At 37.8% G+C, this 113,289-nt stretch overlaps 3 protein-coding genes across 3 annotated transcripts in view; all 3 read right to left on the bottom strand.

Annotated features, from left to right (window-relative positions):
- Nucleotides 1-43, bottom strand: part of LOC306857164 (matrix metalloproteinase-19-like) — a gene marked incomplete at both ends in the record, with an annotated part of 10,267 nt that extends 10,224 nt beyond the window's left edge. Inside the window, one exon of the mRNA XM_079396911.1 lies at nt 1-43. This exon is cut by the window's left edge and continues 56 nt beyond it. Coding sequence (XP_079253037.1) covers nt 1-43 — 43 coding nt within the window.
- Nucleotides 44-10,958: 10,915 nt separating this feature from the next.
- On the bottom strand, nt 10,959-22,487 carry LOC306856659 (melanocyte protein PMEL-like). The gene is made up of 12 exons (XM_079396026.1): nt 22,171-22,487; nt 20,243-20,341; nt 19,816-19,962; nt 18,872-19,012; nt 18,427-18,588; nt 17,870-18,190; nt 17,192-17,731; nt 16,913-17,089; nt 15,004-15,106; nt 14,631-14,839; nt 14,110-14,197; nt 10,959-13,976 (listed from the first exon to the last, which is right to left on the bottom strand). The coding sequence occupies exons 1-12, from the start codon at nt 22,238-22,240 to the stop codon at nt 13,829-13,831; spliced, it is 2,205 nt and encodes a 734-aa protein (XP_079252152.1). The 5' UTR covers nt 22,241-22,487; the 3' UTR covers nt 10,959-13,828.
- A 9,314-nt stretch (nt 22,488-31,801) lies between these two features.
- timeless (timeless circadian clock) lies at nt 31,802-104,829 on the bottom strand. Its single transcript, XM_079396480.1, has 30 exons — nt 104,621-104,829; nt 103,479-103,611; nt 103,178-103,331; nt 102,912-103,026; nt 96,297-96,359; nt 96,107-96,208; nt 80,755-80,910; nt 79,960-80,093; nt 70,296-70,383; nt 70,019-70,195; nt 69,721-69,938; nt 69,328-69,431; nt 68,937-69,106; nt 61,406-61,525; nt 55,192-55,343; nt 54,636-54,733; nt 49,344-49,464; nt 45,454-45,655; nt 44,986-45,125; nt 44,763-44,845; nt 44,541-44,661; nt 41,054-41,136; nt 40,406-40,554; nt 39,337-39,553; nt 39,189-39,257; nt 34,842-34,960; nt 34,516-34,741; nt 34,023-34,065; nt 33,836-33,909; nt 31,802-32,519 (listed from the first exon to the last, which is right to left on the bottom strand). The coding sequence occupies exons 2-30, from the start codon at nt 103,573-103,575 to the stop codon at nt 32,389-32,391; spliced, it is 3,726 nt and encodes a 1,241-aa protein (XP_079252606.1). The 5' UTR covers nt 103,576-103,611; nt 104,621-104,829; the 3' UTR covers nt 31,802-32,388.
- Nucleotides 104,830-113,289: the final 8,460 nt, after the last annotated feature.

The following is a 113,289-nucleotide window of genomic DNA, read 5'->3' as shown; positions in this document are numbered from 1 at the left end:
GAACAGCAGTCAGAAATATTGTATATTGCATCCACTTAGCCATAATCCCAGTCTGCACAGAGCTCCAGTGGTTTGATGTCTAAAGAAGAATTAATTTGTAGATGAGTGGACCTTAGTAAAGCGCGCAGTGGTGTCTTGTGGTTTTAAATCGAGCGCAGAGCAAGTCAGAAGAGATTATGCATTTCCTCCTGCATGTCACAAGAAAGAGGCTCTGATCCAAGAAACACACCACGCACAACTTTCAGACACCGCTTTTTTCCCTTCTTTATACTTAATTTTAGGCAAGTTTCTGTTGTGTCATTTTAATGACAAATTTCGAGAGCGCATGATTTTAAAGCGATGTTGCATCCATAATGCACGAGCAAGAATATCTCCACTCGCAGACGGATTTCTTGCTCTCAAACATACAGTGTTCGGGTGAGAATGGGCTCTGCTCTCTCACAGTATTGTGTGTGCGCGCTCAAACTTTGCCCTCGCATCAGTTAAGCAATCAGACAATATTTCTTTCTTTCATTATTTAATAGTTATTTAAGTGCTTATTGTAGGCTAAATATGCATTTATTAGAATATTTTATGTCTGATTTTGTCTAAGACAACAAGCCATTCTGCTGTTCGTAAGGGGCGGATTGTGTTTAATTCATTATATTGAGTTCTAATTAATTGTATACAAATTATTGAAATAAATTGGTTGAGTGTCCTATAACTTCAGTATGCTTCTTGGATTTTTAACACAAGGTCCGGACCTCAGTATTTTTTTGTCTCCCGAAGTGTATGGCAAGCCGTTTTAGCATTTAATCTATAAACCGTAGTAGTATCTATTTTCATGCTACTAGTACTTATTTTTTAGATACTAGTATATTTTCCATTAAGTTCTAGTACTTATTCATTAGGTACTAGTGCTTATTCTTTAGCTACTAGTGTATTTTGCAAAGTTACTAGTACTTATTCATTAAATACTAGTACTTAATACTAGTACTTATTCCAATAAACCGTAGTATTTAATTATACTTTTCTTGTTAAAAAAAAAATATTTAATACTAGTACTTATTCCAATAGTGACTAGTATTTAATTATACTTTTCTTGTTAAAAAAAAAAAATAGAACTAGTTCTTATTTTTTAGTTACTAGTAACTTTTTAGACCAGAGATATCCTGAACTTAATAGATACTAGTACTTTTCAAATTTGCATTTCTGCCCAGTATGCTAATCGTATGTTGAATATTAATGAACCAGCAACATATAGGAGAGAGATTAGACAAGAAACGGAAACTAATAATAATATAACTAATAATGATTATGGTTATTATTTCTAAATAAAAACATTAAACAAAATAAGGAAAATTACTTTTGTAATAACACTATTTCACTATAATATACAAAACTGAGTATTTAAGAATAAATATAATGATAAATATAGCTGCAAGAAAAAGAAAAAATGTACACTTCTCTACACTGAAGAAAAATGTAAGAGTTTGCAAATGTTTACCTCAAAGTTCTTAATTAGTTTTTGCTATTTTTCAATAACGAGTAATTTCTTTTCATTCATACTCTTCGCCAGAGGGCGCCCTCGCGCAGAAACTCCACTAGTGAGACTCACTTCCAGGAAATCCCTTATATGGACAAAGACATCCAGTTTTTGCTGTTTATGTAGCCTAGTAGCTGTATAACATGCAGATAGACGTTTTACTGATGAAACATGAAGAAAATAAACAATGATTGTGACAATATATGGTTTTATATCGGGTATTTTTATAAGAATAAAGTATGTTTAAAATGCTATGCTAATCGACAGCTGCAAGGGGCCGAGCAGTCCAAGGCATGGAACACTGGATTTCCCCAAAAATTTTTTATTAAATACAAACAAAGTCACAAATTAAATCACTTAGAAACTAAATGGAAATCAAGAAAATAAAGACAGGTCTGGGCCCATAAAAGTAGTCAACTGAACAAAACCAAACTTAATAATCAAAAGGTAACCAAACAAACAGACAAAGAAAAACGTGACCTCTCAAGCGACACACGGAGGGAACTTTTATGCACAAAGGACTAGTCCATTACACACACACACACAAAGGATATTACCTAAATAACTAAACACTTAAACTAGATCATAAACAGCAAATTAAAATGCACAAATTATTATAGTAAACGAAAAATGGGTAAATAAACAAATAGTTTACAGGATGGATTGATCCAGCGGAACAAAATGACGGCAACTACCGCCAGCCGGTCCTTTATGAGCACGGACCACCACCAGAAGACAGCGCAGCGCCCAGACAGCGCCCAACCTCCGCTCTCCGCACGTAGGTAACTTAAACTCAAAGAAAATAAATGTTAACACAATATACCATCGATAACTAGAAAGTGTGCACCCAAACTAGTCACCTCTGGTCGGAAATGAATCCAAATTGAAAATAAAACCGTAAAGATGAACCAAATCTGTGTCTGTCGTTATAATGAAATGTAAATTAGGTGATCTGCAACCAAAGTTAAATCACATACTAATAAGCAAATTAACAAGTACACAACCAAAAAGAGAACAAGTGTTATACATATATACATGTGCATGGATGCGTGTCAAATACCGGTTTACTGTGTGGCCACTTCATCGGCCATCACAACAGCCTTTATCACTGTATAGAATAATATAAAGTGGCATGATTTCTGCCTCATTCTGTTTAATGAAACCATGTCAGACCACAAAAGGAACTTATTTCAAACGCTCGACTGATGTTATGGTGTGAATTTGGAGTAAAAACATGTCAACATACTTTTGTTGCACAACAGGTTTGTAATCTTTTTTGTGTTTTTTATGGTAACCAATTAGCAAGGTAGGCTAACATACAAGCCGGTTAGCCCTACTTACCAATCAAATTAATTCAGCATATTAATGTATTGTATTGCCATGTTGACTCTGATTGGACAGTTGAGAGGTACTCATGTTTATGTAATGATTTGTTTGAATTAAGATATCTCCAAATACATTCTTACTAGTTCTTTATGAAGTTGAAGATATCTCCAAATGAACAGGTAGTGGTAGTTGTTCTGTTTTAGATATCATCTTTTGATTTCTTACTAGTAATTATTGCAATAGTGATTAGTATCTATTTCAATATTACTAGTAAGCATTCATTATTCAATGGGAAAATATTTGGTAACTGTGGAACTTTCTGAATTGTGTTGGTAGCATAGGCCGGAAGAGCATCTCTCTTCCGGCTTTGCTACTGTTCGGACGCTCTTGCTCTTGCTCTGCGCTTTGCTCCCTATTTTTGCACTTTTCTCAGATCTCTCTAAGATTTTAACTTCAGCAGATCAGCACAGTGCTCAGACAACACATTTTTTGGGGGGGAAAATTAAGACTCTTTCCCAGCAGTTTACATTCCAGAGACGGAAAAACACAGCTGTCTACATTCAAACAGACGAGAGAAAATGCCTCTCGTGGAATCTACTTGCTGCAGAAACTGTCACAGACTTCTACAAAGGATTGTGGTTCTTGAAACAAAGTTACTTGCTGGACTTCCAAATCAGGTGGAACACACAGCAGATGGTCATCACGGACCCCCTCAGCATACAGCCGGTGAGTCCTGTGATTCTAGTGAATCTCAACAGTTTATACATTAGAGGAAAAAGCCGAAACAGATCGACAGACAAATCGATGGCACAAACAGGGAGCGAGACCCAAAGGCAATCGAGACATCAGATTATCACGAGTATCTCGTATTGCTGCCGTAACATCCTCTACCCCAGATACGGCTATGACAAGACTTGTAAACACTGGTATCCTACCACCCCCGATACATCTTGAGAACAGATTTGAAGCATTAATGAATGTGGGTGAGAAATCCGCAAATGTGACTAAACACGGATCGAATCAGCCAACAGCTAACATCGCTACTAACAGGTGCTCAAGGTCGAGCAGACAACGGCTTTCAGCTCAGAGCGCAGCCGAGCCCAGGACTCTGATAGTGGGTGACGCTATTATCAGAAACATCAGTAGCAGGACTACAACTACATACTGCTTTCCTCAAGCAACCGTCTCTGATGTGAACAAAGAACTTCGGAACATTCTGATGAAGCACAAGACTGCAAATCGGGTCATCATCCATGTGGGGAAGAATGACATTCGGAAGGAGCAGTCAGAACTCCTTAAGAAGGATTTCAGTGAACTCTTTGAAACTCTTCAAAGTCTTGAAGTTCAGTCGTTCATCAGTGGACCACTCCCAGCAAGGGGAACTAACATGTTTTCACAGTTGCTTGGCCTAAATACATGGCTACAAAGAACCTGCAGTATAAAAGGAGTCAACTTCATCGACAACTTCAATCTTTTCTGGGGCCACAGACAACTGTTTAAACCGGATGGCCTCCACCTAAACAGACTCGGTGCAAGAGTGCTAAAAGACAATATCTATTTCTCCCTCCGTCATCCTTCAGCGGTGTGTGCCAATCTACTCGGCCTGAATGGCACACACACACCTGGACAGAATATGAGTGACCACAGGACTTCATGTCAGCTTTTGAGTCAGCATGTGGCTGACACATTCCACAAGGACACTGATAACACCACGCAGCCACAACAAGCACTGCTCATGGACATCCCAGCTGAGCCCTGGCCACAGAGCTCATCACATGCAGACTGTGACGTATTACAACAGCTCCAAGACTCAGCACCCAAGGACGACTTTCTGGAAAACAGCCAGGCAAGACAGGACAACATCTCTCAGCCACTGGAAACACCAGAGCCAGACACACTTTCCCTCTCTCCAGCATCTCCACTTCTAAGCTTCTCACAGAAAATGGAGGAACTGGTGTATGCTGGGACCAAACTCTCCCACTCTTTCGCTGCAAGCCCCCAGATACCAACTAACAAACGGCGGGCCCCACAACCACCAAAGACTGCAGGCCCAGCTCACCCTCCTCCTCCTGCTAGAGCTCTCCGGCCGCTGCCACAACGCCAGGGCCCAAACCCCTCTCCATCTGGTGTAGGTGAACCAAAAACAACTGATAACAGCTCTCAGTGATATGTGTCGGGTCCACGCTATATTAGCCACAACATTCACAAATGTTTACAGACAAAGCGGGAACCCACTGTGCCTGTAGCCTCTATTTCTGTTTTATCACGCGATAGAAAGTCTAAGGCCTTCTCAAGCCGTACGGCTGACCCATCTAACCTGCGGCCTATAATGCATCAATCTAAGATTGCTGTAGAGACAAAATGTAATTCCATCAAGTTAGCATTTTTAAACATTCGCTCACTTAAAAATAAATAATTTCTGATCAACGATTTAATAATCACAAACAACCTGGATTTTATGTTTCTAAATGAAACATGGTTAGAAGACAGCTGCAGTGCAACAGTCCTTAATGAAACAGCCCCTCCTAACTTTAATTTTATAAGTGTCTGCAGGACTGTTAGGAGAGGTGGAGGTGTAGCTGCTCTGTTTAAAGATGTTTATCAGCGCAAGCAAATGTCATTTGCTCATTATTTGTCTTTTGAACACCTAGGCATTGTGCTGAAAGGTGCTCCACACACCCTGTTTATCATTATTTACAGGCCTCCAAAATATTCTCCAGCCTTTGTTGATGAGTTCACTGAACTGTTATCAATGATTTCCTTAGAGTTTGACTGTTTTGCTATTGCAGGGGATTTTAATATTCACATAGATAATGCAGAAATCAAAACTACAAAAGGAATTATAACTATTTTAAACACTTTTGACCTGAGTCAGCATGTGCACGGACCCACACACAATCGTGGACACACTCTAGATTTACTCATCAGTAGAGGTCTAAACATCTCATCCATTGTAATTAAGGATGTAGCACTATCTGATCACTTCTGTATTTTCTTTGATATATTGATCTCAGTCACCACTGAATCTAGATCTGTCTCTATCAGTAAGAGATGCATTAACGAGAACACTAGTGCGCTATTTATGAAGGCAATATCATTAACACCAAGCATTTCTGCAGACTCTGTTGATCTTCTCCTGGAGTCATTTAACTCAAAAGTTAAGAATGTTATTGACGATATTGCCCCGATAAAGGTCAGCAAGAAGACGGGCAAACAAAAATCAATTTGGAGAAAATCAACAGCAGTTCAGAGCATGAAAAGACAATGCAGAAAAGCTGAGCGGATGTGGCAGAAGACGAAACTCGAAATTCACTATAGCATCTATAAAGACAGCCTTTATGCTTTCAATGTGGAACTAGCCACAGCTAGACAGACTTTCTTTTCAAACCTTATAAACAGTAACTTAAACAACACTCGCACTCTTTTTGCGACTGTTGAGAGACTGACAAACCCCCCAAGTCAGATTCCCAGTGAAATGCTCTCCGATAGCAAATGCAATGAGTTTGCTTCCTTCTTTTCTGAGATCATCAATAATATCAGAAAGGAGATTGGCACATCCTCACGTTATGCAGAGGTCACACAGATTCGACCGCAATTTCAAAAAGAAGTGACTATGTGTGTTTTAAAAAAATTGATAACAAAATTTTGGAAGAAATAGTACAGCACCTTAAATCTTCAACCTGCTATCTTGACACACTTCCCACATCCTTTTTCAAAAATGTGCTTAACTGTTTAGAAGCTGATCTCTTAGAAGTGGTGAACGCCTCACTTCTTTCTGGGACTTTTCCAAACTCCCTTAAAACTGCAGTTGTTAAGCCCTTTCTGAAAAAGTGCAATCTTGATAACACCATGTTGAGCAACTATAGACCCATATCAAATCTTCCTTTCATAGGTAAGATTATTGAAAAGGTAGTTTTTAATCAGCTGAACAACTACTTAAACTCAAATGGATACCTGGACAATTTTCAATCTGGTTTCCGAGCACATCACAGCACAGAGACAGCACTCATTAAGATAATAAATGATATTCGCCTCAATTCTGATTCTGGCAAAATATCAGTGCTGGTACTACTAGATCTTAGTGCTGCGTTTGACACTGTCGATCATAACATACTTCTAGAGAGACTGGAAAACTGGGTCGGGCTTTCTGGGATGGCACTCAAATGGTTCAGATCATACTTAGAAGGGAGAGGTTATTATGTGAGTATAGGAGAGCATAAGTCTAAGTGGACGGCCATGACAAGGCTCAATTCTTGCACCGCTCTTGTTTAGCCTGTATATGCTCCCACTAAGTCAGATAATGAGGAAGTACCAAATTGCCTATCACAGCTATGCTGATGATACCCAGATTTACCTAGCCTTATCTCCAAATGACTACAGCCCCATTGACTCCCTCTGCCAATGCATTGATGAAATTAACAGTTGGATGTGCCAGAACTTCCTTCAGTTAAACAAGGAGAAAACTGAAGTCATTGCATTTGGAAACAAAGATGAAGTTCTCAAGGTGAATGCATCCTCGACTCTAGGGGTCAAACAACTAAAAATCAAGTCAGAAATCTTGGGGTGATTCTGGAGACAGATCTTAGTTTCAGTAGTCATGTCAAAGCAGTGACTAAATCAGCATACTATCACTTCAAAAACATTGCAAGAATTAGATGTTTTGTTTCCAGTCAAGACTTGGAGAAACTTGTTCATGCCTTTATCACCAGCAGGGTGGATTACTGTAATGGTCTCCTCACCGGCCTTCCCAAGAAGACCATTAGACAACTGCAGTTCCACTGTTTATAATAAATTTTAAGCCACCTTTCCACTAACTCTGACAAAACGACAAGCAGCAGACAGGAAGTCATTAATTTCCAATGGAGAGTAGTGAGGGAGCTGCGTGACTTGGATTTTGGATCCTATTTGAGCTTTGGATGCTTTAATATGTTTACACTTCTGAGGCTAGACCGTATGCTACTGCCAGACTGGATGTATTCTAATCAAAACTATGAGCGCGAGGTTAGAATTGCCAGTATAGGGTTAGAATTATTGTAGATAAAGCAGGCAAGACAATGTAGGTCAAGACAATGCTACTGAAGTTCAAAACCATGCATCAATATGGGGAAGATAGGTGATTCAAGTTACTTTGAAAATGGCATGGTTGTTGGTGCCAGACGGGCTGGTCTAAGCATTTCAGGAACTGATGAGCTACTGGGATTTTCACACATAACTCTTTCTAGTGGTAACAGAAAATGGTCAGAAAAAGAAGGTATACCTAATAAAGTAGCTGGCAGGTGTCTAATTTTAGTAAATTTCTCATTAATTTCTTCTCAATTCTTCTCATTCATTTTCCTCTTTTGTAATTCCAGACTGTAGCGTGGATTATCCATTGTAACATTTAACCTGATTCTTTTGTTTAGGAATCTGCTTGACATAATTTATGTAACTGCCCATTGACATGGATTTAAAGCGTTATTCAACCCTCTTGGGCTTCAAACATCTTAAAATGCATATATGTATCATCAGGGAAATCTACTTGTTTCTAGGGAGACATGCCTCTAAGCTTCCTAAAGCTCAGTTTTGGGACCTTGATATATATGAAACCCACCTACAGCCTGTATATGTGTGTGTGTGTGTGTGTGTGTGTGTGTGTGTGTTGTGTGTGTGTGTGTCTCTCTCTCTCTCATGCTCTCGCAGGTGGCTCTGCCATAATTGAAATTGAGGTTTTGTTGTTTGTTATAAAATAATTAAGTGGCTTGTCATAAGATATCAAATTCTTTGTAGGCAATTTATTTGTTACACAAATAACAAGCTAGAGTTTCATCTGCACACGTTGAGAAGGAAATCATCTGCTAATACTTATTGTGGGTTAAGTCAGTCTACTTTATTCCTTGTCTGGCTGTTTTATTTTTGGTGTGGGAGAGATTAGTTAGTGGGAAAATGGAATTTAATCTGATTGCATTTACGCTAACTCCAGGCACAGAACAGTTTGATTGCTGTAGGAAGAATAATTTGTTCAAAATTGCTGATTTCTTTAAAATCCTCATTATGCATCTAAGAAAGATGTTTAAGCGTTATTGCATAAAGAATTGGTGCAGCAACAAATTTTGCCTGAGTAGTTGGGATTACTAAATATGCAGGAGGGAGCTGCTGTGCCAGCAGAGGCTGAAGAGAAGCCCTCTTCTGTTTTGAGAACTGATTTTCTGCCTCAAATTACCCCATTTACATAATCAATCTCAAGAATTGGAAATAGAACTAAAGAGTGAACAGAGAGAGAGAGAGAGACTGACAAGCTCTGGTTGAAAGAACTAGCTGGAACTAGAAAAGGAAACATGACTTTGTGAGTCTGTGAGCTCACCAGAGGGTTCCCCTGCTTTTACTTTGTCCGGTCAGCTGCCTTCAGGCCCTCTGCCGGTTTCTTTCAGTTCCACTTCAGTTCCTGAAGCGAGTAGTTTTCCCTTATTTGTGAGCAAATATTAATTTGGTGCTCCCTTTTCAAGAAGCGGTGGTAGATTGGTACTTTACGGCTTTTAAATGTGTCACCGCTACATTGCAACGGCCTAAAGAGATGTGGGCTCTGCTAATGCAGTGCAAGCTGTTCAGGTAAGACCAAAAAATATGTTTTGCATTACCGACAGAGAAAAGTTCAGACTAAGTCTGACTGGTGATCAAAGAAACTGTTCTGTATGCTTGTGAGGTAGTGCCTGAAACGTGTAGACAAAGATTTGGGACCCATAAGAAAACAGACAGACAAACATTTGTGGAGTTTGCAAGGGATAAATTATGTCAATTAAAGCACTTTTGAAAACTTAAAAGAGATAATTTTATTGTAAGATTTCAAAAGTTAAATCAACAGAAAGTGATGTCAGCTGCTGTACTCACAGCCAATGTAACTATATTTTGAATTAAATCTCCAACAGATATATTCTGGGGACACATAGGACTTTTGTTGTATCTAGTAAAACGGGCAAAATAGGATGCCCTTTAAAGGGATATTTCACAGAAAAATTAAAGATTGCTGTTAATTTACTCATCCTTATACCATCCAAGATGCATGGGTGACTTTTTATCTTTAGTAGAACTTAAGAAGATTTTTAGCTAAAACCATGGTCCTTGGTGATTTATAAAATGCAACTACTGTCACTTTGGTGAAAAAGGCAGGTAATTTCAGCAAATGTAGATGCATGCCAATGTAAGGAGTATTTTGTTAAAGTCTGTCCTCATGTTATGACTATGTGGACCATGGAAAGCTTTGTGCTCTGCCAATGTAAAAGGTCCACACATTTATTTTGTTTTAGTCAGGCAAAGAGAAACTGACCATTAACCCTCAAGTCATTTGTTTGACTTAAAGCTTTAAGGCAGTTATTTCAATGAAAACCATCAGAGACTTTCGGTCCTGGGTAGGGAGTTGTAATATTAGGAACCATGTATTCACAAAACCGGTTTAAATCAAACCAGTAATTAAACAAACTAAATCTTCTCAATATATCATTGGTAAATGACTTCCATATGCTGGATTTGTGGTTTTTTGAGCCACAGTTTATGTTATCATGGCAAAAGCGTGGTATGGCATAATCTAGTTTTACAGAATTGGATCAACCTGACAGCGTCGAGGTTTTATGCTGTGATAGCATAATAAAAACTTCAGGTTTGCGTGTAAAGTTGAAGAAAGAGTGTCCCTCTGAGAGCAACGTCATTGCTTGTTTAACTTCACTTTGAGACTTGCATCATTGCAGGATTTGCATATGACTGAAGTTTCCCTTCTGGAGATTTTTGAGGGAAAATTTAAAGGCTACATACCTCAGCTGCCACGTCATCAAACACTATTGAAGGCTGTTTTATAGGATGTAGCCTTCAGATTGAGAAGCACCCCAACTGTAATCTGAAAAAATAACAAAATGTATGCCTAAACAGATAACAGAATCATTTTGGGGTGAAATATCCCTTTAATACCTTTGGATAGACAATATATTTATATGTAAACCTTAGTTATACTTAATGTTAGTTATATTATTGTTAATGTTAACATGTTCCAGGTTAAATAAATAAACATTACTTACATTAAAAAAAAATCTAATTTGTATTTTTATATTATCAATGTAATGAATTAATTATTTACTAAAATCAGAATCAGAATGAGCTTTATTCGTCAAGAGTGCACAAATACACACAGAATTTGGGTCACACTTTATTTTAAGGTCCAATTCCCGCTATTAACAAACCATTAACTACAACATTTGCCTCAATAAACTCCTAAATAAATTGGTGTGTAAATTATTAAATGTAGACATGGCCTGGGGAAAAACACTGTTTTTGTGCCTATATGAATAGTGCACAGAGATCTGTAGCATCTGCTTGATGGGAGAAGTGCAAACAGGTTGTGGCCTGGTTGAGAGGGGTCTGTGATGATGTTTCCTGACCTTTAGCAGGTGCACACCAATTATCCCCTCAGCTTCCTAACAGTCCGTTGCAGTCTTTTTAAGTTTGATTTGCTGGCTGACCCAAGAGCACAAACTGACTCAATAACAGTTGAGTAAAACTATGTGAGCAGCCTCAGCTGGCGAAGGAAATACAACCTCTGCTGGGCTGAATAACTCTACTGCAGCCACAGTGCTGTCCATGATGGTGAGTGGAGGGAGTCCTGGGGTGTTTCTCCTGAAGCCCACTATCATCTCCACTGTTTTGAGTGTGTTCAGCTCCAGGTTGTTATGACTGCACCAGACCTCAGTAGAAATTGCGTTCCACACCCTTTGGTAGAAATCACACATTTGTACTAGACGTGTGATATTTATGTGAAGAAATGACACTCTGAACCCCATGTGGATTTTCACAAACTGAGCAAGTCAAAAAGTGTTAAGTTGTGCACTTCTATCCCCTACTGTTAATGTGCCTCTATAGGAACCGGATTTTGAAACAGAATAATAGTATAGTAATTAATTGTAATAGCACATTGCTAACACATTGTTAGCATTTTGACGTTAAATTTATAAACCTCACTGAGATGACCTGGATTCACAAATATACATAAACGAGTAACAACATATAATAAAACAAACATAAAACATACAACCTTAAACATATTTACACATCATTAATTCATTCTCTAGACCTTGCATAACAATTTTAAGATGATTGAAAGACTTATGCCATTCTTTTGTTTGAAAAGATTTCCAAACTGAGAGGGTGACATATTTAAAGGCTGGTTCTAGTCAGAAGTACTTAGAGATTAAAATAAATTTGTGAGCATAATAAATAGTTACCAGCTGCTTTTTTTTTTTTTTTTAATGAAACCACAGACAGGTAAAAGACTTAATATATTGTGTAATATGCTTTGCATATTGCGTACCAATGCATTGTCCTTTGAGTGGTTATTGACTGTGTTCCACACAAGCTTGAGAGATAGACTAAGTTAAAGAGGAAAAACTAAAATAAATACAGAGCAGAGTCTTATCATAAGTTCACAAGTCACTGTAAAAAACTAAAGATATAACTTATTTGAGTTTTTAGCTTCTTCTCATGAGTTTTTGTCACTGTGATTACTTCAAGAAGGATTGTTTTTAATAGAACCAGACAAAAAGTCGAAAAGAGTCAGGAGATGTTTTTATTTAGGGGTAATACGTCATTAGTATGGTTATTATTATTTATAAATAAAACATCAGACCTTTTAGGTCGATATCAAATTAACACATCGTTTGTTAAAAAAGTAAATGATGTTGAGGCTTTAAATCAGTGCTTCTCAAGTTTGTCATGGAGATCCCCCACCACTGCACATTTTGCATGTTTCTTATATCAGACAAACCCATTTGTGGTTTTGCAATCTCTACTGAGATGATGAGTTTAATGAGGTGTGTTAGATGAGGAAGACTTCCCAAATGTGCAGTGGTGGGGGGTTTAGACAGGTTTGAGAAGCACTGCTTTAAATAATACAATTATTAGATTATAATAAAGGAAAGGTAGTTCTACAAAGGTAAATGGGGAAAATACATAATATTTTTGGTAACACTTTAGAACAGGGAACACATTCACTATTAACTACGACTTTTCCCTCAATAAATTCCTAATTTGCTGCTTATTATTAGTAAGTAAGGTAATTATTAAGTTTAGGTATTGGGTAGGATTAGGGATAGAATAAGGCATTAATATGTGCTTAATTATAAATGGCTAATATTCTAATAATATGCATGCTAATAAGCAACTAGTTAAGAGACCCTAAAATAAAGTGTTACCATATTTTTTAATTATTGATGGTTAAACACTAATATAAATTTACATCGTAGTTAAATGTAAATATAAATTTACTTCATTAACTTCTTTTTTAACTTCTTTGTTGCATAAATGTTGAACAGGTGCAAGGCTTTTCTTGAAACATTTGCTATTATCTGATTATTTTAAATAAGACAATATTCCTATCAAGCCGTTTACTTGGGTTGCTTATAGAATGATTACATTTACATAACTGAAGATGCTCCACATAACTGTTAGGTGAGGGGTGGGTGCTACCCACTGTACTTTGATTTTTGTTAAAGAGCATAGATTAGTTAGAGTGCCATGTGAATTAGAGTGCCATTTTTAAATATTTTCTTTTACATTTTGTACCCCTTTTATACTTTTTATTCCCACCTTCTGTAAATTATGTAAGTAAACTACTTGGTTGTTCACCACTTTGCATTGTCCTGTGCACTACACTATATTTTTCATAGTTAAAGTTACAACCCTATATCTCTTGATTGACACCTAGGGACATAACAAATAACCAAAGGGGAAAAAGTCAGATTATTGCAACCCAAGAAAAGCTAACCACTGACAGGATATATCTGCAACTTTTTATGACGACACACAATATGCTATGTAATTATTCAGCAACTGCCACATACAATAAAACCATTTAGACAATGTGAGGCATATTACATTTTGTTGTTACAGTACAATGAGGCCCTCATTGTTCATATTTAATTCTCTTACTGAGAGATTGTACAGACTATGCAATATGCCTTTTCACACCACTCGCCCAAGCAGGAGGGGGCGGGTCTCTGCAGTGGATCTCCGGCTCAGAAGGTTCCACAGCATTAAAGGCACTGAGCTTCTTCCGGAGCTGAAACTGCTGCTTGTATTATCATCTCTTAGTGGATGGTACTTATATCGCCTGGATAAAAAAATATATACATTGAGGGTTGCTTTAATATACATAAACTTTATTTACATTTAACCAGGCAGCACACAATAACATATTGTTAATAATAATTTTGATGAAACCCTTATGTGTATTGGTGTCTTACTTGTATGTAAATGCAATGGCCCCCACAGCACAAATAAAAACCAGGACTCCCAGTGTTGCTCCAGCTGTGTTCCTTGATGAGTTTGTGTCTGTAATTTTAACAAGATAAGTTATGAATTAGTGAAGTGACATTCAGCCAAGTATGGTGACCCATACTCGGAATTCGTGCTCTGCATTTAACCCATCCAACGTGCACACACACAGCAGTGAACACACACACCGTGAACAAACACACACGGAGCAGTGGGCAGCCATTTTATGCTGCAGCGCCCAGGGAGCAGTTGGGGGTTCGGTGCTTTGCTCAAGGGCACCTCAGTCGTGGTATTGAGGGTGGAGAGAGCGCTGGACATTCACTCCCCCCACCTACAATTCCTGCCGGCCGGAGACTCGAACCCGCAACCTTCGGATTACAAGTCCGACTCTCTAACCATTAGGCCACGACTTCCCCTATTAGTGAGGTTATATGCTCAAGAAAATACATTTTATTATTTTACATATGCTTTGAATGTATATGAGACTTGCCTATAGCCACACTGAGCTTTGCACTGGTTACGGCCAAGCTGACATCATTGGTTAGAGAGACGTTGATACAGAAGGTGCCAGAGTTGTTGAAAAATTGTCGCAGCACCATCTGACACTCAGAGGTTGGAGTCACAGCGTTACACTGTAGGGCCTGAACAGGGCTTATGCAGTCTGCATCAGATACCACAGTGCAGACTTGATTTGGCAGGCTGGCAAGCAAATATAAAAGATTAATAACTTTGCATAACACATTTTATGTTCTACAACAGCCATCATTATTACCAATTTAAGACTATTATAAAACAGCCACAGCTGAAAACACTAAAGCCTATATACAGTCTATAAAATAAATCCATATTGAAGGAATATTTACCTTCCCTGGCATGTGACTGTAAGATCTACAGCATTCTGCTCCAGCTCTGTGGCCAGAATGACCACATTATTCACCTCCACAATCTCGACACTCTCTATTCCCTCTGAGTTGGAAAAACATATATGTAGAGAATATTAAACATGTATGTAGACAGGCTGTTTTTGTGCTCATCGATACACTATTAAGTGTTTATATTTAAAAAGAAATCGAGGTAGAAGTGATCTGTTTACATGTTTCATTAAGACAACATCATAAATGTTGAAGCAGTAGTGGCTTCTGACCATAAATCTAGGTGGGGCAGATTCTTGGACGTATCTAACACTATTTTACTAAGCTATGATTAACTACTAGTTGCCTGAGTTTTACATTTAAAATACAAATGCAGAATACTTTTAGCAGAGGTCTAGTGTCTTTGTGTAATTCAGCCTGAGGGTGGCACTCTAACCTTAATAGGCAGACTCTACATACAGAGAATTGTATATTAGAATACACTGTAATGTAGTACTTTATGTGTTTGAATATTCAATTAGAATGTTACGAATTGTGGAAAACAAAAGCCATGTTGTTTCCCAGAACAATTAACCAAGTTACATGGGGAAATCTGTTACTTACCAAAACAAACACAAATTCACTATTTGCAGGCTATTTTTATACACACCCACATGAAAAAAATAATAGTAATTTATAGTAAATGCTATAGTGTTTTTGAACCATACTATAGTAAAGTGTATTATACTGTAATAGTTATAATAATATAATATAATAATTATAATGTTATAGTATTTACAACACTTTGTTAATGAACGCTACAGCATACTTTAGTATTAACTATAGTGAATTGATAAACTGTAATAAATACTCTAGTATACTTTAGTTTTTACAAGTAGAAAACTTGGTACAGTATTGGGTAAAGTAATTTGTTTAAATTACTTTAGTTGTTATATTACCACAGCATCTATAGAATTACCACAATAAATTAATTAAAGTACTTTACTATAGTATGGTTCAAAAACACTGTAGTATTTACTATAAATTACTATAGTATTTTTTCATGTGTTATATTTTCATGTTCAGAAGTATTTACTATGAAGCTAACACTGGTGATGTATCTGAGAAAACGAATTTCACTGTTCAAAATGAAGTTAACTGTGAAATTCACGAATTTCACAATTAACTTCATTTTGAATTTTGGTCCCACTTTATATTAAGTGGCCTTAACAACTAAAAGTAAGTACAGTATACTTGTGTTCATAATGTATTGCAAAACACTTTTGCTTCTATTGAGGTGGGATATGGGTCAAGTTAGGGACAGGCTTGGTGGTATGGTTAGGTTTAAAGGTGGGTTAAGGTGTAAGGAGTGGGTCAAAAGTGTAATTATAAATGTAATTACAGAAATTAATTTGAGATGTAATTACATGCAGATATTTTTAAAATAGAAGTACAATGTAAAAACGTATGTACACTAAGTGCTTTGAATCAAATGATTAATTTAAATGTAAGTACATAATATAAAGGCCACTTAATATAAAGTGGGACCCAATTTTTTTTATTTTGCATCTTGACTCATCAAGGAATCAGAGGGAAAAAATAATTTTGTTTCTAGCGCTTACAGCTGAAAAGTTATTAGCACAAACATGAGTGCAATTTTGGACTAGTGGTGGCGCTAGCGGGTTTGAGTTAAAGACTTCAAATTTGGTGTGGCTAATGTTCAGACTGTTCTCTATCTGTGTGCCAAATTTAACTTTTACCATATGACCTGTAAAACACAATGTAAAACATTTTTAATGTGTACTTTTGTATAAATCTCTTCTTTCTTTTTTGCCAAGATGATTAATATTTTGTCTATTATTGTTTAAATACACTAACCTAACCTAAACTAAACTAAAATAAAATAAATAAAAATACTCACGGACTACTGTAAGAGTTGTAGAGAAGGAGCCATAACGATAAATCATACAGTTTGTTTCTGCTGGCACTTCTGGTGCTTGCCGCTTTGCAATGACTAGAGCGGCCTGGGTTGCTTCAGTTCCTGCCACCAGTTCAGCTTCTAATTCACTCACTGTTGCCTCAGGTATGCTAGTTAAGCCTGCAATTAAAGCACCGATGGAAATACATTAAATACATGACTAAATTAATTGTTTTGGATTTTACAAAGTTATGAATGTCTAAATAAAGTTTTTTTTTTCACCAGTGATGGCTTCGGTTGCCTCGTTGACCGCAGCAACAGTCTCATTAACTGCTTCTATGTCTTCTACTGCAGGTATAACAGATGCTACAATATCTGTGACCGCTGCCTCAGGGGTGATAATGATTATTGCACCACCAGTTGGTGCCACTGTTTCTATAACTGTCTGAACAGAGGCTGTGTCAGCTACAGCAGCAGGGGGTTCTGGGAGTACTGTGGCTGCCAGATTGATAATAATCTCGTCTCCTTCTGGGGCTGTGTCAGCCACAGGAACTTCTGTCGCAGGTTCAGCCTCAACAGCCGCAGGTGTGGCTAACATAACTGCAGCAGTATTGTCAGCTTCAGCCACAGCTGTGTCTCCAGCAACAGTGGGCACCTCCTGGGCAGTATTATCTAATTCTGCTTCTGTGTCAATTGCTGACACTGCTAAGTCATTGGCAACGACAGTGACATCAGCTGCAACTCCTTCCTCTGCCGTGGGCACAACATCAACCGACTGAGGAGAAACAGTCAGCATAATGTTTTCCACTGCTGTAGCTTCATCTGGCAAAAAGGAGAAGGAACTTAGGAACTTAAAGAACTTATAAACCTTTTGGAAATCTCTCCAAAACACTTTCTAGACTGAGAATTGTCTTTCAAATGCTATGAAATATGAGATTTGGTTATAGTATGAAATTCTACCTGTGACAGGAACAGGAGGTACAACAGTAGCTGCTGGAGTTGGACTGAGCGGACAACCAGTTGAGATGGCTGCCATCAAAACAACCTGTGGCCTGAATGAACCAGTTGTAAGGTATGTGTGGGTAACAGGAGTTTCCCGGGAAATGAGAGTTCCACTATTGTCACCAAAATCCCAGTTGAAGGTGATGTCTGACCCACTGAGATATTGGCTAGGGTCATGCAAATTAATGCCAAAAGACACAGCTCTGTTCTGGATAAAGCTTTGGTCACCCTGATTGATGTCATCAACCTGAGATAATGTCACTGTAAAAGGAATCTGGTCTAGAGAAGAAGAGGAAATTTCGTTAGGGTCTTGTGGGAATATGTTCAGTAAATGACAGCATTAGTTTATTCTCCAGTTACACTGATTACTTTCCAGTTCAGTTCAAAGCAGTGGTTTAATGGCATGAATTCTTACTACAGTGTAAGATAAACAAACTAGGCTTAATATTTTTTTTTCTAAAGGATAGAGATGATAGTGGATTTCTAGATAAATGTGCAATTATCAAACTACTCACCAGTGATGGAGAACTGGGTAGATGCATAACCAAGGGGAACAAACTTGTCTTTACCACGGCAGTGATAAATGACTATATCCATTGTGTAAGAACCAAGAGGCATATTGTCTGTTTCAATGGTCAGTAGAGAGGAGGGACCATCAGCCACCTGCCAATATTTTCCTGAACGAGAGATACAATGAAAAGAGTAGCTAAAAATCAGTCACTAATAGCCCCAACACTATCCCTAACACCAAGCTACCCTCTAAACTCAGAGAGAAATGATTTTAAAATAAATGGTTCATAAGAATCCTGTACAAGACTCTGCAACTCTAACCTTAAAGTCTTCATAGATTGTCGATCCAAGTGTGTGTCCTACTTGCATATGTAAATCCATCTTTCACTAAATGTGTAGGTTAATATATATTACTCTAGAATAAAAATATAGGTTTAAACTTGCTCTTACCCCATGTTTTCCATACATAGATGAAGCGGGGCTTTTTGTTAGAGACCTTAGTTAAGGGTGTCCTGTCAGGAAAGACACCTGTCCATTCTTGAGGGATGTTGGAGTCAGGGTATACAGTCTGGCCCATAGTATAGGATGTTCCTAAAAGACAAATTATATATATATGCCTCAATTACAGTGGGGGAAAAAAAATATTTGATCCCCTGCTGATTTTTTACGTTTGCCCACTGACAAAGAAATGATCAGTCTATAATTTTAATGGTAGGTTTATTTGAACAGCGAGAGACAGAATAACAAAAAAATCCAGAAAAACGCATTTCAAAAAAGTTATAAATTGATTTGCATTTTAATGAGTGAAATAAGTATTTGATCCCCTATCAAACAGCAAGATTTTCCAGGTGTTTTTTATACAGCTGAGATTAGGAGCATTCTCTTAAAGGGAGTACTCCTAATCTCAGTTTGTTACCTGTATAAAAGACACCTGTTCACAGAAGCAATCAATCAATCAGACTCCACGATGAACGGGGCCATGTACCATCAGGGCAATGAAGCAAACCAGGGCATTGAAAATGGGTCGTGGATGGGTATTCCAGCATGACAATGACCCAAAACACACGGCCAAGGCAACAAAGGAGTGGCTCAAGAAGAAGCACATTAAGGTCCTGGAGTGATCTAGCCAGTCTCCAGACCTTAATCCCATAGAAAATCTGTGGAGGGAGCTGAAGGTTCGAGTTACCAAACGCCAGCCTCAAAACCTTAATGTCTTGCAAAGAGGTGGCCAACTACAAGAAACGTCTGACCTCTGTGATTGCCAACAATGGTTTTGCCACCAAATACTAAGTCATGTTTTGCGAAGGGGTCAAATACTTATTAAAAATTTCCCCACTGTAATTTTTATATGCATAATGTAAATGTATTGTATCATGGAAGCTTGCATAACTAACCATTAATTGTACAGTTTCTTGCCCACACCACCTGTCCATCAGGAAGTACTGTCTGGTTCTGAGGGAAGCGAACATCAACGTTGAAAGTAGCTTTGGCTCCTGTCAGTGTAGGAGAATCACTTCTGACTTCAAATGTCACCTCTCCACCTATGGCAAAAAAGCATTTCCAGACATAGTTTAAAAGAAAGGTAGCAGGTGTAGCATATCTTCTTCCAAAAAAATTAAAATGAACTCAATAAATAATTTTGACTTGTAGCATATCCTAATTTATTTATATGCAAACCAAAAAAAATCTATTTGGAAGGAGGAATTCTTTCTCTAATGAAGTTTTCCATTGAAGTTTGAAAATACTTTGAGCTCAATGTCTTGGGTTTTAACATTTTTAGAATGTGTCAATTAATTGTTTATGCTTGATGTGCTCAAATACCTTTCCAACAGTCTCTGTATCTGGGATCTCCATCCCTCCAAACTGGATACATCTGTGAATTCCATGAACGATAATGTGCAAAGCGTGTTCTTGATTGATCTAGAATGATGAAAAGAAATAATAAAGTTTTAATTTGTGAAAGAGCATTAAAATTAATTTTCAAATGAGTAATTAATAAAGTTAATTTCTTTATTCAAATAACACAGGTCTTTTTTAAAACTCATCTATGGGGAAACTCTTTTTTTTTTTTTAATCTCCCAACAGACCCATTTATTAGAAATCATTAGATATGCGAAGTGCACATTTATCAATTTAATTCCCTTACTTCAACTTTATAAGCAAACCTACAAACAATAAAATGATGCATATTAGATAAATACATGACTACGCCTACATGAGATAGCATATTAGAATAATGGTATAATAGATATTTTGCACTCTAAGTTAAATATAGTACAACATAATGGATAGTATAATTTAAAAACGAGTAGTTAAAGTAAATAAAAATAGGGTAGTTCAGTTGTTAAAAGGTTGGCTTAAGTTCATAAGTGAGTGAAGAGACAAGGTCTAAAAAAAATCAAGAGAATGTGAGGATTGGCAAATAGAGTCACACGACCTCCACAATCCCATTCAATCCTTTTCATGTGACTTTCAGCTGAGGTTACCACTCTAATCCCCACTGCTGTAATGAGGTAAGATCCCACAGAGCTCTGACACATAGTCAACCTTTCATTTTTCACATACACTATATTGCCAAAAGTATTGGGTTATAATGAACACGTTTGACTACTTTAGTCATTTCTATGAGTACAAATCTTAATGTTAAAGCATATAATGATATTCTAGGGAATTGTGTGCTTCTAATTTTATAGCAACAGTTTGGACAGAACCCTTTTCTATTCTAACATGACAGTGCCTCTGTGTATAAGACACGGTTCAAAAAGACATGATTGATTCAGTCAGTGTGGAAGAGCTTGACTGTCTGCAGAAAGACAAGTCCTAATCCCAGCTGAATTTAGGAATTTAGGACTGAATTTAACTGCATTTAAAGTCACACCAGAGGTGTTCAGCTGGGATCAGGACTTGTCTTTCTGCAGACCAGTCAAGTTCTTCCACACTGACTCAATCAATCATGTCTTTTTGAACCGTGCCTTATACACAGAGGCACTGTCATGTTAGAATAGAAAAGGGTTCTGTCCAAACTGTTGCTATAAAATTAGAAGCACACAATTCCCTAGAATATCATTATATGCTTAAACATTAAGATTTGTACTCATAGAAATGACTAAAGTAGTCAAACCTGTTCATTAGAAGGGGGTGACCCAATACTTTTGGCAATATAGTGTATGTGCATCTGAATGTTTGTGTATCTGATTGTGTAAGCAATATGTGAATTATTATATGTTTTAAGACGCATTACTTACATTAACATTTTGTTCCCAATTGTAAGTCGCTTTGGATAAAAGCATCTGCCAAATGACTAAATGTAAATGTAATGTTTATTTGGCATATGTGTTTTTATCCAAAGCAATACATTTCCTAACCTGGTGTTGGCAGCACAATTCTTTAACGTCTGGCATCATGCCGCGGCACTATACTTAATAAAATCAAAGAATGGCCTTAAAAGTTAGCTTTGCAACAAGCCTCTTCAAAGCATTTATCATGCAATTAATTTAGATAAAATTGTAAGAAACTGAATTGTTTGAAGTGCTGGTATTTAAAATAATGCAACTATTTATCAGCTGTGGATTTATCCCAAAATTATAAAAGAAGAAATATATACGACAAAAAGTTTTACAAATTTTGAGTCATTTAATTTACTATGAGGCATTTAATGTATCTGCTTTACGCTTTCAAAGTCTGTACAATCAGTGATTCTTATTAATGGTTTCCAATATATAAAGTATATACAGACCAGAAATACTCACGTGAAAGTGCTCCTGATGAGAATGTAAGAATTAGAAAGATGAGAGCCCTCCACATCATCAGGGTATGCATTGATAGCTACAACACCAGTCACTGATCCAGCTTTACTCTAGAGACCCAAGAAGTGTTTTGCACATTCTTCAATATCAGCACCCAAAACCAAACCCCAATGTATGACCTCATAGACTTGTGCATATTAGGTTCCTCCCACACCCTCAAGTAATCCTAGAGGGTCGTAGTTTAGGTACGTTTAGGAAAATTCTTACAATATATCACTGTTATGCAGCCTCTCTTCCTTGGGATCTCGCTGGGATTTTCTGATTACATAATGATTAATGGAGAACCTAGAATGTTACCAAAAAAAAAAAAAAACCTTTAATTGAAACTGCAGACAAAAAGAATAAACGAGGATTAATGATATGATTATCCTTTTATAATATTATTGATTTCATTTATGTTACTATGACTGTAACATGATATTCTTTTAGCCATTTTACCAGTTTCAAAAAGTTTACACAATTAATTATCATTATCTGTAGGCTACTTGTGTGTTTTACAACAGGTTATACACAAATGTACATGTATAATCCTTTACTGAATACAGGAAATCTAAAATTACGTAGTAGTATGTGTGCACACTTTTATTTTGGGAATCACATTCAAACTCTTACTGAAAATATGAGTTTAGGTAACGCTACTTAACCCTGAAAAAAAAAAAAAACTCCCAAAAAATGACAGGTGCCACTGAATACCATGCAGGCCATCATCAACAAGGGGAGACAATGTGACACCACAATGACATCTAAAAAGATAAAGTAAAAATAAACAGGTCATCTGTCCAAAAGTGATGGAAACTACAATAATGAAAACTTGTCATTCCTCACAATAGAAGAAATAATGGATAGTGCCAAATACCAAACCTTTTTTGGCACAAGACCTGCAGGCTTCCATGCAAATTTTAAGACGAAGCGGGATTTCATCTTTCAGCACAATAATAGCCTCAAACACAAATCAAAATCGAAAAAGGAATGACTTCATAAGAAGAAGAACATTTTGGAAAGGCCCAGTCAGAGCCCACACCCAAATCCAATCAAATAAACTTTTGAGTTGACTTGAAGAGGGCTGTGCTCAAAAGATCCCTGCCAATTTGAACAGTCTGAAGCTCTTTGAAAAGGAAGAGTAATAAAACTGACAAAACAAGAGGTGACAAAAAATACTGTCTGCTTCATTAAAAGCAAAAGGGGTTTTCAACTAAGTATTAGTTGAGGGGTCATTTAAAGTCTTTTATTTTTCTTTTGTTTTTTTCCTTAGATTCTTTTGTATTTAGATTCTCTTCAGTCAACATCACTGCCAAGTTTTACATTGAATTCCCAACTGTACAGAAATATTATTTCAAATTGTTGGATTTGTAAATGTGAATCCCGCTTCTGCAGCTCCTGATCTTGTGATCATATGTGGATCCTGTGAGAATAAATGTCCATTCATTATCTACAAACGAAGACAAGAAAGAAGGCAATATTCTTGGATCATGGCTGTCTGAGAATCGTGCCTGTTGGGTCATATCTGTTAATATGACCCAGAGCTGCAGTGATGGAGAGTCACAAGATGAGAGTATACGCACAGCCCAGTCAATGATGTTCTTTCATTATTGTTCTCTTTCTCCTCATGTCTTTACCTTCATGTATTTTTTTGTTCATTCTTAGCATTCTTGGGTTGGTATCAGTTACAGTAACAATCTATTTATTGTTATTCTTGGAGGTATCTTTTCAAAGGAATTAGAATTTAGGAGTTAGACTTTTTGATTGCAGTTAAATGTAAAAACTTTTCAGAACAAATGTAAAAGATACAAAGAAGTGATCATGTCTGGTTTGATATCAGATGGTGGGATGTCATATTCTCTTTACCAAGAAAACTGTATAGTCATGTTATAAGTCAAGTTTTAGACATAAATAGTTCTACACTCACCTAAAGGATTATTAGGAACACCTGTTCAATTTCTCATTAATGCAATTATCTAATCAACCAATCACATGGCAGTTGCTTCAATGCATTTAGGGGTGTGGTCCTGGTCAAGACAATCTCCTGAACTCCAAACTGAATGTCAGAATGGGAAAGAAAGGTGATTTAAGCAATTTTGAGCGTGGCATGGTTGTTGGTGCCAGACGGGCCGGTCTGAGTATTTCACAATCTGCTCAGTTACTGGGATTTTCACGCACAACCATTTCTAGGGTTTACAAAGAATGGTGTGAAAAGGGAAAAACATCCAGTATGCGGCAGTCCTGTGGGCGAAAATGCCTTGTTGATGCTAGAGGTCAGAGGAGAATGGGCCGACTGATTCAAGCTGATAGAAGAGCAACTTTGACTGAAATAACCACTCGTTACAACCGAGGTATGCAGCAAAGCATTGGTGAAGCCACAACATGCACAACTTTGAGGCGGATGGGCTACAACAGCAGAAGACCCCACCGGGTACCACTCATCTCCACTACAAATAGGAAAAAGAGGCTACAATTTGCACAAGCTCACCAAAATTGGACGGTTGAAGACTGGAAAAATGTTGCCTGGTCTGATGAGTCTCGATTTCTGTTGAGACATTCAGATGGTAGAGTCAGAATTTGGCGTAAACAGAATGAGAACATGGATCCATCATGCCTTGTTACCACTGTGCAGGCTGGTGGTGGTGGTGTAATGGTGTGGGGGATGTTTTCTTGGCACACTTTAGGCCCCTTAGTGCCAATTGGGCATCGTTTAAATGCCACGGCCTACCTGAGCATTGTTTCTGACCATGTCCATCCCTTTATGACCACCATGTACCCATCCTCTGATGGCTACTTCCAGCAGGATAATGCACCATGTCACAAAGCTCGAATCATTTCAAATTGGTTTCTTGAACATGACAATGAGTTCACTGTACTAAAATGGCCCCCACAGTCACCAGATCTCAACCCAATAGAGCATCTTTGGGATGTGGTGGAACGGGAGCTTCGTGCCCTGGATGTGCATCCCATAAATCTCCATCAACTGCAAGATGCTATCCTATCAATATGGGCCAACATTTCTAAAGAATGCTTTCAGCACCTTGTTGAATCAATGCCACGTAGAATAAAGGCAGTTCTGAAGGCGAAAGGGGGTCAAACACAGTATTAGTATGGTGTTCCTAATAATCCTTTAGGTGAGTGTATAACTAATTGCTGAGAACTGCATATCAAGACATCACTATTTCTCTGTTTTATTTGGTGACCATTATAAAATAATAACTATATACAGTGCCGTGAAAAGAAACGTTTTTGCCCCCTTCCTATTTTATTTTGCTTATTTGTCACACTTAAAAAATTCAGATCATAAAAAATAATTGTAATATTACACAAAGATAATGCAAGTAAATACAGTTTTTAAATGATGATTTCATTTATGAAGGGAAAAAGCTGTCCAACCTACCTGGCCCTACTTAATGGCCCTAATTAATTTCCCCCTCCTGTAAAATCATGAAAGAACAGGGATTAACCACATTATTTTAGAAAGCGAAGTTAAATTTCTCTAGCCAAACCCAAACCTGATTACTGCCAGACCTGTTGAATCAAGAAATTACTTAAATAGAACCTTTCTGACAAAGTAAAGCATGCTTAAAGCACAACACATGAGATCTAAAGAAATTCAAGAACAGATCAGAAACAAGGACAATGATCCGAAACTCACCAGCAAGTCCACCTCTGAATGGCTCAAGAAAAACTAAATTTGTCCGGACTTAAATCCGACTGAGATGCTGTGGCATGACTTTAAACAGTCCATTCATGCTTGAAAACCCTCAAATGTGGCTGAATTAAAACAATTCTGTAAAAGAAGAGTGGGCCAAAATTCTTCCACAGCGTTGTGAACGACTCATTGCCAGTTATCGCAAACGCTTGATTGCAGTTGTTGCTGCAAAGGGTGGCACAACCAGATTTAGGGGGCAATTACTTTTTCACGTAGTGCCAAGCAGGTCTGAACAGCTTTTTTCCCTTAATAAATGAAATCATCATTTCAAAACTGCTTTTTGTGTTTGTATTCAGGTTATCTTTGTGTAATATTAAAATTAGTTTGATGATCTGAATCTTTTAAGTGTGACAAATATGCAAAAAACAATTGCCAGAATTGCCCTCAACCCTGACATAGATTGATGTGGATTATTGTGGATTAACCTTTTTTACCTTTAAACCAGGGGATTCCAGCCCTGTTCCTGGAGATCTCTGTTGAAAAAAAAACTGCATATGCTATGTATGTTGAAGTATGACTGCTGGTTTAAGCTGGTCATGTGCTGGTCCTAAGCAACTAGCTACTGCTCATGACCAGCTAAGAACCAGTTTAAACCACTTCAAACCACCAGTCATGCTTCAAAACACACCTAACCAGCATATGCAATTTTTTTCAACAGGGATAACTATTCCCCTAATTTTTGGATTATTGCCCTGGATTGTTTGCACAGTATACAGACCTCTGCCTGATCGCCTTGTGTTTATATCTGCTGCATATCAAGTGGCAGATCTTCACATACTGCAAATGGAAGTGCGACAGATTTCCCATGCAGTATCATTCATGTCTCAGCAACCACAGCTTTGCTCCACGAAGAATCCAAAATTGATTTATGTCCACTCTGTTGACATAAAACAGGTTGAGCATTAGACTGGACTACTAGCTGTCTACTTTTATCTTTCACACATTTCAAAGTGCAATTTCAAGATGATTTTGAGCATCCTGAGGGTGGAAAAAAAATGTCAGAGAAGGGCTGTTAACATTAAAGCAGGGAAGAGACCCTGTTGTCAATTATGCACTTTTATTCCATATGCTTGAAGCACAAATAATTGGGTGGACAACATGCTGAAATGCTTGTTCATCCATGGACTCAAAACTGAATTGTAGTCACATTTACAGCTTCCCCAGACGAGGGCTTAAATTTGTCTGGACAATCTTATTCAATCCAATCACCCTGTTAAAATGTTCTGGTGCTCAGTGCTCTGTAGCGTCAAACAGACGGCAAAGAGGGAGTGTGCTGGATGTGAGGCGTCCAGAGTGATTTTACCAGCCCTTTTGCTCACTCTGTATAAGTACAGTTTTTGGAGAGTTGGGAGGGTTGTACCAATGATTCGCTCAGCAGTCCAGACTATCCTACGTAGTCTTCTGAGGTCAGATTTGGTAGCTGAGCTGATCCAGACAGTTATTGAAGTGCAGAGGATGGATTCAATGATGGTAGAGTAGAACTATTTCAGCAGCTCCTGTGGCAGGTTAAACTTCCTCAGATACGCTGTTGCACGCTCAGATATACAGAATGTTGCCACAAAGTATCCAACCTTCTAACAATGTTTTAACGTGGCCAAAAGGTTGCCATTCTTTCATTGTATGTGGTAGGTTGCAAATCTCGTATCGCATTGGAAAGGCATTTATTTTCAATAAAAATTAAGGAAATAATCAAAAAATTTAAAATAAAGTATCGGGTAGGGTTAGGGTAGGAGTAGGGAGGGCTTTGTGGAACCAATAAGGTGGCATCAATTTGAATTAAAAGTATAATTTACACTCAATACGTTATTATTGCATACTGTTTTTCTTTTACTACAATACTGAGGTGCAGATAATTGCCACTATTTGCAACAAGTAGTATACATAGCACAAAATCCTGCTATTTTCACTTAGTGTAAATACGTTAGCTGCTATCGCTATGTCAAATTTACCGTCACTCCTATAGACATTGTATTAGAAGTTTTTTTTTGTATTCTGATTCAAAGGTAATATAATACAGAGTACAGTGTTGTAAATGTACATGCATGTATATTTTTAGGCATCAGCTATTTGCATTGTGTAAATAGATAGTAAATAGAGGCTATTTAACTAAGTGCACAATAGCAATAGATGCGATTCACACTAAGTGCAAATACCTATTTACACTATGTTAAAATAGCTGGATTTTGTGCTATGTATACTACTTGTTGCAAATAGTGGCAATTATCTGCACCTCAGTATTGTAGGAAAAAAACAGTATGCAATAATAACGTACTGAGTGTAAATTATAATTTTAATTCAAATTATTAAATGGATGCCACCTTATTGGTACAATAAAGCCCTCCCTACTCCTACCCTAACCCTACCCGATACTTTATTTTCAACTTTTTGATTATTTCCTTAATTTTTATTGAAAAATGCCTTTCCAATGCGATACGAGATTTGAAAAGGGAGAAAAAAAAGTTTGTGTCAAAACACGAAAATACGCGATTGACCCTCTGCGCCCCTGGAGCTGATGCTTCAGCTGACTCTGCTGTTCTTCTTCTCGTTCTTCCTGTACACCTTGATTGACAGATGTCTCGTCCAGTCAGCGGTGAGTAATCTATTCCCAAACCAATGGCGCTGTCTCAAACTATACCTACCTCTTCCGGTTTGTCTGATTTGCCGTTGTGTTTTCTGACTTATTTTGTTTTCGGATTTGTCATTGTGTTTTCTGACTTGTTATAATGTTTTCGGAATTGTTGTGTTTTCTGAATTATTTTGTTTTTTAGATTTGCATTTGCGTTTGTAATTTGTTTTCAGAATCGTGATTTGTTTTGCACTTCTCGGCCACCGTACTAATCAGCCGATTACATGGCAGCAACTCAATGCATTTAGGCATCTAGATGTGGTGAAAACGTGCTGAAGTTCAAACCGAGCATCAGAATGGGGGGAAAAGGGGGATTTAAGTGACTTTGAAAGTGGAATGGTTGTTGGTGCCAGACGGGCTGGTCTGAGTATTTCAAAAACTGCTGATCTACTGGGATTTTCACGCACAACCATATCTAGGGTTTACAGAGAATGGTCCGAAAAAGAGAAGAATTAAGGCAGTTATGAAGGCAAAAGGGGGTCCAACCTGGTACTAGCAAGGTGTACCTAATAAAGTGGCCAGTGAGTGAGTGTGTGTGTGTGTATATGTACAGTATATGTATATGCATGTATATATATATATATATATATATATATATATATATATACACACACACATATACACAACCCATCTGTTCCATCTTTACTTGACCCTCTAACTCTAGCACTCTCTATTCTAATTTTATTTTATCTATATGTCTTTATATATAAATAATAATAATTCTCTACTGCATTAGGCTAACCAAAACTTGTCATAGCACTTGCACGTTGTTGCTCTTTTGTTGGTTTTGATTGCTTCTTATGTCCTCATTTATAAGTCGCTTTGGATAAAAGCGTCTGCTAAATGACTAAATAAATAAATATATATTTGTTTTTTCCCCCTCTCAAAATAACTGAGACCATTCACAGTTATTCAGACATTAAGAACAAGGCCAGAACTCTCAACTGTAGTGCTCACCTATTACCCTTCATGTTTTGATTTCAGTAAATCAGTTTGACTGACAAAAAATGCAAATAACATGATAAAGTTTTATTAACCCAGCTGGTCATCAGACATTAGCTTGTTTATATTGCTATTGGGAGTATAATTAGCAGTAGTAGTATTATAAGTATTATTGTTAGTTTGTTTTTACAGAAACACTGAATGACCAATGTCTTGTGAACCACCACCAGCCCGTAATTCTATGTAATATGACCAGACTTAATTTGCCCACACTATGCACGTGATTAATTAGTCTATTAAAAAAAAAATTCAAGGCATTCTAAATTGGAGACTACAAAAGTGTTTCTATATGATTTAATATAGTTAGCAATCACACAAAGAGTGTCTTTTCCCCCAGATATCAACATAACAAATGTAATAATTTTATACAATATTGCGGTTTTGCTCAATTTTGCCAATGAAAATAGTTCCAAACAAAGATCTCAGCACTGTTTTGCGTCTCTGAGCAATGGGTGTTTACTCATTGAAAGAATCAGCTTTTTGAATGAATCTGTTAAATCTCAATGACTCACTCATTAACAGTCACTAGCTGCCACCTACTGACAGTTTTAATTTCACATTTCGACTATTTTATTTTCATGTTTTAAATTATTTCAAATCAATGTTTTATGTAAAAAACAAAACATTAGGCCTATTTATGCATCTGTAACTGCAGGTTAAATGCATCCATGTCCCCTCTGAGCTACACTGAACTGTGTAAATACATTTAAATATCACTTCAGATGCAGATTCCAGAAATGTTTTCTTGTGTTGGAATGAAAGACACTACCGGATAAAGAGCTTCTTATTCTTACCCAAAGATACAAAATGGACAAAAGAGTTCAAACTAAACACAATCTTGCTACTCCGTATGAACATTTTTTATATATTTATTTGCTCCTTTTCCATTTTGCATTTACTTGTACTTTTACTTTCAATACTTAAGTACATTTAATATAAAAAACACACTTTTCATACTTAAGTACAATAAATATCACATACTTTAAGACGTTTACTCAAGTAATATTCTAAATGGTGACTTCAACTTCTACCAGAAACATTTTCTGGTACGATATCTGTACTTTTACTTGAGTATGGCTTTCAGGTACTTTATACACCACTAGTAACAGGTCACATTACGCAGTCAACATTATAATCATGTAAAAACAAAATCTGCTAATCTAAATTGGCATTTTAATTGGTCACAGGAGGTTTGGGTGTAAAATCTTTACTAGCGTTGGAATAAAGCAATTATTTTAATATGTTTTTTCTTTACTCGACATGATACATTATTTACAAAAAAAAAGATGTAAAATAATCATATGGCTTTATTAAAATTACATTGTTTTAAATTTAAAAATGGAAAACAAAAGATGAGTTGGCGCGAGAGAATATATGAAATGCTTTAGAGAGCAGCCAACAATATTCTAACTGTCATCAAAATTCAGCCCTAGTCCTATACTACAAGACCCCTTATGTTCATCCTCTGCAAGATCAATCAAGTGTAGCATAGCTTGTTCTTTAAGGGAGAGTGGAAACATAGCCTTAAACCCAAGGGACACACTGCACAGATGAAAGCACAGAGTTCTTATCAGATCATGACACATTTTTGTTGCTCTCTGAAGACAAGTCACCTTTACTTATATAGCGCTTTATACAGTACAGATTGTGTCAAAGCAGTTTTACAGTATAAATAGTACTATATAAAAAATGTGTATAGATAATGCAAGTAAACACTCAGCTTTTAAGTTAAAGTCAGTTCATCACTGATTCAGTGCTGTCATTGTCCTGGTCTTTTCAGTTAAATAGTATCTGTGCAATCAAGTCGACAATATTGTCAGAAATTAAGTGTCCCCAACTAAGCAAGCTAAAGGCGACAGTTGGGGGGCCAGTTCTCCTCTGGCCAGACAAAACTGGCATGGCGTGGTTTAATTCTAGGCTGCAACACAACACACAAGATTATGTATAAATGTATACGTTTAATAGGGAGCCAGTGCAACGTTGACAGAACCAAGCTAATATGGTCATATGTAACTCTAGCTGCTGCATTTGGACCAGCTGGAGTTTGTTTATTAAGGGAGTCATCAAAGTGGGGGAATGTTGCATATGTATTGTAAAACCAAGAGTGTCCAATAGATGTCAGTGGCGCATAGTGTTAAGCAGTTCTGGAGCACTGCTGAAGGCAGAGAAAAGTCTAGAGCGCTGTGTATGGCACTTGTGTATGATGAATGCTGCTGAGATGTGTTATTATTAAAGACACCATCAAGACATAAGACTGTTTTCTGAGCCTTTATTAGTATAGAAGATATTAAAAAAATTTCTGAAATCAACGGTTGAACTTTTTAATTTTTAGAAGTTTGCTTAAGTAAATATATCTTCACATTTGTATCTTAAAGGATGTGTATGTTGGAGGATGTTTAGAAGAAACTGGGGAGGGGGGTTTTAGAAAATCTGCTTAGAAACCTGATAGTTTCATACAGTAAATTTTATTAACATACAAAAAGCACAGCCAGTTACCCCATAAGAGCAAAATTCTTCAACAATTCGTTTGGAATGTAAGAATTAAACAGTAAACACTGAGCCAAAGCCTATAGAAATGGGAGATAACAGAGCAATTATTTTTTTACTGACACTGAAGTGAGAATGCTGGTTTATCAACACTAAACCAAAAAGCGTGTAGAACAAGACGTTTGAAATTACATTTGCAAAGATTTCCCAAAATAGTAAAATACCACAAATATGGCCAAAAGTTCTTTTCCTAGGTAACTACAAAAGTTAAAAAGGTAGATTGATGACTTAGTAATAATTCACTTAAAACAAAAAAAGGCGGGGGGCATTTTATTATTGTATTATGCCTATTCTAGTTATCTTCCTCTTCATCACTTAACACTCTCTTATATCTGCGCTTAGCTGGGGCAGCAGGACTCTCGTGGTCGGAATCAATGCTTCTTTCATTGTTATTCCTGGATAAAGGTTCCACATCGGAAATATCTATAGGAGAGAAAAGAAAAAAAAGTCACCTAGATAAATATAGGAAATCACTGCACTTTCCTTCAGCATCATACACTGGTTATAAAAGATATCTACTGTTACCAATCAACCACTGCAATGAAAATGGTTCTAGATGTCTCTATTTGATATACACTTCAAAATTTCACAAATACCTTAAATGAATCATTAAATTTTGTTTAAATATAATCAAATTAAAAAATGTGAAGTCCAATCCAGTCACTGCATTATTTTTTCCACTGTAGGATACTAAGTGTATATGTTTACTATCATAAGAGCCCTGCACCCAAACACAGATAATAATCTTTAGTCCATCCCCTATCCTGAAAATTCTTGCAGAGATGGACTAAAAATGAACACCAAAAACTTACTGCCAGATTCTGGAAGACACATTCTTGAAAGAGTAGTACAAAAGGATGTGCTGCTGGTCCTTCAAGAGTCACTCAACTTATCGATCTACAAAGCCTATAAAAATCAATAATATTTTCACTACACTTCAGCTTGTGATTCTTATTAAATAAGGGCCATTTTTTGAAAGATTTTTTTTTTTATCCAAAGTCTCTGAAAACCTGATACCAAATAAGCCAGAACCGCCACTGAGTAAAAGGCTGATGTTACGATAGTAGACATTGTTCTACTGGTTTGGTTTTTGTATGTATTTCAAAGTAAAGTAATTATAGATTTTAAATGTCACTTCATTCTATTCAACACTTCTGTGCAATTCAAAGTAATATGTTACAAAGGTAATGCTCAGGTGGAGCATGTGGGTCTTGACTTTGCTTTGGGCCCCCCCAAAACGGTAAACCAACTCCTGTTAGAGAGTGCTCTACAGCCAAGAAGTCTACTTGGTCATCCCTACTCAGGATTTTCTCCAAATCTCTTCTCTTTTTGTGCTGCGATTCAATTAAATATATGCTCTGCGGGTTTAATATGCCCTTTTTTATGTGTGTGTAGGTTACGTGCATCTCAGAGTGGCTCCATACATGGTAAATGCTGCTCCACACAAACAGTTATCATTTATATACGCGGACCGTCTCAAACTCCAGTTGCTTATAATGTTCAACTGGGAACAATGCACACTATTCTATCAGATTTATAATGTGACTCATTTATAAACCTGTGCCAACACAGGAGAATACATTATCTTTCGAAATATGCTAATTGTTCATCACAACTTCAAAATAAAAGTATAATACCAGATTAATACACGCCTATGATGGAAGTAGCATGTACCTCATTTTCCTCTCATTTTGAGTTTATGGAAATGCTAGATAAGCTTTTAAGATGCTGTTCATTACCTCTTTGATCATCATCATCGTCATCATCCAACACTCTTCTTCTCTTCTTTGATATTTTCTCCTCTATATGATCACTGAAACACAAATAATCAAAATCACATTTAGTAGAAATGTAAAAAAGTCATGTTTTGCGTGAACCTTCAGAATTTTTGGTCACTTAAAGAAATGCATCGATACTGGCACTCACCTTTGTTCCACAGTATCAGAACTGCCCTCACATGATAGAGAGTCTTAAAAAGACAAAGAAAATCATTTAATTGGTAATTACCAAATAAGTAAGAACTTATACACTTAGTACTTGTACAAGCAGCAATCATGAGGCCAAGCACACCAATGCTATAACATTTGAATAAAAATAGCATTCCGGTGATGTTTGTAGAAAATTTAAAAATAGCAGTGAAATGTCTATATGGTAGAAATTGAAACCATATCAGTGCATTCGACTTAGCATGACCTCAGAAATGGGAAGGAAAAAAAAATCCTTTACGCCACTAGAGGATTTACAAGGATTTGCTACTGTGAATGCTCCAATTGTCTGTGTCCCATTCATCTTCTATGGGGTTGCCACAGACTTGAGTAAAAGAAGACAAAGAACAAACTAACAGATAATTTACACTTTCACTGCTTGGCCTCTAATAAAATGATCAACATTGGCATCACCAAAAATGTTGCATGCTTACCCTTTGATTTGGAAGAGGCATATTTCCTCTGGCGTGACAACAGCAAAGCTCTCAGTGCCTGAGCTCTCATGTCTTGATTATCATCCTCCATCTCGACAGTCAGACTGCTCTCCTTGTTTCCCTCAGAGGCCTCTTCAGCTGCAGTCTCCTCAACCAGGTCAAGAGATGCTGCTAATGACCTCAGCTGATTCACGCTCAGGCTGGAAGAAATTCTCCAGAAAGACTCCTGATAAAATGACACATTGGATGAGATGATAGCATAGTGTAGAGCATCTTCAAATAATCACTTTTATTGCAATATGGAAGCTTCTGAAGCTCAAACCAACCTGTCCATCTGCGGGTGCACGGATGCCAACTGTGCGTAGAAGTTTTTGGAAGGTCTTGTTGTCCATGGCATCCTCATTCTCCTCTGTCAGAGGAACCAGTGCCACAGGATGAGAAACACCTGGAGAAAAAGGGGTCATATTTTAAATTGAAATTTTTGCATATGTGGAAAAACTTGTAACCACGTTGCTCGCCAAGGGATTTGTGAACATTTCTCAAAACTGTAATTCGGGGGCACAGAATATTAAACATGACAAAGACAAGTATAATCATATTTATTCACACTTACAAGAGTGCTGAAGTACTACTTAATCTCAATAGCCAAATTCAAGTTGGCCAGAGAGTGGTTTATCTTTTCTGAATTTATATTTCATTTGTGTCATGGTTAAACTCCGTTTTAACAAAGCATATGGATGATCTGTGCTGGGGAAGAAAACAAACCATCAAATAGAAAATGTGTGTTTCCACAGCTTCCACTAATGCACAGCGCAGGCTTTGCCGTCTGTTTCGCAAGCAGTGATAACAAATAGACTATAATTTATAAGCATTGGTGGAATTCCTTTTCAAATTTAGCTGTTGTGTCATGTTATATGATTGTATACATTGTATAATATGGATCTCTAGAATCATTTATGGTTTGAGCTTCTTCCTGTATGATAAGCCTCACCACTTTAGGCAAACAGGCTCTATTACATTCATTTCCAATGGATTCGACATTATGTAAATATAACAAACTGAAATCATTGCACTCGTTTCTGTTTCTAGTTCTATTTTAAAAATATCTATATTAAAAATCGCATGGCATTACTCGTCAAGGGTAGGGGTATAATCCTGGCCAAATTCCTTCCTTCGCTAGATTTTTCAATTTGAGCTTTCGGGAATCTTAAAAATATATTATCGTTATTGGTCAACCTTTACTTCACAGCAGTTACTGAAATGGGAAATCAATTACTTAAAAGGGAGTCTAAAAACTTTTGGCTATATAGTTAATACTATCATTACAATTTTTTTGGGGGGAAATTTCCACTTTTTTTAAATCAGAAGAGATTACATTGCTGTATTGTTTATTGTAAGTTTAATCAGTCACACTCCAATTCTCGCCATTAACAAACCATTAACTATGACTTTTGCCTCTAACTCCTAATTCACTGCTTATTAATTGTTAGTAAGGTAGTTGTTAAGTTTAGGTATTGGGTAGGATTAGGGATATAGAATGTTCATGCAGAATGAGCTTTATAAGTAGTAATAAACAATGAATATGTTGATAATAGGCATGCTAATAAACAGCTAGTTAATAGAGAGAATTGGTCCTTATACTAAAGTGTTACCATTTTAATCTGTTTTGCTTTAGGAGTGGATGACATGTACTTATGAAAACATTTTTATATTTGAAAATGACAAAAATTGTTTTAGGATTGAAATCTAATGTCCCAGGCCCAAGCACAGGAAGTGTGTAGTTCTGAAAGTGCATGTAGTAAACCTTTAAGCACTCTTCCTAGGAGATTCATGTGATCAAAATCAAACTCGATGCTGAACAGATTTTTGAATCTGAAATTGTTGCACAACAGAAAGGAGAGATTTATGGTGAAAAAAGGAAACAGGAAGTGTCTCATCTTCTGTGTGCACTGAGTGATTTAGATCAAACTTGAGTGATATGCATAATCAAGGAGGTTAAACATATAGATGTGATTATTGTGAGTCACAGTAATAGCACCACCAACTGAAAGCAGGAAATGTTCCATTTACAAAAGGCTTTGAAATCATATTCTTATATATTTCGGATTCACTTCATGACATGACTGATGTAAAACTGTAAAATGATTTTTTTATATCATAAATAGACTTGCCATAGTAACACCAAAAACTTAAGATATACAAAGACTGTGCACTCATTTTACTTATGAATGGGAGAAAACAATGTACAATATGGTGGAATAGTCCCGCCTTCTAAATAAAAGAGCCAATGGCTAAGTCGTCACATTACTGCAGCTGCCATTGATAGCTCTGGCTGATACAGAAGCACAGTGTTCTGAGATGCATGCTTCATTAACTGGTCCTGCATAAAAAAAAAACAGGCTTTTTAAAATGCTATTTGAGCATTAGAAACAACTTCTATGAGACAGTTGTTGCCAGATTTCATTGGTGAATTATAAAATGAAATTGAATCGTAAGCTTGGTGAACAGCTTCGGATAATTTAATGTTTCACCATTCAACAAAATAGGAGCTGTACTTGAAGCTGACTGAAATAGCAGCCAAAAAGGCCTTTCAAAGATGGCCTCCGAGTGTAATTATTTGGTTACGCATTAAACTAACTCTTTTTGGGTGTTTTTGTGGCTCACAATTAGGCTGACAATTAGGCATAAGCTTAAAAAAATGGGCATGGAGGAGGGTCTGTAGCACCACCTTTTGACTAAAGTGCATTAATTTTTCCTACAGTCACCAATACATATATTGTATGTTTTTTTTTTTTTTTTAAATCAAGCTGCACAACTTTCAAAATTATAGTCATTAGCTCCACCCAACCAGGAGACAGACAAATGCAACAATCCAATTTTGAAGCGTGAATCATGATAAAAGTGTAATATGCGCATAAAGGTAGAAATGCACCATTAATCGTTAAAGATTTCAATTCATATACCCACGTGATCTTATTCCTAAATGACAATTTGTCACCTTTATTTTATATAGCGCTTTTAACAATACAGATTGTGTCAAAGCACTTAACAGTATCAAATTGGAGGATAGAGTGTCAGTAATGTATAATAAGATTAAACACTCAATTTTCAGTTAAAGGCATTTCATTATTGAATTCAGTGATGTCATTGTCTAGCTCAGTTTAGTTTAAATAGTATCTGTGAAATCAAAGTGACGATAAATCGCTAGAAATCAAGTGTCCCCAACTGAGCAAGCCAGAGGCAACAGCGGCAAGGAACCAAAACTCCCTCTGTGACAGAATGGAGTAAAAAACCTTGAGAGAAACCAGGCTCAGTCGGGGGGCCAGTTCTCCTCTGGCCAGGATATTATTGTTTATTTATTGTTTAATAAAAATTTTAAAATGTATAAATGTATTATATTTCTATTTTTATATTGTTGCAATTTCTAACAATAATGGTATTATGTAGTTAGGTATTTTATTATATTTTTTGTTATTTTGTTTTTAAAGTATCTGGCTAAATGACAAAGAATTGTAAACCTTTCCTCCGAAAGTTCAATTCCTTACTGGCTTGTGTGGATGTTGTGGGTTTTGTAGATATATTAGGTCAATCTCATGTCACATGACACTGCCTCTGAAGCAAGACAATGATGCCTGCTTTTATGTTATCACACCACTGGCCCTACCCTACTGGTCTAGACCTCAACAGTGTGAGCATTTTACTCACGTTTGTGAATAAAAATAGATGTGTGTGAACTGTAAAATATATTTAGGAGCATGTGTTTGAATAAAAATTTATGAAATTTGAGGTCATAAATTATAAATTGTATAAGAAACATCTTAATTATAATTTTAAGAGGTCTTAAAAAAAAACAAGGAATACGATACAGACAAATGCGATTTTTTAAATATTAAAGGCTATGATTTAATTAAATAATGTGAGCGCAGCACCTTTCAAAGTAAAAATGTGGCTCTGTTCTACAGGCTCATGGTTTTAGAGTACAATCAGTAAATATGCATTTATGCCCATGCTTGTGAGCTACTGATAATGAATTATGACAATGTTTGCTTTGTGATGTTTAAATTGTAATATGATGTAGTAGAGGGTTGAAAGAGTGCATAGAAAATAAAATGTTGGTTATTTGACAGCTGCACAAAAGGCAGAGTTTGAAAAAAACAAAACAAAAAAACTAACAAAATAAAGAACATTGGAATACTAAAAAATAAAAAAGGTTCTTTCTCTCTAACTACCGATTCAGAGAATTACATAAATACTTCTGAAAACGAACACTTCATTATTCATACACTTGTTTTTGCTCATGCAGACCGTAAAAAATGCTTTGCGGACACATGTTGAGTACTGCACATACATTATATTTGTGGAGATCTGTGAATCCTATCACAGATTCATAGTATTCACAGATCCGCACAATTATATCTATGGTTTGAGAGTGTACAGAAGGATTACTCACATGTCCCTCAAAGCATTATTTCACGTAATTCTCTGAATCACTAGAGTTAGAGAGAGAAAGAACACTTTATTTCTAGTATTTCAGTACGTTCTTTGAGGTTCTCTTAAATGTAAGAAAAAAAAAATATTTTTATAATAATTTAAAATTTGTTTGTGACACAGGGTATATGTGAATTGCAAGAAGTAATGGAAAGGCTTTAATCACTAATGTTTTATGTACTCACCATCCTCCTCGCGGTCATCAGCAGTTCTGTTAAGGGAATTCTGCAGCCACAGGACAGGACCAGACAGACCTGTTAACGCACAAAATATTAGGAATTATCTCAGCCTTCACTTAGAAAGAATCTCAAAACTATGCCTGATGGTACCTACCTTGTTGCTGTAAAGTCTGGACCATGTTTCTCAGACTATGAATTTTCTCCAAAGCATTGTCTCTACTCATGCTCTTTTGTCCTTCTTTGGCTGAGTTGCCAACATGCTCCTCATAGTCTTGTTCATCTTCATCTTGATCAGATTTATCCTCTTCTTCCTCTACGTCCAGTTCCTTCTCCTGTGACTCTTCAGTCAAATCAAAGAACTCATCCTCTGTCTGACATGTATAAACACACACAAATATAAATGTACAGTGCCCTCCAAACGTATTGGAACAGTAAAGACAAAATTGCTCTGTTGGCTGTGGAGTTAAGACATTTACAAATATGATTATCAACAGGCTTTCTTGTAGCTCAAATAGTAGAGCATGACGCTAGCAACGCCAATGTCATGGGTTCGATTCCCATGGAAAGCAAGAGCTGATAAAATGTAAAAACTGTAACTTGAATGCAATGTAAGTTGCTTTGGATAAAAGCGTCTGCTAAATGCGTAAATGTAAATGTGATTAAAAGATGAATATGAGACAAAACTACAGAATGTCACATTTTATTATTGAGTGATTCAACACACAGATGTTTTACCAGCTAAGAAGTTCAGCACTTTTAGAGTTTCATCCCCCTATCTAATGTGAGCATAAGTATTAACGGGGATAGACATTTTATTGCTAAGATAAGACTAGGGCCTCCAACCACCTGCAAGGGCTCTCAGGACACTGCAAGTATCTATGGTCTATGAACTAAATGCTAATTAAATGACCACCTTGCAAAATTGTAAAATTCACAGGCAAACAATTACTCCCATTGGGTGCTTGGTGGGTGTTAATTTTCAAATGGCAATAATTTTCCTGGTTCAGGCACATTTCTTTTAGTTCAGAATAAATCTAATTATTACCATTGTACTTCCTGTACAACATAGTGCATCAATTTTGCATTACACCAATAAGGTGTAATGCAATAAAATATGCAAGTCATGAAAAGAAAAAAAAAAAAATCTTAATTTTAGGATGAAATGTGGCTGCCCTATCCCAGCTTTATGTTGCACCATAGAACTTATATGTTGATGGACGCACCATTCCAGTAGTCCTCCCAGGAGCACTGCGTTTTCTCTTCTTGTAAAGATCTCTGCGATTGGACACTAGACCCATGCTGAGGATCTTGTCAACTATTCGTGCCCTTGAACGCTTGGCTGTGATCCGCTTTAGAATATTTCCAAGCACATCTATGGAAATAACAGAAAACAGAAATAAAGGACTTTGCAGGCATAGCAACAGGTGTTAAGAGAGAGTTAGAAGTCTTATTTCTTTTTCTTCTTATTATTATTATTATTATTTGTACTTATGTTGAAGGGACAGTTTTATAAAGCCAGAGAGCAATTACACTGATTTCATGAATTTCTTTTAAAAGATTTTATGAACCTTAACTGTTCAAAACATGCTTCATTTCAAAATGGACATCACTGAAATTAGTGATAAATTCAGATTTTTCTCTAATAATCAAAGGTTAGTTCAGGAACAACTGTATGATTTAGTGAGTTAGTTTGTGAAAGACTTACTAGTTTTTAAAAGACTGCTCACAGTCATTTATTTTTATCTCATTTAATTTTGGTTATTATAGTAAGAGCAATGAAATCAACAACAAAAAAATCATAATAGCATTTTTACTTGATTATGAAATAACTGTCATATAATATAATTAAAATATATTTAATTTAGACTAACCATCACCGTCTCTAAACTCCTCAAAGAGCACCTGGAGTTCTTGTTCCTGTTCTTCAGTCCAGAGCACGATAAGAGTTCCTTTCCTGATCAATTGAGAGGGGGAAAAAAAAGACAGTTTCTCCTAAACCAGAAAGTGATTATATAATGCAAGAAATTACTCATATAAAGTAACGCCAATCACATAAAGCAAAGCATAATTAAATACAATTCTGAATTGCCATTTTTTGTAGTTACAATGCCACCTAGCATCTGCAATTGATGACACTGTTCAGAATGTGTACCAAGTTTAATGAAGTTTGTATGCTGCACTCAAGATATAGGCCAACTGGTCATTATGACAAAAAAAAAAAAAAAAAATCCCAATAAAAATAGGCAGCGGCTATTTGCACTAAGTGTAAATAGCGATAGACACTATTTACACTAAGTGCAAATAGCAATGGATTCTATTTACACCAAGTGAAAATAGCAGTATTTTTTAACGATATGCTATTTACACTAAGTGCAAATAGCAATAGATTCTATTTACACTATGTTAAAATAGCAAGATTTTCTGCTATTTATACTAATTGCAAATAGTGGCAATTATCTGCACCTCAGTATTGTAGTACATTATAAAACAGTACGCAATAACGTACTGAGTGTAAATTATAATTTTAATTCAAATTTATTAAATGGATGCCACCTTATTGGGACAATAAAGCCCACCCTACAACTACCCTAACCCTACCCGATACTTTATTTTCAACTTTTTGATTATTTCCTTCATTTTAATTGAAAATAAATGCCTTTCTGATGCGATATGAGATTTGAAAAGGGAGAAAAAAACCTTTGGCAAAAGGTGGGCTCGAACTCGGGTCGATCACGTCAAAAAGCATGCGCCTTACCATCTACGCCACTGAAACTGATGTTGAAGTAACTTCTTTTTTTATTGTTGACTAACGCAGTCACACGTTAGTGGGCGGAGTTAGTGTAAATAGCCTTTGCCAACAAGATGGGCTATTTGCACTTAATGTAAATAGACACTCCGATAAAAATAACCCAATATATGCTAACTTATTAAAAGCCACATACAACCTAGCTATCAGATGCTAAAATTCTATTAACTGGTGGGCATTCTAGCTGATTTATTTGTTTGATATTTCACATGAGTGTTAGAACTTGTTTTCATCACAGAAAACATGTAAAACTTAATTTCACCCCTTTTTAAGCACCCATTCTATCAAGCTTCATTGAAGTAATAGTTCACCCAAAAATGGAAATTTGCTGTTAATTTACTCACCTTCAGGTCATCCACGATTTAGGTGGCTTTCTCTCTTTAATAGAACATTGAAAATGCTTTTTAGATGAATCCATGGTCCTTGGTGATTCATAAAATGCAAGTTAATAAGTTCTGTCACTTTGAGAGTCAGAAAAGCAGGCACAGGAAATACAATATTAATCCCTGTAGTTCTTGACAATATAAATTGAGGTCTTATGAAACAATCAGTCAGTGCAAGAGAATGAACAATTTACAACATTAATACCTGTGATCCATAGTCTGAGGCTAATGGTCCTGGAGCTCAAGTTTTCCGTCAAATAATGACAAATGTGCGAACAGATGCTAGTTTATACGTTTCAGTTTCTTGCAGAGACTGATCATTTTGCTTCATAAGATCTCAGAGATTAACTTTGTATTTCCTGTATCTGCATTTTTGATTCAAAGTGAGAGAACCCAGTGACTTGTATGTTATGAATCACCAAGGACCATGGATTCAGCTAAAAACCATCGTTAACCTTCTTTCCTCCATCTTGAAAGAAAATCACCTCCATCTTGTCTGGCTTGAAGGGGAGTAAATTAATAGAAAATTTTAATTTTTGGGTGAACTATTGTTTTAAGCTTTAATTTTGTGACTGGCAGATATAGTAATAGAGTTTCTTCATTACTTTATGAAAATGCAATTCATGGTTTAATTACATTATAAATAATTTTTATTGAAATCCTACTATGTGTGCTAGGTGTAATACATAATTTGAATTCACCTTTTTGGGGCAAAAAGAAAGCTTTTACCATAACCACTAGCCAAGTTAAAGCTGAAGTTTGCAGCAAAACTGGACTAGAATTAGGGATGTAACGGTATGAAAATTTCTCATCACGATTATAGTGACCAAAATTATCACGGTTATCAGTATTATCACGGTATTGTTAAAATGTGCTGGAGATGTTCAAAAAGTACCGATACATAAATCACTTCAAGTTTCATACTTAAAAATCAACAAACAGCTAATAAAATGACTTTTTGTTTGCATAATCACTAAAGCAATAACATTACCAATGAGGTCTGGATTTTAAATGACAATTTGACTGACACCAGTTTAATAGCATGTTCAAATAAAGCTTTGAAAAAGTTTCATATAAAGCTAAACCTCACATTTCAGCCTTTAATGAAAAGAGTTAAGTCAAAATGATAATTGATTAATAAGGGGAAGGGGAGAGGGGAAGTGGTGTGTGGCCATGTATGGTGACCCATACTCAGAATTTGTGCTCTGCATTTAACCCATCCAAGTGTACACACAGTAGTGAACATACACCCGGAGCAGTGGGGTGCTGCGGTGCCCGGGGAGCAGTTGGGGGTTCGGTGCCTTGCTCAAGGGTCTCACCTCAGTCGTGGTATTGAGGGTGGAGAGAGTGTTGGTTATTCACTCCTCCACCTACAATCCCTGTCGGACCTGAGACTCAAACCCACAATCTTCAGGTTACAAGTCCAACTCTCTATCCACTTATCTGCTCCATAAATAATTCTATATAGCTTATCTGAATTGTTTAAATGTGTAGAATCCACATAAGCTTGTTTTTCTTCAACCGGTTAAAATTTACAGTAGGCCATGCAAATTTGGTCCGTTTTTTGGCCAGACAGAAACTGCACACAGAATGTAAATAAGTGTCTGTGTAAATCCACTCTCTGACAGCAGGTGGCGCTTTATACGGAAAAGCTGAATTACAGCTGATTCCCGTGAACTCCGCGGTGAATAATTAATTCACTGATCTATTAATTTGTATAATTCCCTCAGCACTCTTTTAAAACCTCCCAGCTTTTCCGCCCTGTTTTCACTCAGAATGAAACTAACTACTCTGCTGCCGTGCGCTCGTGACACTGTTACACTCTGCTTTATGCTGGACAGTATTTATTTATCGTGAGTTGTTCAAATCGTGGTAATCGAATACGGTTTTAATGATAATTAAAATATGAAACGGTAATACTAACCGTGGGGAATTTTATCATGATTTATCGTCAAACCGGTAATCGTTACATCCCTAACTAGAATAGTAAAAATAATGAAACAAACTAACAAATTCTTACGTAAAAATAAGGGCTTTGTTAAGTTTCAGTTGAATTTAAATATATTACAGAGAAGAAAAAGAGGGAGAGAGAAAGGGGATGCAGCAAAATGTCTCTACTTTGCTACCAGACTTTACTTTCCAACTACAGGTTTTACAAAAGAATCATACCTTTCTTTCTTTAAATCCTTCACACTGTCCACTAAACCCATGGACACCATGCGAGACACCACATCACGTCTAGTGTGGCTGCTGCTCAGCAAAGGTAATATCGTCTCAACAATATCTGGCACTTAAGAACAAAAAGAACCAAAACAACAACAAAGATCATTTAGGAGACTGGTCAACACTCAAAAACCAAACAACAGACACTGTGAATGACTGGAACTCCACCTCCAGAGTCCTTGTATTCTTCATACAATCGCTGAAGCTGTTCCTCTTCCTCAGGAGTCCACTTGCCTTTTTTCTTGCCTTCCCTAATAAATAAATAAATAAATAAATAAATAAATATGAACATGTGAATAAAACATATCATTAACTTTTGAGCACTGTAGTGAACTTCAAAGATATGAGCTCTCAACAACCTCAAAATAAAGGTCAAAGCACGTGCAATTACCCGTCTTTATTATATCCCTCCGTCATTTCTCTTACAGCACCTACATTCTTCCAGAACAGCAGCTCCACAAACGCTTTGTCGTTTTTAGTAGCAAATACAAAGAACCGGTTCAGAACATATTTTGCAAATGTAACAAGCTCCTGTAAAGACAAAAAAACAAAACAAAAAAACAAAACAAACCCCCCCCCAAAAAAGAACGAGTTGTTAATCAAAAACAAAATTTAATATTAACTGATTACAAATTGTAACATTTTGATATGCAGAGGTGTGAGATTAAAAGCTTTCTTCAAAAAGCTCTTCTTTAAAAGCTTTGAAAGACTTTTTCAAGCATCTAAAAAAACCAATGACCTTGGCATCATTAGAGCTATGTTTTACCAGTCAAGCTACAGGCACTACATGGTTACAAAAGATGCAGAACGAACTACACTATAATAATGGAATATTAAATGGAAAGCATCAATGTGTTACCTGATAGGTGGTCGCCGCTGGGTCTCCCAAGATCTTATTAAACAGGGAAAAGATGGACAACTGATAGAGTAATTCCTCCATCTTTAGATCCACAGCTAGTCTATGCAGCATGCGTGTGATGCAGTGATTGGTGTGAACAGAGTTTTGGGAGTACGAGCGCAGCAGGATAATGTATGGACGCACAACATTTGGACTGGCAAACCTGTGAATCAAAAATTTTACTTGTAGTGTGTTACTGAACATATTTGAACATAAAACAAAAGAAACATTTATGTAGCCTTACTTCAAATCAATATAAAATGCAATTAGGAACAGTATGCCTACATTCTGATAACAGTTGTTTCTGATTATTACAAAATAAACAGTAAATTATCAGTAGTGGCCATTGCATTCCAGAAATCAACATTTGCTCAGTAGTAGAAACTCTGCCTACGCTTGTGCCTGTTAGTTTTTATTCTATATTAGCCCTTGTTGCTTTTGTGCAATAGATGAATAACAATTTACTTGTTTTAGATATTTTATGTTTAGATATTTCTATTTTTCGGGAGTCCCATGAATAATTTTATCCTCCCCCATCCCACGCACACACAGCAGTAACGTATAGAGACCTCGACTTGTATACTCTAATTACTATTTTGAAAATTATAACGCGTTAAATTACTCCTTCACTAAAACAAGTTATCAAAATACAGTAACACATTACTAATGCGCTACTGCTCAACACTGTTAACAAGACAGCTAAATTGGCCGATTTTTTTTAATTATCACCATTGCCAATAAATTTTCCCTGAATGACCAATTTGAGAAAAGACAAATTTCATACCAAAACTCTGACCATGTGACTACCTAACAGAGACAAAACATGTATAGACTAAAAAGGCTGCATTGGGACTTTACTGCGGGCGGGAATGGGCAGTCAACAAAATGTGGTGTGAGTCCCGCCATCCCATGATTTGTATCATACCAAGAATGGAGTTACATAAACAGGTGTTTACACAGTGTTTGGTCGTACATGATTACAGTTACTTGCCCACCATGGCACAGCCCCCCACTGTTGTTTTTCTTTTTAGACAGAAATAATTTAATTCAGCTGGAAAACGTTACACAAACTGAACGCGTCTGCTCTGCTCCATACAGCCAGGGCTGCCAAGTCTGCATGACTAGGGCTAGGTATCGAGTTCGATACTTTTTAGGCACCGACCGAATTGCCTCGATACCACAGAGTATCGAAAAACGTCTTGTCGTTCGGTACCAAATTTCGATACCTAAGGGGTTAATCTCATCACCGTCAGTGAGCCAATAATCCTGCAGCACTAGGTGTGTTTGACTAGAAGCGGTGCTGCGCTGATAGATCAGTGTTTTACCTCCGCGAGAGCGATTATAAAGCGTACGGAGCAGTCCGCTCTCTATATCGCGCGGTTTGTTTATTATACACAGACTGAAGCTCGCGTAACGCTCGCGGTCATTTCAGCGTCTGCCGCCTCACTACATGAGGACATAAACACATGAACAACATCTCCAGACCTGCTCTGAGACTCACTTCATGAGCATTTTACCGTTTGATTCGAGTAAAACTAACTCATATCACAATACGTCACGACTTTATAGCTACACACAGAACTGTAAAGGTATTCCAGGCAACCCGTCAAAATAAAAGTTCGGTTTAAGCTGGAAGACACTGCGGCAGAAATATATTAATATTGTTCAGCAGACAGTACATACTGCTACTACTAGGCTACTATTAAAATTATTAAAACTTTTTTTTTTTTTAGATAAAAAAAAAATATTAAATTAATGTTTTATGTCTTCATTTGAAAACCAGATACAGAACACAGAATTTCTGAGGAAAAATAAAACATTTCATAAGGCTATTTTAAGTTGTTTTTATGCATTCAAATAATTAGACATACTACACCAGAATTTAATAACAATAAAACATATGGTGAAAGAAAATAAAACACCCACTTATGAAAGTGGATAAAGATTTAAAATTTCTTGAAGTCTTTACCAACCTAGAAATGATGATTCTGTCTGAGCTATGTGTTTTAAAATGAACACGCACTAATGTAAACGTAGCCTAACAGATGTAAACTGAAAACTATTTGAACTTTATTAAAATTATTTATTTATTTATTGTGTTGGATATATTTTGTTCCTTTGTGCATTGGCTCAGGAGATGAGGCTTTGAGTCTGTATAAATATCAACAAGCTAAAAAAAATATTTTTTTGAGTTAATGTAATCTTATTAAAACTGATTTCATAAAACTGGTATCGAAAAAAGTATCGTTCAGGAACCGGTATCGAACTCAAGGTATCGGTATCGAAAATTTTTGAACGATACCCAGCCCTATGCATGACAAAACCGGCCAGTCAAAAACAGCCCAAAGTAGCGCAATTACCAAATGCGGATCTTGAGCTCTGCAGATCCTGAGCTCATCGACAAATATCTTGTAAGATGTGCTCACTTTACACGATCACTTTGCACGATCGTAAAATTTAAAATTAAAGTGGACAGTGCACACAAAAACACACAGGAGTGTTTAAAAGTGGTTGACTACAAGCGGGTACAGATATGAATTGGTACTAATGGTACTATAAAAAGATCCACCCCCCCCCCACAAACACATTCTCATTGGATCTACACAAATCTCGTAGGTGACCTATTTTGATCTCAAGAAAATGAGTTTTGACCGAAAGGTGAGGAGTTTGCATCCACGAGAGGAGGAGCAAGACTCAAGCAGGGAATCTACAGGGGACACACCTAGGAAACCAATCCGGAAAACCAAAATCAAATTGCCAAAAGCCAACAAAAAAGCAGGAATAAGCTTTGACCAGAGCCTACACACAACTCGCCAAGAGGTAGTACAACTGCCAAACTGATCTTTGGATACATTGTGGCAGTTCTCCAAATCTCCATTTGCCTTCTTTGTAGACAGAGGAAGACCCTCTCAAACAGAGTGGGAGACGGGAAAGGGAAATTCTGCAGCTGCTAAAGGATTGTCACCTCCTCTGGAAAGCATGGAGGAAGGACAGGGACCACAAAAAGGAGGGCTTGAAGAACCTGTGAGGTCAAATTAAAGCTACACCCACAAAGCTGAGGCAAGCTGAAAGGATCAGGAAATAGAAACTGGAAAGAAAAAGCAAGGAAAAAGAAAAAGCTTCTGTGACACTTTTAAGTACTGGAGGAGAACAACGGGATGCTGCACACCACTAAAGGGCTCCTTACGTCTCTCATGTCGGAGGAACCAAGTTGTCAAAGACACTAAAAGGAAAGGAATGAAAGAAAAGGTCGTGACGTGTGGCCAGTTGGGGGTTTGGTGCCTTGCTCAAGGGCACCTCAGTCATGGTATTGAGGGTGGAGAGAGCGCTGGTTATTCACTCCCCCTACCTACAATCCCTGCCTGACCTGAGACTCAAACCCGCGACCTTTGAGTTACGAGTCCGACTCTCTAACCATTAGGCCACGACTTCCCAAGATCTGGCAGAGAAGGCAGAGCAAGAGAACTTCTGGCTCTGGCTTCAGAGAAAGGATAAGACGTGGGGGAGAGAAGGTTCCTAGAGCTGGCTGCAGGGGCGGTTGGGAGATGTCCCTGCTGCTGCTCCACCACCCGGAGATGTTCTGGGATTAAAGGAGCGAAACATCAAGGATGGGTGGGCTCCTAGGTGACGACTCAGCAGCCAGCCTAAACTGCACCGTCGGAGGTTTGTCAGGCAGAAATGCCTTGCAGGTATTCCTACATGTGCTTACAACCAGCTTGGAGGAGATAGACCAATTGTGTGTTGTTGTTAAACCGTCCAGAAAATTTTATACTGTACTATAAATTTTTCATTCTAGAATTAAAATTAACTCCATTTACATCTACTTTAAGTAGAAATAATTCTCCACGCACCTCTTAATGAAATCCAAGAAGTTGAACTCCGTCTCAGACACAGCAACAGACTCCAACTCTTCCTCTTCCTCCAACTCAACTCCATCCTCTTCCTCAAGAGCAGAATCTAAAGGAATCGACTCTATACATCAAGAAAACAAATTCAATACATCACCATACCTCTCCAGTATTGGGTAAAACCGTAAAGTGTAGTATTGTTTGTAATGATATCAAGTGTTATTGTTAGAGTACCGACATTTCAGGAGTCGGCACCAATACAAGTAAAACACCAGTAACCAGGATTATCAATATAAATTGTGACACTTCAGTAAAAACTACTGATACTGGAAAATAGGACTGCAAAATAACGTTATACCGTTTTATGATAATTTTTGTCAAAACAAAACATGATTATTAAAAATCACAATTGACTTGGTTGTGTGCTGTTTTTTCAGAGACAAAGAAAACAGACTCGCTGTACTATTTCAATTTGAGCAAAATATCTCAGAACATATATGTGACCCTGGACCACAAAACCATTCATACGGGGTACATTTTTGGAAACTATGATTTATACATCATCGGAAAGCTGAATAAGCTTTCAATTGATGTATGGTTTGTTAGGATAATACAATATTTGACCGAGATACAACTATTTGAAAATCTGGAATCTGAGGGTGCAAAAAAAAAAAAAAAAAAAATCTAAACATTAAGAAAATCGCATTTGCGCAAAGTTTTGATATACAGTGCCCTCCAAAAGTATTGGAACAGTAAAGACAAAATAGCTCTGTTGGCTGTGGAGTCAAGGCATTTGCAAATATGATTAAAAGATGAATATGAGAAAAAAGCCATTTCAACACATACATGTTTTACCAAATAAAAAAAACAGCACTTTTAGAGTTCATCCCACTCATTGAGGGGAGCATAAATATTGGGACAGTTGAACATAAGGCAGATATAAAAGATTAAACGCTATTATTTAGTTGCAGATCCCTTGCGCACAATCACTGCAGTGAGTCTGTGACCCATAAACATCACCAGACTCTTGGTCTCATCCTTTGAAATACTTTTCCCAGCCTTTAATGCAGCAATCCCAATTGTTGCTTGTTTTGGGGAGTTTCTGCCTTTACTCTCCTCTCGAGCTGGTGAAATTCATGTTCAATCAGATTTAAATCTGGAGATTGACTTGGGTAATCTAAGACCTTCCATTTCTTTGCCCTTATAAATTCCTTGACTGAACTGGCAGGGTGTTTTGGGTCATTGTCCTGATGCAATAAGAAGCACTTCCCAATGAATCTGGTGGCATTTTCTTGAATATTGGTAGTCAAGTTGGTTTTGTACCCTTCCAAATTCATTCTGCTACTGTCATCATACATTAAGTCATCAGTAAAGTTGAGAGGGCGTGTTCCAGAGACAGCCATGCATGCCCATGCCATGACACCACCTCCACCATGCTTTAAAGATGAGGCTGTATGCTTGGGATCATTGCAGTTCCCATTTTTTCTCCACATTTTTGCTTTCTCATCACTTAGATAAATGTTCATCTTTGTCTCATCGGTCCATAAACCGTTCCAAAACTCTTCTGGCTCACCTTTGTGCTTTTTTGCAAACTCTAATCTTGCCTTTCTATTGTTGGTGCTGGTCAGAGGTTTGCATCTTGCTGTGTAGCATCTGTAATTCTGTGTCAGTCTCCTGAGGACAGTAGATTGTCAGAGCATCACCCAGCTTTCTGGGAGTTGTTGGTGATTTTACAGACACGTCTTTTAGGATTCACTCAAGCTTTTATGATTTGTCTGTCATCAACTACTGTTGTTTTCTCAGCCGATCAGGTAGTTGTTGGTTGCTGGTGTCGATGGTGGTTTCCAAACTCTTGATTTCTCCATGCCCTTTGTTTTTGCTATAGTTCTAATTGTCTTCCTCTTCTCTTTTAGCATCCAAATTGCTTGCTTTTCTCTCAAAATCAGCTCCCTCGTCTTCATCCTGGTTTGTGTGTGTCATCATTGAATGCAAGATTCAGAATACAGAAGTAATGGATATAACTGATACGACACATTTCCTGCTTTTAATATCTGAAGAATTAATGCAACAGGACACAGCTGATCACTTAGAAAGACCTGTGAGGCAACTGTTCCAATACTTATGCTCGCATCAGATAGAGGGATAAAACTCTAAATGTGTTGAATCACTCAATAATAAAATGTGACATTTTGTAGTTTTGTCTCATTCATATTTTAATCATATTTGTAAATGTCTTGACTCCACAGCCAACAGAGCAATTTTGTCTTTGTTCCAATACTTTTTGAGGGCACTGTATTTATGGTAGGAAATTTACAAAATATCTTCATGGAACATGATCTTTACTTAATATCCTAATGATTTTTGGCACAAAAGAAAAATAGATAATTTTGACCCATACAATATATTGTTGGCTATTGCTACAAATATACCCATGCTACTTATGACTGGTTTTGAGGTCCAGGGTCACATATAGAGATCGCTAAACACCAAATTACATGTTTGGATGTTTTAACCTTTCAGGCAGCAGTTCAAGAAGCAGACAGATCACAAAGTCCTACAAATTAACTTCTGACAATAAATGTCAGCCACTATGGTAAAAAATAAATAAATAAATAAAACACTACTTGATTATATAAGAATCACAGTGCAAAAAGGTGGTCTCTGGGAACCCAGTGAAAATACTGCAAATACTGTGGCAACTTTAACATTTGAAAGGATATTAATGGCAAAGTTATTTCTTTCCTTATTCAAACAGATTTTTTTCTTCATGAATATATGGTTGACCTGAAAAATGAAAGCTATATCATACACTTGGAAAGTTATGAGCTATATCATGCTCGTAGACACTAGGGTGTGACAATACACTTAGCTCACGAGATGAGACAAAATACAGATACTTGGTTCACTAGAAGACATTATTTTTATACTATTTTTAAGAAATTTATTGACAAAATATTTACTTTTAATTACAAAAAGTAAAACAATGCAGTTGTATTTTGAAATATTTAAACTAATCTAGGGCTGTAACTAACGATTATTTTGGTAATCAAGTAATCTACTGATTATTTTGACAATTGAGTAATTGATATTTTAAGTAACAGAGACCCAAGTAAAAACCAGGCATTAGTATGACTATTTATAAATAAACTAACGATGAGGCAATAATAATTGGCTTAAATAAAATATAAAAACCAAGTACATGGTTTTATTGAACAACACTGTTAAAATACATAATGTGCCTATACATAATAAGAACATAACCAACTTAAGTGCATTATGTATTATAACAAATGCAGAGGGTGCCAACGGTCTGGTAACGTTTCAGGTGATTAAACAATGTTTAAATGCATTTAATTCTAATATTTGGCCACATGCAAACTCAGAAACCTTTATTTTGAAATTGCGATGTAAATGGCACATGGCATAAATAGATTGATGTCTTCTCCTGTGATGGCAAAGGTTTATAAATGATTTACATTACAAATCTAGTGAGATAATGAACACTGTTTTCCCAGATGAACATTAAGCAACTCAAATTCACAGCATATGCAGAGGAAGAGTTTAGCCCCTTTCACACATACAGTCTTTACTGGTAAATTACTGGTAAGTTACCATTAAGAGATCATGTGTGAACAGGACCTTTTAAAAAATCCTGGTAAATTTGTTCTGGCAAACATATTCTAATGGAGATTATGTGATTACTCTGAGCTGTTTACAAAGCTCCGCTGCTTTTTAATTAGTTTTTCTATGTAAATATGTGCTAAATGGACATCTTTGACTATTGCGCCTAGCAGCTTTTTGTCACGCTGCTCCATTCATCAGGGCTGCGACTCTGCAATGAGATACTGTTATGCGCATCTCAGGTTTATAAGAGCAAAAAATTCTGAATGGCTAGTAATGTTAGTTTGGTTGAGAGTGAAAGCTGTGCTCCTTTCATTCCATTGGTATGCGTACTCATGGACTCGTGATATCAACAAGTATTTTAAATGTAGGATTATTTTTCTCCACGGCTAAACGCTGCACACCGGAGATCCAGCACGGATATGTATGAAACTAATAAAACTAAATTAAACAATAAAAAAAAAAAATTCTTTAATCATTTCATTTCATAAACATTTTCATTAATCAGGGAGCTTTACTTTCACAAAAAAAAAAGCCATCTTCGGAAGCGGAGCTGCGTGGAGTGTTACAAAAAATGCACGCACACCACCACGCGAAATGAGGTCGCGCACACTCAAAGCGAACTTGCGGATGCGTCAAGTATAAATCAGCCTTTAAAATGGCATTTGTTTTGTAATACTGGGTTGACTAAAATAGGAAGAAAAATTAATTTTAAGGTTTACATTTTTTCTTCAAGACTTATTAAACTGTCTGCTAGGAAAAATAAACAAAACTAGAATCAAATCTAGGCATAAATTAAATCAAAATTTGATTCAAAATTGAGAAAAAATTGGATCAAATAGTGACCTCAACAATCGATATTAATCAAATCGGGAGGTACCAAAAGATTCCCAGCCCTAATTTGTGGCTAAAATATATTTTTGTCTGCATGTCATGAGTGGGGCTCCGTACTAAAAGTAACAAAATAAAGAATGAACATTATTCAGCATTTAAAGGGATCATGAACTGCAATAAATATTCAGTACATATCAAACGATCTGTAATAACAAAGCAATAGCGATTATGTAATAAAAACAGTTATTCACACTTGTTCACATAAGCCGTTTTTAGACTAGTTTTGAGTTCTGAAACTTGCAAGATGTTTTTATAGTACAATGACCTATGTCAAAAGATCAAGGGAATTTTGGTTTCGCAATTCATGATCCCTTTAAAAATAGCCTTGGCTATTTGGCTATTTGAGTACGCTTGTCAGGTAAGATGCATTCAGTATTCTGAACTGTAGCACTCAGCAAGTAGCAATAGTAGGCAACAACAACTGAAATGTTGGTAGGTGCGTTTATGCAAAAGGAATGACACACTGCATTGAGGGTATATATTTGATCTATTTACATATCCCCTGGGAGTCAAACCCATGATCTTGGCACTGCCAGTGCCATGCTCTAGTTTAAGAACTACAACAATACTATAAGGTTTAATAAAATACACTACTCCACCAAACCTGATAGTATCGTTGTTGAACAACACTAGAAAAGTAGAGCATCGAGTATTTTTAATGATGTTGCCAGAAACAGCAGTATACTGCAGTCTTCTCTGTAATGGTCTTGGGTAAAGAAATATAATGTAACGTGGTATGTGAAGGCATCAGGTACAGTAATATGTGTAGTGTGAGCTTACTTGGGAGTTTAGTGAAAAGTATCTGCTTCAGAAGTTCTAGTTCCTCCTCAGGTTCCACCTCAACAGATCCAAATGCATCTCCTTCAGGCCACACTGCCCTGTTTCAAAGCAACAGTTTTGGAAGAGAATAAGTAACATTGTTTCTTTCTACAATTCAAAAAACATATTATATTATTATATATAGGGGTGGGACTCTTTTGGCACCTCTTAACCGTTCTGATTAAGATTCTCAGAATCGCAATCAGATACAAAAACAATGAATCTGATGAATATAAATACCCGTGTACTTATGTTGAGGTTAACTATATGAAAATGTTAATTATATTAATAATTTAATGGCAGATCTATTCTGAACATTTTAAGGTATAATAAGGATAAAGGACATCTTTCGGAGTCCAGGTGAATCCATCAATTCATTAAAAATCTGACAGCTTCATTCACTTTTTCCTGTGTGGAGAACAGGCATGCTGTAATGAAGCTCTGCCAAAGTTAGGCATTTAAAATATGAGGAGAAACATAAAAATACACTGTGTGTGTTTTGGTGTGGTTGCCTTACCGTGCAGCACGTAGTAAACTCAAAGCTTCAGGTCCTGCGTGAGACATTATACAGTCCTGAATCCTGACCAGTGCTTCTGTTCTCTGCTCATCCACTGGAGTCTCAGATGTGGCATCAAAGGGCACAGCACCCTCAGTCAAACTCTCTGACAACTGCAAGCCAACATGAAAAACATCACAACTAACAATCCTCTACAAGTGCTCCAAATTGAAGCATGGACTTTCATTTGAAATGGTGAGTCTGTTTTTAACAGCAAAGCCAACATCAAGTGCACATTTTGTTGGCCTCTCAACATTCCACTCCTCATTTCCTGTAGACTGGGGTGTTCAACATTATTTATTTTGAAATAAATAAACTCCCACACAGACCAGCTAACTGTTCTTGGGTAGCGATAGTGTCTCACTTTCATCTGTCATCTCCAACGACATGATTTTGCTATTTTACTTATTCCTTAATTCATTTTTCGGTCACAAATTAAGGTCCAATTCTCACTCTTAACTATTAACTACAACTTTTGCCTCAAACTGCCAATTTGCTGTTTATTAATAGTTAGTAACGTAGTTAAGTTTAGGTGTGGGGGTAAGATTGAGGGATCTAAAATATGGCCATGCAGAATAAGGCATTAATATGCTTCATAAGTATTAATAAACAGTCAAATGTATTATTACAGTAGTTAATTAACTAGTATTATTACTAGTTAATGTAAGAATTGGTCCCTAAACTAAAGTGTTACCCACTTTTCAGTTAAATCATGGAAACAAACTAATAAAAATGCTCATATTTTAACCAAAAAGGAGGAATGACCAATGATTTCTTAATTCATAGACACATAATTGGCGTGGTGATAGCGCAGTGGATAAGACGCATGCCTTTGGTGTGAGAGACCCGGGTTCGAATCCACTGTGAGACACCAATGTGTCCCTGAGCAAGACACTAGTTGCTCCAGAGGCGTGCGACCTCTGACATAAATAGCAATTGTAAGTCGCTTTGGATAAAAGCGTCAGCTAAATGAATAAATGTAAATAATTGCATATATTATCTGTAACGGAGCAACTACTCAAAAAAAACTCCCACCTTATTCACAAGTGTGTATACACACACATTCGTTTTTTTAACCTTGCTGCAATTTTAATGCATTTGGAGAGATGCAAATGAGCACATGTTAGGTAATTTTCATAAAACACAGACAAACCAATTCCTTATAAGGGGGTTTTCAACATGAAGTGCGGTAATAAATTTGCTACGTAAGAGTGTATAAGTGCTAAAGGTGTCAGTGTTGTGCTGTATCAATGGTGTCATGAATTCACAATGTAAAAAATTCCTAATAATTCACTCCCATGTCATCCAAAATCTTGTCTTTCTTCTGTCGAAATCAAATTAAGGTTTTTGAGGAAAACATTCCAGGATTTTTCTTCATATAGTGGACTTCAGTGGTGGCCAATGGGTTGAAGGTCCACATTGCAGTTTCAATGCAGCTTCCAAGTGCTCTACTTGATCTCAGCCGAGCAATTAAGGGTCTTATCTAGTGAAATGTTCGGTCATTTTACAGTCAAAAATACAAATTTCTATACTTTTTAACCACAAATGCTCATCTTTTTTTTTTAATTGACTAGAACAAAATACACATGATACAAAAATGTACATAAAACATACCAGTGTACAAACAATTGATTCATTAAATCAAAAACTGTAATTTGTAAAAAATAAAAAAAAAGGTCTTTGCTTTTTTATTAATGTTCTCCAAACTGGTGAATTAGTCCTCAGTCTCCTGAAGAAAAAGAATGAAATTTGGCTTGGATCCTGACCATTTCTTATGTATGTGAAGTTTTCCCAAAATAATAAAAAGTAAACAAGTAAAATTACTATTAATATTACTTTCATTGGAATAATACATATCAAAATTATTTAACTTGAATATAACTTTTCCTTCTATAATGAAATTTTCCATATTCACACAGAAAATCCTCGTCTATACACAGTAACAAAACAGATGGACAATAGACTCCTTTTCCACTGAACAAAAAATACAGGATTAATCAATATCTAAATTAAATCTCTCTATCATAATTTTAGCTGGATAAATATACCATGTAAAATTAAAAAAAAAAAAGCCCTTTTACTTTGTTAAACAGTCTATTTCACAAATACTCCAAGCTTTATTCCAATTTATATTTCTAAATAGATTAAGCTTTTATGAGTAGCTGTATCACACGTTATATTATTCCAAATATATTTATCAGTTCAACATTAAGAGCATCAATGCCTCCTAGAAACATGCTGTCTTTAACATATATTGCCTCAGAAGAATCACCACAAGCTCTTACAAAATGTATAACTTGTTGAGGTATGGTGTCAAATACAACAGCATACTCTTTTGGCGTAACTGAAAAAGCAAATGTATCCAAATATTCACTATAAGATAATAAATTATCATTTGAAATTAAAAATTATCATTTGAAATTAAAAATTGTCTAACACAATTTTCATACCAACTTTTATAAAAGTTCAATATTTTTATATTGAATATATCTGTTATTCCACATTTGAGGAAAATTGTGCTTCAACACCAGCCTCAAGGACAAAAAAGCTTGTTTGTGAAATTTAGAAATTTCGCAGGTAGCTTATCAATTTTAAAATCGCATCTCAACAGTAGATGTACGCCACCCATCATGTTGAACACGTGCTTTGGAAATGGATACCCACATGCTGTCCTTGTCTTTTATTAATTTAATTATCCAATTAACCTTGAATGTATTGTTTAAAGTTTCAAAACTAAGCACAGATAATCCACCTTTGCTCTTTTGGTAACAATTTCTTTTCTTAAATAGTGATGTCTATTCCTCAATATTTTTTTTTTTTAAATTAACATTTTGACATTGTACACATTAGATGGCATACCTAAAGCTAAAGAAACAGACAGATCTTGATATCCCTTCTGCTTTGGACAGTAAAACCCTACCATTCAGGGATTTATCTCTTTAAAGCCAGATAACAAATCTTGTTTTAGTTTTGCTCATTATAGGCTTGAGATTGAGCACACTGCATTCATCCTCTTCCTTACGTATGACGACACCCAAATATGTAACTGTATGTTTAATAGGAATACCATGTAATTCTGTTAAATTACATGTTTTAAGTGGAAACAGCACCAATTTATTTATATTAATTTTAAGACCTGGTACTGAGGAAAACTCGCTTTAATATTTCTGGATAATTTAAGAAAAATACTATCTAGTATCTAGTAAATCTGCCACTTGTACCCACTGATAATTTGATTGAACTATTGCATCCATTGTAAATAGTTCTAAAAGCTTTTTGAAACTATTCTCCAAAACCAAAATGTTTAACATCTAAAAATAAACTCAAACTTCAAGCTGACAATACATTTTTTCCTCTCTTCTAGACTAATGTCACAAAGAAAATAAATGAAGAATTTAAATTATTTTGTTGTATCAGAAATTTTACTCAAAAACAAATCTGTTTGTCATTGTAAGGGTATGAAGTATATATATTCTTATAAAACTGGGTGACATATTCAGCAATATCTTTGTTTTCACATACTCTCTCGTTATCATGAGTTTACAAATAATTCATTATTACGTTTTTCTAAATTAAAACATAAATGGTATTTTTCTCACCTTGTTCAATCAAATTCTGTCTACTTCTTTTAAAGGAACCACTAGCTTTGTCTACATAAATAGTTTAATTGTAACTGCAAGGAGGCCAAATGTTTTAAAAAATAAAAATGCTTGTGGCATAAACATTTACTATAATAAATTGGGAGATCAATACTAACATGTAAAATTATGCAGTTTGCTTACTGTGAATGTGTCCTTTGAAACTACCTTTTAATATAACTATCCCTGCACATTGGTTCGTACCAAATGAGAACCAAACATTCCCCCACTAACATCATTCCCCTCACACCTGCTTCTCAAGCATGAGACTCTTGAATAAAATAAAAATCTGCACCTTTGCTTTGGCAATACAAAAATAAAGATTTCCTTTTCAGTTGGTTTCTTATACATCTGGTATTAATAAAAAAAGAAATTGACCTGAGTGCACTTAGTAATATGTAAAATTTAGCTCAAAAGGATGACTATATACATCCGGTAACAAAATATTATGCAACTGTATTATACAAACATTGCTGACTGTGATAATTTCTAACCTTCCTCAACAAAAAAGCACCACTCGTTCCACCATCTTGGCTGGACTCCACAAATGCTCAATGCTCACAAATGCAATAATCACACATGCAGGTAGAAGCACCCTCCCAGTATTTACAAAGCAAATGTGCAAAAAGAGTCAAATATCCTTTATAAAAAAAGGAAAAACAACAAAGGTCGGATGATTTTGAAGTTGGAGGAGAAAATGAGATGAGTTTTTCGCCCTACCCTACCTTTTTGAAGGAAGTACACAGACGAACAACTAACCGCATGTGACTTTTTCAATGTGATTACGCATGCGCATTGCAGAGCTTGTGCAAGACCGATTGTTTCGCTAGATGAGACCCTTATTCCTCAGCTGGGATTGTGTAGAGCCCTTTGAAGCCGCATTAAACCTGCAATTTGGACCTTCAACCCGTTGGCCATCATTGAAGTCCATTATATGGAGAAAATTCCTGGAATGTTTTCATAAAACTTAATTTCATTGCAAATGAAGACAGACGGACATTAACATGGGGTTGAGCAAGTTATCTATCTATCTATCTATCTATCTATCTATATACACACACATCTATATCTATACATCTACATATATATACACATATATATTAGTGCTGTCAAACGATTAATCGCATCCAAAATAAAAGTTTGTTTACATAATATGTATGTGGTGTATTTTTATTATGTATATAAATACACACACATGCATGTATATATTTCAGAAAAATATGCTGTTTATGTATTAAATATATTTCTTTATAATATAAATTATATGAATATAATCAACCCGATCACTTTATTTTATAAAGCGGGGAAGTCACGGCCTAATGGTTAGAGAGTCGGACTCGTAATCCAAAAGGTTGATAGTTCGAGTCTCGGGCCGGCAGGAATTGTAGGTGGGGAGAGTGAATGTACAGTGCTCTCTCCACCCTCAATACCACGAGTGAGGTACCCTTGAGCAAGGCACTGAACCCCCAACTGCTCCCCGGGCGCCGCAGCATAAATGGCTGCCCACTGCTCCGGGTGTGTGTTCACTGGATGGGTTCAAATGCAGAGCACGAATTCCGAGTATGGGAAAATTGAATTCAGACTGAGCTCAATCAAATCGTTTACATGAAGGCTTTTCAGTCTGATTGAGTTGTCAATCCGATTACCAACAGATTATTTGGTTGCATGTAAACGTAGCCATTGAGCGCTCACTCATTTCAGTTTATTGCGATCTCATAAAATTCCATTACAATCAATGAATCTTTCTACAAAGCATAATAGTCTTTTATTTACATTGTGTCTACACTTTGTTGTAATTAGGATTAGCTTGCAGAAGGCCAATGAGAGCGAGCAAGCTTCACCAACTGGATGTTGCGTGCTTCTATTGCTGAAAACCGGCAGCCACAAACATGCCATGGAAGGAGATCACCCATACCATTTCTTCTTTGTTTTTCTTCCCGTAAAAAACAAAACTCATGCCAGTAGACAACATTATCCTCCATTCCTTTTTCTTCACAAGTCATTTTTGATCTCATGAGGCTCCGTGAGATCTCGTCTCAAGGTGAAAATTATACTCAATCAGTAGGTGTGTGGTCTCACAGTCTGGCCGAATTGTGTAGTGTGTTAAACATTGGTTTAAACTGTGCTTAAGTCTGTGGTCTCCACCAGTTTTAAAAATAGTTAAGATTTGAAAATCGTCAAGTGTGTCCCAGGCCTAAGATGTTCTTTATGCGACTGGTCTTCATTTCTACTGATATGATTTGTTATTATGTAACTAATTGATTATGTACCATTTTGATTTGGTGGCCCTGATATTGTATGTTTTCACTGTTTGTTAACTTGATGCATTTTGTGTGTTAATGTGATGTCAATTTTTTAAATGTATAATTAATTTATAGGGTGTTTTGGGGATCATTAGCACTGGTACTGGAGAGGATAATCTGCTTCCCCATTGTCAGACAGGTCTGAAAGATTCTAAAGGCTTTTTTTTTGTAAAAATGTTTTCAATTAACTATGTTAATTAAAAAAAACAAACAAAAAAAAATTCTATAACTCACCTGAAAGCCAGATGTTCTGAGTTCTTGAGACACTATTTGCCATGTTTGCTCCAGGTCTTCAGCTGTGGGCTCTGTTTGAAGGGTCTTCTGGCTACGTTTCCTTCGTTTCACTCTTTTTTTCTAAAGATCACAAAAATAAATTTAAAAGTAAATCATTGCAAGTAAAATTTCAATTTTCATCAACACTACCACCAAAAAAATAAAAAATGAAGAATGGTGGGCAGTTTAACTGCTCAGGACAAAGAAATGACTCAAGAACAACAGTTGTGGATCATTTGTGGACAAATTTTGAAACATCTATTTTTTGTTTTTTTTTAAACATGTAAACCTTTTTTTTTTTTAAAGCATGTACTTTGTGATAAAAATAACATTTTGCAAATTCTGCAACCTGTTTGTAAATTCATTATCATAAACATAGTTAGTTCTGTTCCTTGTATCTAGACAGGAGGCCTTCCAAATATTTGGATACATAAATTATCAGCATTGGGACTTGTCACTGTTTATACCACTCAGCTTGTCTCTGTACATTGTAGACAGACTATCAGTTTTGTGTATTTGTGGTAGCAGTTTTCAGCAAATTCAGACATTATGCCAGTAGATGGCAACAAATTACTGCCTTTATGAGTGAGTCACTAGACCATTCATTCATTTATTAACTGAACTAATATGCAGAGCCGAGAGATATGGCTGATGTGACGTGCAGCCAAACTTAACCAAGAAAAAAGCAAAAACAAAATCCACATTTACCTGCTTCTCAACAAAGTGTCAGTTACACATTTTTCCTGTGTTAATGTCAACGTTTATGCCATTGACTGACCTCGACACTTGTAGTCAACATAACCTGATATAAAATGCCCAAAATAACCTGATACTCATACACCTGATACACAGCTTGTGCTTCTGATTTTTGCACACAGTAACACCATCGTAAGGGCAAATGAAAACAAAGGATTCACCAGCTTTTTGCCTAATTTAGAGATGTCAGTGTTGGCAGGTTAGCGTATACAAGTTCTCTTTCATAGGTTTACTCAACGCTGCTTGGCTTATGCAATGGGGAACATCCCCTGGTGTGATGATTGTCCGAAGCCCTTATAGAATCACGCCAATTCATTGGCTGATGGCGCGATATACCACCCCTATGTCATACGTGATTGACAGACCCACGCGCGCACCATCTTACCCCTCATATTTTCCTCTCTTCAGAATCATTCGCTTCTCGCAGTTTTTCTGGCCCATTTCTCAGCGACGTTTTAGTTTGGGAATCTTTCCACTTCAGCGACCGCATCTGTTGAATTATTATTCTCCTAGCGGTGAGTGGAATGGACTTTAGTCAGTGCCAGCCACCATGCTCTCGCCTCATCGCAAGTGACGACCAGGGGTGCATTTCCCTGCATACCTGACTGCATACCTGACCTTCTCTCAGACAAACTGAGACAGCTCTCTGTGCCCTGCTCCATCTGTCAGTGGATCACCAGCTTCCTGACAGACAGGCAGCAGCTAGTGAGGCTGGGCAAACTCACATCCAGGACTCTCACCATCAGCACTGGCGCCCCTCAGGGTTGCGTTCTCTCCCCACTGCTCTTCTCCCTCTACACGACTGCACATCAAAGGACCCCTCTGTCAAGCTCCTGAAGTTTACGGACGACACTACAGTCATAGGCCTCATCAAGGACGGTGACGAGTCTGCTTACAGACAGGAAGTTGAGCAGCTGGCTGTCTGGTGCAGTCTTAACAACCTGGAGCTGAACACGCTCAAAACTGTGGAGATGATAGTGGACTTCAGGAGAAACCCCCCTGCTCTCCCCCCACTCACCATCATGAACAGTACTGTGACTTCAGTATTCAGAATTCAGATTCCTGGGAACCACCATCTCCCAGGACAATCACATTGACTCTATTGCGAAAAAGGCCCAGCAGAGGCTGTATTTCCTCCGCCAGCTAAGGAAGTTCAACCTGCCTCAGGAGCTGCTGAAACAGTTCTACTCTGCAATCATCGAGTCCTATGTCCTATGTTCTTCTATAACTGTTTGGTTCAGCTACCAAAACAGACATCAGAAGACTACAACGGACAGTCAGGACTGCTGAGAGAATTATCGGTGCCCCTCTGCCCAGCCTCCAAGAACTTTACACCTCCAGAGTGAGGAAAAGGGCTAAGAAAGTCACTCTGGACCCCTCACACCCAGCTCACTCTCTCTTTGTACTGTTGCCCTCTGGCCGGCGCTACAGATCACTGAGCACCAGAACAGCCAGACACAAGAACAGTTTTTTCCCCCAGGCCGTATCCCACCTGAACAACACATAACACACCCCGGTACTGTACATCTGTAAATAACTCATCAAACCTTCATCTGTACATAGGACACATGCACATTCACAGTTCTGTCTATGGTCATGTCTCTTTTCTGTATATTTGTATTTTTATTACCATTGTTATTCTTAATTATTGTATATTCTCTTCATTAGTGTTCTTTATCACCTTAATTATATGTTGACTGCACTATGTTTGTACTTTCTGTACTGGAAGCTCATAACACCAAGACAAATTCCTTGTGTGCGCAAACACTTGGCAGTAAAGCTCTTTCTGATTCTGATTCTGATTTCCCAAAAGCAACTATGGTCGCAAGTTCCGTCCTTACCAATAGAATTCAATGGAACTTACGACCATAATTAGCTAACGATGCTTTTGAGAAACGCACCCCAGCACAAAATACAGTGCAGCAGATGTGTGGGCCTGGCCCATGCATGAGACGCTATCTTTGGCATTTCTAACTGCAAGTACTGCAAGAATTTTACTCTAAAAACCTTGCGCGCTAGACTCACCGTTTTTGATCGAGAATCTGCCTTTCTCCCCCACCGCGCCACTCCAAAGGCCTCATCCCTCTGTGAAGCCATGGCCTGGAGTTCGGATGCGGAGCTCAAGGCTATCGAGTTTTCTAGCGGCTGTGTTGCACCAAGCCCGGAGGCACAGGAAGCTATTTCCTTCGGGTTGAAGGATATTTTATTTACTGTGGACACCGACTCTGAGGATTTCAGAGCCACGTCACTCGACACTCTCCTGCTTAGCGGCCTATACTGAGCTTGTTGTCATTGTGGCGCGCACCACTGAGTAGTTGAGCTTAGATTGGCCGGACGAGCCTCGCAAGTCCCAGTCATCTAAGCTCGACGAGCATTTCCTCAGTGGCTCTGGTTCACGCCCTGCAAGAAAAAAAAGCTGCCTTTCTTCCCTGACCTGCATCACGAGATTTCCAGGTCTTGGAAGCAGCCTTTCTCCTCCCATCTCACCAATGCGGCGGCCACTGACAACCTCATTGGTTCTGTGGAGCAGGGGTACGCTGCAGTCCCGGTGATCGAGGACACGCTCACTGCACACCTTTCACCGACTTCCGCCCCCTCTTGGAAGTCCTGCCCTCTCCTCCCATCCAAGCAGTGTAGGACCACCTCCACTTTGATCGGTAAGTCCTACATGGCAGCGGGACAGGCAGGTGCGGCTCTCCACACTATGGCCATCCTTCATGCCTACCAAGCAGAGGTACTGAAGGAGATGGATAAGGGGAACGGTTTGTCCCCCAAAGCTGTTAATGACCTTTGCAGGGCTACCGACTTGGCCCTTCGTGCTACTAAACATACATTACACACGCCAATTTGCTCACAACCTTGGCCTCTGGCTGAATGGCCAGAAGACCTTGCTCACTCCAGTCCAGCAAACCACATTTTTGGGGGTCTGTCTGGACCTTGGCCTCTGGCTGAATGGCCAGAAGAGCTTGCTCACTTCAGTCCAGCAAACCACATTTTTGGGGGTCTGTCTGGACTCAACCTCGATGCAGGCCCGTCTAGCCCCTGCTCGGGTCGAATGCATCCAATCATGCTTGGCCTGCTTCAGGCTGGGTCGTCGCGTGTCAGTGGGCCTGTGTCGCAGGCTCCTAGGCCTCATGGCAGCGGCTTCCCCGGTTATTCCCTTGGGGCTGTTCCATATGAGACCATTCCTCTGGTGGATTAAGTCCCTGGGTATTCGCCCCTCTTGGCCATCCCTCCGCCTACGAAGAGTGTCAAACCCCTGTCTCCGCGCCCTCTTAGTGTGGCGGGACCCCAAATTTCTCTGGAGAGAAGTGAAAATGGGGGTAGTCTGCCATCGCCAAATGATAACGACAGATGCTTCCCTCTCAGGGTGGGGGGCGATGTTCGAGGAAAGGCCGGCTTGCGGTGTCTGGTCAGGCAAGTACCTCGCCTGGCACATAAACAACCTGGAGTTGAGAACGGTTCATCTGGCTCTCATTCACTTTCTTCCGTTCCTGGTGCACTCTCATGTTATCGTCAGGATGGACAACATGGCGGTGGTGTCTCACATCAATCGCCAGGGGGGCTCCCAGTCGCGCACTCTAAACAGGCATGATCTAAACGTCAGCTTCTTCTTTGGGCACAGGACACTTGTCACTGAGAACGTTCCATGTCCCAGAGGTCCTGAACCTAGCGGCGGACTTTCTGTCGAGACAAACTCAGGTCAGGGGAATGGAACCGCCGGATGGTGGATCAGATTTGGGAACGATTCAGCACGGCAGAAGTGGACCTCTTTGTGTCTCAGGAGTTGACCCAATGCCCCCTTTGGTTCTCCCTCTCACCCTACCTCTCTGGGGATAGATGCACTAGTGCACCCCTGGTCAGACGTTAAGGGCATGTTAAGGGCCCTGGTCTTTACCAGGTGTCCCCCTCTTGCCCAAAATGCTGTGCACACAAGCTCCCATCTTTACTATATACTTACTAGATCACTGGAACTGAGCAAGGTTCCGTCATGTTTTAAGCAATTCACTACAATCCCTGTTCCCAAAAAGCTGCATCTCCGGGATAAACATCTACAGACCAGTTGCCCCATTAGTTACGAAAATTCTTTAGGAGGATGGTTTACCATGGTTTACTCTCTGTGGTCATAAAAAATCCCAGGATGTCCTTCGAAAAAGAGTAGGGGTGTAACCCCGGCATCCTGGCCAAATTTGCCCATTGGCCTCTGACCATCATGGTCTCCTAACCATCCCCATATCTACTGATTGGCTTCATCACTGTCTCCTCTCCACCAATAAGCTGGTGTGTGGTGGGCGTTCTGGCGCACTATGGCTGCCGTCGCATCATCCAGGTGGATGCTGCACATTGGTGGTGGATGAGGAGATACCCCCCTTACTATGTAAAGCGCTTTGAGTGCCTAGAAAAGCGCTATATAAATGTAACGAATTATTTTTTATTATTATTATTATTATTATTATTACCATACCTGAAAGTCATTACAGGCTGGCTGTAGACCAGAGGTGGGTAGTAACGAAGTACATTTACTCAAGTTCATTTTTGGAAAATTTTTACTTTAATACAATTTAAATATGGGCACTTTTATTTGAGTTCATTTCTAACGAAAAAAAAAACTGTACTTTTACTTCACTACACTGGGCGATGTTCCTCTCGTTACTTAATTTTTATACAATTCATGTTACGAAATGCGCAATTTAAGAACACAGACCATAAAGACCTACAGGCAATTGAAGCTAAATCTGCAAATTCTACTGTTGGTCTGATGAGGATCTTTATTAGTTCAACACTGTGTGTGCTGTCTGTGAACTATTCCACAGGTAGGCTATACACTCGATTTAATTTAAGTAATACTTTGTAGTGGCATGCTAGATCAACAGTCACGTGAAATGTGTAAAGTGAAAAGTGTCGATCACAGCATTTCATTTATAGTAGATTTGCTTTACTGCATTGCATCAGATTTGTTTTTGAGCACGGTCTACAGTGTTGAGCATTATAACCAATCACACACACAAAGAGGCATTTTGATTTGGAACCACTGAGAACTCCAGAGTTGTTCAATGTGCGTACATTGACTGAATTCTGATGGATTCGCTAATTCTCTCATCAGCATAAACAACAAACTGCAGAAAAGATGTAAAAAAAAAAATCATGTTTATTTCTCTGCACTTATAGTGGACTGTGGGACATGAGTAGCCTAACTCTTTGCAAAACAGAAAACAAAGCTGACATACGGCTTAAATTTATGGGCTTATGGCTCTCATTTGGCACGACTCCAAAATGTTTCCATTTTTGTGATGTAATGTTCAATTGCTAACCTATTATTTATTTTGTAAACAAAGTTGTATAATAAACTAGTGTCATAATATTCACCTAAAACAGTTATACTACTGTATGTAGTACTTTGCCGGGGCAGTGGTCAAGTTAACCAAAAAAATGAATGAATAAATATATGGCAGCCATGTTAACAATCTGTTCATCAGGGACTGTATGACTTCTCTATTAAGCCTTGAGTTTTTTTTTTTTTTTTTTGCAACCAACCAACTAATTAAAATTTGGTTGACTAAGCCTCTTTTTATCATCTATCATTAAGTTAACTATTAGGGGGAACCCTACCAATTATACAGGGCCAGTACAGAATCTGTCAAGTGTTAGTCAGTGACTGTTTTGTAAAAGCAAATCTCACACTACAACAAAAGATGCAGACCCAGGTTGACCACCATCAGATTATAGTATGCCACTTCTCGGACATTCCAAGAACTAACAAATGTAACTTCACAATGTTCAACCTGCGGAAACAAGCCCTGACCAATTCCAACAGAAATGGGTAACCTTTTTGGTTAGTTGCTATCATAGCAACAAGTCCGTAAGCTTAAACCTGCTCGGAGCTGTTTATAACCAACACATCATCTTATCTGCAAGGCATATCAGCTTAATTTTTCATATCAAGATGATGCCAGGGATTGGATTATTCTAATGTACTGCTGATAATATCAGGCACCCCCAGTGTAATATATCTTGAAGTATGAAATATTTCCTTGGGTAGGCAGCAAATTTATGTTTGTTGTTTATATTCTGGCCTGCATCCCTCCTGAAGTCTTTGCGGTTTCATTTAATAATTTAAACAAAAAGCTTTTTTGATTAAAAACCTGTGTGTTGTTGTAAATGGAAAAAAATTGGCCAGTCTAATTTCCTGCAGTGTCATTGTCCTGTTCACAACAGATGCCAACATTCAGTAATAAATAATTCAGCAAATACATTTTCCTGCTAAAACATGTATTATTTGAGCTGTAAAAGTTTTTCCCATTAATGTTTTCATAAAGGTTCATAAATGTTTTCGGGCAGGGGTGTCCTGAAGGGCTTGCAGAGTTTAGCTCTAACCCTAATTAAACACACCTGATGCAGCTAATCAAGGTCTTACTAGGCATACTAGAAGCTTCCATGCAGGTGTGTTGAGGGCAAGTTGGAGTTTGGAGAGCCCTGTTTTAGGGGTTACGCGGATGCTCAAAACATGTGATGTCAAAAAATAAATAAAAGTAGAGTATGACGCTAGGTCATGGTTCAAGCGTATGCATGAACTACTTCAAATTTCACCTATACCTTGAATGTAATGTAAGTTGCTTTGAGCAAGTCTACCAAAAGCACTGATGTCAATAAATGTAAATTTCTTCTCACATATAATTTTAATTTAAAAGTAGTTCAGCTTATCCAAAGCTAGTATCAAAGCAGTCTCAGTTCTCACCTGTACTACCAGATTGTTTCGACCCTTGCAGAATCTCTCCAGCATCTTCAGAAACAGATGTGTGGACTCCACCAGATCTCTGAGAAATGAGCGCGGCTGCATTCGTTCATCATATTTACGTAAGAGAGTCAGAAAAATCTCCCTGAACTCCATCAGATAAAAGATATTGCCTGCACAAACCAAATTAGTGACAGATGAGGAACAGAAAGATGGCTATACTACCCTAATATGAAATGAAACTCAGAGGGAAAAGAAACATTTCAAACAGTCGGCAATGATCTAATCCATTACTTTAAAATAACAGGAGAGAGATGTAAAAAATTATATAAATAAATAAACCAAGAAGTGGGAAAAAATAAATAAATAAATAAAAAAATAAAAAAAAACTTACTCTTTATTACATTGGAACTGTGTTGGATGTTTTCATCCTTTGAGCGATCCATTTCATTTACTGTCAGAAGCAGTTCCTGATACGCCTTCAGAGCCAAGTGCATCCTGGAGACAAAAAAATAACAGATTCATATTAAGTAGGCTTTACTTAACTTAGCTGTATTCATTTTTTTTTTTTTATGGTCAAATATGCATATGTTGGTTCTTATGGTTCAACAAGACTTTTTCTTTACATGGACGTTATGTTAACAAAACAAAGGAAGACTTTTTTTTAATAGCAATATTTAATAAAAAAATGACCTTAAGTTTGCTATTGTTCACTTCACTTTTTAAATTTAAGCAACAACACCGTTCATGTTTCTTAAAAAGCTTTAACCAACAATAAAATTACAACCTGCGAGACCAGGATGTGGCATCTTTCCGGTCAGTGAGCATCATCTCATAGTAGTTGGTGATGTTCTTCTCAATGAAATGAAAGGTGCGGATAGATATGGTCTCAGACACCACATCCGGTCTGAAATTCTGACCACGGTTAAAAGCCATGAAGAATGTTACAGCCCACAGATAGTACGTCTCATCATGCTGCTGGGCCCGTTCACGGATCAACCCCTCCTGCTCAAAGAAGGTATATGAAGGAGAAACCTCATCTAGACAGAGACATTTGAGTTTCAGTGATATGGATGTTGTCTCACCTTCACAAGGTACATAAGTCGATTATAGCAGTTCTCCAAAAAGTCGATGCAGAACTCACGCAGGAAGAGGCGTACATTCAATGCTGAGCGCCGCTGGCTCTCTGAGTTTTGAGCCATTTGTTTGCGTTTAGGTACACGCCTCACGGGCTTACCCACATCATGAGAATAGTTCTTAAACTTTAGATTATAGACAAAAAAAAAAAAAATGTATTGTAATTGAAAGCGTTTTCAATTACATTGTAATTTGAAAGTTTTCAAGTTTTAAAGTGATACTTACATTGTGAAGACCTTGGTGAAAAATCACATCTTTCTCCCCAATGGACTTCAGTCCTTCAACGACATAAGAGCCACGAAAACGAGAGTGTCTGGCAATAAGAGAAAAAATTGTTTAGCAGGTTTATGTGAGGGGAATATATGAAATTATATATTATAAGATGTACATTTTCAAAATTGTTTCTTAATGATATTAGTTGCTAAGTGCAGCTTATAATCAGCGCAAAAGAGATTCAACAAATAAATAGAGATGAACCGATCAACCAGCCAGGAGTGTTTCCAAGTCTGTGGTTTTCCCACAGAATTGAGCTACATTAACAATGTTTCCACAGGTTGTTTTTCATGTTCGGGGGTTGATGCGACCCCAATAATGTCATATTTAACCTCTGGATATTTTACCCACCGGGCCGCGATTTTTAAATGCGATGCAAAGTCCAAAAAGTTACACAACAAACGTGTAGCCAATCAGCATAGGGGCGAATGACGGTAGTAGCGAGAGAACAAGCACTCCATATGTGAGTAACACTTATATGGGAGTAATTTCCACTCCATATGTGAGTAACACTGGTTTTAGGTGTCATTGATTGTTTGGAGCTTTAGCTGTGGTTTCAATTATTGATGAGATTGTACAATGCATTATAAGGTGCAAAATTATTACAAAGCATAATTAAATGTGCAGTAGGACATCTTGGAAAATGCTAACTTTACCACTGAAAGCATACGCCCCACCCTCCTAGTAAATTACAGTCCAAAGCCACGCCTCCCGAACGCATACACGCACACAGACTAGACGACCAGACACAACATTACTACAGTACATCATGTCATTCACCGGTGAGAAAACTTTATAGTACAGTTAGTAACAGTACTACAAAAATCACTTTTATAAGGTGTTTGAACGCAGTTGTGTAGCTGCAGTGTGTGAATACATCCAGCCTATAATGGTAAAAATCCACCTACTCATTTATTTATAATCTAAAAATGTCATAAACAGTCTCTGTCTCTCACGTCACAGAGGGGAAAAAGTCCCACCCATTTGTGATGCTGTCCTATAAGCATAGACACAGCCCTGAGTGAGAAACTGCAGTCCGCCTCCGCCATTACTGATCACTTGCTGTAGCTGCTGGAGATATACAATGTCAGCGCAAAAGAGGCTTTTCAAGTGTTGTGTTTTGGGATGCACTAACGAACATAGGAGTCCCCATAGACTCCCTACTTCTGAGCCTGAGGAAGCTGTGGTTAAGTTTCATTGTCTAAGGCAGTGGTTCTCAAAGTGTGGTACGCGTATCACTAGTGGTACATGAGCTTTCTCTAGTGGTACGCAGACAAATCTCTGAATTAAATATAAATTAGGCTGCGTGTCCACCAAAGTGTTTTTTTTTTTTTTTTTTTTTTCCAAGGTTAGCAAATTTTCTCAATTAAATGGGAGCGTCTTTTTCATGCTGAGCACTGGGGGGTTTTTTTTTTCTTGGCGCCGAGAGTTGAAGAATATTAAACTTTGGATAAAACTTAGCGCTCCTCACTGTCACTTTCTAGTCAGCCAACCAATCATAGTGGAGGAGGGGCGGGAGTCGGGACTAATACATCACACCCTGCTTGTACTACGACGGAACAACAATGGAGTAGTTAATATTGCTTGTCTCAAGAGTATTTATTTTTTACCAGATGGAATTGCCGGAGTACCATAATATTGTTATGAAAAATAATGCTTGGAGAAACATTTCATTCGCGATGCGTCTGCCATATTACTTCAGCGGATATTCCATATCATAGCAACCACAGCATCTAAACTGAAAAAAAAAAAAAAATAATAATAATAATAATAATTACACTGCCCTTTTAAGCGCTCACAGCTGACTTTGGTGGACACGTGGCCTGATTGTAGTTACTTGCAGCTACACATACAGCCTGTGTTATTATTTTTAACTTTTTTTATTTAAAAGTTAAATAAAAACTGTACTGTACAAAGATTAAATGAAAATGTATTGTAGCTACTTAAGTGAAATAAAAACTGTATGTTACTGTACTTAAATGTTAAGTAGAATATATTTTCATTTAAACTTAAAGTACAGTTTTTTTAACATTGAAGTACAGTACAGTTTTTATTTCACTTTTAGGTACAATATATTTTAATTTAATAATTAAGTATTTTATTTACCTGGAAGTAAGCATGGTGCAGTCTTAATGTTCAAACTGTGCATTTACAATGTTTTAATTGGCTGATAATAATAAATATTCTTATTAGGAATAAAACTGGCTCGTTTAATATATTTTTTTTAACTGTGCATAGTGCTATACTGTATTTTAATGTCAGTCATAATGGTGGTACTTGGAAAGCCAAATATTTTCTGAGATGGTACTTGGTGTAAAAAGTTTGAGAACCACTGGTCTAAGCAAATATCCCGGGAAAAAAAATTCTCCAATGTGTAGGGATCAATACCAACGCTTCGTGCGCGAATGTCTGCTCCAGACAAAGTAAGTGTAACGCATTTGTTTTCAAATTGCCCTTCTGAAAGAGCTTCTTGGCACTCTGTAAGGCTAATGATGCTACAGCTACCATTGTCTCTGTCTGTTTACTCTGGTGCTGTCTTCATGAATGATCGTGAATAGGAATGTGGTTGTTAAAAGTTGCATATGAAAGCAATGTGAGTCGATCGCTTGAGTTTATTGAGCTCATAATCACGAGTGGGACTTATAAAGTTTGTGATAGCATGCCATGCACCATGAGACCAGCTATGTTGTTATTTTTATCCCGCCGTGCTCTCGTCTGTGTAATTCATAAACGTGAATTTATTATGCACAGTATAATCAGATGGCTGACTTTGAAACAGAGTATGTTTTCTGTAAAGATAACAGGCTTGTACTAATCATGGAACGTTTACTTGCAAAGGCTAGCACTGCTAATGCCAGAGCGTGAGCTCTTGAAGCTCTGCCCTCTTCTCCGGGAGCAACAGCTCATTTGCATTAAAGCAACAATACTCAATATCAGAGCATTTGGGCTCATACCCTAAAAGTGGCAATTTTAACCAAAAAAAAAATTATCCGTCGGATATTTTGAGCTAAAACTTCACATACACACTCTGGGGATATCAGACACTTATTTTACATCTAGTAAAAAGGAGCATAAAAGGTCCCCTTTAAGATATTAATACAGATATACACTCACCTAAAGGATTATTAGGAACACCTGTTCAATTTCTCATTAATGCAATTATCTAATCAACCAATCACATGGCAGTTGCTTCAATGCATTTAGGGGTGTGGTCCTGGTCAAGACAATCTCCTGAACTCCAAACTGAATGTCAGAATGGGAAAGAAAGGTGATTTAAGCAATTTTGAGCGTGGCATGGTTGTTGGTGCCAGACGGGCCGGTCTGAGTATTTCACAATCTGCTCAGTTACTGGGATTTTCACGCACAACCATTTCTAGGGTTTACAAAGAATGGTGTGAAAAGGGAAAAACATCCAGTATGCGGCAGTCCTGTGGGCGAAAATGCCTTGTTGATGCTAGATGTCAGAGGATAATGATTGATTCAAGCTGATAGAAGAGCAACTTTGACTGCAAGAACCACTCGTTACAACCGAGATATGCAGCAAAGCATTTGTGAAGCCACAACACGCACAACCTTGAGGCGGATGGGCTACAACAGCAGAAGACCCCACCGGGTACCACTCATCTCCACTACAAATAGGAAAAAGAGGCTACAATTTGCACGAGCTCACCAAAATTGGACGGTTGAAGACTGGAAAAATGTTGCCTGGTCTGATGAGTCTCGATTTCTGTTGAGACATTCAGATGGTAGAGTCAGAATTTGGCGTAAACAGAATGAGAACCTGGATCCATCATGCCTTGTTACCACTGTGCAGGCTGATGGTGGTGGTGTAATGGTGTGGAGGATGTTTTCTTGGCACACTTTAGGCCCCTTAGTGCCAATTGGGCATCGTTTAAATGCCACGGCCTACCTGAGCATCCTCTGATGGCTACTTCCAGCAGGATAATGCACCATGTCACAAAGCTCGAATAATTTCAAATTGGTTTCTTGAACATGACAATGAGTTCACTGTACTAAAATGGCCCCCACAGTCACCAGATCTCAACCCAATAGAGCATCTTTGGGATGTGGTGGAACGGGAGCTTCGTGCCCTGGATGTGCATCCCACAAATCTCCATCAACTGCAAGATGCTATCCTATCAATATGGGCCAACATTTCTAAAGAATGCTTTCAGCACCTTGTTGAATCAATGCCACGTAGAATTAAGGCAGTTCTGAAGGCGAAAGGGGGTCAAACACAGTATTAGTATGGTGTTCCTAATAATCTTTTAGGTGAGTGTAAATAGATCAGCGGTTCTTAACCTTGGGGGTTGCAAAAAGGTAGCGGGGGGGGGGGGGGGGGGGGTCGAGGGAAGACTTATTTTGAAACGTTTAATACTACAAAGCTGCTTTGACAATCTGTATTGTAAAAAACGCTATATAAATAGCAGTGACTTGACAACTAAAATTACTGCAGCCAAAACCGCTGACGTTTTTCCAGCAAAAACTACAGGAGCTAACTTGCGGTACGTGATCAAAAATCACTGCAACAGAAAGCCGCTACGGTGAATGAGAGAGCTCTTCGTGCTTCGTTCATCATCTCTCACTGCATTGCCAAAACTGGGAAACCACACAATTCAGGTGAGACTTTTTTTCTACACTGTCTGGTACCACTGTCTGGTACAGGAACTGTAGTGCAGCAGACCGCAAGACACTACAGTGGGCAGTGAACACGGCTGCAAAGATCATCGGTGCCCCTCTCCCCTCCATCCTGGACATTTTCCTCACACGATGCTCCAGCAAAGCCAACAGAATCGTGAAGGACTCCACACATCCCTCCCACAGTCTCTTCCAGCTCCTACCATCAGGAAGACGTTCTGGAGCATCAGAGCCCGCTCCGCCAGACTGCTCAACAGCTTTTTTCCCCCAGGCTGTGAGAGCCCTGAACTCAAATCAGCCCACCCCCCTCTGAAACCCCATACAAACCCCCTACTTCCTGAAACATGGACCATCTCAGCCCCCCCCCCACCCCCCAACCTTACCACGCCCAAAAAAACGGTGTTCCGGTTTTTTTTCTGGCATAAAAACATTCATTTATTTTACCTTTTAATTAATGAAAATTAAACAAATTTTTATTTTTGGGGGAAGTAAAGGGGATTTAATATTACAATTAAAACATTGAAGACCTATTTCATGATTATTCCTTAAAAATAAGGTTTTAATAATTTTAGTAGGCTATTACGTACCTTCTACTGAACAATAGGAATATATTTCTGCCGCAATGTCCAAAATTGAAACCCGGACGTTTATTTTGACAGGTTGCCGTGAATACCTTTAGATTTCTGTGTATATGATATGAGGAAAGTTTTACTCAAATGAAACGGTCAAATGCTCATGAAGTAATTCTCAGAGCAGCTCTTATGTCCTTAATATCACCGCAAGCCTCGCGCGCTTCTGTATGAGTAGCAAACAAAAGTTCAAGTTCAATTGAGCTTTATTGTCATTCCGCTACATGTGGGGACATGCAGTGGAACGAAATGTCGTGTCTCGCAGGACCACGGTGCTACATAAATACAGACATACAACAATGAAGTTAAAAAAAACACTATAAACCTATACACTACTAACAGATTTAACTATAAGTATACTAATATATATATATATATATATATAAGTATTTACCCTATACAAACTAAAGAATAAAGGATAAAAAAATACAACTATACGAATGCTTCACATAAATATTACCCTATACAAACTAAAAAATAGAAGATAAAAAATACAAACTATACGAATGCTTCACAAATACTGTACATGTGCAAAGAGAGACATTTGAGTCAGCAGCTGGTTGGGGAACAGTGCAGGATGATTTGTAGTGCATGAGCATGTAAACATACATATATTGCTGAGTCTTTTGTGAGATTGTGCACACGCAGCAGTGTGTGTAAGTGTCCATAGTGCACATAGTGTAAAGTGTAGGTGTCCATAGTGCACATAGTGTAAAGTGTAAGTGTCCATAGTGTAAAGTGTCCATAGTGCACATAGAGGAGAGTGTCCATAGTGTAAAGAAAAATAAGAATAAAAAAAATAAAGTTCCATACAGTTTTTCTTTGGTGTGGTAAGGTTTGGGGTGGGGGGTGGTCCATGTTCAGGAGGTAGGGGTTTGCATGGGGTTTCAGAGGGGGGCGGGGTGGTTTGAGTTCAGGGCTCTCACAGCCTGGGGGAAAAAGCTGTTGAGCAGTCTGGCGGAGCGGGCTCTGATGCTCCGGTACCGTCTTCCTGATGGTAGGAGCTGGAAGAGACTGTGGGAGGGATGGGTGGAGTCCTTCACGATGCTGTTGGTTTTGCTGGAGCATCGTGTAAGGAAGATGTCCAGGATGGAGGGGAGAGGGGCACCGATGATCTTTGCAGCTGTGTTCACTGTCCGCTGGAGGGTCTTGCGGTCAGCAGCACTGCAGTTCCCGTACCAGACAGTGATGCAGCTGGTCAGCACACTCTCAATGGTGCCTCTGTAGAATGTGGTGAGGATGGGTGGAGGGAGACTTGCTCTTTTCAGCCGGCGGAGAAAGTGTAGGCGCTGTTGTGCCTTTTTGGAGAGTGACATGGTGTTGGTGGTCCAGGTGAGATCCTCTGTGATGTGCACCCCCAGGAATTTAGTGCTGCTGACTCTCTCCACAGTCGAGCTGTCGATGGTCAGTGGGGGGTGGTCAATGGAGTTTCTCCTGAAGTCCATCACAACCTCCTTTGTCTTCTCCACATTGAGGGACAGATTGTTTGTGCCACACCATTCAGCCAGCTGTGCCACTTCCTCTCTGTAGTGCGTTTCATCGTTGTTGCTGATGAGACCTACCACTGTTGTGTCATCAGCAAACTTGATGATGTGGTTGGAGCTGAACTTGGCAGTGCAGTCGTGGGTCAGCAGTGTGAAGAGCAGCGGGCTGAGCACACAGCCTTGTGGGGCACCTGTGCTCAGTGTTGTAGTGCTCGAGGTGTTGTTGCCGACACGGACTGACTGAGGTCTTCCAGTTAGAAAGTCCAGGATCCAGTTACAAAGGGAATTGTTAAGGCCCAGCAGGTTTAGCTTATTTATGAGCTGTTGTGGGATTATTGTGTTGAATGCCGAGCTGAAGTCAATGAACAGCATTCTAACATAGGGGTCTTTATTTTCTAGGTGGGTAAGAGCCAGGTGGAGGGTGGAGGAAATTGCATCGTCCGTAGAGCGGTTTGGACAGTATGCAAACTGGAGCGGGTCGAGTGTGTTGGGGAGGCTGGTTTTGATGTTATGCATGACTAGCCTCTCAAAGCACTTCATCATGATTGGAGTCAGTGCTATGGGACGGTAGTCATTGAGACAGGACACCGGTGATTTCTTTGGTACCGGTATGATTGTTGTGGATTTGAAACACGTGGGGACGACTGCCTGACTCAGCGAAGTGTTGAAGATATCTGTTAGGACATCTGTCAGCTGTGCAGCACAGTCTCTCAGAACACGGCCAGGTATGTTGTCAGGACCCGCAGCCTTGCGTGGGTTAATCCTAGATAGGGTCTTCCTTACGTCGGCTGGAAACAGACAGAGCGCCCGGTCGTTGGGAGGTGTGGGCAGTTTTTGTGCAGGTGTGTCATTCTGCATTTCAAACCGTGAACAAAAGTGGTTGAGTGCATCGGGGAGGGATGTGTCCTCATCACAGGCCTATGGAGGGGGCTTGTAGTCAGTGATGGTCTGAATGGCTTGCCACAGGCTCCATGTGTCTCTGCTGTCTGTGAAGTGGTTGTTGATTTTTTGGGCATATGACCGTTTTGCTTTTTTGATGCCACAGGACAGATTGGCTCTTGCTGTTTTGAGGGCTGCTTTATCTCCTGATCTGAATGCTTCATCTCTGGTCTTTAGCAGCCCACGAACCTCTGCTGTCATCCATGGCTTCTGGTTTGCACGTGTGGTGATGGTCTTGGTGACTGTCACATCATCAGTGCACTTTTTGATTTAAGCAGTCACAGTTTCAGTGTACTCATTCAGGTCTGTGTGGTTGTTGTAGGTGGCTGCCTCTTTAAACATATTCCAGTCTGTGTCCTGGAAGCAGTCCTGCAGTGCTGAGGTGGCATTGTCTGGCCATACTGTGATCTGCTTTTCAACCGGTTTGGTGAGTTTGAGAAGTGGTCTATATGCTGGGATTAGCATAACAGTGATGTGGTCTGAGTACCCGAGGTGGGGGCGGGGTTCAGCCTTGTAAGCGTTCTTAACTGTTGTGTAAACAAAGTCCAGTGTGTTGTTTCCCCTTGTTGCAAAGTTCACATGTTGGTAGAACTTTGGCAAAACTGTCTTTAAGTTTGCGTGGTTGAAGTCACCGGCTATGATGAAAAAGCCGTCAGGGTTTTTTGTTTGTTGTTCACTGATGGCGCTATACCGTTCACGAAGCGCGTCCTTAGCGTTTGCACACGGGGGGGATGTAAACCGCAACGATAACAATGGCCGTGAACTCCCGCGGCAGATAGAACGGTCGACACTTCACAACCATAAACTCCACCAGCGATGAACAGTGTTTTGATAATATCGCAGCATTGTTACACCAGACTTTGTTGATATAAACACACAAGCCACCTCCGCGTGTCTTACCAGACAGTGATGAATCTCTGTCCGCTCGGAAGCTGGTTAGCCCGTGCTGCTGAATGGCGGAGTCCGGGATGTTGTCGTTTAGCCATGTTTCGGTGAAAACAAACACGCAACAGTCCCTTGCCTCATGCTGTGTAGATCAACTGAGTTGACTTAAGTCCAGTTTGTTTTCCAGAGAGCGGACGTTTGAGAGCATGAGTGTTGGAAGAGCCGGTCTTGAGGGGTTAGCTCTTAGCCTAGCTCGTATACCTCCGCGCTTACCGCGCTTCCGTCCTCTCTCACACCGCTTGCGACGCTGCCTTGTGCGGGTAGCGTCAGTAGGCGAGGCCGCGGTCTCGAGGTCCGGCTCCAGCAGTAGACAAAGGCCTCGTAGCTTCTCAGTAGCCGCCGGCGAGAGTTGGTGTACGTAAGCGTTGCTGATATCCAAAAGACTTTGGCGATCATAGATGAATTCTGGGGTGATTTCCTTAAGAGTTAGCGGTAAACTGACACTATTTGGAGACGAACAGACGACATTAAACGACATAAAAGCACCGTCTTTGGGACCCGGAGCAGCCGCAGCGATCGATCGCGCCGCCATCTTCCCAGCAAAACCGCGCGTCTGCACCATACATTAACACAGAGACAGGCAGAAGTCATATTTAAATAGTCGTTTTTGCGGCTTAATATTTACAAATACTTGTGGGAGTGGGCTCACTTGTGTATGTGCGTACGTTTGGGTGTGTGTGTATCGGGGCGGAACTCCGCTGTGTGCATACAGAGTGCGCGAATGTAATGTAACGTTAGAGACACAAATAACATGCCGTCATGTAAATAAGACAAATAACGTAAGGCTATTTAGTTTGTTTAATAAAAGAACAAGGTGTAGACCTGTTCTATTGGAAAAGTAACTTTAAATGACTGTTGTGATCTGGCGCTATAGAGAAAATAAAATTAAATAAAATGAACTTGACCTTCAAGGTGGGCGGGGGGTGGATAATGGCAGGGGAAACACTGTGACCCACACCCAATATGATTACATTCTCTCACCTGGCACCTCTCAATAACGTGCGGCTGCGTTTTTCTGCCAGTTCTTTCTGCCTTAGTAACTCCAGGTCCTGCATGTCTTTCTGTTTCTCCTGGGCTGAACGCATCCGTCCTGCATTCACCAAAAGCTCAGGAGTCTGAAAAAAAGTTGTTCAAAAACAACATACAGCTGATTATAATATGAAAAGATCCATGTTTCCTGAATTTTTGTAGTTCTCTAAAATGTGTTCAGTTGAACTTGCAATCATAAAGGAAGAGTTAACCTAAAAATGCAAATTTATTCGCTTTCATGCCAACTTTATGATCGACTTTCTTCGCTAAAAATAACTTTTTGGAATAATATTTCAGCTCTGTAGGGCCATAAAATGTTAAGTGAATGGTTACCAACATTTCCTAATACAAAATCTAAGCAATCTAGTGTTCACAGACCAAAATTAAACTTTTTTTTTTTTTTTTTTACCAAAATGCTAGGCATTAGCAGTATCTTTGGTAAACATTTCTTAAGCTTGATTACACTTCCTAGCACCTGAGTCAAGCTGCACGAGTCAAATGTTAGAAAGTGTAATTTGAAATTGTGCCTAAAGAACAAAATGGCAAAACAAACAGTGAAAAAGGTCACAAAGTGACCAACAAAGCAGAGATATTTTTTGTAAGAATCTTTGTTCGTGTTTGTAGAAGAATAGAATATAATCTGGAACAGAATTGGGGAAAGCAGCTGATGACAATTTTAATTGTTGTCTGAACTATTCTTTTAAAGAGCAAAGACTCTATACACCAAATATTATTTAAATATGTCACCTGATCTCGAAACATGAGGGAGATGATTTCCAGGATGTGGAAGCTCCATTGCTGTTCACTCTGAGCACACGCCAGAAACTTAAGCAGATCATCCAGCCCGCTCATGTGAATGGCCCACAGCAGTTTATCATGAATACTGGCATCATCATCCACATTCTGCACATAAAACATCCCAAAAAATGTAACATTTTGTTAGGCAAACTGCATGAAGCCATTTCTAACAGTTTTTTCTGTGGATTTAAAGTCTTTTGTTTTTTTTACATTTACACTGCTGTTTTAATGAAATCCATTCGATATGACTATATAAAATAATACGCATCACAGGGACACCACTTCCTGCCATTGAGGACGTCCAGAGAAAACGCTGTTTACGTCGAGCTCGCGGCATTCTTAAGGACTCCTCTCACCCTGACCATAGACTGTTTAACTTACTGACCTCTGGGAGGCGCTTCAGGAGCCTCCGAACAAGGACAAGCAGACTCAGGAACAGCTTTTTCCCTATAGCTGTTTCCCTACTAAACTCTGCCCAATGATACCCCCACCCCTCACACACCACCAGAGGTGTCAAGTAACGAAGTACAAATACTTCGTTACCTTAAGTAGAAATTTTGGGTATCTATACTTTACTGGAGTAATTATTTTTCAGCCGACTTTTTACTTCTACTCCTTACATTTTCACACAATTATCTGTACTTTCTACTCCTTACATTTTAAAAATAGCCTCGTTCCTCCTATTTCATTTCGGCTCGTTTTCATTCCGGCTTGTCATCGTCATGGGCGTTGCTAGGTCATTTTTAGGGGGGCTTTAGCAAAGACTAGCTAAAAATCTTGCGATTCGTCCCCTTTAAATTTGAAACGGCAGCAGACTTCGGCTCCTCCCCATCTTTCTGCGCGTTCTTCAATCCACAGACTGCGGTGGCGCAGAGGAGAGGACAAGGTGTGTGTTTATCGATAGATTGTTATAATATCTACATCTGTGCAGTTCTTTGTCTTAAATACGGTTTACAAAAAGTCATGGGAGAGCAATCGGTTTCCAATCTTCTGTAAAGTGTTCGCTGCATTCACCACTCATCACACCACAGCTGTTTCCTTCAGCGAAAGCCCTTAACACATTATACGCATACTTTATAAAACGATCACGTTATTGCTATTTTCATTTGAAAATTTAGCTTTCAATATAGAACTTAATATTACAGTGCATGTGGCATTAACTACCATATAGTTATGCATAGAAGTGATTAAAGACAGTGACAGACAGCACTCAGTCAGTGCACTCATTTTAATTGCATATCAGAGTGATTGACAGAGATCGAAACATTGTGTGTCCCTTCTCACAGACTGCTTCAGTATTGAGGGTTTTTTTTTTTTTTTACTTTTAAAAGTTAAATCACAGCACCCACATAGTTTAATCCATTGTCCAGCCTTATAGCTGTGTTGTTTATATTGCTAATATGGATAGTGTAAGTTTAAAGTGATATGATGTTTTATGTTTACAATTTTCTGTTTGTACTTGAGCATAGAAAAAGATTTGTACTAGTAATGCAAACAGTAACATTTTTGGTTTGTACAGTAAACAGGTGTGTGTGTGTGTGTGAGTGAGATCAGGTAGACTTGTATTTGGCTTGTACTCGGATGTTATACCCATCTATGCAATACAGTGGAATACTGCAATAAGTTTAGTATACCATCCTACCCTACTAATACATTTTTTTGTAAATATTTATTTATTTTTTATTATTATACCATCATTGGGGGCTGAGCCCCCCTAAAATGAAAATCCTAGCATCGCCCTTGCTCATCGCTCAAAAATAAATAAAAACCTATCCAGATAAATCGCGCCATCCGGATAGAGTGAATTGTGGTTGGATGAGAATATAAACCTATACCATTCCGACACATTTACATTTACATTTATTCATTTAGCTGACGCTTTTACCCAAAGCGACTTACAATTGCTATATATGTCAGAGGTCGCACGCCTCTGGAGCAACTAGGGGTTAAGTGTCTTGCTCAGGGACACATTGGTGTCTCACAGTGGATTCGAACCCGGGTCTCTCACACCATAGGCATGTGTCTTATCCACTGCGCCATTCACACCCTATTGGTTTGTACGCGATCCATCGCACCTGCACATGACACAAATCACGTCACACTCAAAAAAGATTATTTCTTAAAAGTTATTATTTCTCCACTACTGGCTCATTTATCAAACGGGTGCTTTCTCTTCGTCCGTTGCCCTCACAGATTCCTGCAGCTAAGCTTGGATGTGCATTTACATTCCAATAAAGGTTATTGATGACATGCCTCTGAAGTTTGACTTTTTGCACCATTACAATACTTACAGGCAACTAGTCATCATATCTTCCGCTCCATGAAACACGTTAATGCTCAGAAGTACACATATGGTTTTTTAATGTATTTGCATTGTACTAAAATGCGTTCATTTTCCGTGGGCACATATCCGGCTGAAACAGGTAGCCTAGTGCATCCCACATTTTACAACATTAACATTTTAATATAACATTATAGTCATTATGGCCTTTAGAAAAATGTTTGAGGAGGTGGGGTATTGCACAATAGGCCCCTGTGCCGCGGCCTAAGCTTTTGTCCTTAATGGCATTTTTTTTTTCTTCCATTACTTTTACTTTTATACTTTAAGTAGTTTTGAAACCAGTACTTTTACTTGAGTAAAAAACTTGAGATGATACTTCAACTTCTACAGAAGTCTTTTTAAACCCTAGTATCTAAACTTCTACTTGAGTAATTAATGTGAATACTTTTGACACCACTACATACTCTTCACCCCTCCCCATCATTAAATCGGTTATAAAAAAAATAAATAAAAAAAAATAAAAAATAAATTCTACACACAGTACTATATGTACTGGAAATTTTTATTTCTATGCACTTTCAATGTTCATTGCACTAGTGTTTATATATCTTAATGTATAGCTTATTCATATCCATTTGTAATTATATTCATAGTTTTTGCTCATAGTGTACATACATTTACTGCACAATCCATCTGTATAGTATGTTCATATCACCCATCTGTATATCATACTGATAGTATTTAAAAAATTTGTAAATTATGTCCATAGTACTACTGCCTTATCTGTATATTCTGTACATATGTAACATATTGTAGGCACTGTATATCCTGTACCTCTGCTTATTGCACTTCTGGTTAGATGCTAAATGCATTTCGTTGCCCTGTACCTTACATGTGCAATGATAATAAAGTTTAATCTAATCTTGAATCTAATCTAATGTATTACACTGTACTGTAAAATAAAGTCCATTTTAAATATTTGATGAACACCGGTTACAGCAACAAACTAAATTTATCATCAACAATCATCTAAATTTAGGTGACGTGCATGATATCAGACTGTATATACATATGTCAGAGGTCAATTTCAAATGAGTGTTAATTTATTTGCAGCTCAAAATTGTCTGTTGCTTAAACTCTGAACAATGATTTGTAGAAATGAAACTACAACCAAGTAAACACTTATATTAAATATAAATATATTACCCACGCAACAGCTTACGCTTTTGTGGTTTTGCACATTAATGCATAAAAGCAGATATGCTATGATTGTTAATTTGACCTACGAAAGCATTTTATACAAATTAAGCTTCCATGTTGCATTCAGGAGATGTAGGTCAATTCATGAAAAACGAGTGATACCACAATTATATTTTTACTAATTCATTTTTTTAAAGTCCATGCAAAGGCGAGTCAGAGAATTGTTTATAAACGCATTATAAAGGATGTATAGAAATGTTAGAAATATATTGCTGCAAACACGTTACAAAGACTGTGAATATTGTATATTATAATTAGGGGTGGCTTGATGCCACATTTTCGGAACCGATCCGATACCAAAAATTCTGAGCATCTGCCGATACAGATATCGATCCGATACAAGGGCAGTTTTTTTTTGTTTATCCGTGTTGAATTTTTATACCTCAACGTGTTGAAATATTACAACAAAAAAAAAAGTTTTAAATTTTAATATATTATAAAATGTAATGTTATTCCTGTGATGCAAAGAAGAATTTTCTTCATCGTTACTCCAGTTTTCAGTGTCACATGAACTTTTAGGGTGCTTTCACATCTGTAGTTCGGTTCATTTGGTCCGGACCAAAGGCAAAAAATTATACATTGTAGCTATTTTTAGCCGTTTTGGTTCTTTTTCACACCACACTGTTTGCTCTGGTCCGAACCAACTGAAACGAACCAAAATGCAGTCACGTGACAACATCCGCTTCACTTGTTAGCTAGATGTGTATTTGAACGCATTCCCTAAACTGCTTTTCGATTGGTCAGAAAGAGCGTGCGGGAAAATTCCAACGGTGCTCCCGGAGGTAAACAAAGACAGGAGTAAAGTGCAGCAGACAGCACACTAGGGATGGGGCCGATCCGATCCAGTATCGGTATCGGGTTCCGATACCAGCTTAATTAACGGATCGGAAATTTCCGATCCAACCAGGAGAAATGTCCGATCCAGAGTTATGTTTTTTTTTTTTAAATGCTTTATTTGAACATTCAGTTTACAATGTAAAATAATAAACTAAAAACACAACAATAATTATTACGAATAACAAAAATATTAAAATAGTGAAAGAACACACTTCAACAATATCAACGCACAAAACCGATCCAGAGTTATGTCTACAATGCTGTCTGCTGAAATGACGTGTCGGTGACGTGGGCTAGGTGACGTGTCTGTGCTCCAATGAGACACTGAGAGAGATGACACGCCTCCTTTCAGGAAATCCTCTGCAGTTTGCAGGTAGCAGTTTAAGCATTGAGCGCCATACAACATGTCCGCTGTGTGGAAATATTTTACGGTCGAAACGCCACAAAGTAAGACAGCAACGTGCAATGTTTGCAAAGCCGTTGTTCCAAGAGGTGGAACCTCCGCCGCGACGTTCAACACTACAAATGTAATTAAACACCTGAAAAAGCACCACTCGAGAGAGCACGAGGACTTTTTAACCAGGGGGGAGAAAGAAGAGAAGAGCCGCTAAGAATCACTTCTGGAATCATTCAAAAAGCAAAGTAAACTTCCAGCTAGGGTGACCAGACGTCCCGAAAAATTCGGGACAGTCCCGAAATCTAAGCTGCTGTCCCGAATCCCGCTCTAATTGTCCCGAAAATTATACTGAAGCAAAATCTTAAATAGTTATTGTCTGATAAAACATAAAAAACTGTCCGTGGAGCGAGGTTGAGTCATCCTGCAGCCTGGCAACCAGCCCCCGCCGGCTACGTTGGTCAGTCACTTTCGTTTGAAATTCATTATCTTTATTATTCATTAAATAAAGATAATGGTCTGGTTCCTCAAAAAGAACCTGCCAATGTTTAAGTGAGATTTGTTGAAAACCATGTCACTCCCTCAGTCATTTGACTTTTTATTTTATTTTCAAGAATAGTTACACAGACTCTGGGGTTAAGCTTATCCAGGTCACCTTCAATGCCAAACCTCCCATGCTTGAATTGTGCCGTTCAGATGCACACTCTTATTGATAGTGTTTGTGTAAGATGTTTACAGTACACTTATTGCACTTTTATTCAAAATGTTTAACATTTGAAAGCCTTATTTTGTTGCTGCTACACAAGCAAGAATTTACTGAATTTATGTTGATCAGATGCACATTGTTCTATTGATAGTGTGAATATTTATTTTTATTTCAAATATTTGATATTTGAAAACCTTTTTTTATGCTACAAGAGTCAGTGTACTTAATTTGTGTTGATCGGATGAAGCAGCCCTTTGTATTATTTGGAGAGTGGTTGTATGGAAGTTTACCCTTTTATTTCATGTTTGACACTTTAAAACTGTGTTGCTGCCTAGTGGTGATTTATATCTGTGATGTTTAATTCATATGACAGGGTTTGTTTCTTTGATGGTGTATATTGCACTAGTATCTAGTAATCCTGTCTTGAAATTTAAATAAATATCCATTTAAACCCTTAAAGTTGCATATTTGTTTTCAGGATGGGATTTCTGCCGTTTTCTAACCTCATACTTACCTCAAGTTGCTTTTTGGGACATACATAGACTTGCTTGTAGAGAAGTTTATTACAGCCTCATAAAATCAACAACAATGATAATAATCATAGTGATATTAAAGCAAATAGAGCTCTGGTATCGGAATAGTATCGGTATCGGCAGATATCCAAATTCAGGTATCGGAATCGGATCGGAAGTGAAAAAATGCGGATCGGTGCATCCCTACAGCACACTGCTATTTTGAGGCTCCGCACCTCCTCACAACCCCAAGTTTGTCCACGACCTGCCATGCTAAACTGCAAACTGTCAACAAACACTTCCTCGTCCTATAATGCACAGCGCAGCTGGTTTAGTCCAAAAATGCGCAGTTCTTTTTGCGGTTGGGTCTGTTTAAGGTCGGATCGCTTTCTCACCACAAACGAACCGCTCTAGGGTTTGTTTGAAAGCGTGCCGAGACCACCTCTTCAAGGAGGTCTCGGTACGCTTGTTTGGTCCGCTTTTGGTGCGCACCCGAGTGCGATTGCTGCTTTCTCACCTGCCCAAACGAACCGCACCAAGAGGGAAAACGAACTCTAGAACGATTCAACCGAACTAAATGAGGCATTAGGTCTGTAACATGATTAGCTATAAAAGGGATGTCTTAGGGTGCTTTCTCACCTGCCTCATTTAGTTCGGTTGAAATCGCACTAGAGTTCGTTTTCCCTCTTGGTGCGGTTCGTTTGGGCAGGTGAGAAAGCAGCAATCGCACTCGGGTGTGCACCAAAAGCGGACCAAACAAGCGAACTTTCAAACGAACCCTAGAGCGGTTCGTTTGTGGTGAGAAAGCAATCCGACCCAACGAACAAATTATTTTGTGAATGCAAGTGAAAATTTGTGAGAAACTTTGATTTTGTTAGTGAGAGTATTTGTTATTGCAGTTGAAAACCAAAGAGCACCTCTTCATATTAAAATGTTGTGTAATTAATTACTCTTCTCCGCACATTACAAGAATGCTGTCCTGACGAAGCCTCGATTCCCTCTGGAGCAAACTTGTCAATCCATCTTGATGAATGACGCAAAGGAACGTAAACAAGTGAACTCTGGCCAATAAGAGGACGGCTTTACTCACATGTGACTTGCATAAACACATTTTGGTACGCTTTGCAATGTTGCCGTGTGAAAGCGAACCGAACCAAGAAAACGCAACAATGTAACAAATTAATCCCTGTTTCGGTAAAAAAAAAGCAAACGATCTACAGGTCTGAAAGCACCCTTAGAAATCATTAAATTTATTTGACTCAAGAAACATTTTGATTGAGAGTCTGATTATTATCAATGTTGAAAACAGTTTTGCTGCTTCATATTTTGTGTGGAAATGGTGATACACTATTTTTCAGGATTTTTTGATAAATATAAAGTTTAATGAACAGGATTTATTTGCATTTATCAAATATTTTAATTAAATTTGTTAATGGATTTATTAAATAGAAATCATTTTAAATGTCTTCACTCACTTATCACTTTCATGCATGAATAAAATTATTAATTTCTCTCTCTTTTTAAAATCTTATACAAATGTTTGAGTGGTACCGTTTCCACAAAAATATTAAGCAGCGAAACGGTTTTTAACATTGATAATGAGAAATGTTTCTTGAGCAGCAAATCAGCATATTGGAATGATTTCTGAAGGATTATGTGACACTGAAACTTCTTTGTAAACAACAACAGATTTATGAACGTTTCTAATGACAAATGTTGTGTTCCCAAATGCAAAATAAAGCAGCTCGAACCAAGCACGGCTAGGAGTGAATTGAAACTAAAAACAGGACTGTAACAGCAGACATGTAGTGCGTCAGACTACAGCCTATTATATAATTACATCACAACCGTTGTTAATTTTATGACAGCACTAACTCAAATTCTCACCCCCAATCATAAAAAGTGAATTTCAAAAAGCGTTTCAGCGCTGATTCCGGCGCTTTGAATCATTTGAATGCTTTCAACTGTCCTGCAGATGGACGACGCAAGCTCGTGCAGCGCTCTCATGACCAGTCCGTCCATGATGTTTTAGAAAATCTTCTCGCAGTTTATTTAGGTAATAGCTTAAGGCAATTTGCATGATTTCAACATCAGGCTCTAAAAACAGAGTGGCACAAAGCGCTTATGCACATCCCGTGCACAGAGTCTCAGCGCTCCACAAGTCCACATAGAAAGGTTCAAAGCACAAAGTGAAGAGCTATCAATGCGTAGTGTATTAAATCTGTGCAATAGTTTGAGCCTTTTCTTTTAACAGTTTCAAATTTCAGATACTGTGCTCGTTAAGAACATGGTGAATATCGGATCGGCGCACCCCTAATTATAATATATACAAAATTCTGTGAATATTATAATATAGTATACTGAATATTGTGGAGTTAGATCATTAAACAGTTTTTTCCACCATTTGTGCATTTAGGATTTTTTCGGCGGGCCTGAAATATTGATGGAGCCAGTGGCACTGGAGCCACTGAGCATGACCCCTCCCCTAACACGATAATGACTAGAGCACATTAGTATCAGTGGTTTGCCTGCACAATAGTGAGTTACCGTCTTTACTACATCATTACTTCAGTTACTACAGCCTACAGTTTGCTAGCTAGTGCCAACAGCTGACCCCAGCATTTGAGAACAGAGAATACCACTTATTTTTCCAAGATTTTGATAACTTATTTTATTTACTTGGCTTTTATTAATCAATTAAAAGAAAGTCTATAAATAATGACATAATTACTAAAAAGTTATATTAAACCAGAAATATTTAAAAACCCTTTGTAACTTTTGTTTTCTCCGCATAATGTCCCCTGATATCACCTTAAGCTAAAACACATTTGAAAAATTTGTATTGTGCCCCTTTAATGTTTTTTTTTTTTTTAAATGTGCTCCTAAATTTTTCAACGTACGAGCACAAAAGTTAGTTAACTTTACTACAAAATTAAAAGTTTGCTGAGCCCACAGCGTTTCCCAGCGTCTCCATTGGCTCAGTTAGTTAATGCAGCAAACTCCATCTGCATCTACAACTCCACCTCCAACTGCATGTGTTGGTGAACAGATGTTTCAGCATTTCATTTATAATGAGAAGCATTTCTATATCCGTTACATTTTATTTTCATTTACTGTCATAAATACGTAAAGGTCTCCCTGCAGTTTTCCACAAAAATAAAAGCTCCAGGGTTTATTTTAAGCAAGAAACTAAGAAATTGATATATTAGGATTACTTCTGCTAAAATTAACATTTACTGTGAAATATTAATCTGCATTCATCAGTGTATTTATTAAAATGGCAACACATTTCTGCCTTTGACAATAAAAATTAGGTGTTACTTTTATTATAATCATCTATAATCTTTTCAATTATTACTATTATTATTGCCTGGGGTCCACCCACCATAGTCTCACAGCAGAGGCAAGACAAAATAAATAAGTTTTTATACATAAGCACAACTTTGGTGGCGACAGATAATTTAAGACTGCTATGGTTACATGCTGAGAATGTCTTCAAAACTTCCAAACTTCATAACTTTTGACACATTAGCAAGAGGTGCCTACATACCTCTATGTACTTGAATTTCATACATTTTTGAAGGCATGGTCTGAAGACCATTGTTGGGAAGATTACTTTTGAAATGTAAAAGGTTGCAGATCACAATTTACTCTATTTAAAATGTAATACGTAATGTAAATATTTGAATTATTTTATTAAAGTAATGTAACTAATTACATTTGATTACTTTTCTAAATTTCTAACGAATGTTTTCAAATTAATCATTTTCAAACAATTAAAGCAGGCAGGGTTAACCTTACAGTAGTACTCAACATAGTTACTGTCAGATTTTCTAAATCCTTCTTCACCTGAATTAAGATTATAATAATTACATTTTAAAAGCACAGCCACCATAAAAAAAAAAAAAAAAACACACTTTGAGATAATTCTGAGGTTAAACATTTAAAATCATGAGAGATATAATAGAGATAATAGCTATGATAATGTTTCTGAAATCAAATATTTGCATAACTATGGCACTGGAACCACTGGAATCTAACAATGCTTTGGAAAAAACAGTTAATTTAAAAACAAAAAATAAAGCATATACATAAACCCAAATATAGGAAATAAAACAGATGGCCATCTTTAAGTATGACTGTTGAAATTAAGTGGTTACACTTCAATGAGTCCATTTGTAACATTAAGTTATGTATTTGTCATTGTTAGAGTGTGCTAATTTCAACATTTACTATTACTAACACATTTTTCAGTTGTAAAGTTTCTTCCGTTACCATTAGCTAATAATAATTAATATTTGTATTCATTTACAAAGTATGTATTTACGGTTTCAGTACTCTAACAAATTTTGTAATTAACTGTTAAAACACTGCATGGTGTTCATTGTATTCATTTTAATATAGATTAATCTTTGTTGAAGCTGTGTTTTGTTGTTTAACAAACAGCAGCAGGTATTTATAGGGGTTTATTTTAAAGTAGCCTTTAAATGCAGCATTTAATAAATATGCTGATCAATTTGATATAAAACTGATCATTTAATATTTCTAATTATTACAAATACATTGCTTTGAAAGTACCAAGTAGTCACACAGTGATAAAAAAAATTAATAATTACATTACACATATACATATAATATATATATATATATATATATATATATATATATATATATAAATAAATAAAAGATGCATTGATAATTGCTTTATCATCAAAGCCCTCTGAATTGCAATTGCATCAATTGTGAGGTTCCCAGAGATTCCCACCCCTATTGCCCATAAATCTTTTTTTTTACCAGCCATGAAACTGTATGTGTATTATTTCATTTAAAAACGGATAGTAGGCCAATGAACGTCAAGGATATGGGTGACATTGATTAAATACATATCTGTGAGTAGGGGTAAATGTACCAATTAAGCACACTACCATTTTTGAGCTCAGATTGTAATAGAAAAAATAATGTATTATGCTACTTGATGTCTTAACCAGTTGATGTGTGTTAAATACATCCTGTAATTTCAAGTCAATCAGACCATTGCACACTGAGATATGGCGGTCCATGTGTTCACACTGTCTGGTGGTCATTTTGAAAGCTGTCTGAATACTTTCACCAAAAGAGGAGCCCCTTAAATGTGCGTTTTTTAGATGTTTAAGCCTTTAGTTTGGATAAGATTCACTACTTACAGTAAAATTAAGAGATGTTTAGACTTTTGCGTATAATAAACTGGAACTTGAATGTGGGAAATAATTACAGTTAGATCCAAAAGATAGTTCTGGCAACATAGTGCAGATGCTACAGAACACAGTTAGCTGACTAGCTGTATATGATTGTGTGCTACACTAATACTGTATATTACTTCACAGGCATTACTGGCTTGTACTTTTAAATCCATAATATTATAAATTGACAGTTTATTGCTGGTCTGTCATTTTACAGTGCTGTAATTTTCAAAGATTTCATATTATTTTAAGGTTTAAAGGGTACACTACTATGAAAATCACACAGCTTCAATGTGACATCAATAAAAGTATAATTTCAGAGATAGTCAACAATAGTTGTTCATATTAAAATATGTATAAACTTAATACATACCTAGATTATTTATTTAGCAAAATCTTGCCATTTTAATAACATTTAACATTGTCAAATTTATGAAACAATAGCCCCTTTCACACAGTAATACCAGTAAATTGCCATAAAATTACTGGAACGACTTTACCGGTAAATTCAAAAATGCGCTGTTCACACAGGCAACAACATTCCGAAAAGCACCATTCACACATCCAATCCAAAATACTGGTAAATTCCGTGACATCATTAACCTCCAATAGCTGCGCTTGTATTTGTAAACATGGAGGGTATGCAGTCAGTCTTTTTGTTGGTTTCATTTTTGTTTCAAACTTTTGCATTCATGCAGCTGCTTTTGTCCCAGAGACATCGTAATAGATGACTACAAACCAGTGCTTAATTTGAACATTTCGAGGTCCCGGAACAAAGCGGGGTGATGGATACGGCATGTGATTAGAGGGAGAGGTAACGGAGCATTCAGCCGATCACATTGGTGGCCAGTTTAAGTGATTAACAGCGTGCATCAGTTGCTTTTATAAAATTTTGAAAACAGCCATTTCCAGGCCTGGGGGAAACTGAAAAATAATGAAATTTTATTTCTAATTTTAGTTATGATTAATCATGTCCAGAATTTCGTGGGGGATTGTGTGTATATTAGCTACATAGTTGTACTCATCCCCGCAGATGTCAAGTTTATAATGAGGGAAATTCCTGCAAACATTTATTCAAGATAGCAAGTGGGTTATACGAGTAAATAAATCCACACAAACTAGCAGATTAAATCAGTCATTTGAAAACAGTGTGAGTGATTCAGCTGGTCCGGGTCTTCTCTCTTTCTCTCTCTCAAAGCGGCTTCACATCAGTTGCACACCGATCCAAGACTTCCGCTCGAATTTCGGGACAGTTGACAAAATTGTAACTTGCTTAATCGGATCATTGTTGCATCGTCACAAAAATGTATAATTTGCACGTCTTTTAAAGCCAATAGGTACTCGCGCTCTCCAGAGGCTGTTTCAAGGCTGAGCGCTCACAGTCACATCCAAAGCCGCCTATAACGAGTATCATATGGAGTTATTTTACGTAGTTTATCTGTTGTACTTAAGTGGCCAAATACACACAAAATTTCGCATAAATGGCTGTCCTGGCGAGTATCCAGGTTTTTTCTGAAGTAAATGTGAACAGTTCAAAACCAAACAAACAAAAAAAACACTTATGTTACACAAATGCAGAGGTCTGTGCGACGGACATGGGCGGATACATGGGGAAGTGTGGAGTGAATGCGTCATCTGTGTCAGTGTGTTATGATTGGCCCGGAGTAGAGTCTTACGTCAGCGCGTTCTGAACTTGTACGTGCTCATACCGGCAATTTTCCTTCTGCGTTCACACACAGCAGAATTCCGGCAATTTACTGGTAATGTTACAACTTCTCATACCGGTAAATTGCCAGAACGAGTTTACCGTTATTTTTGAAAAGGTCCTGTTCACACATGATCTCTTTACGGCAATTTACCGGAAAACTCTGTATGTGTGAAAGGGCTAATTGTCGCTGCTCCAATTAAGCTCAGTGTGTTCTCTTTAAGCTCTTATACATTGAACATCAATGCAAATACATTCTTCATAAACAGACTTTAAATATTAACTAATATTTATAAAATTATTAATAACTTATTTAACAGCTTTAAGATAACAAAATCTAGACTTATCTATAGTTTATGCCCAAAGATAAAAAAGGGCATGTCATCCATACAAAGGAGCGATCAGAAACCTGTTGTATCTGTCCAGGAATAAAGCGACTAAAGGCTGGAATACACTACACGACTTATAAAATTCTAACAGGTTTTTAAAACACCAGGCATCATACACCTACCGACCTTTATACAAGTAAATATATTTGACCTGTAAATAGTCACAAAGGTAAACTGGCCATCATACTAGAGGTCTGCATTCCCCCGGCTGTCAAGCGGGAACCGTGGGACCAGACCAGATTTCTCGCGACGTGGGATTAAATTCCCGAATAAAACGCGGCAGCGGTCGGTAACTCTGGTGCAATTTGAACAGGAGCAGGCAGTCTAACAATATCCCATTCCCGACGTCCTTTCAGAACTGCATATCTGAACTTTATTCAAACACCGGTAGAGCCTGCACTCGACTGTTATGCACGCGCTGCACACATGAACCATGCTTCGTTTTATTTGCGAGATCTGTGAGCAGCATGTGCATAACGATGCTCAGAGCAGGCTGTACCGGTGGTGAATATACGGCCCGCAGACAGAACAGGCAGGTTGTCGATGAGTGACAGAGCAGAATAAAGATGGAGCAAAGTGTGGATGCGCTGTCCTTGAAGAACTTTCAACTCGGTTGTGTTTATATTTTGCTTATAATTTTAAATGACATATCGAATTTATTTATTTATTTTTCTTCTGCGACACTTTTCCTAGGCTACTGGGTTTACAGCAAGATGTTAAATGAATTTAGTATTTTGACAAGACGAATAACAAATACAATTTTGTGCAGACTACACTTTTATTTGTTAGCCTATCTCGCTTTCTTTCAGAGGAAATTTAAATGTGTGATTCTGGAAACGAGATCTAAATTTAGCGGGAACGGTCAGGTCGGGAAGAAAATTATTCAAAGCGGACAGCGGGTGAACAGAGTGAATATATCGCGGGAGCGGGTGGGTGCGGGATATAACCTCGCGGGAGCGGGTGGGTGCGGGATATAACCTCGTGGGAGCGGGACTTAAAAAACAGTCCCACGCAGACCTCTACATCATACCCTAAACGACTGAGGATCACACACTACCAGACTTTAAATTCCTTCCGATCACCACAAACTCACACAGAAATGTGCGCATTGTTGCTAGGAGATACGTGACAAAAACAATATTGGTTTTAAAATCTGCTGAAAATTTCAAACGTTTGATATCCTCCGACTGGATGGAATCAAAGTCTGAAGCTAAAAAAAAAAAATTGTGACAATCATACACTGCTTGATTTTCTATTAAATGTGTCAACTCAAATCTGCAGACTGGCTCTGACCTTTGTGTCAACTTGAAGTGTCAACTTCTCCAGACTGTAAATCAGTGGAAAATAGGGGCAAAAAATTGTGTAGTGTATACCAGTCTTATTAATATTCAAAGCCTGGAACTAATATTCAAAGTTGTCATCCATATAATAAGAGGCTTCATAAAGAGGCTAGTTTCTGTGTTCACCCCCATGAATTAAATATTTTATTGGTTTGTATATTTTTGAATGTGTGTTACTTAGCTGAATGTGGACTAGTCTAGATGTTGAAATATGTTTGACACACTTTTGAATGACACCATGAATATACTATAACTGATCAAATTGAGTGCCTTGTTGCTTGATTTTAGTGTTCTGTTCTTTTGTGACTGACTTTGTACCTTCAAATAAAACATTTTCAATTATTCTTTAAAAATGTTGCTTAAAATAAACAAGAATTTTTAATAAAAATATGATGTGAGCTTAATGGAAACAGGGGTGTGCTTAAAAAGGTACAAAGATGTACCAATTAGACTTTTTGTATTTAATGATGTACATCTTAATTGAAATGCTTTTGTCATTTAACATACAATTAAATATTATTGTGTGAGAGATTAACATTTTATTTTAAGATAACTTCTTGTACTGAAAATGATATCTTGTGCACTAAAAATGTCTTAATGTAGATTTTGGTGAGCTTAATAGGCATGTTTAACCCTATATTTTAGTCTAAAAACTCACCTTTTCCTCATACGGGTCAGCAGGGACGTGCAACACATTTCTAACCAGCAGCAAAATTCTCTCGATCAGTAAATTATCCTCTTCAGCTCTTTGCTCCCAGTCCTTAAAAAAAAAAAAAAAACATGAGGAATTATGAAAAATATTTCTAATCACTCATACCATCTCACATATGAACTGATTTGGTCCTTACCAGTTGCAGAAGGGTGTAGAGCGTTTCACTCAGCACAGTAAAGATCTTCTCATCTGCAAATGCCTGAAAACACAAAAGACCATTTTAATGATGTTTATCAATATCATTTTTTGGGGGGTTGGGGTAATAAAATGGTCAAATGCACACAAAATGTCAAAATTGTTTTAAACAGTTGAGAGATCTGTATCAATATAGCTATAATAATAATAATAATAATAATAATAATAATACCTGTTTTGATCAACTCATGTTCATTAAACAAGGCCCTAAATGGTTTAGCTCCTGCCTACCCAACTAGACTTCTATCTCGCTACAATCTATCACGCTCCCTAAGGTCACAAAACTCTGGACTTTGGGTAGTACCTAGAATAGCAAAGTCCACTAAAGGAGCAAGAGCTTTTTCGCATTTGGCTCCCAAACTCTGGAATAGCCTTCCTGATAACGTTAGGGGTTCAGACACACCCTCTCTGTTTAAATCTAGATTAAAGACACATCTCTACAGCCTAGCATTCACATAATTAATCTCATAACCTTGTACTTCAGTTAAATCTGATCAAATGCGCATTATCATTTTTTGCTTGGTTGGAACAGCAACTACACCTTTTTAATCGCAATATTTTTCATATCAACCGATATTGATAATTAAGATAAATTTCAAATCTTTATTTCTCTCAAGTTTAAAGGCAGATTCTTGCACCTAATTGAAAGTTGTAGAAAGCAGACCATTAATTGTTGTTTTAAACCACTTTTTTTCAGCACAGTTTGTAGTGCGGGCTGCAATATTTATATTACACTTTTTTTGTCTGTTAGAAATGCACATTTGACAGTAGCTTGAGTTCACAGTAGTAGCAATAGCAGTAACATTTCATTTTTATATAGTGAAATCTAATTATTCTGACTGTTAAAATTAACCATTGGTCTATAATAGTATACATTTAGATCATGATAACCACAGTTAAAACTTCAATACCATAGCAAAAATGTATCTATGGTTACTACGTATTTGTACTGTAATTTATTGTTATACTGTAATTATATTACATTATTTTAATACATTTAACATGTCTACATTAATAATATAATCAAACTCGGTATAAATATCCCACATTTCTGCCGCAATACCATGGTTTTACGTGTATGTTCCTCTTCAGTTCCTGTTTGCCCTTATTTGGTTTGTTTCCTGTTCTTATTAATTAGTCATCTTTGTGTTCACCTGTTATGATTTTACTCCCTCATTAGTATTAGTAAGTATTAGCAACACTAGTATTAGTAATATTAGTATTAGTAACACAATTTCCTTGAATTCCCGCTTCTTGTGTATTCCGAAGAGACATTCCGTTACAGAAGACAGGACCACATAAAAGGATGAACTGGGCTGAGGAATTTATTTTCATCCTCCAGCAAGAGGGACGACCGTTGGAGCAGTACGTGGAAGAATTCCTGAGCGTGTTACATCTGGTGAGCTGGAGCGATTCTATGATTAACGCTTCCTTCCGGATGGGACTCAAAGAGGATCGTTTGTTTTGTTTTCTTACTCCCGACAATTGCCGCAGACCCGTAGCAGGTTTTATAAATTACAGTGGGTACGGAAAGTATTCAGACCCCCTTAAATGATTTTAGCAAATGGCTGCAATATAACAGAGTGAAAAATTTAAGTTCATTTTTTTTTCCTCATTAATGTACACACAGAACCCCATATTGACAGAAAAACACAGAATTGTTGACATTTTTGCAGATTTATTAAAAAAGAAAAACTAAAATATCACATGGTCCTAAGTATTCAGACCCTTTGCTGTGACACTCATATATTTAACTCAGGTGCTGTCCATTTCTTCGGATCATCCTTGAGATGGTTCTACACCTTCATTTGAGTCCAGCTGTGTTTGATTATACTGACTGGACTTGATTAGGAAAGCCACACACCTGTCTATATAAGACCTTACAGCTCACAGGGCATGTCAGAGCAAATGAGAATCATGAGGTCAAAGGAACTGCCTGAAGAGCTCAGAGACAGAATTGTGGCAAGGCACAGATCTGGCCAAGGTTACAAAAAAAATTCTGCTGCACTTAAGGTTCCTAAGAGCACAGTGGCCTCCATAATCCTTAAATGGATGACGTTTGGGACGACCAGAACCCTTCCTAGAGCTGGCCGTCCGGCCAAACTGAGCTATCGGGGGAGAAGAGCCTTGGTGAGAGAGGTAAAGAAGAACCCAAAGATCACTGTGGCTGAGCTCCAGAGATGCAGTCGGGAGATGGGAGAAAGTTGTAGAAAGTCAACCATCACTGCAGCCCTCTAACAGTCGGGGCTTTATGGCAGAATGGCCCGACGGAAGCCTCTCCTTAGTGCAAGACACATGAAAGCCCGCATGGAGTTTGCTAAAAACCACCTGAAGATTCTCTGGTCTGATGAGACCAAGATAGAACTTTTTGGCCTTAATTCTAAGCGGTATGTGTGGAGAAAACCAGGCACTGCTCATCGCCTGTCCAATACAGTCCCAACAGTGAAGCATGGTGGTGGCAGCATCATGCTGTGCGGGTGTTTTTCAGCTGCAGGGACAGGACTACTGGTTGCAATCGAAGGAAAGATGAATGCGGCCAAGTACAGGGATATCCTGGACGAAAACCTTCTCCAGAGTGCTCAGGACCTCAGACTGGGCCGAAGGTTTACCTTCCAACAAGACAATGACCCTAAGCACACAGCTAAAATAACGAAGGAGTGGCTTCACAACAACTCCCTGACTGTTCTTGAATGGTCCAGCCAGAGCCCTGACTTAAACCCAATTGAGCATCTCTGGAGAGACCTAAAAATGGCTGTCCACCAACGTTTACCATCCAACCTGACAGAACTGGAGAGGATCTGCAAGGAGAAATGGCAGAGGATCCCCAAAACTTGTTGCATCTTTCCCAAAAAGACTCATGGCTGTATTAGATCAAAAGGGTGCTTCTACTAAATACTGAGCAAAGGGTCTGAATACTTAGGACCATGTGATATTTCAGTATTTCTTTTTTAATAAATTTGCAAAAATGTCAACAATTCTGTGTTTTTCTGCCAATATGGGGTGCTGTGTAAAAAAAATTACTTAAATGATTTTAGCAAATGGCTGCAAATATAACAGAGTGAAAAATTGAAGGGGGTCTGAATACTTTCCGTACCCACTGTGTGTGTGTGTGTATATGTATATATATATATATATATATTATATATAGAAACGCATTTTTGCAATTATAACTCAAATGTGGTGATCAAGCACTTATAATGATGTGACAAACATAGGCCTACGTAATGGAGGCAGGGTATTTAACAATAAACTTTATTATTCAAAATGAGTCTGATATCAGTGCACTTAACAGTAAAGTTCACTTCACTTATTATAAATAACTTTACAACACAAATAGAACAATATATATATAACTTGAATTAAGAAAATAAACAAGGTAACTGTAGGGCAAGCAAGCTACTGCCAAACCAACAGGGGCAGGTTTATGCAGGAGGCACAGCTTTTCCAAATGTAAACATCTAAAATTAATAAATAATAATAATGAATAATGTTTTTTCACAAATTCCGTGTTGTGTATTTTCTGGTAATCAAATGAACATGCAGAACACGAGGGTTCGTATTTAATGTTTTTGCAGTTTAATATTCACAAACACTAGTCTATATCGCGATTTGATTTAAGCACACTGACCTGTTTTTTATTATTCATCAAAAATGACAAATTCCATGAAAATCCGAGTTATAAAGAAAAGTCCATTTTTATGACTGGATTCCGCAATTCAGTCCATGTTTTCGACATCGCGGAAATCACAGGGCCCTACTAATGTAGCAAACGAGTATGATAAGCTCATTGTGAAAGTAAAAGACTGGGACATTGTTGTATAGAGTCAAGCCACCACCACACTGCGGTCTATTCAACTGCAGAAAGATATTAACTTTTCAATCTGCTAAATTACTAACTGTACTGGCAAACTATGCTGACACACAGTGTCTACACTGGACACGACAAAGCGACCGGTGAAAATCATTTGTCAGCATGTCATAAATAGAACGAGGCATCAGTTTACTGTCGGGATTTGTCATGTCACTTCATACCGCATCCAGTGTAGACAGAATCACTGATTATAATGGATTCTATTGTATTTTGTTCCGCTTGCGTCCAGTGTAGACACCCAGTTAGGAAATGTGATCTGACCAATGTGATCAGCATGAGTCCTGGGCTGGGCCGTGGCCGGTATAAACACCAGCATTGACTGAGCCACCGCGATCAGCTCCGGTGGCAGTGAAGCCGTAATTCGCTGCAGACGTGTGCAGTGATGCACAGACCAGCTCTGACATCAGTGAATCTGCTGTTAAAAATGAACCATCCATTCAAGTTCGAGCTCATCCGTGCATCTCTACACTAGTGACCTGGGTCGCCAGTTGCACACAATGGTCTGCTGGACAAACTAAGTAATTACACCATTCAGAAGCATTTAATCGATGTTATCTTCTGTAAAAAAACAATATTCATATCGGTGGCATATTCGCTGATACCGATATCTGTGACAGGCTCATATCGGCCAAAAATATCGACAAAACTATATATCGGTTGGGCTCTAGACAATATTGCCTGTTTTTGCTCAATTTTACCAACGGAAATAGTTCCAAACAAAGATCACAGCACTGTTTTGCGTCTCAGAGCAATAGACGGTGTATACGTATTGAATGAATCAGCTTTTTGAACAAATTGTTTGAATAAATGATTTAGTGATTCACTCATTAACACAGTCAAATGCTTTGTTCCTGAATAAATCTGCCATTTCAATGAATCGGTTGAATCTCAATGACTCACTCATTAACAGTCACTTGCTGTCACCTACTGGCAGTTTTAATTTCACATTAAAAAAATTTTTCATGTTTTAAATCATTTCAAATATCAGCATTCAATGTTTTATGTTAAAAACAAAACATTATTTATGCATTTGCAACTGCAGGTTAAATGCATCCATGTCTTAAACCAAACAGGTCATCAACTTTCTGTCGGGGAATTGTGTATATTTGTCTTTAGTCGCATGGCACCACTCATGTCCATTGAAGACACAGTGATAGTGAAACAGGCTTGTCCATTTTTAAAAATCCATCAATTTTCATCATTTTTAGTAAAATTATTCGGTCTGAGGTGAGGTAAGGGCACCAGATTTTTTTTCAAGGTTTAAACCCTCTGGGGTGTAAGGGTGTTTTGGGGGCCTGGAGAAGTTTTGACATGCCCTGACATTTGTGCTTTTTTCAGTTGCTTACAAACATAAATGGCTAAAGTCTAATAACACTGTAAACAGCACAAAGTGGGCTACAATAATATGTTTGCAGCATTTATGTACACGATTGTGTTTTTGAGAAAGCAATGTTTATGCGTGGTTAGTGAAAAACTAACTGAAGTCACTGAAATAAGGCCATAACAATCATACAGAAAATGTGTTTATAAGACTTTTGAGAACTGGATCTTGTAGTCTAGAGTTTTTGCTTCATAATGTGAAAATCATCTTGTTTACTTGCTTACAGAAAACAATATATTGATTTAAATATAAAAAGTCACTTTTTGAGTAAAAAGGGTCTATGCGAGAAGGCGTCAACCTTCACATTCACACCTGAAAAGACAAAGGCCCTCATAATGAGCTGCATAATGAGATTCATAATGAGCCATTCAATCAGGTATGTGACTGAGAGGGAAGCGTTACAAGAAAGAATATGAGGACAAAATAAAAAATTTTTTTTTGTTTGTAGTTTATTTAGAATATTTAGCTATCACACAAAATAACTTGATTCACTTGCGAGTGCAGAACATTGTATTAGGAACAATCAAAGCTGATTTTTTTGCATCATTACTCCAGTCACATAATCCTTCAGAAATCATTCTAATATTCTGATTTGCTGCTCAAAAAAAAAAAAAAAAAAAAAACATTATTATTATTGAAAACAGCTAAGAATATATATATATATATATATATATATATATATATATATATATATATATATATATATATATATATATATATATATATATATATATATATATATATATATATATATATATATTTTTTTTTTTTTTTTTTTATTATTTTTTTATTTATTTATTTATTTTTTTATTAATAGAAAGTTTAGAAGAACAACATCGTTTGTAACATGATACGTCTTTATCATCACTTGAGTGCTAAAAAGTTTTAATTCGTATATATACACTGACTCCAAGCTTCTGAACCTGGAATTTTCAAAGTGTATATTGTTTATGTGCTCTGAAGGAAAAAAAAAACAAAAACAAAAAAACATTTTGAAATTCTGGGTTATTTCTCGCAGCAGATCTTCCAGAAACAGAAAGTAGCCGGGATGAACTTGTTTGTTTACGGCGCGGAGGTGATGTGGGTGTTTACATTCGCGTGCGCCTCACGTGGATGTTTGAATGTGAAAGGCGCAAACGGCACATGAGCGTGACTGTATTAGATATGGGTTGAGACAGCCCGCACACGAGACAGCGGGCTTCGACCCCAGGGGGTTAAAGGGGGAAGTGACCAAAAAAAGTTTGAGAACCACAGGTGTAGATGCTAATATAGTAATTCTTATTTGTGTGAATGGGCGTTTATACCTCTTTATAGGCCTGAAGGTATGACGTCACTTGGAGGTAGTGATGGCGGAAGGCTGGATCATCAGGAACTTTTCCAAAGCAGAGCAAAGCTGGCTGGGTCAGGTTCACCATTAGCCTGAGAAATATTTGAAACAGTCATGTCTTATTTTACATGATTTGATCATTACATAACTTGATAATTTTAATAATTTGTCATTAGAATAACAACTATTTGATAGCATTTTTACAGAAAATATCTCATTAAAAAAAACAATGCGCTCAAACACCTGATACAGGCATCAAAGAGCGGTTTGTCCTGCGTGTGCTGGGTGATGATGGGTAAGAGGTCATTCTGAAGGATCTGTCCAGCTCCCAGCTGCTGCCTGATGTCCCTTGTGTCATCCTCATGTCTCAAGTAACGAATCAGATCCTTCACACTCTCTATAATAAATAAATCACAACCATGTGTGTGTCATAAGATACAATTATCATATTTAAAACATGCTTAATGCAAAAGACAAAATGCATAAAACTTTTTGCTGAAATTCCTGCTGTAAAGCGGGTTTGGCTTAAAGGTCTAAGCATTACCAAGGCAGTCTGGTTCTTTGTGGTAAACATCTCCTTCAAGATAACCCAGTGCACTGCATGTGGCCAATAACTCACAGTTCATCATGAACAAGTCCATACAGCAGTCCTATCTGAGAGAATAAGTGGTCCAAATCTAAAAATAAAAATGATAAAGTTAAAATATGTCATGACAGGAAAGATACAGCACAGTGGAAATTAGATTCAAAGTAATTGCGAAATGGCTTTTTTCCCCTTCTTTTTTAACTTCTTGAATCCCCCAGGGGCAACCAGAAGGCAAAAAGTGAGGATTATTAGAAACGATGGAAATACACAATTTCCTTTATTATGTGACAAAAAAAATAAAACAGCTGGTCTATAATTGTAAAGGTTGATTTTCACTAAAAATCAAAGCTCTTCAAATATACGGTTCATATAAAACATAGTGATGGTAAGTCAATTTTAATATTAAGGGTTTAATAAATCAAAAGCAACCTGATTCAATAATTAAATTAGTATTTTGTACTTGAAATAGAAAAATGTCTTTCATGACCTGCATCTGGCAACCACACTAAATCTGTAAAAGATATCATTGTACAGTTGCAATCAAAATTATTTTAGAGAGAGCATTTAACACAGTTAAACACTAGAGAAGTGGTTCATGACAACGATCATGACTAACGTACAGAGTGGCAACAAAAACTGCATACAAACATTTAAATCACATTCAAAACTGTCTAAATGTCACTGAATTAGATGACAAAATGAAATTAAGTGGCATCCAACAAATATAATAGTAAGTTACATTTAGTAACTTTTCGACAATTTAACTGTGACTTAACAGACTAAATACTTTTCGGGACCACTGTATCGCTTCATCCCATTTAAACATGCATGTTTACCGCTGCTGCCACAATAACCACTTTCTAAAACACAAAAACAGGCCTTAGAAGCTATATTAGTAAAGACATATGTAACGTTAGTGATAGACATGGATGTTTATCTGCAAGCATACAAAGTGAGGACATGACTTCAGCTTGTTAATTTGATATAATTTATGCGCAATATTATAATATTAATAGGCACAATTCATATAAAGTATGCTACAACATATCTTATTACCGTTTTATGTTAAAATATAATATATCAGAGACAATCATACATACCAGACCACATCAGATCTTCCTACGATCAGCAATCTATGAATATGTAACACTAAAGTGTATTGTTAATATATCCGTTCGCAGTTAATCGTTTAGCAAAAGTCATAAATAATCTGAAATCAACTGAATTCAACCAAAGTTTTCTTATGATTCATGTCGACAAAAAATCTAGCACGCATGGTTTAAGGCGCGCTCATCAAAACGGAAATGACGCCAGACCGTGGCACCCTGCGTCCTTAAAGGAGCCTCGGCTTTATATAACTGCATTAGTTACGTCCACCAAGGACATGCAAATTCTATCACTACTTATCCAGTTCTTATAAGGCAGTATAATAAGGCAATAATAAGTCTAAATGTCTGAAAAACACATAAGAGAAACTAATTTCTCTAATTTAAAGTGTTCATGTAAAGCAAAAACTGTTTAAATGCTGATCTAAGAGAAACCTAGAATATAACTGTTCATCTTGAAGATGTCATAGATCAGTGGTCTCATAATCAATTCCTTGAGGGCCAAAGCTCTGCAGAGTTTAGCTCCAACCAGCCCCAAATCACACCTGCTTGGAAGTTTCTAGTGATCCTGAAGACCTCGGTTCATCCTCACAGATAAAGCTGTAATAATGGCATTTTATTGCAGATTTGGCAAACTATCCAGTGCATTATGGTTTGCGCTCTGGAGATCGATTACAATTTCAACGTGTTTTTGCCATTTTAGCCAATCACAGGCATATCTGTTGATTTAATCCTAAACCCGACCCATTTGACATAAAAACTGAACCAACCTGAACGAAACCTGCATTAAATCTCCTACTTGAGGTAGAAAAAACTTTAATTTATATAAAACATTTTTATTCAAATTGTGAATAGATTAAATACAGAAAGCAAGCAAAGAGCGCCACCTTTAATATAATCAGTACAGCTGTCAATCAGTGCAGGGCGATTGGCGGAAAGTAAAATGGTCGCCATGGCAACCACGAGATGATTTTGCTATGGCTCCCTTTCTGAAAATGTTTAGGGCTGCAAACTATACAAGTGTACCAAATTTCATGCTTTTATGAATAAGTGAAAAAAAATTTCACATATCACCTGGACTATAATTTCTTACTGCTAAATTCTGAAAATAAATAAATAATGTTACGTTCCGTATCAAGTCTAGGGGAAGGTAGGTCACGTAACAGAATGAAAACGGTGTTGTGTGTGTGAGTCCGCAGTGAGCAACAGTATTCAAACTCAAAATAGTAGGTTACAAAAAGAAAACCCCACTTCACAACGTAACTGAAGAAAAGTATAACATTTTTATTGTACAAATGCAGGAGGGTTTTTAAATGACTTCGAGAGGAAGCTCAGGCCAAAACAACAAACATAATACTTATACCTAATAATAAAAACGAACTAACCTACCAAAACAAAAGTAAACAAAAATACATCAAAAAAACCTAACTCCCTTACTAACATAAACCAGAGAAAACAAGTCCAGAAAGAAAATGGACTTCAAAGATCTAGTAAGAAAAAGTACAAACAAACATTAACTTATAATAACAGGCTTTCTGGTTGTAAAAATGGAAGTTGCAAAAGTGGATAAACTCAAATTCACTAAGAGAATCTAATCAACAAAACATAATTGGATGTGCCTTTAGAGAGAAATGCATCTTTACTGACAGGCCCGGATTAAGAATTCAGAGGCATTCATTTCAATTCATTTTTTATTAGTGGCAAAACAACTGAGGACAGTTAAAAAGGGCTTATTCAAAAAAAATCCTAATGGTACAATAATATAACTGGGTATCTGAAGGGTTTTTAAAATTAAATTTAAGACCTGCACTTTACATGCAGCCTTTAAACAATTTTTAAGAAAAGGGAGGAGTCAAAAGTTGAAATTGAAAAGTATCAATTATTATTTTCATTTAAACAATTATTATCAATCAATTATAAAATTAAATCACTTATGTATTATTTGTTTAGATTTTTAATCATTTAAAAATATAATGTTTTGCTTTCGGAATATAGCGGTTTCCCCGGTAACCGTAGAACACAAGCAGCAGCGCCTGGCTGCCTGACTCTGAAACATGCAGCGCTCATATTTATTCAGTGAAATCGTAGCCTTTACGTTTAATCGTCACATTAATCTATATAGCAATTATAGTCTATATAGTCTTTCCGTTCCCAAATTTAGAACCTCTTATAATTGAGACTTTTTGTACCATTAAAGACTTTATGGCCTTAAATTTAAACAATTAAACTGAAGACTTTTTAAAGACCAGCAGAAACCCTAAGAACATAGTGTTACGTGTAGCACTAGTAAAGCGCACGACGGAGGAGGATAATCAAAAATGGAGTCTTTTAATGAAAAGTCAAAACGTCTCGGGTTACTTACGTAACCCATGTTCTCTGAGTAGGGAACGAGACGCTGCGGTGTGACGATTGTCTGAAGCCATTATAGAATCACGGCAATTTATTGGCTGATGGCACGAGATGCCGCCCCTACGTCATACGTGATTGACATAGACCCGCGATCGCGCCATCTTACCCCTCAGATTTTCCTGTCGAAGAAGCAGGTCGACAGCAAGAGGAGCAAGAAGATCATCGCCCTCACTCGAAGAGGAGGAAGAGAAAGCCTGCAGCACTACCACCTGTGAACGAAAAGACGTAGAGAGAACTTTGGGGACATAACCAGGCCTAGGTCTCAGAAATGCCTTGACCAGACCAGGAGCAAACTCAGTGCAGGACTCGCTGACAGACAGAGCCTGCAGATTTTTCATGGTCAGTTTTTCATTTATTATTTGCTACTGTTAGCGAATGTTTACGTTAGAGTGCCTGTCCTGCTGCCATGCACTTAATATGGTGAGCGGTTGGAGATAGTTAACAAAGTGAAAGCAATCTTTAGATACTTTGTTTTAAAATTGACAGTTGGCCACCAGTTTCCCATCCCTAGAATATCAACGGCAGTATATTAATAATAATAACTTCTAATATTAATAACTTATAAATAAACTTATAAAATATGGCAATGCCATCAGTTTGCCAAAAAGAACACAGAAGGTTTTACGCCCATATTTACACAAGGAACAGGTGTACATTTCTTTTGTACCAACTAATATTTTGAAAATAGAGCATTTTCATGAATTCCAAAGTATAGTCTACGTCAGAAAGGCTCCATGAACGATTTAGACAAAAGTTCGCTTTGCTCATGTATCAAGTAGAGTGAAAGTGATTGTACACAGCTCGGCAAAATGCGGATTCGAACCAGCGTCGATCGCATCAAAAGATTTTCCCAGCCAGATGCCCTACTACTGCCTACACGGATTTGTCTTTTTTTATTCTTGAGTGTCAACCAGGCATTGATGGGTGGAGTTACTGTAAATAGCGTTTGCCAATATGCGTGCTATTTGCACTTAACGAAAAAAAAATTCTTCCCCTCACTTGAACCCCAAGTGCCCCTGGACCCCTGCCCATAATGCCCATTGGATAATCCGGCCCTGTTTACTGATTACATAATGAAGTTTTTGTTTTTGATTTGAATTATTTAGTTTTAAAGTAGTAATTTAAAGCTTTCTATAGATATATTTATTATATTTGTGGCTCAATTCATTGAGTTTCGGTTCATCATTGTGAAGCGCTCCTGTTCAAGACCAGACAGCAAGCGCATCCTCTGTTTTCCTATTTATTATATAAAAGCACAAGGTATTATTGATATTTTGAATGCACACAAATAAAAGTAGACCCTTTACAGTTCCGAATTATGTATTACTCTTGCCACTATTTTGCAACAAGTAGTATAAATAGCAGAAAATCCTGCTATTTTAACATAGTGTAAATAGCATATAGCCAAAAATACTGCTATTTTCACTTGGTATAAATAGAATCCATTACTATTTGAATTTAAGAAAAAATGAGCGCAATTTCAACTGAGGGGGGCCTTTAATCAGTCCGTGCCCAGGGCACCGGTGCGTCATAATCCATCCCTGAGAGTAGGGGTGAGGTTACGTGCTCCAATGAAAATATAAATTTATGTAAAATGATTTCTATATTTTACAAATGCATGCAAACCATAAAATTAAGACAAACAACTGAAAATAATAGAGGACACTGCATGTTGAAAAATTACGCTATACCTTGAGCGTCAAAAATCAGGTCCTGACCAAGAATCAATATGTGACGAGTTGGGGGTGAGAACGTGTTGCAGTCCATATGTAGTCCAGATGGTGGATCAGCACCTAGAGAAAATTTCGACAGCCCTGAATGTCCTAAATTTTAATGGAAACCATGACAACTAGATGAGCCCCAGAGAAGACCTCTTCACCTAGACGGTCATCAGCACAAGACCACAGGAGCCAGATGATTCCTGCACAATCTCACCTTGTTGTAGCCCAGCATTAAACTGCTGGATTAATCTGGCCAGAGGAGAACAATGGAGTTTTGATTCCTTTGACACACTATTTTATTGTTTAATATTGTAAAGCTGCTTTGACACAATCTGTATTGTAAAAGGTGCTGTATAAATAATGGTGGCTTATAATTAAATAATTCTTTAGGGTCAAGTTGTGTTTTTTAATGAGAGGCTTAATAAAAGTGTCACAATTTTTAACTGGAGTGCCCACGAGCTCCGCTATAGGGCACCCCGTCCTGTAATCCTCTGCCTGGTCACATCATCAATTGCATCTCTCATCAGATCTCATCAAGTAGCACTCACACTCGCTGACTTTGCTGGTGATTGAATGTTAGCCCGTATGTTTTCTAGTTTTGTGTTCCTGCCCGTGTTTCCTTGATTTGCCTTGCCTTCGTGTTTTTATATCTTGGACTTTTTACCTGGTTTCCTGATTGTTTGCTGCCTGCCCTGACCATTGACTGTTCTGTGGATTACCCTTTTGCTTGAGCCTTGGCTCTTTCTGTTTGCTGGTGTTTTGACCCTGCCTGTTTTGACCACGCTCTTTCAATAAGCCTGCAATTGGATCCCCACTCCGTTGTCATGACGCCTCCCTCATTAAACACTGCAAAAAATGCTTTTCTTACTTAGATTTTTTGTCTTGTTTCCAGCCAAAATATCTAGAAATTCTTAAATCAAGAAGGATTTTCTAGATAAGAAAAAAATATAGTTTTTTGAGTTATCCAGACCAGGTCTTGAATCCATGGCTGGTTCTCAATATGCGTTCTTGTCTGTACTTGTGTTTTTGTGAAACGTCATCAGTCGTGTCCCAAGTACTGTTCAAATTCAAAGTTCACATCGAGCCAAGTACAGTTCAAATCCCTGGATGTGTCCTTGCTCCGCCCCTTTTATCAAGGATGCATCCAGAGGTGACTTGTGCGAACTTGAGGCAGCGAGGTATCCCAGAATGCATTTCGCACCAATCAGCGAGCGTTAAAGGCAGAGGGGAAACCCGCAAAAATTTTTAATATTACTATTATTGTGTCATGAAGTGCCGTTCTAAGAGTATTTCAGGCAAGAATGTAGTTGTTTAAAACTCAAATCTGCGGTATATTTATAAAGAAAGTGCCCATTTGAAAATTTGTTTCGCCGATTTTGGAGACGTGAGTTCCAGGCGATCAGTGGGCACTCAGTGCTCATATACCTCACCGTGGCTAGTCCTTCTGACATCTGCCACTGGCTCTGATGTCTCTGTAGTGGTTAAAAATTAGGTAAAATTCATTTTGGGTAAATCTAAAAGGCTATCTTTGGTCTCATGAATCTAATTATTTCCAGGTCATATCGTTTTGGTTGAGCACCAAGTTATTTTTATAAATTATTTATTTATTAATTGTAATACAGCGCTTACTTTGTTAATGTGACTAATTTGTTTGCTTTTATCTTTATTTCCTATTACATAAGTCTCTTATACTTTACTTTTATGATGGCTATTATTGTTTATTAAAATCGACATTTAACAGTTGTGCTTGTCATATTACATATTATTATACAGTGAATCGGAGTATATGTGCACATATTACCTAAACAACATGTTAATGTTTTGTATTTTTAAAATGAAAACGAAAAGAGTGTTGTGTTTTATATTTTGTAAAAAATGAAAAGGCAGTGGTGTTTGATATCATTTTGTTTTATTGTAATGCGTGTATGCGTTGCATGAACCACATTTTTTGTGGCTATTAATATTTTAAATGAAACAGAAAAGAGGCAACGCTGTTTGATATAATATTTTGTTTCGCTGTAATGTATGTACGTTCCCTGAACTACATTTTTGCGGCTGTTAATATGTTTACATGAAAACAAAAAGGAGCAGTGGTATTTGATATCGTATTTCATCGTATTGCAATACAGTGTAGATAACGGTGAGCTGACTGATGTTATCAAGTATGCTGCTGTTCCGGACTTGTGTCCTCCCGTCCTCAGGAGTTCGCACTCCCGAGTCGAACTTTGGAAGTCCGAACTACCGAGGACACAAGTCCGAACTTTGCATACTTGGTATTGAGAAACAGCCCATCAGTCCAAATAATGCGTCTTTGCCAAGAAGATTGTTATATTGAGGATTATGTTGCGGACTTTGTTGAACTGGCCTATCTGACTTTTATGGATGATATCTGCCAGATAATATTTTTTCGGAAAGGCCTAGCTGAGCCACTGCAATCTATCACACGACCAAAATTGGACTTTGGACACTTATATTGATCTGACACTGATTGAGCGGCTCTGCACTTACGATGGGTGTGGTGGAGGAGGACCGCTAAATGGCCACCACACTGCAGCCTTCCACTGTCATGGTTACTTCTCCTGAGTCTCATCCTGTCATAGCCACCATTCCTCAGTCTCATCCCATCATGGCCACCATTCCAGAGTCTCGTCATGTCACAGCTGATCTTCCTGAGTCAAGTCAAGTCACCGCTGTTCGTCCAGAGTCTCGTCACTTCCTGTCTGTTGCACCTAGATCTCCAAAGTCAGTTCATCAGTATCCCAGACTGGCACCCAGCATGGAGGATCCACCGCTGGTGTCAGCAGGCGCAGCTGGTATCCCCAAACCCACTTACTCTAGCCCTCCTGTTCCTGAACTGATTCCCCTGTCTGAAGCACTTCCCTGATGGGGATCGCTTTATGGTGTGTTTGGGCTGCATACACCACCCATACACCACCTCCCGAGGTGGCGGTGTCAACTATGATTTCTCCAGAGGTGGTGGCTGATGCTGCAGAACCTCCCAAGGTAGTGGCACTTGCTGCTGTGTCCCCAGAGGCGATGGGGCCCGCTGCAGTTTCTCCAGAGGTGGAGGCATATGCTGCAGAACCTCCCGAGGCGGCAGCCCCTTGTGTGGTGGTGGTGCCCAGCAATGCAACTTCAGCCTGTCACGTCGCAGTCGAAGAGATCATTACTGAACTCTGTATCTACTCTGTCAAGGAGAATGTCAAGAAATTCTACCTGTTTCCTGATGCTTCTCTCAAGACCGCAAGCACTGTCTCAGAATTCTCTGTGTTTGTTGAAACTACTGATGCTACTGCTGTAGAACCTCCAGAGGTGGCGGCATCCGCTGCAGAACCTCCAGAGGTGTCAGTGGTATCCAATTATCAGCTCTCTACCTGTCCTGTTACGGTCAAGGAGGCTGTCTGTGAACTCTCTGCCTTTTCTGTCATGGCTATGGAGGCCGCCTGTGTACTCTCTGCCTGTCCCGCCATGGCTATGGAGGCCGTCTATGAACACTCAGCCTATCCTATCACTGATATGGAGGCCGTCTGTGAACTCTCTGCCTGTCCTGTCATGGCTATGGAGGCCTTCTGTGGACTCTCTGCCTGTCCTGTCATGACCAAGGAGGCTGTCTGTGAACTCTCTGCCTGTCCTGTCACGGCTATGGAGGCAGTCTGTGAACTCTCTGCCTGTCCAGTCATGACCAAGGAGGTCATCTTTGAACTCTCTGCCTGTCTTGTCTTGGTCAAAAGGGCTGCCCCTGAACTCTCTGCTCACCCTGTTACAGACAAAGATGCTGTTTCTGAGCCGTCTTTCTGTCTAAATTCTGCTGTTGAATCTGATTTTGAACTATCTTGAAACTATACTTGCTAGTTTCAGTCAGTGAGTCTAATTACAAACTGTCTGCCAACCCAGTTCTCCCAAATGTGTCCGATTTTGAACTGTCTGTCTAGCTAGTTCCAGTTGTAATGCCTTGTAGAGCAGGATACACACACAAAAAAATTTCAAGACAGCACATTCCTTAGCAGGAGTTAAGACTTCCACTCCCAGCATCTGCCTTTGACTGACTGGCCGATTTCCTGCCCTAAATCTCCTTATCTCAGGAGACCTCTAAAACCCAGGATAAATTTGAGGGAACATCTGAAATGGATTTAGAACAGAACCTTCAATGTTGTTTCTGACCAGTTTACCATAAATAAAAGTCGCATAATCAACAGTACAAAGCATGTGGCATCTGGAAAGGCTCCAGCACAGACCCTCCCTGATATCTCATGATCGTTTAATGCAGTAATTCAATGATGGTATCAACAAAGATGATGGTTTTACAACAGACGTCCGAATTAAGAAAATCACCAGATCTCCATTCGGAGTGACATTCCCATGACCTCCTGTTTCTCCCCAGCAGAGAAACGCGCCTTTTCTTCTTATTGGCAGAACAAAGAAGATCGGACCTTTATGGGTGTTCCGAAAGACATAATAATTGTTGCTGCTACTGAAAGCAACATATATATATATATATAGACAATATATATTGAGGTTGTGTTTATTTTATGT

This window comes from Barbus barbus (assembly GCF_936440315.1).
Source record: "Barbus barbus genome assembly, chromosome: 37".
NCBI lineage: Eukaryota > Metazoa > Chordata > Actinopteri > Cypriniformes > Cyprinidae > Barbus > Barbus barbus.
Note: the sequence above shows the minus strand (reverse complement) of the source record. Positions and strands in the feature narration are given on the sequence as shown.

Bases quoted from the DNA above. Each gene is read 5' to 3' on its own strand.
- LOC306856659 (XM_079396026.1), bottom strand. From the start codon at position 22,240: ATGCATACCCTGATGATGTGGAGGGCTCTCATCTTTCTAATTCTTACA. The intron at 18,589-18,871 runs GTAAGAGCAAGT...TCTCTCGTTCAG, and splicing joins CTATGTATGGAAAACATGGG to GAAAATATTGGCAGGTGGCT. The intron at 13,977-14,109 runs GTAAGACACCAA...TTTTTTATCCAG, and splicing joins GCCATTGCATTTACATACAA to GCGATATAAGTACCATCCAC.
- timeless (XM_079396480.1), bottom strand. From the start codon at position 103,575: ATGGACTTGTTCATGATGAACTGTGAGTTATTGGCCACATGCAGTGCA. The intron at 96,209-96,296 runs GTAAGGACCAAA...TTTTTTTTTAAG, and splicing joins TCTACACCCTTCTGCAACTG to GACTGGGAGCAAAGAGCTGA. The intron at 69,107-69,327 runs GTAAGTTTTTTT...TGGTTTGTGCAG, and splicing joins CAGTTCCAATGTAATAAAGA to GCAATATCTTTTATCTGATG.